We start from the raw sequence: 124,479 nt of genomic DNA, 5'->3' as shown, positions 1-124,479 counted from the left end.
TGCCGGAGGACGTGACCGGCTTCGCCACAGTGGAAGCATAGTGGACGGCGCTGGTCGGGAGTTCTCCACTCGTCGCATTTCCTCGGCCGGGTGCGACGCTCGTAGGACGGGCGAGTTGGGCCGAGTAGGCGGCGCTCCAGCGCAGCTGGCTAAGGGCGATAGGGGCTTGGGTCCCGTCGTCGAGGTACAGGACGGCGCACTGCTGCGGCGTAAGTCATGTCTGGAGGCTCCAGAGGCTGCGTGGTAGACTGGAGTCAGATCCTCCGGTGAATAACTCAAAGGGCTGGCGTCACGACTTGCAGGGGTTGTCCGGTACCTGGAAGGCTACCCAGCACCTCCACCAGATGTCACGTTGTAGTGACGGCAGTCCAGCGGTCAGGAAGACACCAGAAAGAATTGCAAACGAAGCTCTTTATTTGGGCTGACTTTCGCCCGCAAAATAACTTAATCACTCGGTGGCGGCGTAAGCAACAAGCGTGCTCGTCAATCGTCGAACTACGAATGCCCGCTGCTCGTGGCATCGTTCAATTTAAAGCCGGCTAGGAAACTTCGAGATAACAGGTCGAAATCATCTAGAGTAATCTAGAAACACGTAGGCGAAGCTGTTCATGGCTGTGAACAATCGAGATTAGTCCGGTCGCTTCTCGCGTCAGGAACAAAAATGATAACAGCCCTTTCCTGCAGCCTTGAGCGTGAACGAACAAACACTACAATGATACGTGGCAATATCATAATGTCCGAAAGAAGGCAAATGGTGTCCGGTCTTGAGAGAGATACAACTGTACGCAGACCATTGCCGAGAGCGCTGTTTGCTTCAGCATCGGCATTCTCCTTTCCATCGAACCCGCAGTGTCCAGGGATCCATTGAAATACTATACGGTGACTTTATTCTTGAGCAAGTGAAATAGACTGGTAGGCTGTGGGGCGTAAAAAAACGTCCTAAAATTTTTAGCGCAGGTTTTGAGTCTGTAAATATACACCATTCTTGAGGTGGTTCCTCACAGATGTGCCGAATCGCTTCCAGAAAGGCCAGAAGCCCAGCAGCGGTTGATGTTGAAATGTGTCCTAGAACGAATTTGAGAATGATCTGCCGAGCGAAGATCACCACAGCTGCTGTCGATGCCATTGGAAATATAGATTCGTCAATGTATACATCATGGAGGAAGGAAAAATATATTTTCCTTCCTCCAAGGCAGCTCCAAGGTATACATGAACGTAGTTCTTATATTCTGACTAGATGTACGCCAGAGCAAGTTGCTTCAGTGCGCTAACTGGTAGCATGGATTTCTTTAGTATTCCCGGAACATGCAGGTATACCGAAGGCTGCGCGATCACCCACGGTAGCTTGGCGGGATATGGAAGGGCACATGGTATTTGAGATTGATGGCAGCGGACCGCACTTGAAAAACTGCTGTCCGGCCGCTCATTTAAAATCATCGTCAGTGGGTGACACTGGTGTAGGAAGCGTAAATACCCATGAAGTTGTTCGTGTGACAAGTATATCACTATTGGGAAGGAACACGCTTCCTCAATCGTGCCTTTGTTAGAGGTGCACCGTGGCAATCCAAGGCATGCCTTGGGCGAAAAGACCGCAAGCAGGAAATGCTCATATTGGGGAGTACAGGAAGGCTGTATCGAATGTAGTCTACGAACACGTCTGGTAAAGTCCTAGTAAGGAGCGCTACATTGGACCCCATTTCAAGCGTGCCACGAAGCGAAGTACGTGGCAAAAATGACTCTTTTCGTTAGCATATTGATGTGCCTCGACCATGACAGACCGCGGTTAATGTAATGCCCAAGAATCTGTGGTGAGAGACATCAGGTATCTCAGTTCGGTGTAGTGTTATCGGGTAGCGGAAGACAGATTTGCGTATGAATGCGATCACAGCACTCTTTTCTGCTATGAGCAAACCTAGAGCCCGAGGTACCTCGATGTACAGCTTGTTGCAATCTCGTACGCATTCGTAGGGGTGTCGAAACCAGAAGCTCAGATGCAGATGTCATCAGCATATGCACTGACGTGGCAGTTAGCTCGTAGTTCACTCACCATACAAATCAACGCAACGTTAAATAAGGTTGGGCTGAGGAGTCCTTCCTGTGGAACTCCACGGCAGACCTGATGACGAGCAGTCTCTCCATAAGGCGTAGACAACTAAACTGAGTGGCCATTGAGGGAACTCTCAATCTACAGGCAGAGCCGGCCGAAAGGAGCGGACGCGCCTCATTTCGGCTCCGACAATTTTCGTCCGGATTACCGAAAAATTCCCTACGACCGCGAAAATTTTGCTTGTGCTCGACGGTTAACATCACCCGGCACCCGAAAACATCGCTCTCGACCGGGTGGGCCAATTTTTGGGCCTTTTAGGCCCATTTATGTCTTCATCCCGTGGGAGCCCTAGCCAGGCCTAAAGCCAAGCAGCCTGTCTCCAGCGTTCTCCGTGGACGCCATGGCGGCCTCCGCTCGCCGCGGGTACGATCCCGAGACGATGGCATGGACTGAAGTCGTCGCAGAAGCCCCGTCTTCTCCTGAAACCTCCACTCCGACGCAGGAGATCGTGGATGAAGGCCTCTTCTCGTTGGTGGCACTTCGCAAACGCCAGCAGCGCCTGAACACCTCGGCAGTGGACGGACCCTCCGTGAGTGCCCCTGCTTCTGTGCATCAAAACACTTCAAGTTCAAACCATCAGCTCTCGCAAACAGCTGGATCGACGAAATGGCGGCCTACGCTATGCCTCGACTCCGCAAAGAAGACTTCACGATCGTCATCAAGCCCAGAATGACGGTCTCCCTGAAGACGGTTCTGCAGAACGGTGAGCTTGGTGCTTTGCTCTCCGCCTATGTTAATGCCTCCTCGGTGGACACTCTTAGTATCTGACCCATCTGGGACGAGAATATCGTTATCGCCACCACTCAAGACGTGAATGCGGCGAACGCGCTCGCTCGTGAATTTACTCTGAAAGCTTCCAAAGGCTCCATCCCGATGGTCGGTCACGCCAAAGTCAACGGTGAAGTCTGCAGGGGGATCATTACCGTCCATGAGCAGGAAACTTCTACCACCCTGAAATCGAAAGTCCAGTGGCGCGGAGGAGAGATAGCCTTCATCCGCAAGCTGGGGAAGTCGACGATTGCCCTGCTCACCTTCGTGGGGCATAAAGTGCCACGTTACGTGCACTATAACAGTGTGGTGACCTTGGTACGCGAATACAAGCGGACTATTCCCGCGTGTTTCCGATGCGGCACCATCGGCCACCGTGTGGACTTATGCCCGGATCCTCAACGCAATCGCTGCGGACACTGCGGCCAAACGGTCGCAGTCCTCGAAGACGGCAACTTGGAGACCCACGAGTGCACCCCTTCCTGCATCGTCTGCGGTGGCGGCCACCTTACGGGCTCGCAAGACTGCAAAGCGAAATTCCGGAGGCTGCAACGACCGGGAAACCCAACCGGTCAACGAAAGCAGCGTCAGTGTGCAGTGCTCCCAGGAGCTGACACCACTCCAAAAGTTCCCCCGCCTGGCAACAAGCTGGTGCAAGGCACATCCGGACCAGCGCCACCGGCGGGCGCGTTGCCCGGGCGTGTCTCCAAGTCCCCTCCATCAACAAGCCAAAAGTCGTCACGTGGTCCAGGCGCACCCGTATTCCAGAACGGAGATTTTCCGCCTCTCGAGGGCCGTCCGCTTGGCACACCAAAGAAGACATCACAGCCAAAGGTAGGCAGCCGAGACGGGCCTCCTCCGTCCCCCCGCATTCCCCTACCTTCTTCCCCACCAACCCTTCCTCCTCCCCCCCCCCCCCCCCCCTTAACTCTGAGGTTGCGGACCTCCGCCGTGAGCTCGAGACTCTCCGGGCTCAAAATGCTCAACTCCAGGCCAAAATTCATGCGCTAGAAACGGCTCGGTCCTCCCCGCCTATTGCCCAGGTAGCTCCGGAACCGATGCAACAAGTGCCGGTAGACCCGACATCATCTAGCTCTGACGCGCGTTTCACCGCCCTCGAAAACGCCCTTGCCGCATTAGCGACTCAGATGTCAAATTTCGGCCAAATTCAAGAAAACCTGTTCAAGTCAGTCACGGCCACGGTTACGGCCACCGCGACGGCCAATATTAAGACGTGGCTGGAGTCAAACCCCAGGCTTCTACGCCGAATGGGGCCCCTCAAAGACGCAAACCGCCCATCAGTATTCAACCGCCCCATCGATCTAACCGAACTCAAGGAAGAGCCGGAACCGATCCAGCCGCAGGTGACGGAACCTGTGCCGGCTCTCCAAGGCAGTCTCCCTTCAAATCAACATGGCTGCGTCCCCTCCCAACCAACACCCTAAAGGGCGCCGCCCCCCGCAAAGACAGCAAGTTTTTTCCCTTGTGCAATGGAATTGTCGGGGTTTCAAAAACAGGACGCCCATTGACAACCTTGAACACCCCGCCGCAGTCCTTGCGTTGCAAGAAACCGGAGATGCGGTTAAGCTCACTGGCTATAACGCTTTTCAACGAGACCCGTTCACCTGCATCCTAGTCCATAAGGGTTACACAGCGCAGGAGGTTGATCTCGATCTAAATTTGGAATATTCGTACGTGATGGTCTCTGTCCTCCCCCTGCGGCGAACAGATAGCCCCGCACACATACTTAATATCTACTGCCCCCCGAAACTCAAAAACATCACTTTTTCTAACATCTTTAGCGCAGCGCTAAGGATCGCGGGTCGCGACCCCCTCATGATAGTGGGCGATTTTAACGCGCCCTGTCTCATGTGGGGCTATTGCAAGGAAGAGACGCGTGGTCGTAAGTTGGCGGAACTTATATCTACGCTGGGCATCACTCTTCTAACCGACCCGGTCCACCCAACACGTGTAGGGAACTCCGTCACTCGGGACACTTGCCCCGACCTTACCCTCGTGAAACACATCCAACACGCAGTGTGGATCAACACCGAGGACACCCTCGGTAGCGACCACTTTATACTGAACACTGTCATTTACACTCGGCCCTTACGTCGCCCCCTTGCGCAAGCCAAACTTCCCGACTGGAACGCTTTCCGCCAGGCCCTCCCAGTAACTTCTCTCATGGAACAGGACTACTCCACTTGGGCACAAGGACTCATGCAAACACTCCGTTCGCACGAAAACCATATCCAGCTTACGGAGCGTGCACCTGACGTGGATAACCACCTGATGCACCTCTGGGAAGCTCGCCGCAGCCTCACTAAGCGATGGCGGCGGCAGAAACACAACCGTAAACTCCGCGCTCGCATCTGTGACCTCACCCAGCAAGCTGCCGAGTATGCTGCCCAACTCGCAGACACTAACTGGGTAGATCGATGCAACAGCGCAGCAAGACATATGTCCAGCCGCAACACTTGGCGGTTCTTCAGGACTCTCATAGACCCCACACAAACACGCTCGGAAACACAGAAACACATCAATCGCGCGATACACAACTTTCAAGGAAACACGAAGCAGCTAGCGAACACCTTGCGCTCACAATACCTCAATCAGGATCAAGACCCGCGTGGGCAGGATTATTCGTATGCAGGCTGCGATAATCCGGAACTGGATCAACTTTTCCAGCTTCACGACCTTCGCGCGGCTCTTGCCAAAATGCGCAGGGGGACGGCGCCCGGGAGGGATAAGGTCACAGTCAAATTATTGGCGAACCTTCCTGATCGGGCATACGAAACCCTACTCGAATATATTAACGCCATTTGGACCGGGGACACTTCGTTGCCACCGGATTGGAAGACATCATTGGTAACCTTTATCCCAAAGGCGGGGAAACCGGTAAACACAGACAACCTCCGGCCCATCTCCCTCACTTCATGCGTAGGAAAACTGATGGAAACGATGGTCCGTGACCGCCTCTCAGAATATCTCGAGAGCAAGAACTCGTTTGCCGACACCATGTTCGGTTTCCGACCCAGTAAGTCCGCACAAGACATCCTTTTACAGCTTCATCACGAGGTTCTCGAACCCATAGAACACCCACACAACGACAAAATAGTCCTAGCACTCGATCTCAAGGGTGCGTTTGACAATGTTAAACACGGCGTCATACTAAAACACCTTAGCGAGATTAACTGTGGTCCTCGTACATTCAATTACATCAAAGATTTCTTAACAGACCGCTTGGCCTATATACGTATACAAGAGACCGAGTACGGCCCGTTTGAGATGGGAACGCGGGGCACACCACAAGGCGCTGTGTTGTCCCCGCTTCTCTTTAACATTGCTATGATGTATCTCCCGGCACAGCTGGCGGCTGTCGGCGGTGTTCAGCATGCGCTGTACGCCGATGACATCACCATCTGGGCCACTACGGGAAATATAGGAGAGATGGAGGAATGCCTGCAAGCAGCGGCGAGCATAGTTGACCACTATGCCACGTACTGCGGCCTCCAGTGCTCCCCGTCCAAGTCTGAATTTGTGCATATTCGATCTTCTCCGAAATGCAAAATCTCCGTTCAGCTTTCTCTCGCAAGCGGCCCCATCCGTGAAGCGAAGGAGCTACGAATACTCGGTCTCTTCATTAATCAACATCGTAACGCAGACACAACTCTTGCCAAACTCCGCAAAGTCGGCGACCAGGTGGGCCGAATGGTTCGCCGCGTTTCCAACAAGCGAGGAGGGTTGCGAAGTAAGGATGCGATGCGGCTCGCGCATGCCTTCGTAACAAGTCGAGTACTGTACTCGACTCCTTACCTCCGCTTACGGAAACATGACGAAGATCACTTGGAGATTGTACTCCGCAAAATTTTCAAGAGAGCCCTCGACCTCCCGATATCCACTTCCAACGCGTGACTTCTCGCGTTGGGGGTGGTGAACACCTATCGAGAACTCCGCGAGGCGCATCTCGTTAACCAATACACGCGTCTCGCCCAGACCGTGTCCGGTCGCCGCCTCTTGGACCGGTTACATATCAGACATGATCACCATACCATGGAACGGGTTCGAGTGCCAGAACTGTGGAGAAGCGCCCTCTACGTTCGACCCCTTCCGACTAAGATGAACAAGGAGGACCATAATGGCCGGCGCCAGGCGCGGGCGAATGCCCTGCACCGCCACTATGGCTCAAAGAAACACGTCTTCTACGTCGACATTGCAGGACCCTACCGCTCCAGGGGGGAATGGTACACGGCTGCAGTCATACACGAGGGAAAACAGGTGGACGGCCTCTCGTTCAGAGCGCCCAACTCAACGCATGCGGAGGAGGTGGCGATCGCCCTCGCAGCCTCCCATCCCGACTCTAAATTCATCCTCACAGACTCTCGCGGAGCCTGTCGTAACTATGAGTTCGGTTGGATCACTCCACTCGCTCACCAAATTTTACACCGCAGTACTCGCGACGGCGATCCAACTCATCGCTCAATCATATGGGTCCCCGGCCACCAAGGCATGCCAGGTAACGAAGCCGCCCATGAGGCAGCCCGCGCACTCACTCACCGGGCACCAGGCGTCCCTTGGGAGGAGCTTAACCCAGATCACAGCCCTCTCCTTTCTTTTAAAGAAATTACTGAGCACTATCGTGCCGAACACCAGGGATACCCAGTTCCTATGAAAGGACTGGGTAAAGCTGGCGAACGAATTCTCCTCGGGCTCTTTACAAACACCCTGCTGTGCCCGGCGGTTCTCAAGCACTTTAATCCTTCTTTTGACGGCCGCTGCTCATTCTGTGGGGAGGTGGCCGACACCTTCCACATGGTTTGGGCATGCAGAAAAAATCCTTCTCTCCCCCCAATCACCCCTTCCCCTACCCGAGAGGACTGGGAGGCGGCCCTACTCAGCTGCCAGGAACTATCGGCCCAGCAGGCCCTGGTTCGGCGGACTTGTGTAGCGGTCTCGACCAACGGGATCCCGGAATGAGGGACTCCGACTAGTATTGTAAGGGGTGAGACCCACTAGGGGCCTCTCCCCGAGCACCTCTCTGTACATTACTAAATAAATGCTTTTCTCCTCCTCCTCCGCCGAAACCGAAGTCGTTAAATGCATCAAGAATGGTCATGAAGGACGGTCGTGAGCCCCTATGATGTCCGCGCGTACGTATCAATGAATTGCTATTGGTTGGATTTCTTCAGACACAGCTGCCGTGGCTAGGCTAGTCTAGCGTGTCGCGCCGGCGCGTCAGGAGGCTCCACCTCCCGGGGAATTCCCGCGCGCGTCGACAGCCCGGCGGTGGAATGAGAGGCAGCGGAGGGAGGAGAGCCGACATTTGAGCTTGCAGAAAGTAACGGAAGCCGTTAGAAAAGCGCGAAGACGTTGGAATTGAACCGAACGCATTAAATAAATTCTTTCTGGAGGATGTTCGCAGAGTGGCGACGATTACCGTCACAGGCACGCAATAACTTTATTTCATAGTATTGCAGGACATCTTAAAAGATAAGACTGACGTCGCTGTAAACCATGGCCGAAAGTCACTGCCAACGTATGCCACTCACGCTGCTTCCTATGCACTCTTCCTCGTAAAGCGTATGCAGGCTACACGCTGCATTCGCGATTTTCTAAGAGGTGCAGAGAGAAGTTTGCCCCATCATCCGTCTCCGCACTCCCACAAATGGCAAAGATCGCCGTCTTCATGCATATCATGTCTTCACGCCCGGTTGCGGCTGCGCGCGGCGACCGCCGCTGTCGCTCGCACTGTGGCCTCCAACATCAAACACAGCGTTGCCGAAGCCAATCGCGGAGGCCACGCTTGCACAAGGTTGCATTCAAGCGACGGCGGCAGGTGACGCCACGTGCGCTAGCATGTAGAGAGATGCATATTTATAGCCCCCTCTGGAGGAGGCGGTGGCATACGGTGTCTTCTCTTCGCACTTAAGCATGGAGGAAGGAAAAAGAGAGGAGAGGCCCTTTCCACACAACACCATGGGAGAAAAATGTGGAGGAAATCACGTGGTTTTTTTCGCGATCGGGAGGCCACCTAGTCCGGGCAGCTTAGCAACGGCGTCGTAGTTGCTGCTTGCAAGCCGGGCGGTAGCAGACGACCGCGGCGTAGCAGTTGCGGTGCGGCGTACTTTTCTCAACTGCTCCAGTTTGTTTTTGATCGTGCTCACAGGCTGACGTTGGCGCCGTTCACTCATATCTCAGGCGGAATTCGCTGCAAAACTCTCGTTGTTGCGTGCATTGATTTCAACGTGCTCGACCACGATCGCACGGGCATTTCGTCAACTGCGTCACTGCTCGGAGCCGTCGGGAGACCGCCGCTGCTTACTGAGGAGCACTCGCGCTGTTCGTTTACCAGTGATTCAATACGCCGTGCGCTAGAGAGGTCGTCGGCGTATTGCGCGGACGTTTCGCGTCCTGTGCGTGCAGTGTGCGTGTGCCATTCGCGCTCCCGTTTCCATCGGCAGTGAAACCTCGTTGCTATTAGGCGTGCTCTTGCAACGCTCTAGTGATCGTCACTGGTCTTAGTGTAACTATTTTCGTTTTTCGCGATTGCGCTTGTGTGAGCAGCGGGGGCCATGACATCGGTGGAGGGCGATATTTCAAAGGAAGCCGCTGCGCTCGCTTTGCATGCTTGCACGCCCCTGTTATACGCCGCCGGTAAAAATGAAAAGAAAGAGACCCTGCGCTTAAACAATACCTTAGAGATTTTTTAAAGGCGAAGGGTTAGTTTTGTTCACTGCAATATCTACATAAAGATACGAATGCGCACAGGATGCCGAGAACTTCATTTGTAAAAAACATTTGTTTTCTCACAAAAAACAACTCGCACGAAAAAACGTGGCTATTTACAATATCTTCACATCATATACAACAACACAAAAGCTTCTGCTCTATAACAAAGTCATCAACTGCAAACAAATGGCATTTGTCAAAACTTCAACCCCATACGCAAACCTGCGCTCGGCTGCAGGTCCTTTAAAAAAAAAAAAGCACTTTTTATTTTCGCGATACCTTCATTTGAGGAGAATGCAAAGGATTAAAAAGTAAACTGACGTAAAAAGGTCTGTTAATAATGGGGTGAACTGTGCCTAGAATTAAAAGGGGTGCCATACGCCGTGCGACGGTGAAGAATAAATGAGCACTCTTATTTTCGTTTCCACATTTCGTTTCCACATTTATTTTCGTTTGCATTATTGTCGTTTCCAATAAATAAATAAAACATGTGCCCCCCTCAAACAAAATTTCTGGCTACACCACTGCTCGTGTGGAATTCGCGCGGCTAGGGGCCCGCGTTTCTCGCGTTTGCTTAGTTGTCCTTCGCCCACCGCAGTAATTGAAAGCGACGGTCACTTCCCGTGCTTACAAGAGTTGAGGAACAGGGAGGAGATTTTCGATACCGGACGAATGCCCTTCCCGGGCATCGGTGGCCGTCGTGTGGTTTCGCGCGACGAGAGGCCCACGTTTCTCGCGTGTCCTTCACCTCACCCGGTGAAGGCTAATTTCGAGCGCTGAGCTAAACAAGCAAGTATACTAGTTTCATCGAATGCAGCCTTCAACTTCAGAGTCCCAAGGACGGGCGTTGCCAAAGGGGGGCCACCGCAGATAACCACCGCAAGATGGGCCACCGCAGTAATTGAAAGCGAAGGTCACTTCCCGCGCTTGTAAGAGCTGAGATAAGTATTTTTCTCGGCTGCTACTAATTGTGACCAGGGCCGAGCAGTTGGAGACGGCGCGGAGACGACGCAGTACGAAGCAGTAACTGAAAGTAGCCGCCTGTCTCACACGGGTATTTCCGCTTTATTAACTTTTCCGCTGACGAACACCGGCATAGGGCGCCCTAAACCGGCCGGTAAGCAGCCAAGCGCCACCAGTGCGGGGATCTGTGCCCCTGCGGTAACACGCTCCTTCGTTGGCTTTGAAACGCGCGCGCAGTAGTCGAGGGCGGGACTTATGCGATGACGTCAGCCCGGACAAGATGGCGCCGAGCTGGTTTCCGGCTTCACAAAATGTCACGTGACGGCCTCTCCTCTCTTTTTCCTTCCTCCATGCACTTAAGTGTCGAAATATGTCACCTCGACCTGCTTGAAATTTAAGCAAAGATAATCTGCATTTTGCGCCGCCTACGTTTCTGCACCGACCAATCAAGAGGCCGTACCCCGGCACACAAGCATCCTAGCGTGCAGAGCACCCGTCGGCAATAAGAGGTAATCCGTACGAAAAGCTATGCTGGCTCTTCTTTACCGGCACACAGAACAAATAGAATGTTCATTTTGCCGCCTTTTGTAGTTTTGTTTGGATCGTATTTTTTATCCAACTTCGGAATTTTAGGAATTTTTTTTGTTCTCTTCTATTTGAGTTCAAATGTTTTTACTAAGTATTACATGTCCCAGGTAGCCGATGAAACGTATTGCATTGCTCACTAACGCCTTTTTTCTGAAAAGAAAAAAAAAACTAAAAATAGTGCTTTTCCAGCTAAAACAAAGAACGAAAAGTATATAAAAATTTTCTGCTTGACATTTATTCTGGACTGATGCCATACAATCATTCTACACAGCACAAGAAAAATTCTGAGCGTAGAAAACAGAGGAATTATTTTTTGAAATATTTTATGAGTCCTAGTTTTGCTCTCTCCTGAAAAAATTGTAAGCGTTCTCACATCACCGGATAATTTTTTTTTTTGCACAGAAATACTGTAGGAAATTACTCTTGACTGTGCGACAAAGAGCCATCAGTTTTTTTTAGAAGAAACAGGGGAGGGTCGAGGGTAAAGTCTGGCGTTCTCGGCATAGAATGACCCCTTGAATTTGCCCACTGTTACGACCAATAGAGGACGGAAATAAATCGTCGTACCCGTGATACGAAGCCTACAAGAAACCTATTTTGTGAGCTACGTCGGACTTCGAAAAACAATGGTTGGATCTGTCCGACATGCCTCGAAAAAAAAAAAGAAAAATTGTACCGGGTCCGTACGACGTACCTTTAGCAGTCTTTAATAAACGCGCGTAGCTCGCATGGGAGAGGAAGGTTATGAAGAAAGTTAGGGCGGGGCAGCTGTCTCAATCGTTCACTCTGGTCCACCTAAACCACGTCGCATATGTTTATCTTGTGGGCGACTCCTCTGGAAAATTAATGGATCAAAGGGGATGTTCATCTTTTTTCAGTCGCTAAAAAAAAAAATACTCACACAACTCCTGACCAGAATATGTTTAACCCAGCTGTTAGAGCAATGAAAGCCTATGACTTATATATCGAACAAACACTCGTCTTCGCTGCCTTCTTCACTAAGATATTTTTTTTTTTACAGCAGACTTCTGTAGCACTGACTTGCCAACCTTCCTCCCTGAGGAATAGAACACACAGCACAACATTATAGCCCTGACCGCTCGTGATACGAACGAGGTTACACGAATGCCTCATGGTGTCAGTAGTCAATTATAAGTCAATTGATGCTTTATTTTCAATGCGGACTGTGGGCAGAAGACGCGCGATATTCTCTAAATATATAGTTAGCTGAAATATCCAGTAACCACAAATACAGCTAGTAAACCGGGCAATGCCATGACGCCTATGAACACAGCGCAGGTATGACTGCAAGGAACCTCGAGACAGTGAGAACTGCATTGGGCAAAGAACGTTATAATATGCGGTTTTGCCAACAAAACTTTTTAGTTCGCGGCTGTAGATAGTTCTTACAGCCTGCAATTTTAGGATTTAAACATGTATAGTAGGCGGACCGTATACTGGAATTTGCGGTGTATAATACATATGCTCCGACGACCGTAATGCAGAACTTCTGCTGCTCTGGACTGCCGACATGCTTCACAAAGTACTTAGGAGGACGCGATTTGCAGAGAGAGAGAGAGATATAGAGAGAAAAAGAAAGATAGAGAGTCAAAACGTTTCTACATTGCTCATAGCCTCTTTGGAGTCTTCATGGGTGGTGTCCCTAGTCTAAGACTCCTGCGGCGGCCGCGGCAGCTTGGGCCCGTTCGACCAGTGAAAGCTGATCGCGAAGTTCCCAGCTCGACAGCGCTGCCTCTCACTGCTCCGGCGTGGCATTGTGTATATGGTGCAGTATAGTGTGGCTGTCTCTCCGCACCATGGGCGTGCGGGCATGTATGTAGTGGGGTGTATCTTGTTGGTTGGTTGGCCTCAAATAAAGATGGCACATGCCCACTTGTTAAGAGAGGAAAAAGAAGAACCCGCTGCGCTCCTTGCCTCGAGCCTCGTCCGTGCGCTCAAGAAGCACGCGGAGGGCCGACCGAGAAGACGCTGTAAGCTCGTACTGCCCTCCTCGGACGTTCTTTGCCAGCGCTTTTGAGCAGCTACTTCTCCTTCTGACATGGAGCCAGGCAAGTGACTCGACTACTCCTTTGGCGTAGCCCGCCTGGCTACTCAAGGGCTTAACGTTCCAAACCTTAGCGAGGTACGCACAGTGGACTTGCAGCTGCATCAAGATGAAATCATTAGGCCTCGAAGTTGTCAGGCGAATCTCCATCGCGTTGTACTTCCCACTGCGAAGTGGATTCGACGAATCATAAAAAATCATTCGTGATTGCTCGAGCTGCGCAGCGTTGCGAGATTGGTAGGCTAAAGTCTCCAGATCAGCTTTGCAAAGCTTATGTAGGGACTGTAAGCTAGGCCTTATCTTCGGTCGTTATACCTCTTGAACCGACGGTCCCTTACCCTCGGCGCGCATCAGTCTGCTTCAGCGTTGTGTACAGCCAGCGAAAATGCCTGTGGGCTAACGTCCCTTTGTGAGCTTCAACTGCTTATTCGCTTTAAGCAGTGTGTTTCACGAGTGTATTTCACCCGAAGCGTTTGTGTGCTTTATCTGGGACTAAGGAATTTACGTAAATGCTGCACAGTATTGCTAAGCCCTGCACTTCTGAACGAGTTACGAGCCAGATTATTGTCGAAAGCCCGTGTGAGGTTCTGTGCCTCATTCACAACTTTTATCTGCCGACACATTCCACATTTTGTTTTTGCGCGAAAACGCTACTTCTCTAGCAAAGCTGAAAAACCCGAGGTATGTGCGAAGCCTCAACCTTTGACCTTAGACGGAACACCAGCGGCGGAGGCCTTGCACAGCTGCTCCCTCAACGCGCGGACCTGGCACACCCCCCTCACCTCCCCGCGAGCGGCTGCCGATAGCGGCCGACGATAAGATCTTGAGGCGGTGTTGCCTCATGTGCTTTCGCACGTCCTATTATGTTGACTGCGCAAAAACCCTACCATTTGTCTACAATACTTTACAGACCGTTTAACGCATGTTTCATTTCACCGCTGGTTTTTCGAAACCTGTGAAAACATTGACGACGGTGTGACATTCAATTTAGTTTAGTTTATGCGGGTTTAACGTCCCAAAGCGACTGAGGCTATGAGGGATGCCGTAGTGAAGGGCTCCGGAAATTTCGGTCACCAGCTGGCACTACTAATACTGGCTCCCACTTACACGCTTATCGTGCTTTCTAGACGTACCGATCACAGTTCATTTTTGAAATCTTCAGTCACAACTCTTTCACGTTGTTTTTTAGCACTACCCGCACGAGCGCAGTCTTGCTGACTTCAGTTTGGGGCATCTCTGATCAAACTTTGCTCTGAGATCTCACATGCTTCATACTCTTTCGCGCTTTGATTTTCACCGGAAAGATCGCTACGCGTTGATAATTAAGTAGCAATTCATGGTTCTTTCATTTGCCACCTAAGTGCTTCTAATGTGCACATCTCTTTTATTGTGTGTATTTTTGTACAGTCGTCCACGGAGCTGTCTAGAGCAGCGCTCGAACTCCGCGCCGTCTGCGCTCCGCAACGCGCAGAGCGACGTCTAGCGGCGGCACCTGGCTCGAGACAGCGCATCTTTCAGTATCGTCTGAGCATCAGACATGCGCTATCTCGAGCGCTGCGGAGCGCGGACGGCGCGGAGTTGGAGCGCTGCTCTAGACAAGTCTGTGTACATGGAGGAAGGAAAGAACTCAGGAGAGGCGGTTACGTCACATTTTTTGAAGCCGCTCCCCCCCCCCCCCCCCCCCTGCTTGGCCGCCATCTCGGTGCGCTTGCGCATGCGCAGCAGACAATGTAGCAGACGACGCCGCTGCGCCCCGCGTTACCATTGGCTGCGCCGTCGGCCAAAGACTCCCAGCAGTCCTTGCGAAAGCGCGTGACGCGTGACGTAGCCTCTCCTGAGTTTTCCTTCCTCCATGTCTGTGGACGACTGTATACACTTCTGTTTGAAGGCTGCATCATGTCGCTGCAATGCTTAGTTCACGCGTTCTGGCCTCTTCCAGAACCCGATCCCGCGGACGTGGCCCGCGCACGCTTGAGCGACGCGTTCCTTTCGGCCAAGCAGCTGTACATCATGCTGTGGAAGAACGTGTACGTCAAAAGGCTGTGCCGCCACTACTTCAGCACGCTGATCGAGATCGCCCTCATCACGGCGCTGTTGCTGGGCATCCAAGAAGACTCGGTGGTCAGGGAGCCCCTGATACGCCGGGGGGACACTTTCTTCCTGCCCATCCACACAGACGCCTTCTGGAACAGCCAGCCGGATATGGCCACCATCCGACAGGTACGCGTTTAGCTGCGGACACTTGCCCAATCCTGCGCATGCGCCGAGCCTCCTGGTCCACACATTTAGAGCGACAGCTCTACTGAGAGCGAATCTCGAGTTCGAGTTCGGTTGTTCATCTGACAACGAAATGACCTTCGGACTTGGCGATTTCATAGCAACAGCGCTTAAGTCGGATGCCGAAGTATACTGTGACTACGGCCAATGCGATGGTGTCCCCAAATTTGTCCCTGGCCGTTACCAAGCGATTCCATATGGCCAGTGTGATGGTGTCCCCAGATTTGGCCCTGGTCGTTACCAAGCGATTCCATATGGCCAATGTGATGGTGTCCCCAAATTTGGCCCTGGTCGTTACCAAGCGATTCCATATGGAAAATGTAATGGTGTCCCCAAATTTGTCCCTGGTCGTTACCAAGCGATTCCATATGGCCAATGCAATGGCGTCCCAAAATTTGGCTCTTGTCGTTACCAACATTGACCCACCCCCCTCCCTAAATTTGGCCCAATTAACCAAACCCCCGAACATTTTTGACTTTCAGATTACTTTCAGATTTCAGGTTGTCGTGGCAGAATTCTGTGCGGAGGTCCTGAATGTAGGTGGAGCTTCACTGCACACTTAAGTTGTATCCGACTAGTTTTCGTACTGATCAAATTTTGTCACATGTATGACCAACGTGCCACGTCGTGTTCTCAAGCATCTGTCGGTGGTCGTTGTAGTTAAGGATGAAATAGAATCGTTGGAAGAATACTTTAATGCTTTAGCGTTAAGGGTCCCGTTCAGCGGAGCAACCGTCGGAGTTGTTGGCGTTGGCGTGTCGAAAAATCAAGATTGGTTGAAAAGGTCGTGACGTCACAACCCACATGACCTCGCGCGGGCGATTCAAACACGTACACACAGCACAGCATTAATGGCGTCACTACACAATTCCTCATTTGTGCAAAAACAGATCAAACAAAAAGGATAAATAAAAATAAAATAAATTAAGAACAGCGTTAAAGGTGGCAGCGAAGAGGACCCCCAGGCCACTTAAGTGACCTGTCAAGGCTGCCGCGTCATACCTTGGAGGCGGAACTTAGGTGCCCTCGAATTACTATTACCCCGATCCTAATAGTCTGACATCTCGAGGAATACTATGTAAGGAGCGAGTGATTCTTGTAGAGTCACTTGAAGAAACGTATCCGCTGCCGTTCATGCCTGTGTTAATTTCTCGTTTTCTGCCCTGTAGCTTTGGTGAATTCTACCAACATGGCAAGAAACGCACAGTGAGCACGAATTATATGCGCGTGACGGACTCAATCGTATTGCAGAAGAGCTGAAATCTGGGTTAGTTGGTACATACTTAAGAAAAACCAGCCAAAAAGACGGGGACAAAGGAGAGACGAGGCACACACTACGTTCCTCGTCTTTCCTTTGTCCCCGTCTTTTTGGCTGGTTTTTCTTAAGTAACTCCATCGTACGCAGCGTAAAAATGGCTCAGAAAGTGAACGCCTGCGAGCAGCGGAACGAACTGCGCAACGGCATTACGATACGCGGTTCTACTGTAGCCAGACTGGTCCAAAAACAAATTATTAGTGGTTCAAAATTTAAAAATTGGCTTACAAGATCACAAGCTTTAGCGAACTTAGGCGTCGCATATGATTTCAACTTGTCGAGAAAAAAAAATGACTGGGGTTCAACGCTGCTTGAACGTAATTATACGAGCGAAAGCTCTGTTAAGCGTGGTCTCCACTGTATCAAATCAAGTGTCGAGGTCAAAGGTCAAGGTGAGGTAACCAGTGGCCATAGTCATATGTCATGTGGTCATACTACCATAGTTTGGGCCATACCACCACGCAGTTAAGTTCGGTTTGACCTTGTGAGGCATTGAAGGTCATTGTCTCGTACACATCGAGATCGGTTAGTTGTACCCCGAGGAGCAGAGCTCTCGCTCTAGAACTACTTTTTAGGAAGTGCTCAGATGAGAGGCCAAGTTTTGCTTAAAAGTTTCCGCACGGTACGTCATCAATGTCACGCAGTACTGGACCAATCTGCAACGCCGCATCGTTTGCTGATCGCGTATGCCCAGGTGTTCTACTACCCTGCGAGCAACCGATACCTGAGCCGACTGACGCACGACGCCTTGAAAACACTGCGCGTGACGAAAGTCGTGGAGGTGCCCACGCTGCAGCAGCTGTCCCAGATCCAGGGCAAGATCATCCACCACTCCGCCAACGGCACGAGACCGACGCACGCAGTGGCCATGCTCTACAAGTACATCGGCGCCAACGACACTGACACGCAGCCTGTCAGCCTCCACGTCTCGTTCTTCGCTGGAAGCCTCCCCTTCGATGTACAGGTAAGACGCGGCGTCTGGCCCGGCTCCTATGGCCGCGCTTGCTAATGGCCCTGCAGCTTTGGGAAAGCACCGTCATTTGCCTTACCTGCCGCTACCTTTAGCGCAATAGCATCAAAATCCTCCCAGAAATTACTGAGCACTATCGTGCCGAACACCGGCGATACCCAGTTCCTATGAAAGGACTGGGTAAAGCTGGCGAACGAATTCTCCTCAGGCTCTTTACAAACACCCTGCTGTGCCCGGCGGTTCTCAAGCACTTTAATCCTTCTTTTGACGGCCGCTGCTCATTCTGTGGGGAGGTGGCCGACACCTTCCACATGGTTTGGGCATGCAGAAAAAATCCTTCTCTCCCCCCAATCACCCCTTCCCCTACCCGAGAGGACTGGGAGGCGGCCCTGCTCAGCTGCCAGGAACTATCGACCCAGCAGGCCCTGGTTCGGCGGACTTGTGTAGCGGTCTCGACCAACGGGATCCCGGAATGAGGGACTCCGACTAGTATTGTAAGGGGTGAGACCCACTAGGGGCCTCTCCACGAGCACCTCTCTGTACATTACTAAATAAATGCTTTTCTCCTCCTCCGGAGAAAAAACGCGGAATCTTTCGGCGTAGTCTCCGTAAGATTCACTGATTGGTCGACAGGGTGTGTGACGTCGTGAAGCCACGTGATACGACCGAGCTCTCATTGGTGGACGGGGCGTTTGATGCAATGAGACCACGTGACATGGCTGACCACCATTCAATTAACCCAACGTGTGTTATGCCCAGGTGAACTTCCGGCAGCGCTTGATCTCTCAGCCCGAGGGACCCGTGGCGGAGGAGCGCTTCCCCGAGATGCACACCCTGCTGCCCATCATGGGGGCGCTACAGCAGCGCCACCTGGAGCTGCAGGCCGAGCGCTTCCGCTACCCCCACCCGCTGGAGAAAGTCCGCCTGCAGAGGTTCCCTTTTCCCACGTATATCCAGCACCACGACCAGAAGAACTACGCCCTGGTCCTTAGCCGCTTCTGCATTGGCATGCTCATCCCCTTCTCCCTGTTCGTCGCCAGGCTTACGGACGAGAAGGCTACCGGTGAGTGTGACTGAGCTTCGGTTGCAATTGCACTGTTTTCCGCTGCGTATGTGTTACCTTCTAACACCGTGGTGTTGACCCATGTGACGGTAATGTTTTCTAGACTCTATGCTCTGCTTTGCTCATAAGACTGCAATAATCAAACCATCCTGAGAGCTTTATTTGGTGGTATAAAAAAGGATTCTATTCCGATTCCATTGTTTGATGCGAGAGCATAAAAGCCTCGTCGGAGAAATATACCTGGCATACGCCGGCGTAACACGTTAGGCGTATACACTTGGCTCCACCTGACATATTGTGAAATAAAATAATAGAATAGAATTAGGTTTTGAACTCGTATAATCACACATATACACACGTCGAGGTTAGTAAATTGGTAATTTGGTTTTTGAGGTAAAAAAACGGCGCAGTATCTTTCTCACATACCTCGGTGGACACCTGAGCCACGCTGTAAGGGAAAGGAGGAAGGTAGGAGTGGAAGAAAGAGAGAAAGAGGTACCGTAGCGGAGGGCTCCGGAATAATTTCGACCACCTGGGGATCTTTAACGTGCACTGTGCGATGTCAGTGCACGTTAAAGATCCCCAGGCGGTCGAAATCATTCCGGAGACCACACATACGAACCTGGTATGGTGACATAACTGCCAGTCTGGTAACGTCATTTCTCTCCAACCAATGGCATTTTCTGGTCTGCTGACGTCACATCTTTCCAGCCAGTGGGATTTCTCTAATCAGGTGACGTCATGGCTCTCCAGCCAATCAGGATTTTACTGCACAACGCCGAGCGGCGCTGAGTTTTTGCATTGGTGTGGGTTCTACGCTGTCTCCCAAAACTGAAGCTATTCCTTTAGATAAAGTTGTTTTCTGTCTTAGGCGTGCTGACTCTTCCTCGGCGCGCGGTCGGCGCAGGCGTAAAAGAGATGCTGCGAGTGGCGGGAGTGAACGACTGGGTGTACTGGGTCAGCCACTATCTGAGCGCCTTCTTCGTGCACCTCATCATCGTGACGCTCATGCTTCTCTTCCTGTGCGTGAAGCGCAACGACGAGGGGCGAGCCTTCATCCAGTTCAGCGACCCCGCGCTCCTCTTTGTCATACTCATGTTCTTCTGCAGCCAGTGCATGGTCCACGGCATGTGCCTCTCGCTATTCTTCGCCAACCGTGAGTTCCTCATCTGTGGTTCATGGGTGCACTGCCTATTGCGTATCTATAGCAGCAGATGTAACCTGCCTCTTGATGCACCTTTCAGGGGATATGTTTATTTATTTACAATACCTGCAGCGCTCGGATGAGCATTATTGAAGAATATACATGGTGAGAGATGTACAGTCTGTGCCAAAAGTAGCCAGGCTGCAGGGTTTGCTTCTCATCCGCACAGTAGAGCCCTTACGGCTTCCGTTAAGATCGAAAAGTCTTTTGAAAGTGAGGAGAGGGGTACTACTTACCGTACAGAGATTTAGACCTTGAAGGCTGACATAATAGCTTTAATATACGACTGAGAAGCAAACCGTGCAGCCTGGTTACTTTTGGAAAATACTGTACATATATATCAGAATCAGCAAGAGCAACCCGTACACACATACATAAACAATATGTTTGCAGACACCGCGGGCACTCACAGGTTAACAACATTCAACATCGCTTCACGCAAGTGTTGTCGGAACTGAGATGATGTTCACGGTACATAGTGAGACGCGTTGGCACGAGTAATGAGCTTCGACAGCGTTAAGTGGCCGCAGTACATTCTTTTGCTCAATAAGATCCTTAAAAAAACTGGGGGCACATTGGTAGCCTAAAGTGCGCCAGGCGAAAGCCTTTGTCGCGCTACTTCGACTGCCAATGACTACTTATGTTTGTTACGGCTGCACCGCTTGGGAGCCATCCTCCCCCATTAGCTGCCGCTCACTGACGACGGAGCAGCGCTCGACGCAGCCGCGCCGACAGCTCCACCTGTCGACGAAGATGACGTCACCTTTTGGCAGCTGCGCTCGTCGTTGAGTCACCCCAGGCGCTGGATGTAACACCGGACGTACGGGCGGACGGACGGGGGAATGAGCCATTAAAGGCTTTCGCCTTAATATTTAGCTACCGTACAATGCAATAGGATTTAACCACCAATTTCTCCTAAGTCCTGCAATGCGTTCCAGAAATAATGAGCTTTGGTAGCGTTAAGTGGCCGCAGTATATTCTTTTCCCCAGTAAAACCCTTAATATTCCTTTACTGGAGAATACACTAGGGTTTAACCATCGATTTCTCCCAGGTCCTGCCATGCGTTTGTCTTATTAAATGTTACACCTTCATGTATACGTAGTCGCTCACTATGCTTTTCGCGTGTGCGATGTGATCGTTTCGCAGCGCACTCCGCCGTGGCTGGGGCCATGCTCTACTGGACCTTCAGCTGCGTGATGCCATTCCTTTTTCTGGAGCACGCTGGCGGGCAGGGCTATTACTACATAGCCCGCGAAGACAAGCTGCTCACCGCCATCTTCCCAGGCATGAGTCTGCACTGGAGCTTCCGGGTGTTGGAGCGCTTCGAGAAATTCGGTGAGGCTCCGCGTGACGCATGCAAACGCAAACCTCGTTACTGCGCACTGCAGTTTGGTTATAGATGAGCGATGGCTCTGTCGCTTCTCTACGGATTTTGAAGCAAGATTTAAAGCACGCCGGAGAAGACCGTGCGTCCACTGATAACATAGCCCTAGTTTTTCTGAAAGCTGTCCTGGACTGTTATCATCCACGCGCTCTGAAATTATTGCAGCTACCATAAAAGGCATTGATCATTATTCGTCTCTGTTATCGCGACAAAATTCGTCGCGCATTCAAACTGGTCCTCACATTTTTTGACCAGACGTGCTTACGAGCACGACTCTGAAATTATTTTCACAGCGCGCATTCCTGCCCGCTCTCACTCGCCAGGCCATCGCCTCGGCGCGCCGCTTCCGCGGCTTCTGCGCGCGTCTCCGCTCGCATGGGATTCGTCCAATCTCTCCTCCAATGAGAGGCCGCGCCTCTCAGGAGGCCCCGCCCCCTCTCCTGGCATTTCTCTCTCGGCGCGCGACGCGGCCGGTGGTGGTGGTGGTAGTGGGTTACTTAAAAAAAAAATGAAAAAGTGAAGCAAAAAGAGTGTTGCCGGCCGCGGCAATTGCTATCTAATATCTTAAGCACCCGAGCTGCAGCCGGCGGAAACGAAAGGGAAAGGGAGAGGATAGTGAGGAGAAGTATAGACGGGAGCGACAGCAAGAAAGGACAGGGGAGAGCTTTGTACACTATTTACAAAATACAAAAGTAATCAAGTTCGCGCCGCTCGCGCGCTAATGTCCAAGCATTCGGCCGGTTCGGCCGCTCGCTCGTCTCGTCGACCACGCACCCCGCTTCCACCGCGGAGTCTTCTACGTGGACGCGTCCGGCCCGGACCCCAGGGGATGGTACACGGCCGCAGTTGTCCACAAGGGTAAAACAGTAGACGCCCTTACTTTCAAGGCCCAGTCAGCAATTCACGCAGAAGAGGTTGCCATCGCTTTGGCAGCCTCTCACACCTCCTCCAAATACATAATCACCGACTCGCGAGGGGCTTGCCGTAACGTCACGCAAGGGTGGGTTACTCCCCTAGCTTATCGCATTTACCAAAATTGTAGCCGAGACTCGGATCCCGCGCACCGATCTCTCGTTTGGGCTCCAGGTCACCAAGGCGTCCACGGAAATGAGGCAGCCGACGCCGCCGCCCGCGCGCTCTCTCTCTGGGCATTTCCCACGGGACCCGACGCCGACCAGGACGCTGATTTCAATCCGATTTATACTTTTAAAGAAATATGTGATTATTACAAATCCACGCACCAAACTCTTCCCACCCCGTGCAAAGGACTGGGGAAGGTCAACGAGCGGGTACTCCTGCGCCTGCTCACCAACACGATGTTGTGCCCGGCAACTCTGCAATATTTCGATCCTCAATTCGACGGGCGGTGCTCACACTGTGGGGAGGTGTCTGACACTTACCACATGGTGTGGGCCTGCCAGCAGAACCCATCCCTACCCCCTATCCCAAACCCCACCCGAGAGGACTGGGAGGCGACCCTGTCCGGTTGCTGCACCCTCGAGGCCCAAAGGGCCTTAACGCAGCGCGCCCGGGCTGCGGCAAACGCCAATGGGGTACCTGTCTAGGCATCCCACCTAGTGGTTGTAAGGGCGTGACCCTTCAGGTCACGACCCCCAACACCTCTCCCTATGATTTAATAAATGTTTTCACCACCACCCACCACCACCGCGGCGCCTACAGGCCCTGGCCGTACTCATCCCGGACAGCGTCTGATTCGCTCTCCCTACCTGAGACCCGTGTTCCCCTGGTCTCGCGTCTTGTTCTGCCCTTGGCCGTGCATCACTTGCCTTTCACCCGGACCCTTTACATCACTATCCTGTATATCCCTTCTCCCCAACGAGGCGCAACGGCGGTGATTCCCTCACTTAGAGGAGACAGTTGAACGCGCCTCCACCCCTCTTCCTACATCATCATCAAGAACCTCTCCTCCTCCTCCGTTATCGTGAAAGTGCTCAGATTTTGCTCTGCATGTTTTTCCTTGCAAATGACGGCAAATTAGCCTCATGCAGCTAATTACACATTGTCATTCAGCGGCGATGATGCCCTTATGTCATGTTTCCAGCCTTCAAAAGGCAATGCTCCGAACCAGGTGCTTAGCTGCCTAGAGCAATTATTAACTGGTGTGCGCTTCTGATGCATTTTGTTATTTTTGTTTCTAGGTGGCTAGGCATGTCTTAGGACCAACAACGAATTTCACCACTGATAACACTAATACTTTCTTTACTCCGGAAGACAATGTGAGCCTTCACTGACTTCTGTCTGCAGGTTTGCACGTTTACTGAAACATCATTTAGCTGACTCTGCAGTCCGTACTGACCATAGAAGCTGCTATGCTTCCACTTTTGTCATCAGTGTGTAGTCTGCCTAAGAAGTTCCAGTGACCCACAGCTTCACCGTTCATTCACATACACGGGTTTCTAGAAAACCGCTTGCTCTCCAAAGCTCCGGAGGTTTTGAGATCGACTGCTCTCAGTTTCCAAGATCTTAAAGTACTAAAATTACATCACCGGTACATGTGCAAGGTCTGTTGGCATTCAGACCTGTGTACTTTAAGAACGGCAACCTTTACGTGCAAATACAAATTCTTATTTAAAAAGTTGCATATAACCTTATTCCGCACACGTCTCTTGGATTGCAGTCCAGCACGGAGCCAATTGGGTCAACTTCTACGACCGTGCCGCCACCCCGGATAATGTGACGCTCGCGGAGATCGTCTTCATCGGCTTCACGTTCGACTGCTTCTTGGCCGTCGCCATTTGGTACCTCGACAATGTGCTTTCCATGGGACCAGGAGTACCTAAGTCCTTCCTTTATCCCTTCAAAGTGAGCTCCCAACAAAATTATTCAGTATGCATGGGACAGAGAATCCGCTGTAACCTTAGTTTCCTACATGTAATGAATATTAATGGGAGAGCATTGAAAGCCTTATCAGGGGGAAAAAAAATTTTCGTCGGTTGCGAAATTCGCCAATTGGCTGGAAGGAAGTGGCGTCGGAAGTGACGCCATTTCCGGTAAAGGCATCAACAGCTTCTGATGCGATCGCATTGCCAAAACATAATGTAGTTAGGTGTCCCTGTAAATGTTTGTGTGGAAGCATACATGATACATCTAAAAGTTGCAGATAACTTTCTGGGTTAGCGATTCGGGGAAAAAAGTAAAAATTGTATATCTTATTAAACGCTCTTGCTAGAACTAGCGCTGATGCCTGTTTGTTCAATTTGCGCGTTATATTATTGAGCTGTTTTGAAGTAACTGGCACACAGTTAATCAAATGTCTTTCGCCTACTCGGATGGCTATGCAGCCAAAGAAATTTTACAGAATGTTTTTGTGTTGCGCGTTTCTCATTAGGCCAACTATTGGGTTCCAAGTATGACGTTTGCTCCTGCGCCGTCGCGAAGGCCGAATGAAATCTTCAACTTTGAAGAGGAGCCCAGGGATCAACCCGTCACTATCGACCTTGTCCATGCCAGCAAGGTACAGTAAACAAGCTACGTAGGCAGGAAGGCTAACACTCGTTTTAAATTCTTTGGCGGTTAGGAGCTTTTAGTGTTAAATGACTATAGACACCAAATTCTTGCTTGCGTGTTCTTTCAATCGATGCGTTAGGGATTAATGCGCATGGGTCACTGTGTGACATCCGCGTCCGACTTCTATATAATTCATAACTGAATTTCTTCTTGACACTGTTCTGGTTTCGGCGACCAAACTATGTGTGAATTTCAGGTCACGTGAGGCGCAAAAAAACAAACTGCAATATAACTACTGTTCCGTCGTTTGTTGTAATTTCATCTCCTGAAGCCGGCTGTTTCAAATGTAGTATAGTGAATTAAATCTATGTATCGGTGCTTATATTGCAGGTTTTTGTGCCTCACGCGATCTAAATACCAACTAAACGTGACAGCCGTCGTTCGGTTGATAAATCCGAAACCGATACAGCATAAGAAATTCAGTTGTAAATTACTTAGCCGTCGTAAGCGAATACCACGTGGTTGTCCATGATATCTAACGTTTAACTAGTCATTTGAAAAAGAAAGCAAGCAAATAAATTGTATGTAGTTCTTTAAGAAATCCTTGTATCGTGACAGGTACATAGATACGTTTGCATTGAGAGCGAGGTGGACAAAACGTAAATGGCAAATGCAAGTGGCGGAACTGGTCAGCGTTGTAATATGTAGTAACAAGGGTTTTCCCGTCTTCACATGCCGCCGAAAAATGAATATTCCAATAAAGTGTGTGTACGACATGGATACGCAAAAGCACATCACTCCACTTTCATCACGAACAGAAGCCACGGTCAAAGAAGGAAGGAAAAAAATAAAGTATCACACGAATTGCTAGTCGTTGCACATTAAGAAACTTGCACACTGTCACTCCGAAAGACACTTGTTTGCCAAGGTACGGAAGCGTTCAGTTATTGCTGCCTCTTAACGCAGTTCTTTCTTCGCTAATGGCAATGATGACGGCCTAGTTGTTTGGGGCCTAAATTAAGCCAGGTAAAATAGGCATGCTGACTTTGGCATCCTAGCGTGCTAAGTATGAAAGTATGAAACGTGCTTTAGTACCTTCCTCAGTGAAGCGTGAAAAAAGCCTGCAAGGGTGGAAGAGCGGGCTAGTTGGTAGTTCATCTTGGGGGAAAAACACATGGTCGAAATTTCCGGAGCCCTTCACTACGGCGTCTCTCATAGCCTTAGTCGCTTTGGGACGTTAAACCCCATAAACCAAACCAAACCAAACATCGCACTTCTAAGACACGGGCGAAGAAAGACAAGACGATACAGCGCTGACTTCAACTGATTATTTTATTGTGGAGCAACAAATACATACGTTCGAAAAGTGGGCAGGAAGACATGGGTAACAGCTGCTGTGTGCACGTGACCGAAAGATAAGAAACTAAAATTGAAAAGACACATGAGGGCAAGGGTGACCCTTGGAGGAAACAAATGAAAACTAAACAGTATAAAAAGACAAGTGGAGGGGCGATTAAAAGGATGACGCTTAAAAGGATGACGCGAACAGGCAGTACACGAGAAAGAACATTAGGAGATGTCAACAAGTGAACAAAATGCACTAAAAGGCCAAAAAGACCATTAAAAATAAAAAAAAAATTTTAAAATCGCCCCTGTTTCCTCCAAGGGTCACCCTTGCCCTCATGTGTCTTTTCAATTTTAGTTTATCTTTCGGTCGCGTGCAAACTCGGAAGCTGTCACCCATGTCTTCCCGCCCACTTTTCGAACGTATGTATATGTTGCTCCACAATAAAATAATCAGTGGAAGTCAGCGCTGTATCGTCTTGTCTTTCTTCGTCCGTGTCTTAGGAGTGCGCTGTGTTTTTCCCCCAAGAAAAAAGCCTGAAGGAATGCAATAATTGGATTCCGGTATGAAGTCTACATGGTCTTGCGCTGTCTTTTTTTCAAGTACAAAAAGTAAAGCCAAACGGTGGCAGGAACCGCAAAACAATGTTTAGCGAATGGGCTAGGAAATCGAAAGTACTTTCATAATCACGTGAGGTAGACCAGAGCTTGAAACTGTTGACCTCTGAGTGCCAAGCGTGAGTCTTTCTGCAGGACTATGACGGCGTGGTGGCTGTTGATGACGTCAACCTGCGCATATTCGACAACCAGATCACGGTGCTCTTGGGACACAACGGAGCGGGAAAAACGACGCTTCTCAACATGATCACGGGTGAGCCGACGACAAGCACTGAACATGATGCTCGGGCATGTGTGTAGTAGGTATCCCGTTATTTGAAGTGCCGCCGCGGTGGCTCAGTGGTTATGGTGCTCGGCTGCTGACCCGAAAGACGCGGGTTCGATCCCGACCGCGGCGGTGAAATTTCTATGGAGGAGAAATTCTAGAGGCCCGTGTATTGTGCGATGTCAGTGCATGTTAAAGAACCCCAGGTGGTCGAAATTTCCGGAGTCCTTCACTACGGCGTCTCTCACAGCCTTAGTAGCTTTGGGACGTTAAACCTCATAAACCAACCAACCAGCAGTTCGAAAACGAGCTGTTGCTATTCTACAAGGGTTATCGGCACGCGATTAGACGTGCCGTTGGCGTGATAAGTGGCTTTAGTAAAATTAGTAAAATTTTAAAGTAAATTAGTAAATTAGTAAAAAAAAGATAATCGGGATATTTTTCTCCGTAGGGGCAATGGTTGTAGTTATAATGTGTCTTTAATAATTGTTACCCGTGAAATACGAGTGTAGTAGTTAAAGAGCCCCAGGTGGTCGAAATTTCCAGAAAACTTCACTACGGCGTCTCTCATAGCCTGAGTCGCTTTGGGACGATAAACCCCATAAACCATAAACCGTTATTTGAAGTAGTTGCCAGCTGAGCCCGTAGCAAGTTAACTCTTGAAAATTGCACCAGACAAATGTTTTGTAGTTATAGAGCACTTTTAAACCGTTCGCTCAGACGTTCCGTGAAAGCCCTTAGATGCTCCTGGGCTGTTTTGCTTGCTATTTGTGAGCTAGGAGTCCGTGCTTTGGCTTCTCATAGACCACACTCTAAACAGAAAGGACTTAGCGCACACCCTTTTATAAAAGGGGGCGCGCCAGAGGACATATTGCTCCCTTTTTATGCCCGTATACGCGTATTAGTGCTTAGAGTACACGGTCTGTTGAAATCTCAGATTAGGTGCGTGCCCTTGGTATACCTAGCTACAGTGTAGAAATTTTCCCTATTTCCTCATAGAAACACTACTAAGACACCAAAGCCCTTTCCTATACATCTGTAATGCCCATGCCTGTAGCTTTACGGTTGCGTTCGGAATTCACAGTTGGAAATTTTTGCTAGCGCCTCGCCGGAAATTTGGCTAAATGAAAAAAAGTTATGCTCCGGGTGCGAGGCGTTATTTTTCGAATACAAGAGTAATTAGCAGTGGGTTTTACTATAGACCACCGGTTAACGATGGCATGCTTCTTCTACTGCCACATGTGTCCTCGCAGGTTAACAACAGCGCATTGTTACACCTTTGTACATATATGCACATACGATCGGCTCTGTTATGTTATCGCGGAAGCTCCATTCACTTAACTCACTGTACCAAAGTGTAGTTGGTGACCAACTGTCCCTCCCACTGCGGACGAGACGGGAATTAGTTGCTAGCTTTGGCGACGTAGATAACTAAATTTAAGCCAAGTTATTGTTGTATTCTCATCGTTACTGACGCTATAAGGCAGGCTATGTCCTCTGAAGGGAAAAAAGTTCTCTCTGCGATCATCACCCCCCCCCCCCCCGCCTGCAAATCCCTCCAATCTTTTCTGATTCACCAGAAACTTCCGCTGCTCTCCGCTTTCTTGCCCACACATTCTTGGCTTGTGTCTGCTTACAAAAAAGAAAAAAAACTTGGACAACGCTGTAGCCTGCTTTGGATCTTTTAGATTTGCACACCTCGTGGAATGCTTGCTCTTCGAATTTATTTACTTTATTTAGCAAAAACTGCCGACCTGTGTTACAGGCCTTAGGCAGGAGTGGGGTACAAACATATTGATAAAAATGACAAGTACATTGCAAAAGAAGCAGATAGCGAACAGAGCAAAAACCAGAACGTACAACATAAAACCGATTACAAAGCCAGAGAACATGTAATGATATCGAACCTGGCAGCAAACGAAGGCATCGGACTTGGCTCAAAACAAGGATACATAAGAGTCCTATACTTCATTCAGAGCTTGTAAAAATAAATTTACCGATTCTCAATTGACAACGTCAGCAGGCAAACCATTCCACTTAGGGATAGTATGGGGAAAGAACGAGTACTGAAAAAATTTGTTTTACACAGTATTGTAGGTGTTACCGAAAAAAAGTAACTAAATACGTTACTCGTTACGCTAAGAAAAAAAGAACGCGTTACCGCCCTACGTTACCTACAAAAAAAGGTAACGCGTTACCGTTACCGTTACCGAAAAAAAGTATCACACGTTACTTTGCCGTTACTCCGTGACCATAACTTTTAATCAGTGCGTCTTCGCTGTAACTTGTGGGCAATTCCTCTGCGCGGGGACGCACAGGCAGTCACTCGAGGCAGGACTTTGTACAAAGGGTTTATTCTCACATCAGGGGGGCCGGTCGTCGTCGTGGCAGCTGGGTCAGGTGGTCCGTTCGCAGGGCTGGTCCGAGAGCAAGAGCCCGCGAGCCTCTCCTGTCTCGCCTTATAAAGGCTTTCTCCTCGCCTCTCTCCCCCCGCCCCACCACTCGGGAAGAAGGGTTCCAGACTACCCGCGGTGAGCGGCGCGGGATTTGACTTGCCCGCGAGCAGACCCTACATCTCCCCCCCCCCTCAAACGTCCGTCCCGGGGTCCGCCAGTAGGCATTCGACGACCTCCGGGTCCGGGTCCATAGAGTCGTCGCAGGGGGGAGGGGTGCTCGCCGGGGGGGCCGCTCACCGCTGGCTGGACGGGCTCCTCACGAGCCGCCTGGGGGAGCGAGGCGCCTGGCTCCGCTGGGGGCCCTGCCGGCAGCGCCCTCCAAAGCTCCTCGGCCGCCGGGGACAGCAGGTCTGGGCGGCTGGACTGGAGGATGCGGAGGGCCGCCTCCTCCGGGCGCCCCTCTGCAGTGGCGCAGCGGGGGAAGGCGCTGCAGCCGCCAAGCGCTTTTCCGCCGCGAAGGGGCTGCGCCTGGTCCCGCCACCTGGACCGCGCGCAGTAAGAGATGGCCGCTCCGTTGGCGACCGTGGTCCAGGTGGCCACGTGCCGCAGGACCCTGGGCCGCTTGGGTTGCGGCTGCTCGGCGGCCGAAGCGCCGGCTGGGTGCTGAGGGGGGCCCTGCGCCTGGTCGTCACTGGCCCTCTTGCGTTGGCCTGCACCACTGGGAGGTGCTCTCCAGTGGTTAGGCATGTGGTTTGGCGGGCGGTGGGGGCCACCGCGGCCGTGGAACCTGCGCCACTCGCGCGGCTCCTGCCGCCAGCCGGGTGGCGCGCCTTGATGGCGGCCACCGTTCGACGGTGGTCTGCCTTGCCTTCTGGAGTCCGAGCCACGGGCGTCGGTCCGCTGGAGCTTCCTAGAAGACATACTGAGAGGGCGAGAGCACTGCGAGTGATAATTGATCGAGAGACACGGGTGCTACCTGGTCCTCAGGTTGTAGCGTCGGTTGCAAACCGCACCGCTACCTGCTCGTCCTCCCGGGGGTGAGATCGCCGCATCGCGCTGATTTTCCACCGCTTCGCAGCCATCGTCCTTGCGAAGGTGGAAAGCCTTCAAATCAGCGACATGCACCGGACCGGCGGTTTCACCGTTTGTCAACAACCGCAACTGCAGTAGGTGAGCGGCGTAGTCCGTGCCGTAACTTCGTACGGCCCAGCCCACTTGTGCGCTAGCGACGCGGCGAAACCGCGCGCTGCGTTACTAAGTGGGTGCGTTCTCTTGAGTACTAGGTCGCCCGTGTTGAAAACGACGTGACGGCGACCTTTGTTGTACTGATCCGCCTGCTCCATGCGCGCCACATCGAGGTTTTCGCGGGCTGCTCGCTGCGCTGCCTCCAGGCGCTCCCGGAGCCTTGCCGCGTACTGCGAAAGCGGAGGGGGCGCAGGCCCCGCCGCGTCGAGTAGGGCATTCTCTTGCGGAAAAGCGATCTCTCTCCCAAAATTCAAGTAAGCGGGTGTAATACCCACTGACCTGTTCACGGTTGTCCTTGTAGCGAACGCCAGTTCGGACAGCCGCGCGTCCCAATCTCTGTGCTGCTCGGTCGTCGCGACCAGCATGCTCTTCAGATTTCGATTCACCCGCTCGGTTATGTTGCTCTGAGCGTGGTAGGGACTCGTTCTCCTGTGGCCGATTTGAAGCGCCCGACAGGAGTCTACAAAGACTTTGCTTGTGAAATACGAAGCATTGTCTGTAATCAGGTCGGAAGGGAAACCGAAACGAGTGAAAGTCTCCAACAGTTTTTCCCAAATTCGTTCCGACACTAGCTTCCTAAGGGGGAAAACCTCAACCCACTTGGAATAGTGGTCCGTTATTACCAGGATGAATTGGTTTCCGCGTGCGGACCGAGGGAGGGGTCCCATGATATCGCACGCGACCACTTGCCACGGGTAGTTGCTAACTACCGCCTTCATCATGCCAGCGGGCTTGCCCGCCCGAGGCTTGGCTACCTGGCATACCGGGCAGGTACGGGCGTATCCCAGCACATCCTTTCTCATGCCTGGCCAGGTCGCGACACGGCATAACTTGTCGTAAGTCTTACTGCCGCTGCCATGGCCTGCCAGCGCTGAGTCATGGAAGTACTGCAGGAACCGTTTCCGCAACCTTCTCGGGACCACGACTCGGAAAGGGGATGCTATCGCCGCTTCCTCGTCAAGTTGGGGGATGTAGCGGAGCAGCAAGCCATCATCGCCCAGCAGATACGCGTCGTACTTGCCCTCAGCGTTCCCGGTGCAAGCTGCGCTGCTCGCAAGCTCCTTCAGCACCCGCTGGCAAAGACCGTCTGCTTTCTGGGCCTCGATCAGCTCTTCTCTACTGACCGCTACTCCCCAAGACAGATTTCTTTCTGCCTCGCTCCTAGGCAGGCGAGCGGTCGCCGCCACGAGCTGCTGTGTTTCCCTTCCGTCACAGCACCGTGCGGGACCTTTGTCCGTCTCCTCTCTCTCCAAACAGGGCGCGACACTCCCGTCCGCCCTCTCTTCCTCTCCAACAGCGGTGACGCCGCTTTTTACAAAGCTGGGCTGCGCCTCTGAAGCGCTTCCGCCAGCATTCCATGGTGCGCGCGATAAAGCATCGGCCACCTTGTTCAAGCTGCCCCGGCGGTACTCGATGGCGTACGCGTAACGTTGCAACGTCAGCGCCCATCTCGCGAGTCTGCCTGCGGGGTTCTTGAGCCTCTTTAACCAAGACAATGCCTGATGGTCTGTCTGCACGGTGAAGACCGCTCCGTCTAGGTACATGTCGAACTTCGACAATGCGAACATGATCGCCAGGCATTCCTTTTCGGTCACGGAGTAATTCCGCTCCGCCGATGTGAGCGTGCGACTAGCGAACGCGACAGGGCGCAGTTTGCCCTCGTGTTCCTGCAACAAAACAGCTCCAACACCGTAGTCACTAGCGTCTGTCTGCAAGACAAACTGCTTGTTCAGGTCGGGGAGGCGCAGACTAGCGGTATTCGCTATCGCGCGAGCCAAGGCAACAAATGCGTCACTCTGTTCCTTGCCCCAGACCCACTTCGAGCCTTTACGCAACAGCAGGTTCAGCGGCCTTGCAAGCTCCGAACAGCGCGGGATGAATTGCCTGTAGAACGCAACCATCCCCAAAAACCTCTGCAAGCTTTTCACATCCATGGGGCAGGGGTAGTTCAGAATTGCCTGCAGTTTGTCATCATTCGGTCTCAGTGTGCCATCATCCACGACAAAGCCCAAGAGGTTCACTCTCTTCGATGCCAACTGCACTTTCTTTGGATTTATGGTTAGACCGGCACGTCTCATTCTATCGAGAACGGAATTCAGGTGAATGAGGTGCTCCTCGAACGACTGTGAGAATATCACAACGTCGTCGAGGTACGCCATAGCGTAGTTGAACCTTGCATCGCCCAGCACGATGTCCATCAGTCGCATGAACGTGCTCGGGGCGTTAGACAAACCAAACGGGAGTCGAGTAAATTCGAAGAGCCCGCGGTGGCAGGTGAATGCGGTTTTCTCAATGTCACCTTCGGCCACCTCAATCTGCAGGTACCCTCTGCTTGCATCTAGGACTGTGAAGAACCTCGCGTTCCCTAACGCATACATCACAGCCTCGATCGACTGAAAAGGGTACGCAACCGTAGGCGTCAGTGAGTTGAGCTTACGATAATCAACACACAGCCTGACCGATCCATCTTTCTTCGGCGCTAGAACCACTGGTGACGCCCAGGGACTTTGTGAGGGTCTCACCGCACCGGTATCAATCATCTCGTCAAGGGCACAGTCGAGAAGCTGCCTCTTATGCGCACTTAACGGCCTCGGGTTACACCTGAAAGGGCGCGTATCACCCGTCTGAATCTCGTGCTGAAGCAGGTCGGTTCTGCCCGGTTTCTCCGTGAAGCAATCCGAAAACGGGAGTAAAGTTTCCGCGAGCCTTCGGCGCTGACTACTGGGTCCTGAGAAAGACGCAATAATCGCTTCTAACGGGCCACCGTCTCTCAGCGTCTCGAGGGAGCTCACCTGCCTTTCTGTCGCACAGGTGTGGACAACCACCTTTTGTGCAGGACAGCCGGGCAAGGATGCGCTTTCGAAGGGAATGAGGGGGGCGAGCTGGCTGTAACGATAGCCATTCTCCCCCATGTCGAGCACAATGCCTTCGCTCGAGAGAAAATCCCTTCCCAGAATTACTGGTATTGACAAGCCAGGCAGATAGACGAAGCGATGTCTCCGCTTTCTGCCGTCAAAACGCATCGTAAGACGCACTGCTCCCTTTGCCTTTGCCGCCCCAGCTGCTAAGCTTAACGGGGTTTCGGCCGGTCTGACACGGATGTTACCTATCCGGCAGGCCTCGTACACCTCGTCACCGACCAGTGACAGCGTTGAGCCCGTGTCTACGAGTGCAGAGTAGCATCGACCCGCTAACTGCACTAGCATAAAAGGGCTTGAGCGCGGAACGACTCCCTGAGCTCTACAGGCGAGCGGGACAAAGGCCTCCCCGTCGCCGGCGCGGGAGTTCTTTTCCTGACTAGCGCCTTGACAACCATGAAATTCTCCCGCTGACGGTGAAAGGCCGCTGCCACCAGACATCACCGCCAGCGCCTGGCGTTTCCCTGCATACGCCTAGCTTGGCATTCGCGTGCCACGTGGCCGGGCTGGTTGCAATTCCAGCAAAGCCGGTCATTCACCCGCCGCGTAGACGGAGGACCCCTCGTTCCACGAAGCGGTTGGGGACGGCTCTCCCCTTTCTCCGCGCATTCCTGACGCTCGCTCCGCGCGTGGCCTGTGAGACCGGCACGACGCCGCTGCTCGAATGCGTACGGGTCAAGCGCACGAGGGACAACAGGGGGTTCCGCCTGATTTTCCACGGCCATTACCTCGGCGCGCCGAGCCCTCATCGCGCATTCTCGGCCTCCATCCCATGCGCATCCCGGTTCTAGCGATTCGGCCGGCCTGGGGGGCGGCCGGTAGCGCAGTTCGGCGAGTAAATCCGCCTGCACGGTCTTGGCCTCCTGCGCTAGGGCCTCGAGGTTTGTAAAACTGCGGCCCCGCAGATACGGCTTGAAGCGTGGATGGCACTGCCTGATCACACGCGCAACCTGATCTCGGTCGGTTGCCATCGGATCTGCCCTCTTGTACAGCTCCTGCATTGCGCGTACGTATTCGAGGAGGCTTTCCTCTGGGTGTTGGGTGCGCAACGCGAGCTCATCCAGCATCCGGCGCTCATAATCAGGCGGCAAGAACTCGGCGCGGAAACGATCTTTGAAGTCCGCCATCGACTGGAAAGTCGGCTGGCACCGCCTCCATCTCGCCGCGCTCTCGACGAGTGCTACAGGCAGGACCTGCCCTAGCACTACGTCATCTGGGGCGCCCAGAGCCGTCTGGTAGTCCTCGAGTTGTTGTAAAAACTCGTGGACTGATTTCGCGTCCGTGTACCCGGAAAAGGAGGGGACCTCCATATTTATCCGCGGGCGCGATGCTGTCGCCGATGCTACCGATGCTGCGGCCTGGTTGGCGCCAGCCACCGAACCGAGCTGACGGGCTAATGCGGCAAACATCTCAGTCACCTCCCCTATTACGGCCGCCGCGTCGGCCATCTCACTACCGGCTGCCCCGCCATCCAAAGCCGTGGCTGAAACATCCTTTCTGGGAGGCATAGTTCGCGCTAACTGTCCGGCCGCACCGGCTAACTGCTCATGGCAACAAGAACATTCACATACACAACAATCTATCTACAAACACGCGGAAATACACAACACAAAACGCCCGAAAACTACATAAGTCGCTACCCCGCGAACATTCCGCCTGACCCGCTCCTTAACCCTATCGGTCCGGCGTGGCCCTGAACAAAGAGGGCCTGCCACGAGTCTGGCTGCACGTCCCAAAATCGGCAGAGAAATCGTCCACAAGGTGTTAATTAAAGCCGCACGCTGGGCGCCATTATTTGTGGGCAATTCCTCTGCGCGGGGACGCACAGGCAGTCACTCGAGGCAGGACTTTGTACAAAGGGTTTATTCTCACATCAGGGGGGCCGGTCGTCGTCGTGGCAGCTGGGTCAGGTGGTCCGTTCGCAGGGCTGGTCCGAGAGCAAGAGCCCGCGAGCCTCTCCTGTCTCGCCTTATAAAGGCTTTCTCCTCGCCTCTCTCCCCCCGCCCCACCACTCGGGAAGAAGGGTTCCAGACTACCCGCGGTGAGCGGCGCGGGATTTGACTTGCCCGCGAGCAGACCCTACAAACTGTAACTGGTAACTCGACTACTTTGCAAGGCTTGTTTTCCAACCAAAAGATCTCAAACCCTGACGACACGCTCATATCCTTCAAGCGTGGTTCATATCTTTCATATCCCTCAAGCGTGTGAGTGGTTTGGGGTGAAGACAAGTGTGTGAATGCGTGTTCGTGCTTTTTGTTTTTAATTGAGTGCGTCGTCAAGGGCAGGTGCTTTCTGGCATGCATGCGAGCCGCAACAAGGGTCGTCGAGAGCACCCGTAGGTTTTGTTTATTTGCAACATCACTTTCGGCGTTTTTTTTTTCTGAAAAAGAGGTGGAGGGGGACAACTGAACTAAAAAGTAACTAGTAACGTGACACCTCACGTTACCGGAAAATCTTAACGCAAGTACGTTACCCGTTACAGTTACGAAATGGTAACGAGTACGTTACTAAGTTACCGAAAAAAGTAACGCGTTACCGGTAACGCCGTTACTTGTAACGCGTTACCGACAACACTGGTTTTACATGAAAACGCGGCAACTTTCTTATGGTAAGAGCGTGTAGGGTGTCGAGATGGGTGCTCAACTAAAATTACTTCCTCCATTGTTCCTTCCTCTAATGACGCTGAGAGCCTCAGCTGCTCGCAATAACACCTCTCTCATCCAGGTTTCGTGCCCGCCAGCTCTGGACGCGTGCTGGTCGGCGGCTACAACATCGATACCTGCACACGTGACGCCCGGCGCAGCATGGGCTATTGCGCCCAGTACAACGTCTTCTTCGATGACCTCACCGTCGAGGAGCACGTGATGTTTTTCGCCATCGTACGCACTATCAACATTTCTGAGTTTATTTGTGGTTAGGGTGACGCGGTGCCACATGAAATAAAACGACCACACATGGTTCAGGAGCGTAAAGATTAAAGAGGAACGATCAAAGCACAAACTGCTGCACGCCTTACTTTCGTTAACTTTAGAGCGCTGATAGCGGCGTGGAGGTCTGACTCCGGCTCACTAATGCAAGCAACAGCCCGAAGAGGAACTCCCTTGCGGCATACTATGAAGATAGCTCAGTATTGCAATTCATAATATAGGATGATGAGGCTGAACTGGGCTAGCTGGAATGGCTTCCTAATTAGAATTAAGCGCAAACAGACGAGGACGAAAGAAGGGCACTCGTGTGCCCATTGCTTTTTTTTCTTACTAATTTGTTCGCGCTTCATTCTAACTGATGCAACTCACTGCAACACTCTGGTGCTGGTGTAAAAAGAGCATTCAGGCAACTCTAAGTGGCGATCTACCTAATCCAACCCAAGTGCTTAACGCTTCGAAATATATACTAATCTGGAATGCGATACGTTCAGCCGACAAAACGAATCCGCAGGTGGAAAAGTCGGTTTTTCAGTCACACTATTACTTCTACTAAAAGCATTGTACTATCTATTGTGGCAGCCTTTATTAAAAGCTGTTTACTTTACACCTAACTTTTTTAGTGAAGGGTCATAGTAAGGAAGTTAAACGCAAAAGGACGATGCAGCGCAGGGGAACGTACTGGAGGATACATTCCCACGAAAGCCGTTCAACGATGCAGCAGGGAGCTGGGCTAAGTTACTTAGGAGGTCTGTACCACTGTGGCCTGAATTGGGAGGTAACACAGACGAGGTATTGAAGTTCTCAATTCCGCTCACTTTATTTGGTGCAGGCCAAGATGAGCCATAAACGTTCAACGACGATAATGCAAAACAGCCTAAACTGATGTGCTCGGCTATCAATACACATATTTCAAGCTAAACGGAAATAAATTCTTTTATGAAATGACTTTCGTGTTGTATCTTTTGTAATCGAAACCCAGGCAAAGAGATGTAGATACCTTTCTACTCTTGGCCTTATAGCTCACTCTGCGTCCGTAAGAATCGGACAGCATGGGAGAACTACGCAGAACAATGTGTTTGCAGCAACAGGCAGCTCCGCAAAGTGCAGCGGTGAAGCCAACCCACAGGTTAGCAATCCCACACTTAAGAGTACTTGAGACTTGGGCTTTCTCAGAAGTTGCTGTGTCATTGACCACTGTTTTCAATAACCTTTGAGGCTCCGGGACTGGAGGCGCCTTTATAAAGAACACGCCGTTGCAGATCAAGGGTGTGCGCTGGGACAAGGCGAGGGACGAAGTCTGGACGCTCTTGAACGATGCCAGTCTGACGGAGTGCCGCACTATGCTGGCCGTTGACCTTTCGCCTGGCCTCCAGCGCCGACTGTGCACCGCCCTTGCCATCGTGGGCACACCCAAGGTGGGAGGACATCGGCCAACTGACTTCCAACTCTCTCCTCAGCGTGTGCGAGAAATGAAGAATTCTCGCACAAGCCAGGAACTTGAATTCGAGCTCCACTCAGGAAACAGAGCACAGTTCCAGACTAGCGAACCAGCCGCAAGTAGATTTCAGCAGGACTTACCATGTCCAACATTGCCGGAAAAAATTTTGAAAATTGAAAAATTGTAAGATATTATCTCCACAAATCTACTCCACCTTGGGGGATTCCCCCTAAACATTTGACCAACATAGTTCTCACTTCGAGTTATTGATCAATTCGCTCTCGGCTGAATTTCGATGAAGTCGCGCGAAATTCTAGAGGCCCGTGTACTGTGCGATGTCAGTGCACGTTAAAGAACCCCAGGTGGTCGAAATTTCCAGAGCCCTTCATTACGGCGTCCCTCATAGCCTGAGTTGCTTTCGGACGTTAAACCCCAATAAACCAAACCAAACCTACCATAAGCTTGCCGTCCCGGTTAGCTCAATTAGTAGAGCGACTGCTCCGGTGAAGCGGTGGTCCCGGGTTTGAACCCCGGACCAGGACGAATTTTTCTATAACTACGAAGTTTCTGAGAAAGCTGTATAGCTTTCCTTTGTAGCCGTTGGCTGCGCTCGGGTGGATGTCAATGAGTGATTACTCCCTTATTACGAATCTACTCCACCTTGGGGGATTCCCCTAGACATTTGACCAAGATGTTATTATGAATATATTGAAGGTAGTGATCATATCTTCTATGTAGCAAAATATTTCTTTCAAAGTGTTTCCACCAATCGCATCGAAAAGTTAAGACTGCCAGAGAAAACCAACGGTGAACGCTTTTGACGATAGCAAAAACGTTAATAGAGAACAAAATGCAAGACTGCCGTCGCGTGATATGCGAATGTATTTATTGTTATAGTGAAGTCTTACATTATACGAAAAAAAATTGTGTTCATAAAAGGTTTCCGGCTCAGATTCTTTTGTCCAGAAGTAGTGGGTATAAGTCATGGCCATTCCATTTCACTCCAGTGGCATGAACTTGCATAAATAGCTAATTGTTTCCACGGGCACTCGCTGGACTTAAATATTTAATATTTCAGTCCAACGGATTGGCTGCTGAGCCTATCCGTCGTTTTTATCAGTTGTCAGTGCATTCAGTCAGTCGTTTTCAGCAAAATTCGCTATACACGCTGGCGCGCTGACGAGCTCCCAGCTTCTAGAACGACGGCAGATAACCTGTCTATTCACTTATAGCAGGAGGAATGAAAAGGCCGAAAAGAACGACGGTTCACACTTTTGAGAACGTGTGATCCCAGTGGTGAGCCGTACTTGCAGCTTGACTGCCACACGAAAAGTTTACACGAAACTGCTCCGAGTATCATGGCCGTTATTTCATTTCCGGGGCTCCTGTTCTGACACGCGTAGAATACTTTATCGCCTAAATAATAGCCTGGGACAAAAACAAATAACAAAAAATATATGACCGGGTGTGCGGTGATGCGCATTTATTCAGGTGGTGATCCTGGACGAGCCGACTACCAGCATGGACACTGACGGACGCCACGAGCTGTGGGAGCTGCTGCTTAAGCTGCGCCGGACCACATGCGTCTTCCTTACGACCCAACACCTAGACGAAGCGGACGTGCTGGGTGACCGGATCGCCATCCTGGCCAATGGAGGCATAAGGTATCATCTGGGGGTCAGGTAGGGTTTTGTGGTTGAGGTAAAGTAACTGGGGAACTGAATACTGGACTCAGAAGCGGAAGTTTTGTTTTCCCATCCTCTCATTGTCGCCGCCACTGAGCAAGCTGGTTTGTATCGAAGAGGCAAACTTAAGTATGCTTCTCTGAGCACTGAATGAAAGGAGCTTAACATCTGAGAGGAACAGTTAAGCTTCGCATTTTGGTTTCGTCCTCCTCAAGAACGTTAAGGGGAACTATTAAAGTAATGCTTAACTATTAAGTTAATGACATCTATAGTCGAAATCAAGAAGTGGGCTTGGGCAGAGCATGTAATGCGAAGGCCAGATAACCGCTGGTTCTTAAGGGTAACGGAGTAGATTCCAAGAGAAGGCAAGCGTAGCAGGGGTGGCAGAAAGTTAGGTGGGCGGATGAGATTAAGAAGTTTGTGGGAATACGGGGGCCACAACTGGCGAAGGACAGGGTTAATAGGAGAGACAGGGGAGAGGCCTTTGCCCTGGAATGGGTATAGTTAATCTGATGATGATGATAATTTAAGTAATGAGGTCAATGGATAGCTGGGCGTGTCAGTAATAGTCATTGGGGGTGGTACAGCGCGAAACAGAAGAAAGACGGAATCAGGAGACCACACAGACGAGCGCTCTGGGATTTCTCCAAATGGGATTCCTGATCTTCGATTTTCAAGCGCCGAAGGTAATCATGATCAAAATTTCTGTGAATCGCCATCACTTAAAGTAGTTGATGCGACGATGCTTATGGAGCGGGAAATGTTGCTTGCAGGTGCTGCGGGTCGCCGACGTTCCTCAAGCAGCGCTTCAGCACCGGCTACCGCATGCAGATCAACAAGATGCCAAACTGCAACGTACAGGCAATCGAGAAGCTGCTGCGCAAGTACGCCTCGAAAGCGCGCGTACAGAGCGACTCGGTGAATGAGGCGGTCTTCCTCCTAGGCCAGATCATCGCCACCAAGGTCATCATAGACATGTTCAAGGTACGTACTCAACAGACATTTATAACAAGGTGAAGATTGAATCTTACCAAGTCAAAAACAAACATAAAATTACAGGGGACGCTTAAGCTCCACATTAAGGCTATGGCGCGATAGCGTAATATTTTAATTCCCATACATGGACACGGTCATCTTTCACTTTGCATTCATAGATCCCTGGGAGTCCTCATACACCTCCTGGCGCTGTGGTGCAGTGGTTAAGCAATGCGCCTCTGCCCTGCGAAGGCAGGTGCTCCCAGCGGTGGGCCTTGTGCGGTCCAGGTTGCTTTTCCCGGGCGACCAATCATTAATTTAATCACCTGCCAAGGTGGACAGGTTGTGATGACCCCGCAAGGTCACGTGACCTAGGTGGCCCCCCTTGTCTTCTAGGTTGCTTTCTGGGGGCCACCTGCCGATGCCATGCTCATTTTTCGCTCCCACGCCAACGCCGATACGGGATTTTCTGCAGAACGGGGCCTTCAACGCTCTTACGTTAAAATGACATTTCGGGAACCTTTGTTCATAATAATACTGTTGTGGAAAAAAGAGGGGGAGGGGGATGCTTATATTGCTCACAGGATCCTCTGAAACCATTTCCCATAGTTGTGATGAAGCTTGCCTTAATTAATGCGTCGGGATCCAGTGCACGTTAAAGAACCCCAGGTGGCCGAAATTTCCGGAGCCCTCCACTACGGCGTCTCTCATAACCTTAGTCGCTTTGGGACGTTAAACCCCATAAACTAAAACCAAACCAAACCAAATCAAACCACCTGCATGATTAAGGAATCTAGGTGTTGATGGTGGTGGTATGAACAATGTTTATGGCGCAAGAGGACCCATGGACAAACAGCGCCAAACGTAAGAAGTTTTCGTCTACTCAAGCTCCTGGCTAGATGAAAGCTTGCACCCGTTGCATCACTGATGAGTACCCAGAGGCATTGGAGAATTCAAACCTGGCACCTCCTGCATGCGAGACGGATACTCAAACCACTAGGCCACTGCTGCGGTTGGGCTGTAGTCTTGTTAAAGTGTTTGTAGCCGTGACTGCCGCTTCATCACAGCCTATCTTCGGGCCGGGGGTCTGCAAATTTTCCGCAATCGCCTTTTTTGATGCGCGGATTCTTAAAATCGCCGTGATGCTTTGCATGCTTTGCCAGAAGTTCCCTGTTTCCCCGACATAGACGGAGGGCTAGCAGTTGCATGGAGTTCGATAAACCACACCTGGCAGGGGGTCTTTCGCATTGGCAACTTCAGTTTGGTTTGGTTTGGTTTATTGGGGTTTAACGTCCCAAAGCGACTAAGGCTATGAGGGACGCCGTAGTGAAGGGCTCCGGAAATTTCGACCACCTGGGGATCGCACAGCACACGGGCCTCTGGAATTTCGCCTCAATCGAAATTCAGCCGCCGCGGCCGGGATCGAACCCGCGTCTTTCGGGTCAGCAGCCGAGCGCAGTAAACACTGAGCCACCGCAGCGGGCCTTAACTTCGGATCGAGGAATACTTGTTGGCCCTTATGCGCGTTCCGTGCTCTCTCAAGATACGGGAAAGGGTTTCACTAACCTGAGGCACAGTAAGAATCTCGGTACTCTTAATCTTTCGATCTACTGGAATGGTGTGCTGCGTGCCTGTGTTCAAGTTTTTTGGCTTGACAGCGTTAAGCCTCGCGTTCTGCTGGAAATCCGGCGTCGTCCGTGTCGTCGGCGTTGTGAACGAAAAATACCCGGAGAAGCAACTTAGGAGGGCCACTTAGGTCACGTGACTTTGTGGCGTCATCACAACGTGCCCACCGGATTGTGAGCACAGTGACTATCGTGGCAGGTAGCAGTTAATGAACGGCCGCGAGAACTTGATCAGGGAGAGCAACCTGGGTCTGACAAGCGGGCGCAGCACCTGTCATCGCAGCACAGGGGTAGCACCTGCCAGGACAGTGGCACAACGCTTAACCACTGCACCATGAAAACTGAGACTCCAACCGAAGCCGGAGTAAAAACTGATGCGCATTTGGCCCAACCACGCTAAAACGTCCGTCATTTTTATTCACAAGTCTTCTTTTGAAGAACAAAAGTTCCGTATGAGACCCGAAACGTCGTTTTCGTTTGTTTTTGATTTGGTCAGTGATTCCAGTTCTCGTCTTGTTATAATTCATCATCCTGACCAGACGGTGTTCCATCGTACTTTAGACTACCTCTATAGAGGTTTCTTTGTGGGACACTTTTGTGGAACATTTCGATGGTCTGGCTACTTTAGCACGAGGTGTGGGCCCATTTCAGCACGACACACAACTTTTAACGGCCCTGCAAGTGACGCTGGTGTGATGTATCATAGGAGCTTCATGGTATCCTAATACTTGATGCACTGCAGAAGCTTAGCTGCAGTGTTAACTTCTTTTTGAGAATACCTACAGACGTGAATTTAAGTAGATCTTACGTTTCTGGACTATGTGTACTAAGGTGTTTTATAACCTACTGTATGTCAAGAAGCATTAGTGCTCGTTCGAACCCATTCTGCCCTTAGTTTCGGTATCCATGCACCTTACCTTCGGATTCATATTCTGTAAGGCGATTCACGAGGTTTAGAGGCTAACGTTTTGTGCTCTCGGTATTCCTCTACGTGACCGCCATGTCGATATCGACTTAAGGGTGTTCTTGAGAAGGAATGTTCAACGAGTCTCTTTATTAACTATTAGTTATAGATTGCAAGCTGTTGCCGGTGCTTCCCTCCTCCAGTGTTGAAATTCTTTTGGAAAGATCAATACAGTGGGAAGAATAACACTGAGTGATCGCCTTTTCCCGCCTTGCGGTACGCAGGATATCGAAAAGCGCACCGAAGAACTGGGCATCGAATCGGTGGGCGTGACGGTCACCTCGCTGGAAGACGTCCTGATACGTGTGGGAGAAGATCAGCACGTGCACCGCCAGCAGCGCAAGGTTCCGGAGGAGGTCCAGGATGACGCCACGCTTATGGAGGCAAAGGGTGAGCCACCTCAGACAAAGAAATTCTCTCCCCCTCTCCTGGACCCTCCCTGGCTGCAAGAAGTGAGAGAATGTAATGTCGGAGGAACATTTTAGGTCCATTCATTCAAACCCCCCCCCCGTAGAGTAGATATGTAATAAGGGAGAAATTACTCAACAGCATCCGCCCAAGCGCAGCCATACGGGTACAAAGAAAAACGACCAAGCTTCCACAAAATCTGTGTAGAAGAAAAATTCTTTATTTTTTAAACGTCTTTATTTCTGCATTTAGTAGGCCGACACCTTGCGGCAGAACTGAGGTGCTGCATGGAGGTTGGGGTGGGGGAGTGGTTAAGGGTGATGGTGAGGGTGGGGGTGGGGGTGAAGGTCGGTATGCGGATGGGGGACCGGTGTCCGTTTCTTCCTCGAGGTAGTGTCGTCCTGAGGTCGGCTCCGCGAAGTGATGGCCTGGCCCTTCATCTTCCTTGAAGTAAGAAAGAAAAGTTCGCCAGAGCCGGAGTGCGTCTGATGGCCCGATGTGCGATATCGGATCGACCCATTCCTGCAGGGTTCCAGGTCGAAGCCCGCCCAGGGACTTGAGTGCTCTCTCCCGTACTGCGTCAAAGGTAGGGCAGCTCCACAGGAGATGTTCGGCCGTGCCTCTGGCAGGGGCACGTCTGGCACTGAGGAGTCGGGTATGAGCGCGGGTTTATGATGTGCAACTTCGCTGGTGATAGAAGCTGGCCGGTCTGGGCCAGGCGAAGGAGCACTGCCTCCGCTCTCCGGAATGTGCTATGTGGACGGCAATAGAGTTGCTCAGGGTTGGCCAAGTGCTAGAGTATGTTGCGACGATAGCGTTGTGCGCGATGCCATGTCTCCGCCTTATCCATATGGGGCGATAACGGGTGCACAACGTCATCAGGAGGCCAAGAAGCGGAAACGAATTTGGATCCAGGCAAAGGTGCGGAAAGAGCTGCTGAGCGCGCTGCCTGGTGTGCCTTTTCGTTTCCAGTGATTCCTTCGTGTGCACGAATCCATTTGATAATTAAAGTGTAGCCCTCCTCTCGCAGGCGACGGGCTTCTGTTCGAATAGTGTTAAGAACGGCATAGTCAGCTCCCCCTGCGCGGCAGGCGGTGTACGCTGCTTGTGAGTCTGTGTAAACATAATAGGTGCAAGGAGCCGGATCTTGTCTTTCTACTATTCGAGTAATGGCAAGTCGTATGGCAATGAGTTCGAGATTGATGACGGTGTGTTCCTCGGAAAGCCGTTGAACTACAGAGGTATCTGACAGAGTCGTGACAAGCTATAGCGGCGCAGTGATGAAACTGAGCGGCGTCTGTGTACAGTTGGATGGCTCCTTCCTGGACTAGCTTGTGTGTTGTCTTCTCGTGTCGTTTGGCGGCAGCTTTGCGCCTTTGAGGATTAGCCGAACTCATATTCTTTGGTAATGGCATACCATCTACTAAGTCGATCAGTTGGGCCAGCGGGCGAAAGTGGCTCTAATTGTCAATGTTGTAGCCTAATTCCCGCAGGATCTGTCGGCCAGCCGCCGAGAAAAATTCTTTCTTCCTTGTTCATGGTTCGAACCCTGGACCGCCGCCTCACCTGGGAAATAGCTTTATTAACTTAGCTAATGAGCATGGCCAGTGAATGTGAGAACGGTATTCTTCCATTGTTCAAGGGTATCCCCCAAGGTGCAGCAGATTTTAGTTAACGAAGTAATTACTCATTCGCATCCAGTTTCCATGGAGGCCAAATTCTAGAGGCCCGTGTACTGTGCGATGTCAGTGCACGTTAAAGAACCCCAGGTGGTCGAAATTTCCGGAGTCCTTCACTAAGGCGTCCCTCATAGCCTGAGTCGCTTTGGGAAAATCCCAATAAACCAATAAACCAAACATGCGACCCCTACTTTGATGTAGTAGCACGTTCCACGCAATAGGCCACGTGGAGTGTTTCAGACTTGTTCCAATACTGAACATTCCACATAGGATGGCGCCTAATTTTTAAGCCTATAAGGCCATTGTGGTAACCTGTGGTTTGAAGGCACAGTCGTCACCGCGGCTGCCAAAAATTGCGTGTACACTTTGGCGGCAACTAAAGTGTCGAGAGGCGAAAGCCAAGGACACTATGCCGTGACGACTTCCTGTGGATGTGACGTCACACCGTTCCCGTGGCTGTATCGATACCCAAATTGTACATCTTTCGGGGATCTTCAGTGTTAATTACGCTCAATTACACATTTCCCCATCTAATATTACACAAATCCGACGTTTTTCCGACCATTCTGTGACAATTGTCACTACGTCGTGACGACTTCCGGTGGATGCGTCGTCACACCGTTACCGTGGCTCTATCGACGTCCGCGATATTTTAACGCAATTTCGACATTTTGCCTATAATTAATTAATTAACCTACAGTCATCAAACTTGGCTTTTAGGTTAATTTTTTCCTCATCTATCTGAAGCAACCATTGGTTTTTTAGTTCCCCGAGTTAAACGCGTGTGGCGTGTGACACGCTCTGTTAACGGACGACAGTATGAGCCATTAGAGGCTTTCTCCTTAAAAATACGCAGCGCCCCTGGTGGAGATGGTGGCAACCACCCCGGTCTCGGAAGCCTCTCTCGTTGACCGCGTGCGCGCTGTCTTCATCAAGCGCACCATCCACGCGTATCGTGAGCGGCGGATGCCTCTCTTCAGCTGGATACTGCCGCCCTGCCTCCTGTCGCTGCTCTTCATTCTCGAGTTCTGGGGCCTGCGTGGCAGCACCCGGGAGGTGCAGAACGTCGGGGACAGGCTCGTGTACACCTTCCCCGAAGTGCTGGAGTACGCCGTGGTGAGTGCCCAGGGATCAAAGCACGCGCACCTTGCGACATCGGGTCTATGCATGCAGGGTGTTTCACTTAAGATTTTACACAGTTTTTAAAAACAGAACGTTTGAGTTAGATGAGTGTTCTCTTCGGCACAGCACTGTCAGCGGTGATGCACATCATAATACAGCTAAGACGCGCTAACTAGGAGGCTGGCTAACTAACATTGTATAGTTAACTTTTCAACTATTACTTCAGGTAATATCCGTATTAGTTTTTAGAATTTCGAAAACGCGGTTACCGTCGGCGCTGTGGCATAACAAACTTTGGCTGCTCTGATGGGTTGCGTGCACTGGAGAGGTTGCTTTGCCTGGAAGCTTCTCGAAGGCGCATGTATTTTTACGCGACGCACCCAGAATTTTATGGGCCACTGCGCCGAGGGTAATCGCTTTTTCGAAATTCTAAAAACTGATATGGATATTCGACCACCTGGGGTTCTAAATTTCCGGAGCCCTCCACTACGGCGACTAAGGGGCTATGAGAGACGCCGTAGTGGAGGGTTCCGGAAATTTAGAACCCCAGGTGGTCGAAATTTCCGGAGCCCTCCACTACGGCGTCTCTCATAGCCTTAGTCGCTTTGGGACGTTAAACCCCAAACCAAACCATTACTTACGTTGGGATACACGCCTCTCAATAATTAAGAAATCTAACAGCAATAGTTAAAAAGTTAACTATCCAATACTAGTTAACCAGCCTGCTAGTTAGCGCGTCTTAACTGTATTCTGATGTACTACACAACGGATAATGTTATGGCAAAACAGCGCACTTCTTACTCAAAAAGCTTATTTTCAAAATTGTGGAAAATTTTAGATGAAACACCCTGTATATGCCTCGAAGAAGCGGAGCAGTCAACTTTGATTATATGTGCTCGCTGTCGGGAGGAACAGTACGCCAAGCTGTGCAAGATGCCCATAGCCCAAAACTAAAGAACTGTGCCAGAATTACGACAATGTTTTGTCGTTTTGTCGTAACGGGACATTTTCTTTTATTTTTCAAGCATTTTTCAGTAGTACTGTAGTTTTCTGTAGAGCTTGCCTGTAGTTTAAGTTAACAAGGAGGGGAAGGCCTGAGGATACTTGCCATTGTTTCGAAGAGAGGATTTGTCTTCTCGATGACTTGTCTACAAGTCCTCTTGTCGAAACGTTGACAGGCACCCTGAGGCTTCCCCTCCATTTTTCACTTTTTGAGTCAAGAAACCATCTGCCTTCCTCTCTATACCATTATCTGTTTGTAACTCTGTAGTGCTTTTCAGTAGCAACAAAATTCTGTTGCCACAAAAATTTGTTCTAACGTTACAGAAGTTCACGGGCAAAAACGCTGCAGAATATCTGCTGTAACGGCAGAAAATCACCTGTTTTTTCTTTCGATTGCGTGAGGCAATGGTGGAGACGTATGTATGGTAAACAATCTTTGCGAAAGAAATGTTTAACAACACAGCAGAAGATTGAGAAACACAAAACGAACGTGAGGCGGGAAAGAAGACAGGGTCCTCTGGCAAACGTTTCGGCAAGTGGACTATATTTTTGTCTGGGCGACAAGTCATGTTGTGGGAACGTTGGCTAGGGTACTGCGGCTTCCTTTGCACCCATTGCTCATTTTCAGTTTTCAAGAATGCCATCTTGACAATTAGTAACACTTGCTAGAAAAATTGAGAGGGTATGTCGGTAGATAACGCGGAAAACAGTAAAGGTACAAGGGGCATCCCTTGTTCGAGCCCGTCCAAGGATTCGAACGGCGGCGACACAAGCTGAAGTCCTTATATGCGGTTTTTACCGATAAGGTCGGGCCGCTTGTGTAGTCAGGGAATTAACGCGCTATTGCTGCTACAAAAGAATATCAACGTCAGTTGCATGTCTCTAATTGGCGCTCCCCAGAACTGCGGCCATTGATATAAAAAGGAAATAAAAGCTACGCAAATGCGTTCCATTTATTTCTGCAGGGCTTCGAACAGGGCGACACCGAAGAAGCGTTTCGGGAACGCTACCTGTTCCCGATGTTCAGCAATACCCGCCAATACTACTTGAGGCCCATCTGGAAGGCAGACAGTGTCGGAGAATCTCTTCTGGAATATGCTAAACAAGACCTCTTCAAATATGTCTTCAACTCCCACTTCGGATTCCAGATGACAAAGGAAGCCGGGTACATCGATTTTTCTTAGTGCATGCGTTTTGCCACTGAGAAATAATATCTTGTGGTTGCAACCACGGATATTCGGTTGGAAATGAGTTTCCGTTCTTCCCGATATTATTTTCTTGAAGTATGGAGAAAAGCTTCCATACCGAAGCTTTATGACTGCATTCTCAAAAGACTACAAAGCAAGTGCTGCTGCACCGACAGGGGATAAATATGAAAAGTTGTATTGTCTAGTCCATTTTAAACGTCCAAGCTACAGATCGAAGCAGTGATCTTCAAGACCCTTGACTTGCTGGCAATGAACCCTTGACTTGTTGCCAAGCGCTACCCCTCCTGCCAAAATTACCTCTACTTCCACGCTAACGCGGAACTAATCTTTTCGCTTGCACCGCAGCCATCCTTACCCCACACTACCCAGGCCTTTTCCTCACAGTGGTGAGGGCGGCTGGCTACGGCGACTCGCTTCAACCAGTTGACACTTGTCGACTTGGCGGAAGAGTATATATAAGGTCTTAATTTGGCATTTAGAAAGTTTCTCTGTCCACAGCTCTTCTCCTATGTCTTGGTAGAGAATCGGTTTCGTCATAGTTGAATCTGCAGCTTTGTTTTCTATCACAGAAGAAATGTGGCTCTTAAATACCGTGACCAGCCTACGCGCTGGGCAGAATCTGCTCTCAGTTCACGAACTCCGACGGCGCATGTCTAGACGTCGTTCTTAATTGGTTGATGGGGACACCACTCCGAGATCCAGATGATTGAAAGGCGTCAGCCAGAGCATGGACACAATATTGGCATAGTGGTGTAACGTAGTATTAATTTTACAAGTATTCAGTTGCCAATGGAGTCCTTATATAGATACCAAGTTGCAAACATTTGGTTCTAGCCTTTGGGCTTTGATAGCCTAGACGCTATCGATTTAGCCGGGCTGTGTCAGGGGTGACGCAGTCAGTCTGCTGATCACGAGTATGCAGAGAAACTGGCGTTCGAGGCAGTTTCATTTTTATCAAGGTGAAATGCGGAAAAACCCTTCAACTGAGATTTTGTTGTTGATAAGGAATCGTAGGAGGTCGAATTATTTATGCTTGACAGCATCTAATTTTGGTCTGTGACATAAAATTTCAATTATCCCAATTGCCAGGAACCAGCAGATTTCTTAACTATCTGGAGTCTACAGTGGGATTATAAAAGACACTGCTGTGAAATGCCCTGCTTTAATTACATCTACATGGAATCCGTTTACGTACTACGCGAATGCCAAACACACGGGATATTTTTGTACTGTCATCATCGAAATGCAGCCGCAACGACTAGGTTTCGATTTCGCGTCCTTCGTGTGACCGACTGAACCCCACAGACATAGAACGGCCGCCCCTGCTCCCCAAGAGTAGGATAGCCGATGACGTAGGGTCAATCACTCTGAACCTTCTACACCAGTTGTTATTGACAGTGAAAGCAAGTGTACAGGGGTGCAGAGTCCGTTACTATGTCATTCTGCCAAATACTACGGCCGCACGATGGTGCGCCTGGCCTCATGACCATCTTCCCCATCACAGGCATAGCTGGCGCCATCTATGAAAGCTTCTTGTAACCAGACATGCCTATTATATTAGCTGCAATCGAGAAATCTGTTTATTGTTTCCTTTGCTTTCGAACGTTGAAAGCTGGCAGTTGTCTTAAAGGTATGTCTTTAAATAATGAATATTGGTATTAAACGACGTTTTAGGAGAAAATTAGTAAGTGCAAGCAGGTGCTATATTCTCCTGACCAGAAAGATGGCGTGTTTAGGCACATCCCAATTAAAAAAAAAATAAAGTGGAGTATACTTAAGTGAGGATGCTGGCAGGACGAAGGTGGCTGACTTGGACGTCATTATACCACGTCGATTCTGTCGGTTGCAGGGCTTGTTTTGAAATAAAGTGGGTCGCGTTTAATGCGAAAGTATTTCTACGCTACACCGGCGGGGCCGTGTCAACAAAACGTGTCCGCAGCAGTTGTGACGTTCTCAGAAGAGGTAGCATCAAACGAGCGGGTGTTATCAAGAGATGATGATGTGAGGATGCTGCGCAAAAAAAAAGCAATGTCAATTGGATGATAGAGCCAAAAATGTCGAAAAAAACGTCAAAATAGGGCAGAAGTCGATAAAGTGAGTGGACGGGAAAACAGCCGGGGACGGCAAAATAGTGAAAAAAATAGGCAAAAGAGGGAAAATAAAGTCTAAAATGAATTGAAGCCTATTGGATGAGTGGCACTTAATCGAAAAAAAATGCTTTTTGACATAGTATAATTAGTTAACTATCAGCAAAAACCATTGGAGGGTTGAGAGCCGTCGTGGTGGCTCAGTGGTTATGGTGCTCGGCTGCTTACCGGAAAGGCGGGGGTGCGATCCCGGCCGCGTGTTCGCCAAATGCAGCCGGTACGATGGATGGATGGATGGATAGGAGCGCCCCCTTTGAAACGGGGTGGTGGCAATTGCCACCATGCTCAGCTTTTCTTTATTTATTATTTTCTTTTTGTTTACTGTGTTGGCAATTCTCATTAAGATTCTCCATCAACTTTGCCTACGGTTTCCTACTATTCTAACCTTATGCCACATCTCTGCTTTTCAGCCACCAATCCTCCAATCGCTTTTTGCGATTGGAGGATTGGTGCTGTCATCGCTGTCGGCGCTGTCATCGCTGGGTACAGCCAGCGATGACAGCGCCGCCCACCGGCAGGTAGCAGCCACAATTAAGGCTGGTTATAAATATTCATTCAAAACGGCGGCTTGACATCGCCGCTATGGCGCAGTGGATTAGAGGCACGTGTTGTGTATGGAAGGTCGGCCGTTCGACTCCGCTCTCTGTATTGTAATTTTTATTTTAAAAATTACAGTACAGTTTTTTTTATTTCATTTTTTATTTTCTCCCCCTTTTAGGTCGCAAATCGTGATGCTTAGTGGCATATAACACCGTTTAAGATTAAAAAAAAGATTTTCTGCATACTTTAACACAGATTATTCAAAGCGCTGGAATATCAGTTTTGAATTTAAACTAAATATTACATAGTTAGTAACAATAGGTTGGTATAGACTTTTAAGCATTATTTAGGGATTTATTATCCCTTTTAGGTAAGCCGTTGTGACATTCTTCAGTCACCGTGATCAATTCACCGTGGTTTCAAGCCTTGTGGCTGTACAGGCTGCAGTTGGCGAATACGCATCCCGGCCGCGGCGGTTGAATTTCTTTGGAGGCGAAATTCTAGAGGCCCGTGTGCTGTGCGATCTCAGTGCACGTTAAAGAACCCCAGGTGATCGAAATTTCCGGAGCCCTCCACTACGGTGTCTCTCACAGCCTGAGTCGCTTTGGGACGTTAAACCCCATAAACCAAACCAAACCAACATCTTCCGACACGGTTGCTAACGACAGTATACGAGGCATTGAAGGCTTTCGCCTTAATACAGCGACCCGCTCTCTGTCGCAGCAATGTGCTGTGGTACAACGGCCAGATCCAGCACACTGCGCTGCTCACAATGAGCATGTACAACGACGCCCGGCTGCGCAATGTCACCGGAGTGGGAGACGCGAAGTTCGCCTTCGACGTCGTGGCGCCGCCGCGGGCGAAAGTTCGCCGCGTCGCCCAGGCAACCGGGGCGGAGACCGAGGACGAGAGGGACATCCGGAGCCAGAACACGTACCGGGTGCTCCTGCCCAAGGTTCTGCGCTCCGTGTTCTTCCCGCTCGTCTCGAGCTTCATGTGCAGCAACTTCGTCCTCTTCCCCATCGCTGAGAGGGCGCTGCAGGTGAGAGCCAATGCTGCAGTTAAATGAGCATAGGCCCCTAACTTTTGGGTGCGTTTTTGTCGCGAAAACTACGCTATTATAGCTGGGACGCATTTCGCCGTGAGCCTCCGAATGACCTTGAAACGACCTTGAGATAAGTCATGGCTAATGTTGCTATGCGCATACACCTAAAAACGTGTGGTCCACGCCTTTGACCTTGAACTTTGACCCCAACCTTTGACCTTGAACTTTGATATTGAGCTGTGACATTACCTTAAGATAAGTCATGACTAATGTTCCTATGAGCATATACCTAACAACGTGCGGTCCACGCCTTTGACCTTGAACTTTGATATTGAGCTGTGACATTACCTTAAGATAAGTCATGACTAATGTTCCTATGCGCATATACCTAACAACGTGCGGTCCACGCCTTTGACCTTGAACTTTGACCCCAACCTTTGACCTTGACATTTGACCTTGAACTTTGATATTGAGCTGTGACATTACCTTAAGATAAGTCATGGCTAATGTTCATATGCGCATATACCTAACAACGTGCGGTCCACGCCTTTGACCTTGAACTTTGACCTCAACTTTTGACCTTGCATTTTGATATTGAGCTGTGATATTAAATTTTACCTTGCAAGTTGCGGGAAGACGCAGAAAGAAAGCCACGTGGTAACACGTTGTCACGTGATTCGGTTCTTAGTTGTGACGTCAGGTATGGGACATATATAACCAGAGCTATGCGCTTGACTTAAACGCTATGGAGGAAGGAGAGCGCGCTGAAGAGCGCACGTATAGTGAACTACATCTTCGAACAATGCGGCAAGCCGCTTCGGACCATCCGGCAGACATCGCTTCATTACGTATAGCTGTCGCTACGTGAAACTCGGCTAGGCAGAGTTGAACCACTGCCTAACTTTTTCCTCTTTCTAATGATGCGTAAAACATTATTATATATGAACTACTGCGTGGTGTTCTCCTAAGACACCTATATAATGTATAATCAAATTTCTTTCTCATGCTGTTTCGGTTTCAACAGCCGAATGATTACTGTGACGTCAGTGTGTTGCTATAGGCCACCTGAGGCATTAAAAAACGTCAATAAAATTGCTGCTTCTACGTCATCTTTACGACGCTTGAGGAACGCTGGCATCAGCACTGTAGAGGATTAAAACGATGAAGCAGCAATTTTATATCAGTTTTCTACGCCTTACGTGACATATAACCACACTTTGACGTCACAGCCATCGTTTGGTTGTTGAACCCGATACTGAATCGCCATTCATCGCTGCTCCCATATACGTATATATACGGCGTACAAGGTGACGTCACGCTGGTAGTGGCCAGATCTCTTAGATCATACCAATTGGGAAAACTTTGCTTCAAAAAGTGACTAGACCCAGCAGCCACTTTACGGATGCGCCCCCATCTAGCTGGTTCCATATGTCGACACTGTCTTCTGCGAAGCGTTTTTTTTTGGCTTTTACCTCTCGATTATCTGTCGGGTTGTTACATCTATGGATTTTTGTTAATTCATCTGTGTCACTGATTTTCTTGGCAGGTGGTCGTGCATTTACCAACAATCTTCAGCAGGACTTGACAGCACGTAAAAGGAACATTTGCATAGATGGAGAGGCTTAAAACCATCGCACTTTGAAGTATGCCAACTTAGGCTGATAGTTTTTATGATACCCCCAGTGCTTTCCGGTGCCAGTGACTTCAAGTTTGGAATGTATTCTGTCTTTGGTACACGCACACAACATCCACCCGCTACATACTATTGGCTACAGCTACGTAGCAATACGAAATGTTGTTTTTTAGTTTTGGAAATGTCGAACACTTGACTTGCTCTCATCGAAGCTATTCTGCGTTCACGCAGGTGAAACAATTGCACCTGTTGACAGGCATGAGTATTGCGCTCTACTGGACGCTCAACTTCATCTTTGACTTCCTCTTCTACATGGGCACAGCGCTGATGGTGTTGCCACCGCTGACATACTTCGAGGCGCTTTCGGGCACAGACTTCCGTGAGTCCTGCCACTCAAATGTCTGCCGCATCCCACTCAGGGCGTATTTATTTATTTATTTAATTCTCCTCAGGGCTGTTAGGCGTTAGAGAGGGGAGTGGGAATAACATGCAACTACAAAAAACAAAACAGCAGCTAGAAAAATTGAATATATATAGTTACAGCACACACTGGTATAAAAAACAAAATTAACAAAAGGCAGCATTTCACAAAACAAAACACAAAAGAAAACCGCAGCTAATAAATTAACAAAGTTATAGACATATACTAATATAAAATTAATAACAGCGTTACGAAATGCAGCAGTATCAGTAATTACAGCAATATTGTGGGGAAGGTGATTCCAGCTGATACAAGTTCAGGGTATGAATGAATCGTGAAAACATCTTGTACGACAAGGAGGGATCCAAACTTTGTGACGGTGATCAATGAGTGCTGAAATATAGGGTGGTCTTTTTAATAACTTCCCTTTGAGATAAGGATTATGATAAATTTTGTGAAAGTACATAATGAAGCTATTGACCTGCGAATTCACCGAACTGGGAGATAAAGGATGAGTGGAGGTAATGGACAATGGATGGTTAATGGATGGAGAAAAGTGGTAGATAATGGACAATGTGGGCGAATTGTCACCTTGTGCCGTGATCATAATAAAGAGCTGCGTTCCTCGCAGGATTCAGTCTTATTACTAACGACTACGGAGGCGAAATTCTAGAGGCCCGTGAACTGTGCGATGTCAGTGCACGTAAAAAAACCCTAGTTGGTCTAAATTTCCGGAGTCCTTCACTACGGCGTCCCTCATAGCCTGAGTCGATTTGGGACGTCAAACCCCCATAAACCAATAAACTATAAACTACGTGTCTAATGGAAGTATCGTGCCTACAGCTTGATTCGTGCCTTTTGTTTTTTTTTTGCATATTATTGTGATAGCAATAGAAGACTATCAGCAAACAAAAAATAAAAGTCCTCTTTCACTTAATGCCCATTGGCTGAGAAGGGCGTGACGTCAATCGCCACGCTATCATCGGATGCTTGGGGCGGGAGAGTCGGCAGCTACCCTCGACCATGTGTGGTCGTGCCAAGTTCTCCGTTCGCACGAGGCCAGAAGCTGAGCCTTTGCTTTGATGTATCGTGTAGTAATTAGACAGTGCAGTAACAGTCGCACGGAGGCGCTATGCAATCGCATTATCACAGGCGATGATAAATCTCTCCCTAATTTTTTTTTTTTCACATACGATCCGTACCTACTCGCTCCAACTGTTCACACTTATCAATAGGCCTTGAAACGGTGTTCTCGGCCACAAACAAGTCTAATCCAATCCAGCGCGTCGTGGTTGTGCCCTGTCGTATTACAAGGAATAAAGAAATTCGGTGGAAATGTGGTTTCAGCTGCTCGTTTTCTCAAAGCCTACGAAAGCATCAACCCAAGGACTACACACGAAAGAAAGCAGCAAAGTACACGGGTTCTGCTACGTCAGCTGCTTTCATTCGTCGGTAGTACTCGTCTTGAAGGGAAAAAAAAATGCGGTGTTTTTGCTTTGCATAGTTTTGCTGTTCCGCGAAGCTTTGGCGCAGGAACATGAACAATTTTTTTCGAACATAAGGTATTCGATTTTGAACATTTACTAGAACATGTTTTAAAATCGTAAGATTCTCCCCGGAGCGAATTTCACTATTGCAAACCAAACGGGAAGCAAAAATATTTCATCAGTGATTGGCAACCTTGACCGCAACCTGTTCTCAGCATATTAGTTATTCTTTCATTTCCTTCTTGACACAGGCCTCATATTCGTGCTCAACCTCCTTCATGGATATGCGGCCCTGCCCTTTATTTACATCGCCTCTTTCCTCTTCGACAATCCCGGATATGGCTTCACGACGCTCTCAATATTGATGTTCGTTATCTGTAAGTGGTGCTTCACAATGTACTGATGTGTGCTGCTCAAATATCGCATACGTGAGCCGATAGGTTTCGTTGCCGTCGTTACCGTTACTTCGTCTCTCCTTTCGTCCTCCGTCTTTGGCGCTTTTTCAACCACATTTTGTGATCTGATGGGCCGGAAGGTTAAAAATATGATATTGAGACTGTAACAAACGTTCTTATATTTCAACAAAATAGGTGCAAAAGTTTGCAAAATGAGCGCCAGGTAAGAGCGGGACGTTGTGAGGTTTGGTATGCATTCAAGAGACACTGAATTCGTCAGACTAACTGCTTAGCACTTTTTGACATCTTTGCCGACAAGATTTCTGAAAGACTCCAGCACATCTGCACAATGCAAGCAACGCTAAATAATATTTACCTTCTGTGCTGCTGAATTTTGTTATGAAGGTTAAGTAGAATTCGATGGGGCCCCAATGCAAGTTCTCTTCTTAAAAGAAAAATCGGGATAGTTGGTTTTGCAAGGCTCGGATTTAGGGCACCTGAGGCAGAGCAGCCTGCCTCTGTAGTTCATGACGTAATGCCGAGGAGGTGCATAGCTACTTTTTGGGGTTATGTAGGAAAGATTACGCAAAGGACCAAAACTCCGGGCAAATGAAAAACGATGTCTCGTGAAAATGGCCCCGAGTCCGTGTCCTCAGCGGCATGAACTTGTCGCACAGACTGAGTACTATTTTCTGAGTGTTGCATTGTAACGCATCTCGAATGTGACAACGGACGAACGGCTCAACCACGTAAAAGAATATCGATTGTATGTGGAGAAAATTTGTTGCTCAATTTGACGATGACTTGAACAACACGTAAGAGACGGGTAGTGCAAAGAAAACTATCTATTCCGCCCGTGTAGCACATGAAATCGGGAAGCGTTTTCATGAAAGACGTAGTTTCGTTGTGCGATAAGTGTCTACAACATATATATTGGGCCTTTCAGTGGCTCCTTTTCAGTGTCATCTGGAATGTGTGTAATATTTAGAAAGGTGCCGAATTTGCCCACCATAATTTGCCGTTAAGATATTCTAGCAATAACCTTAAATCTCTCTGGAACTGTTTTTCGTTGATCAGTTTTGTTTCATCGTCGTCAGTGCTTGCCAGCTTGTTCATTTTGTTAAGTCAGGTCACCACCCACAAAATTTGATGCATACACGGAACGCGGTATTGCGGGTACTTTGCTGACACGAAGTAGCAGATAGTGCATCCAAAACTAAGCCAAAATCAAGGCTTTCTTCAAATCGAACACAGCTTCACATTCTCGGCATACATTTGTTTCCCTGCATCGAAGGTAGGTTTCCCTGCATCGAATGATAGATGTAACGTTAAGAGATCGGAAGAGGGCAGAGTGGGCGAGGGAACAAACGCGGGTTAATGACATCTTAGTTGAAATCAAGAGGAAGAAATGGGCTTGGGCAGGGCATGTAATTCGAAGGCAGGATAACCGCTGGTCCTTAAGGGTAACGGCGTGGATTCCAAGAGAAGGCAAACGTAGCAGAGGACGGCAGAAAGTTAGGTGGGCGGATGAGATTAAGAAGTTTGTGGGGATACAGTGGCCGCAGCTGGCAAAGGATAGGGTGGAGAGGCCTTTGCGCTGCAGTGGGTGTAGTCAGGCTGATGATGATGATGATGCTTCGGAGCACTGTTGGCGAACAGTGGTAGGAATATTTTAATTACGGTGACGCGCTTCACGTGCGCTTTCCCACGTTTTCTCGCGCAGCCTCCATTGGATGTCTGGGCGAGGTGTTCATGGAGCACTACGCCAGCGAGGTGAACAGCGTGTTCGTCTCGGCGGTCATCGGCACTGCGAGGCAGGTGGTACGGCTGCTGCCCTCGTGCTCCTACGCGCGGGGCATGACCAAGATCCTGCAGCTGGCCGCCGAGAACGGCGTGTGCGAGATCGGGGGCGCCGAACTCGAGAGCCAGTGCACCAGCAAGGTCGCCCAGGCGAAGCTGTCTCTTCAGCGCTGCTGTGACCGTGAGTCAGGAACGCTTTAGCAAATGGATGCAGGCTTGAGTACTCGCGTTCAGCTGTCCACTGTTGAACATGCATCTATAGATTGCTGGGATGGCGTTTTTGAGATGTTTTACGGCGAACTTTGGTGCTTTTTCCTTTGATCTCCATGGAATTCTTTTTTTGTCAGTCGAGAATGATGAGGGTGTGCCGTATGATATGATAATGCTACCCAGTTTACATAGCATGCGAAAACGTAGAATGAATGTCCGATGTTCTTCAAAAAAAAAAAATTGGCTGTAGGCTTAGCTTGGTTAAGCCTGGTGATTGCGAAAACAATACCATAGCTACGCTTAGTTCAGCTGGTAGTGTTGCTGGTGGTGGTGCTTGTGGTTGGACTTGTGGTTATGCAGTGATATTACCTCGTTATTCTGTGTACAACTAGTAGCGATGCGAGAATTGCTGTGGCTGCAATGATATATTTGGTTGTAGGCGAGGTTAATGCAGAATGCATAACTGCTGCTCCGGCACCGGCTGCAACGGCATTCTTTACACCAGTAGAGAGCACGTTGGAGGCGGCCTGCATGGAGGCGGCCTCGGTGGTCCAGATGAGGGGAGCCTTGGGGAGATGGAGGACCGCCTTCAGCAGGCCGCCTCCATAGTCGATGCATATGCTGCCGACTGCGGTCTTCAATGTGCTCCCGCCAAATCAGAGCTTCTACACGTCAGGACAAACCACAAGGACAACACGTCTCTACACATATCTCTGTCGGGCGGCCCCATCAGAGAAGTGGCAGAGCTCCGGATCCTGGGTCTGTTCATCAATAACAAACTTAAGCCGGACTCTACTATAGCGAAACTCAAGAGCATAGGTGAACAGGTAGGGCGCATGATCCACCGTGTTTCCAACAAGCGGGGTGGTCTGTGGGGCAGGGACGCGCTACGGCTCGCCCATGCCTTCGTGACCAGCCGGATCCTCTACGCCGTGCCGTACCTACGCACCACCAAACAACAAGACGAGCGCATTGACGCCATCATCAGGAAGGCAACAAAGCGAGCATTGGACCTCCCGGTGGCTACCTCCAACGCCAAACTGAAGGCGTTGGGAGCGGTAAACTCCTATCAGGAGTTGCGGGAGGCCCACCTCGTGAACCAATATACGCGGCTATCGCAGACGGTTCCTGGGCGCCGCCTGCTAAACCGCTTACACATCCAACACACATGCATACCAGAGGGCACGGAGAACATCCCGGTGCTGTGGCGCCACATGCTCTTGGTCGCTCCGCTCCCTCGTAACATGGACATGGCTTCACATGAAGGCAGACGACAAGCGCGGGTTCGCACGCTTGAGAGGCAGTATGGATATAAAGAGGGCGTCTACTACGTGGACATCACAGGGCCGTCGCCCACGGGATTCTTCACGGCTGCCGTAGTCCACCGGGGAATGAATGTCGATGGGCTATCTTTTCGGGGCCCAAATTCAACACGAGCGGAGGAAGTCGCAATAGCTCTCGCTGCCGCCGATCCAAAATCGAGAACAGTTATCACAGACTCTCGCCGGGCCTGTGAACATTATCTTGCAGGCGAAATATCCCCTCTTGCCTCCCAAATTCTAAGACGCGCTCCCGCCGATCCAACTCGCACAAAAGTGATCTGGGCTCCTGGCCACCAGGGTCTACGAGGCAATGAGGCCGCTGATGCGGCCGCCCGAGCGCTCACACACCGGGCTCCTCATCCTAGCTCAGAAGCTCATAAACCGCTTCTGCGGTTCCGCGAAATCCTAATTCTTTATTGCGACAGCCACCGTCTCTACTCAGTACCTGCCAAGGGGCTGAGTAAGGCGGAGGAGCGAACTCTGCGGCGCCTGCAGACAGGAACTCTTCTCTGTCCTGCCATAGCAAAACACTTCGATCCGAACAGAGATGGGCGCTGCCCGCATTTTGGAGAGATCTGCGATATCTTTCACATGGTGGGGGCATGTACTCAGAATCCTCACCTTCCCCTTTCCCCCACCCCCACCCGAGAGGCATGGGAGACTGCCCTCCTCAACTGCTCCACACTGGAGTCTCAAAGGGCTCTAGTAAAGCGGGCGCGAGACGGGGCCTCGTCGTGCGGTGTCCCGGACTAAGGATACCGACCATGTAGCAGGGTTTTTTGACCCTCAAACTCTCTTTGCATATTAAAGTTTTTCACCACCACCACCTGCTATATGTGCTCCACCCCATTCTTATTCTAGTTATTTCCCTCGCATGGTCCGTATCAGCGGCCACTACTGCCCTAAGTGGACGTATCCCGTTACCACTTCTAGCACCTCGCTACAAATTTTGAACTGCTGTAGGCTTGCCCTACAGCTGTAATTGCTGTAGGCTTGCAATTGCTGTAGGCTTGCAATTCTTTTTCAGCGTTCCACTAGCAGGGAAGAGCGATGAAGATACAAAGTGTTATTACTGAGCATCAGCCAGTTAATCTGGGCCCGAAATCTAGTCTGAAGGTGTGTTTTCATAGCGGCTGTGCTCGCTTAATCATTCATTGGTATCTACTACAATTTCCAGACATTGGCAGCCCAGACCGGATGGATTACGTCATCAACCCGTTCGACGTGCACCCATACTCTGCGTTCTACGAGCTGGTCACCTTGTCCGTCGAAGGCGCCGTGCTGTTCGCAGTGCTGCTGTTCATAGAGCGATGGATTCGTAAGGTCGACCAGGCGCTTACCTCGCTCGAGCCGGAGGCCTACGGAGAAGACATGGGGCAGGCGTTCGCAAAGCCGGTACCTGTCTTGCTACGAGACATCCGGGGCGCCAAAAAGGTGTGTTTCTACGCGAATTCTCTTTTTTATTAGCGAAAACTGCCTATTTGAGGCCTTCAGCAAGCGATCACGCGTGACCTCGTGCACATATTATGCACGGCGCTCACCAGGAGTGATAAGCGCTGCACGAGTCTAGTGTCATTGGAATCTACGCGAGTTAAAGGGACACTGAGGAGAGCACTATTAATATTTTTTTATAGTAAAATCCGATAGTTCGGCATGTCATGGCTTTGTTGCCACTTGGCCGGCAGCGAAAGATGCATTTATTTCTAAGAAATTTGGATTCGAAGTTGAAACAGTTTTTCCCGCCGCTCTGATTCAAACTTGGGATTCGTCTATGACGACAGAGGACTAAGAGACGTGAAACATGACGTGCGCATGACGTAACGCAGACTCCGTGATTTCGGGCTGCCAGCAGTGCGGCCCAGCAGCAGCCGAAAAGAAAGCTACCGCCGGCCGCATGTTGAAGGCATCTATCGGCTATTGCGGCCGTCGCTACAGTCGCTTCGATTACGTTTGCACTGGCGTTTTGCCAGCGTTACGATGGATATCGTTCTCGAAGTCGTCAACGAAGTTCTCGCAAATAGACACCTTTAGCATATCGTGTACCTTGTTACCGCTAGCGGAATACCGGGAGCCCGCCTACCGCCGGAAAACAGGCGCTGATTTGTCCCGATGCTTCAGGAGCGCGCGTAGCAGCCGGGCACGTGGCGCCATCTGGCGACGTCAAAGAGATTTGCGCATGCATTGGCTGCGCCTCAGTGGGCTTCTTCGATTAACCGGGCTCGGGCAGCCCGCTGGCGGCCCGCAAGTTTGTCTCTGACAGGAAAACGCATCATGGTCACGTGGGCTGGCGGCCACCGGAACCAGACGGTTGGCAATCTCGGCGGCAAGCAAGTCGCGGATCACGGAGGGCAGATGCTCTCTCTAGCTTCGCGTTCTGCGTCTCATTCACGCGTACGGTAGAAATAGGCTGCTTGGTATCGAAAACAACGACTTGCAGTTATTGAGGGCTGCGTGCCGCAGACTGCAGAACATGCTCCTGATCAAGCTCGCACTCGTATACATCGGCAACGACAACGCGAGCGTGTGCCGTCGGTGCACTGTGTAAGCTTCAAGAAATTGCGATGAGCAATCGCAATCTAATGTGTTTCAGTCGACACCACATAGAACGGAAAAACTGCCCGTGCGTTGTTTATCAAACGACAAGCCGTACTCTCGGATTATTGCGTGTTTGCTTACTACGCAGTAAGTATATATGACTGGTATGACCGCCGACGATCGACCCAGCTGGTGTACTCTGCTGTGGTCGTTGCGATTTCTACGCTCGTAACCTGCTTCCTGTAAGCTGTAAGCAGAAAAGAATCGGGATACGTTCGTTCAACTGTAGTCTGTCGGCCGCCGGCTTTTGCTGCGGGCAAGGAACGCCTAATGTCGGCAAAATTTGCGCATATCAGCTTGTTGGACGTCCACCTAGAACAAGCGGCAAAATTTGCGCATATCAGCTTGTTGGACGTCCACCTAGAACAAGCGGGTGCACTGTATAAATTTAGCTGCGTATCGTTTTTGTAATAATACAGCTTTATAGCAGAGAACTGGCACTGAAATGAAAGGCGCTACAATAAAGCCCTGCGTGTTGGCTCCTCACGTTCCGCGTGTGTTTGCATGACGATCAGCGCTAGAGCTCATTTTTATCTATTTTTTTTAATGGGCCAAACGCGAGGAGGTGCATGCCTGCGGTACTTCTCAGATATTTTGAGCATATGTGGCAGAAGGCCCGAGCATGAAGCTGTTCAACAGTTGGTGACAACAGAATGGTCGGCGCGACAATTCTGTGTGGCCATATGCCCGCAGAGATGTCTCGAGCAATGTGCTTGTTAGGGCTTTTAATAAAGGGCATGTTTCAGTCAAGCGTTTTTCAAAGCATATCCACTTTTGCACTGCGCCAAACGCAATGAAGACCATGCGCTCCCGTATCGCGCTCAACCAACACTTCGTAAAACACGGTCAGCACATGCATCTATGCGCGCGTCTGAACGCGTACTCGGAACTGGAATCCGGCTGCTCTCGTGAAAGGCCTCGAACACCATCGCAATATCCGCCGGGCGCACGAAATTAACAGCCGAAATATTTTGTGAATCAGAAGTATGCGATCGTAATATGAAGCGAGCAGTTGTGCTTTCGAGGTGGTGAGACGATCGAAATATGATCGCGCATACGCACGCAAAACATATCAATAAACAGCGAGAACTACCGCAAAAGGTGTCATTGCAGGCGACACAGTCGATATGCACCGTGGCCTAGTCGAAACAAGCGCCTGCATCGCGCAAAACATCGCATGAAGAACCGCGGTCCTTCTAGTCCTTATAAAAATGGCCGCGCGAGCTTCCCGCTACCAAACACCTCTCTGTCGTCTGCTAGCTGCCCGAGCGCTGCCAGCACAAAATCGTCCTGGCGAGTCTGGCCGCCGGCTGGCAGCCCGAAACCGCCCAGCCAGAGAAAAACGAACGCGTTCCGGGCAGCCACCGGAAGTGGGCGGAGCAACCCGAGAAAATCGAGCGCGCTCGGGCAGCCCGCAAGCAACCCGCGGGCTGCCAGAGGCGGATAATCGAAGAAGCCCAGTGATGCATAGTCTCTCGGTTCCTGGTGTTGCTAGAACCATTCGTTCTAGCAACACTGTTTTGTTCTATGATCTCATCACGCGTGTACTTGCGAGTTTGGCCAGTGGCGGCGATACCTGTATTTTGGTTCTTGCTCTTTTCTACGTTACAAGAGCTTTGTTGTCAGTATGAGTGGCGTTTTTGTAATCAGGAGCTGGTATTCTGTCGATACAAGCCAACTTCAATTTCTCCTCAGTGTCCCTTTAAGACTGAGTTCCATGTAGGCGAAAAAGTAAGCGACGCGACGAGGCGGCGCGGCGACGACGGCTGGCTGTCGCTCCGTCGCCCACCGGCCAAGCTCCATGCGTTGCGACAACGCGAAATGGAGACGACGATCAGTGTTGCTGGCATAATACACCGCAAAGCTGTTCGCGCCTTTAAGAAGAGTCACATTATTTGCAAGGATTAAAATTTTGGGCAGAAAAATGCCAAATAAAATGCGTTTACAGCTTTGTCATTGCATGTCATAGTCACGGGCGCCGCCATGTTGCCTGAACGTGGGGCGCACACCTGTTTTAACCTCGCGCGCTTTCTGACGTCAAACGACGAATACTTGCTAAGCCTAGCAGCACTGCGAACACAGAAGCAATCTGAAAATCTGGGGTGTTTTATCGCTAAAATTTTGTTGTTGAGGCAAGTTCAGACAGAGCGAAAGCTTCGTGCGCATTTAGTTTGCCGTGAACGTGGGGCACAGCGTAGCGACAACGACGAATCGGTGGTGAAGCAAGAGGCCCGGCCAGAGCCAGCAAGAGGATCAGTAGTGACGTACTCTGCCAGATCAGCTGCTATTGGCTAATCGCGTAAGAAACTTCCGGGCGACGAGTGAAATTTTCTGTGAGTGCGGATTCGAGCGACACAAGCGACACGGGCATTTCGCTTCTCGCGACGGCGTCGCTCGTCGCTTGCCGCTGTCGCGTTCGCGTGAGTTTTCGCGTACATGGAGTTCAGCCTTTAGCAATTCGCTACATAGATGGCGCTGCAGGCGCTCGCATCGGTTTGGACCGTAGGAGCGCGGGTATAGTGCCTAGAATATACTATTCTAGGCACTATAGCGCAGGCGCGTGCGGATGGAGCTACAGTGAAACGGTGAGGAGGATACCATAGGCGAGGGAGGTTACGCGATGATGATGATGAAAACGTTTATTAAAGCCACAATGCCTTAGTTGAAGGGAAGGCTGATCGGGTCCCTAGTCCGGGACGCCGTTGGTGAAAGCCGCTACCCGTGCTCTGGCGACGAGGGCTCGTTGTTCCTCGAGGTCCGAGCTGGACAGGGCCGCCTCCCAGCCCTCCCGCGTTGGCTGATTTATTATGTCAATGCTGTCATTTTTGTGACAAGCCCATACCATATGGTACAAGTTTGCCTTCTGGCCACAAAATTTGCACTGTGCCGAAAAGGACTCGGGCTCAATGACGTGAAGCGTAGCTGGGTTATTGAAAGACATAGTTTGTAGCCTGCGAAGGTGACATTGCTCTGATTTACTGAGACCCTTAGCGGGCCTCGGGAGTGTCTGCCTTTCAAGGCGCAAATGTTGCAATATTTCTGAATATGTCGATAGCGAAGAGGGGGAGCCTGAATCAGGAAGGGAGGACGTAGAAGGATGCTGGGGAAGAAAAGCTCGGGCCGAAGCGTGTGCGCGCTCGTTTCCTTCAACTCCCTGGTGACCTGGTACCCATATTAATTCCTTCCGTTGAGCTGAAGTGCTACACTGACTAAGAATTTTGCAGGCTACGCGAGTAATGTCTTTCTCAGGTCGCATATTTAAGCATATTGCGTAAATATAATAAATATTATTGTACTTTGTATGAGAATGACGTCTTATGTTCATTAATTTGATAAGATTCTGAGAGTACGCAGTATAGCGTTGACACGAAAATAGATTTTGTAGTAAATGCTTGGGTACAATTCTGAACCACCTAGCCAATGTGCCAGCAAGTTTCTGGTGTTGTCGGTCCTAGTCGTGTAAGCCCTTATAGGCTCCGACTGGCCCGCAGTATTTTGTATTTATACTTTCTATTAGTAATAAGTCTTAACTTTATTTTCGCCCATGTTTCCTTGTCATGGTGCAGAAAAACGTATCCTGCCCTCTGAATACGTCGGTACTCCCATGGTACTCCCTACGTTCCAAGAAAAACCTTATTATGCGTACTGATTAGTTGCTGTTTTTTTACAGTCATTTACATGTTTTGTAGTGCAACGTACTCCAGAAGGGACATAGAAGAGGCTAATTCAGGATACAAATTTCACCTACTTTTATTTTGTCTCTGCTTTCCTCTTTACTCGTTACCTTTCGGACAAGGTGCCATATGGAAAAACGTCATCATCATCATCAGCGGCAGCAGCAGCCTGACTACGCCCACTGCAGGGCAAAGGCCTCTCCCATGTCTCTCCAATTAACCCTGTCCTTTGCCAGTTGCGGCCACCGTATTCCCACAAACTTCTTAATCTCATCCGTCCACTTAACTTTCTGCCGCCCCGTGCTAAGCTTGCCTTCTCTTGGATTCCACATCGTTATCCTTAAGGACCAGCGGTTACCTCGCCTTCGCATTACATGCCCTGCCCAAGCCCATTTCGTCCTCTTGATTTTGACTAGGATGTCATTAACCAGCGTTTGTTCGCCCACCTATTCTGCCCACTTCCGGTCTCAACGTTAGACCTACCATACCACCTTCTGTAGCTCGCTGCGTGGTCCTTAACTTAAACGTATGGTCGCTCTTTCACTAACTTCAAAATGGCCGTTTCTTTTTTGCAGGTCAGCAAGCCTGAGGACACGGAAGTTATGATGGAAGGCGCGCTCGTGGCAGCATTAGTGCGCGGGCAGTTGGCGCCGGAGACGCGGCCTTTCATGCTAGTCAACGGCTTGCACAAGACATACGGGTACTTGGAGCCGAACCCCGTTCTACAGGCGAGTGGATGCGTAGGCGTATGCGATCGAAAACTGTGTAGTGCACTATTTTAAGGCGAAAGCCTTTAATGACTCATCATTGTCGACAGAAGGTTGTCAGCAGAGGTGTCGCGCTTTTCTAGTCAGACCAGAAAAAAAAAAAACCTTGTGCACGATGGGATTCGAACCACGATCCTTCCGTTACGCAGCCGAGCGTGCTAATGGCTACGCTACTTCCTGTAAACGCACATCTAGTTCTCCTTGTCTAGGACGCTGGGGAGAGTTTGCAGAAGGGCGTCGAATCAGACGGATGCCTCCCAAACGCCCTCCAGTGTCTCCAGCATTTAAGATTCACAAACAATTGTGTACTCAATTAACACCGTAACCACACATCAGTGACACAAGCAGCAACACCGCGCTAAAGGCTTTCGCCTAACCGCACTTTAGGTCAACAAAGTGTCCCTCTGAATTTTTTACAGGCATTCATTGAACGTGCAATGTTTGCAATCACCGTGCTGGCTTTAGATATTCTAAGCGCCAATGGAAAGAGAACTTACTGCGCGGACGCCCTCTAAATGAATTCCTTAGCTAAGTGCCGCGCTCACCATTCGCACACTGTTTGACACGTGACTGTCGTAATAAAAGCTATTTAGTCAATTAGTTGAGGGCAATCCAACATGCTGGAGTAGGTTGAAAAGAAACAGTAATAGCTCTTGAAACACTATACTTACAAAGTTACAAAATAATGCTGGATAGGTTTCTCAGTGATATCGACCTAGAACAGCTCTTGGACCGGGGCTCGAACGAGAGATCGCTACTTGTCAGGGATCGTCCCTCATTTACCTGAGGTAGTCAGAATGCCTTGCAGATGGGATATACGCTCGGGATTGAAACCCAAGCCAGGGATCATTTTTGAACACCTACGTTTTGAAATTGCTGGATAGCTTTTGATTATGATCGTATGGCTGCGTTAGGGTGCGGGCTTAGATGTAATCGCTACCTCGTTGCGAACGTTATTTCTGTTGAAAAGATGTAAAGGTGGTGTGGTGTAGAGCTCTGTCTCTGTTTAACATCACTCGCATTCCCTTTTATGCTCGGTCATAACAGGGCCTCACATTCACTGTGCGGAAGGGCGAGTGCATTGGTCTGCTAGGCGCCAACGGGGCCGGAAAGACTACAACATTCCGGATTCTGGACGGGGAAATGCTGCCGCACGCAGGGGACGCCTACATTGGGCCTTTGTCACTCGTCAATGATACTGAAGAGGTGAGCCCGCATGTCCCGTGGACCGTCAACCCATATCGTGTTCTTCTGTAAGTTACGATGAGCTGTGATTATTAGAGTAACTATTATTCCGGTGACTGAATTCGCGTATCTTAATGTCTGTTGCTTAACGCCAGGACATGAAATATGCTCTCGTGAAATATAATTTTCGATAGAAGCCTAAGTGTCTTTGTTGGTGTACGTTTTGCCCATTAAAATACCAGAAGAGATGCAAGTGTTCACTACTCCCCAGAACATGGAACTGGACGCTCGTAGCCTTATAAGCGTCTGTTGTTATGCCAGCACATAACACTTTAATTCTCTTTTGCTGTCTAGAATACAGGCAACAGAGTGATGATTCCTTGTTCACTTTGGGAATCTTCTTTGGAGCACTTATCTCCCCTCACCAAACCCCTTTGCATAGCACACAGCCCAGTACTCCCGTGATTTTCACATCAGATACCGTGTCACACTGTGTACTCTCATATACAATCTCGCTTTTCAAATGCGCTTGAAGCGTTTGGAAATGCCATTAGCCTCAGAGTAGCCAAATCAGAGACTATTGAGCCTTAGCCTTTCAGCCTCTCAGTCTCAGAAAAAATGGAAAGGAAGTCGGGGCAGGCTCTGGTAGTCACGTTTGGAGCAAAAGTCTTTCGCTAAACGCAATAAACGAGTAGGCGCATTAAATATGAGTCATTCTTAATGGTGCACGCGAACGTTAAATCGTCCGCTTTATTGAAGTACCAAAGACGTCACTAGCAAGAGACGTCACTAACTTACGCATAAGAAATAACGACCGCCTCCGGACGAGGGATGATTTAGTTACAGTGCCAGTCCAATTTCCACGGAGTGCGGTTGCGGACGTTAGAACGGATCAAGAAATGTCTTTTTCTTTTTTTTTTTTTTACCGTTCAGTTCCAGCGGAACCTCGGTTACTGCCCACAGCGGGACGGCCTGCTAGATATGCTGACGGGCGTTGAGACGCTCGCGCTGTTCACCCGCTTACGAGGCATTGCGATGACGCCGGAGTATATGGCGGCGATTCTCGAGATCTTCCGCCTTGAGGAGATAGCCGAGCAACAAGTGGGAAAGTACAGGTACGGCAATCTCTGAACTGAGCGCCACAGAGATAAGTAGGATATATGGAAGGCTGTACTTTTCCGGTCAAGACACCCAAAGATCCGTTTGGAGAGTGTAAATGGAGCCGCCACGAGTATTAATGATTGTTCATAGATCACAACGCCCCATGTAGAAACACGAAATCGGTAGGGGTGCCTGCCTGCCTGCTTATTCAATGCGCAGCAGCTGCGCAGAGAAATCAATGTTATGATCGGCATCTGACGTGTCCACTCCGAGAAACCATGCTTTGCACAAGGACCGGTACTTCATGGTCATAATTTCGTGAATTTTTAGAGTGAGAACCCGATCACAGTCCTCAAAGCATTACAGATGAGTTTTAAGATTATTTTGCAGTAAGAAACATTTGCCTCGTTTTGGCTTACGGCCCTGTTTTGTCATTGCAAAGAAAATAATTAACTCGACGTCAGAGGCCTATTCGGGTGCAATAAAATACATCCGAAGACACCGCTAAGTGCTTCGAAACAGGAAACGCCTAATTTGCTTCAATTTTGTTATAGGTGTTTTCGGCGTTTAATACCTTCAACACCGTATGCCAAGTGTTGTAGCTAAAGATAACCGATCTTCACAAAAAGGCAGAATACTAGCCCATCGAAATCAACAGAGAGCTATTGAGTCACATGATCTAGTCTGCACTCTATTATTCTTTCTTCAAAGTTAGTTCGTGAAGACTAATTAGCTAACTGTTTTAATATAGACTTCACGACTAAAATGCCAATACAGAAGTGGCAGATCATCTTGAAACACATTTGGCTGAAATGTTTCCTCCAAGGTGCCATTGCACAATATATACAAATGTTCGTTTTGCTTGCCTTGCATTCTCGCCAGAGTGTGTGCCATTTATTTGACCTCCAGCGCCGGCAACCGTCGGAAGCTTTCCCTGTGCGTGTCCATGCTGGGAATGCCGAACGTGGTTCTCCTGGACGAACCCTACGCTGGCGTCGGCTCCACCGCGCGCAAACGCATCGTCAACTACGTCAGCGAGCTGCAGCGCATCTCCAAGATCTCCATTATTCTCACCTCACACAGGTGCGTCTCGGTTATCGATTCATCACGCGAAGCTCAAAGCGTAGAAAGAGCTCACTTCCCTGTCACGGATAGAGCAGCGTAATTTTTCGGCGCTGCAATTTTTGCGCTGAAAGAGTGACTTAATCGCTTGAAAAGACTGAAATTCCTCCGTCCTAAGTATGAACATGCTCCTGACCCAATCAGCACAGGTAATCGGCCCAATATTCCAAATGGATGGCTTCACTCTGGTCCATTGCAGGACGGGCTTTTCCCAATACATTTCCGGTATTGGACCGCTTAGCCACGCTGCTGGCAGAAGGCAATACTGTAGCCCTGCGAAGCTGTTTCCCGCAACCAGAAAGAGCGTGCAGGTGTCCAAATATTTTCCCTGCGTCGTCTTTAGCAGGAGACTTCGTCGACGTTTTCATAATTTGTCGAGTACGGTCATACAGACTGAAACGTTTTGGCGAGAAGAGCAGGGGAAGAAAAAAAGGTAGTGAATGACCAATGGCCTAAACATAACGTACGAGGGGGTACCCAAAAGAAACCGGACTAAATTTTTCGTCGCTAAAGCTTCTGTGGTACCGCGTTTTGCCACTAGGGGCGCATAGAACGAACATTCCAGAGTCAGTAAGCCGAGTGCCGTCGTTGAAGGAGGTCAGACTAGCTTAGGCAGCGTTTTAGAGTGACGACTGTTTTGTCTGAATGTCGTTTTTGCAATGGCTGATTTTCGTGAACAGCTTGCGCCGGTGAAATTCAGATTTTTGCTCGGTAAATGTTGAATGGAAACTCTTGAAATGTTAAGACGTACAAGGACGATGCCATGGGGACAACTAAAGTGTTCCTGAATCGAATCCTGAATCAAAGCAACAATCATGCCAATGGAAAACTTCAAATTCACCTCGCTTCAAGAAAGCTCGTCAGGTGAAACCAAACCTCAAAACAATGCTGATTTGTTTTTCGACGTGAGAGGAGTCGTCCATTGAGAATTTGTTCCGCAGGGACAGACGGTTAGCCAGGCTTTCTACTTGGATGTTTTGAAAAGATTGGGCAACAGTATGTGGTGGAAGCGGCCAGATTTGTGGCGGTCGGGTGACTGGTTTTTCCATCATGGCAATGCGCCTGCTCACACAGCCCTGTCTCTACGACAATTTTGCACCAAAAATGGCATGACCCCTATTCCTCAACCCTCATACTCTCCCTACCTTTCCCCGTGCTACTTTCTTTGTTTCCTAGAATGAAAAAAATAGGTGAATGGAATGCGTTTCGCTGATGTTGTTGAGGTGAAGAAAAAAACGACGGAGGCACAGTCAAGCATCACAAAAGATGAATTTAAACAATGTTTTGAAAAATGGAATGAAAGATTCGACAAGCGCATCATTGCAAGTGGGGAATACTTTGAAGAAGATTGAAGGTCTGTGCTTAAAATGTGAACAAATAAGTTCAAACAAAAATAAGTTCGGTTTCTTTTGGGTACCCCCTCGTATACACGAATGTGCATTCAGTATTATGAACGCAAAACGGAATACAGTGTGATGAGAAATTGAGGTAAAGGGGAATGAATATATTATATGTAACTTAATTAACACAGTGCAGTTAGGTCTACAAGAAGGTTGTAAAGAGCAGTGAAAAAAATATGCGGAGCATATCTATTACATTTTTCTTTTTGGGGCTAGCAAGAACTACCTGACAGAATCTTAAAAACTTTTTTCCATGTTTGTATCATCGACATGATTGTATGATTTTACCGAAATATGTTTTTAAATTGATACAGCCATGCTAAACATGTTAAAAGGTACTAAAGGCTTCAAACTCAAGTTATACATGGTTCCACAAGCCAAACTGCACAGAGTTAGAATAAAGACAATCCCTATCCAGCATTAGTTTTGTGTCAGGTATAACTTCAGAGCTGATGTCTATAGGTTACAGCGTAAGTTGTTAAATTAAACCCAAAGTGATACTCAAATGTCTAGCTACGCGGACATATTTCGTGAGCCCCAAAATGTTTGAAGGTGCCATGGAAATAGTACGTAGTGGAATACCGTCCGGTCGTGCATTCCCCAGGAAGTTTTAAATCTCGCTGTGCAACTATGGCCATTGCTTTCCCATATCCAGCAATTCTGGCCAAAAGAACTTTCGACGGGAGGGCGTTTATGAACGCATTTTCATATATTGTATGATTTCACTATACCGTTCGATATAGCCGCAGATGTCCCTTCGGCAGGCTGAATTTTTTGCTATTCACGTTTTTTCTGTCGTCAAAAGCGTTTCCCATTAATTTTTTAGGCAGTCTTACCTACTCGACGTGAACGATGGAAAAACTTCAAAAGAAAGATTTTGCTACGCGCTGAAAGAATAGACGACTGTATTCAATATTTCAACAACAGTACCTTAAAATATTCCTATGCTCGAAATTTTTTCCAAGAATGCTGAACTCGCAATTAGTTCTGGAATTGTTTTAGACTTGGGCTTCAACTGGAGAACCAAAAGTTTCACCTCATTTTCGTAGCCTCTCGGACGTCGAGTTTCTCTGCAATCGCATCGCCATCCTGAACGAGGGCAGGCTGCAGTGCCTTGGAACGCTGATGCAGCTGAAGGAGAAGTTCGGAAAGGGTTACGCCATCACGGTGAAGACCTTCCCGGACAGGAAGCAGGACATGCTCTACCAGCGTGACGTGGCTCGCGAAGTCGTCAAGAACTTCAAGCAAGCTGAGCTGGTGTACACTTACGAAGTGCGTGAGCCTCAACGATGGTGCTCGAACTAATATTTGGTACCGCCCACGCGAAAATTTCTTTAGACAGTCTATAGCCTGCCCATAGACTTTTGTCTATTAAGTCTGTATAGCTTCTATACACAATAGTAGTAGTAGTAGTAGAAGACATTTATTCGGCCATAATTTACAGACCGAGCATGTCGACCGCCTGGGCGACCAGAAGTCGCTGTTCTTCCTCCCCTTCAGCGCCAAGCCAGTCGAGCCAGGTGGTGATGGATAGAGAAGGTGGGGGGTAGGAACCCGACTGCTGAGCAGCCGGCAATAGAAGAGGCAATGGGCCAGGTGCGCTTAGATACAGGGGCAGTTGGGACTGGAAGGGTCCGATCGATAGCGATAGAGAAAGAGGCGAGACGGGGTGATGACTGCATTCATTTGGATGTGCCGAAGAAGGCAAGCCTCCGGCACCGTGAGTGATGGATGAGGGGGAGGGTAAAGGCGTTTGTCGAGGCGGAGCTCGAGGTAGACCTCTTTTATGGTGCGGCGAAGGGTGAATCCTATAGACTAGTGTATACACAATAAAAAACTAGACTTTTGTCTGTAGACAGTTTATAGACTATTAATCGACAAAATATCTATATGAATGCTATATAGCCTATAAGAAGTCTACAGACTGTCTGTAGACCATTTTTATATGGGTAATATGAGGCACAGAACGCAGACAGAACACATGCACTCGATCGCATAGTGGCACTTCGACTTTCATGCTTGCATAGCGCCGGCAAGCATAGCGTATGAATATTATGTAGTTGTGAGCTTTTTTTTATTTGCCACATTTATATATTTCATTCCGCACGTTTGGTTGCATAATTTGTATGAGAGTCCTCTTTCCCATACGGTATGTTGACTGAACTGTTCCGCTTTAGGGAGCTCCGTAATTGTTTGCACAGTACAAAAAGATGGTAGAGTTGGTGTGATGAACTGAGGAGGAGCGCATATATGTATATATGTATATGTATGTATAAAGAAGTATAAGGAAGCGCAGAACTGTCACAAAATTCTTAACTGGCATAAGTGAAATGCAGGTATTGTTGAGAATAGATTGGAGAACAATAACAACGAACAAAAAAGTTGAAGGGACATCCGCTTTAAGTGTACAGAATTTCAGTAAGCTTTCCTATACTGTTTTTATAGTCCTATTCACATCGTCTATTAAGGACTAAAGAATCGTTGACTCTGAGCTCAGTATTGTCCCCTAAGTGGAGCGCTTCCATGATTTTGCTTTTGAGTTGATTGCATAATAAAACAGCGTTGCAAAAATCCAGGCTGCATGTGCATGCGCGATATAGATCCGATGGTCTGTACCTGCACTAAGTACTGATCGAAATACCGTGCTGATCATGACGAACGCCGTCACATGAGACGAATTCAATGTGTTGATGCCCTAAGTTGAACCCCTGTGTGCCAGGCGTGGCACATCGGGTTTTGGCACTTTCACATTTTTTTTACTCGAGATGTTAGCGATTAGGCGTAATGAAAAAGGGGAAAGTAAGTTATAAGAAGGAGTGTAAACAAGCCTCGCTTAAAAAGTGACAAAAGTTCTCGATAAAGCGATTATCATGAGTCCACTTGCGATAGTCGCCTGCAACGTCCCATCGCAGGCGTACCTTTTTTAGGAAGCGTCGTCTCACGGAAGCTGAAGCCGGGCAAGTCCGCAGCAAGTGTTTCTCGTCACACTGATCTGGCGCAGCACCACAATGGGGCACTTGTCAGTCACTTAGAAACGTTTGTCACGCCACCGATGACGCACAGGAGGAGTCAGAGCCGCTCCTGCCCGAATCCGGTGCACAGATACCTCCTGCTCCCGAGTAAACTGCGGAGGAGGGGGTGCGAACACGGAGGAATTAGAATAAGGGAGTAATTACTCATTGACGTCCACCCGAGCGCAGCCAGACGGATACAAAGGAAAGCTACACAGCTTTCTTAGAAAATTCGTAGTTAAAGAAAAATTCGTCCTGGTCCGGGGATCGAACCCGGGACCACCGCTAGCCGTATGGCTGCGCTGGGGTGGACGTCAATGAGTAATTACTCCCTTATTACAAATCTACTCCACCTTGGGGGATTCCCCTAAACATTTGGTCAACGGAGGAATTAGAGCGCGTGTTCGCTGACGCAAAGCATGTTTCTCGGAAACATGGGACAGGAACGGATCTGGGGGAAGAGGGGAAGGTGGCGGTTAGTTTGATGTATCAAGGTGTGTCATTGGATCCACATGAATATTATGGGGATCCTGGGCATGGCCGCTAATCCAATGCATACGTACAGGAGAGGGGTATGTTGTGCAAAGTTGGGGAATGGATTGTGTAACTTGGAATGTGCGCCGGAGAGCCTTAAGCTCCTCGTCTTTCAGTTAATATTCAGCACAGCGCCCAACTCCATGTTAAGAACTTTCTTGGATTATGCAAGCGTATCGCCTCTGCTTCCAGTTTCTTTATCTCGCTCGTCCTTTTCAGGGAGTGCTGGAGTTTCGCATGGCCGGTGTGCGGATGCAGTGGAGCGAGATGTTCACCAAGATGGCGAAGATCAAGAAGCGCTTCAAGCTCCTGGACTTCTTCATCTCGGACACATCTCTGGAGCAGATCTTCCGGAGCGTGACGCGCAAGGAGGCCACAGAGTCCGCTGCCGCAGCGGCCGCCCAGGCGCCCCAGGCCCCAGTCGCGGGACACACCATCGCCACCACGCTGGGCATATAGAGTCCACACATTTGGCGCCCCCCTATATAGTTTCCTCAATACACGCTTATTCTTCAGGGAATCCATCGGATATGCTTTGAATTGTATTGGGTTACGCTCCGAATACTACCGAATGGTTTATTTATTTATTTATTTCATAATACTGCAGGCCAATAGATTGGTCCATGCAGGAGGGGCTATACAAGGCATTGAAAATGACAAATACTAAGAAAATACATGGGGTTACAAACAATGAGCAGAATAACGAAATACAACGCTCCTTCACTCGAGAAAATGCTTCTCAAGAGCTTTACTAAAATTTGAGGACTGGAAAATGGCCTCGGGAAGAGAGTTCCAGTCGGAAACAGTCCGTGGAAAAAAACTTTTTTTGAATGAGTCAGTCTTTGCAAAAATGGGTTCCAGCAAATGAATTCGTGAATGGTGTGTTCGGCGTGACAATTGTTTGAGAATTGCAGTGCAGGGTATGTTTAGTTTATGTGTTAAAACGTTATGCATAAACATTCATTCGTACTAAACTAGAATAGGCCTCACCCATTTGGAATCCGCACCAGTCATACCTAATTAAAGCATTAGAATCAGTACAAAGTCATGCAGCCAGATTTATTACTTTATGTTACGATCGCAGAACCAGTGTTTCTGGCATAAAATCATCGCTTGACATACCGCCACTGTCTTTTCGCCGTAAAATTTCCCAACTCTGCCTTTTCCACAAGTTATACTACAGTTTTCCTCAATTGCACTGCACACTTCTACTCCCTTCCAATAGAACATCTCGTCGTCTTTTTAACAGTCTGAGCCTACAGCGTCTACATGGTTCCACAAATGCCTTTCAAAAATCCTTCCTGCCATCCGTCATTGAACAGCGGAATGAGCTGTCTGAGGCAGTTATACAAAACTGAGCGCGACCCAATTAAATTCAAAACCCTGCTTTTATCTCATCTTTTTCCTTAGCGCACCTACAGTGTAATGCCCGATTCAGTACCCCCTCTGCACATGTTACATTGTCGAACCCTTGTCTGCTAATCAGTGTTCCCGTTTTCCTTCTGTATATATATAGCGTGATGGCCACAGTGTACCTGTGATTGTTCCCTTTTTCATTTTGCAATGCTCTTTTAACAATTGTTTTGCCTTCTTCACTGTTATATTTCAAATGTCCCTATTGTATGCGATTTCGTTTTTTTGCTCCCCCCTTATGTAATGCCCCACCTAGGGGTCCTTAAGGGAAAATAAATGATGATGATGATGATGAATGCGCATTAGTCCGGCTTTTTGAGGAAACCACTGTATTAGCATATGTCAATGCCTGCGTGCTGAAGCGTGAAAAGGAAACCTTCAAACTTTTTCTGCCAAGCGTCTGTGGAGCTCAATCAAGACCATTGATAACGAAGCACGTGAAACACAACCTAAGTTATTGTATTTCAGAAGTTCCAGTACACCAAGTTTTACATAATGAAAATATTTCGCAGTTGATATCTGAGTCAATGCGAAAACAATGTGATTAACGGTCGTAGATTTTACCGTTTCGAGTGGTAAGCAGCTCTCACAATATTAGGCTTTCATGCAGGGGCTAATTTGATTCAACGCGACCATCCATGGAGTCCCGCTCAGCTTTGAGCAACTGGAGGAATGTTGTGGAAAACACTAACGGAATGCTGTCACATTACATCTTGATGACAGCTTCGACATCAGCTAATCGTGCATAACATGACACTAATACTTTCTTTTGTCGTATATCTCTCCCAAACAACAATAAACATTAAAAATTTGTGAATAGAGGCGATGATAACCCTCTGCAGTGTAATCATTTGAACGCACTTCATAGACAATCTCGATTAATCTGTGCTGTGAAATCATAGGGCAAAGCAACAAAACAATTTAGTTTTCAGTTTGCCATGTGGATTACCAAGGGTAATTGAGCATCGTCTCGTACGAGTGATAGCTTTGCGGACTCCATGCGCCATACTTTTAATGCTAACTAAGCCATCACGTCGGACAGAGCAAGTGGGCAAGTTGTGCAGCATGAGAAAGGGAAAGTTGATACCACTTGACCAAGAACGAGTAGACACACACAGCGCTAACTTAGCGCTGTGTGTGTCTACTCATTCTTGGTCCTTTGTCCTGTTTGCGCTATTGCTCCGAAGTATGAACCGACAAGCCCGAATTTCTGCGTTGATACCACTCTCACGGGAAATATCCTAAATTATTCTTTTAGTAGTACATCCCATCCATATCTTGACATGCCCGGAACTAACAGCATTAAAGCTCTTGCCGGCTACCCAAGAGACCGGACGCGGGCGGTTGACTCACCCTCCTCGCTACAGTACAATTCCTGCCACCTTGGGCTACAAAGGAATTGCAGGCTGCTAAAGGACATCGAAATATAAATCTCCGCCATTCAACCCCTTTCTAATCCCACTAAACTGATCCGAAGCCGCTGACTGGCGACTACTATTGACGCAGTCATTTCATCCTACTCAATTCGTTCACATCTTTCGCCCCACACACTACCCATCTTACTACAACAAATGCGGCGAAATCCCTAAAACTGACCCTTCCCGGTAACCGTACCCGCAACACTCTTCCCAAAACCTGCCAGCTGGGAGGCCGCTCTTTTGTCCACAGGTGCCTCTGAACAGGTAAGCTCGTCGAGAGGCCTAGTGGGGGGGAGGGTATCCAGAGAGATGTACTTGGGAATCACTCAGGGAGGCAAAAAAAGAACACCAATTTTAAGAGGCTGATAAGATACGCCGCCCCAGGAAGGAGAACGATAAAGCGAAAGGGCAGCAATTAATTCTAACAGAGTAGAAAGCCGTCAACGCGGTTTGAAAAGTGTGGTGGAAACACCGCGTTGTATATATCTATCTTTCTTCCTGTCCCTCACCTCTTTGTTCTCTCCTATCAACTCGCTTTCCCTTTGTTCCCGCTGGCCCCGCCTCAGGTGCTTCTAGTCATAACAAATGTTGGGGCTCGCAGAAATCTTTTATCTTCCGTTTGTGCTTTATCTGACAGTAAAGCCACTTATTATTTAAAAAGAAACTTGGAAAAATAATATTTAGAGAAAAGTGCAGCAAAACTTCCGAAAGGATGTGGCGAAAGCTATACTCCGGCAGAAATGATTTTCAACATGAAACAGTTCGCGTATTGGCACAAATTAAGCTTAAAGTTTGTCGCGAGCGCACGCGTCTTCTACAAAATAAAAAAATGTACAATGTTTGCGTCCTGAAAGCCCGGCAGTAAATATTTTCGTCAGTGTTCTTGGCAATCAGGCACTAGCTACAAGGACAAGCTAGTCAGAAAAAAAGGACAAGAATCCGACGGAATAAAATGTCTACTATCTTTTCTCTTTGCTTGTTCGTTTTTGATTCCCAAGAACGCGAATTATACCATAAAACGATCAGTCAGTGAAGAAAGGCAAAGGCTGACTCTGGGAGGTATTGTCACTGATATGCGAAATCCAACGTTCATTAACTCGGCGATTATTGATGATGGTATGAGCAGCAGTAACTGATTAAGATATAATAGGGGCGCGTCCAAGGCGAGCAAAGCGAGATTGGTGACTGGGCGTTATGGTCGATAAATAACAGGTGATCAAGATCAAGATAATTTAGGCGCGAAAGAAAAAAGTATCCTTACATATAACACGCAAATGGCAAGCATATTTATTTGTAGCGCTAGACTAAACGTCGTGAGGCGTTCTTTCACACAGGCAAGCGGATTCTGCTTTTGAGGACAAGTGTAGCCATTGGTGGGGTTCTCAGTCATGCAGGCGAGCTGTTGCCGATAAGTATTGCCCGATGCCATACGTTTGTGGGTAAAGGTCAGGGGCGACAGAAAGTAGGACAGGATAATGCCAACGTTAGTGCGGTTATCAGTTACGCTTTGTTACAACACATCCGTAGAAGAGTCGCTTATCTGGGATTTCCTAACGCTCTCTAGTGACGCGTACGAGCACTTTAAGCGTGGTGTCAGACCGAGCTCCTCCACCCGTGGAATAGCACGTAATTCCTCGTCAAGATGGCCGGGAAAACCACCGCGATGACGCTGCTACTTGGTGCTTTTCTGGTCACCGCTTCAGAACAAGGTCAGTATATACAAGGTGTTTCAACTTATTCAATTCAGATTTTTCCTTGCAAAGCCGCCAAAGATACGTCTGTGCGGTCTGTGCAGGTTGATTATACGGCATGTCGGATATTCATTAGGTAACAGAGTACTACGAGAAGACCAGTAATTAACTAAAAAAATAGCGACCAACTTTTTAATTTTTGGTTTTAGGAAGCAAGGTTATCCCGATAAATTGAAGACATTCGACATAGAATGCGAACCCAGAATATGAAACTCTTAGAATCAGCATTGAGCTTCGAGATATCGTGCTTGAAAAATACGCATTTTGAAGCTCGTTAGGTTGTCTTCGCCGTGTTACGTCTTGATAAAATGACGTCGCTGCACGTGGTATCGTTACGGGAAACACGTTAACGTCGTCTACGTCCTAAAAGACGTAAACTGAGTCTGAATTTGATTCTAAGAACGTCCATTTGATCAATATGCAACGTGGGAAAGTCAACTTGAAGAAATCTCAAAAGGTTTTTTTTTTGTCATGTTCTGTATCTCGAAGCGTGATGCCGATTCTGAAATTTGACAACGGTGCTCGTCTTCGTTTTTGGCGGCCTTCAATTTCGCATTATAACCTCGCGCCCTGAATTATACATTAAAAGGTAATGAATTAGTTTTATTTAATTATTAGTCTTTCCAATGCATGCTGTCACATAAGTATTGTCCGCCATCGCTTAAAAACAAACTTCGGACCCCACACCGAAGTACCTTTCACGGCTTTTTAAGAAAATATCTGTACGGAAAAATTTGAAGTTTTCAAGAACACTTCGATGTCACTACGAAGAAAAGATTTTTTTGTGAAAAATTACGATTAATCGACCGTTTCCGTACCCCTAAGGCTTAAAGTGACGGAGATACTTGTAACGCACCCATCATACGCCGTCGGAATGAGTGCACATGCCACTACGCCCTAGTCTAGCATGCGCAGTCGCCTTTAGCTGCAACAAGCTATTAGCAAAGCGAGTGCTACCTGGGTGCCGTATACTAATAGAGTGAGAGAGATAAGGACTTTATTGAAAGTCGCATATTTACGATGTATACTCCTTATAATATACCTTTTATATGCTCCCTTATGTATACCTCTGCACCCTCTTCCGCCAAGCAGACAAGTACCCCGACTCGTACACGTGAGTCGCCGAGGCCCACGCTAAACAGAAATGAGTAAAAAGAGAGCAAACAGTCCTCTAGCGCACTCCCTTTTGTTGCGAAAGCAACACTACGCCAGCCAGCTCGGCTCGTCGTGTGGTCGCACTTCAGCCGTATGCCGTGGCCCACGAACGACCTTGGGCCGCCGTTGCCTAGCAACGCCGCAGCCGCGCTCCAACAGATGGCGCCGCCGTCGGCGCTCGCTTCACCAGATGTGCTCCGCTGGGGTAGAGGGAGCCGCCTCGCGGCGGGGTATATATATATATATATATATATATATATATATATATATATATATATATATATATATATATATATATATATATATGCGCTTCGCCTTAGTGGATTCTAGTCGTTATGGAAAGCGCGAAAGAGAGGGAATAACGAAAGAACGAAGCGAGGAAGAGACAACGCGCTCAATTGCTTTCGCAATTCAGCTAGGATTAACCAGAGCTAAACCGCAGCCAATTTTTATAAAAAGGTGTGCGCTAGATGACAGCTTGCTCCATTTTTACTCCCATATTGGCGTATTCTCGATTGGTGTGCCACGCCCGCTGCTTGGGAGGAGAGCGGATATGCGCGGCTCTTGGGCGCGGAGCTGTATGCAAGGAACAATTGCTTCCCCGGAGCAATCGACGCTCCTGCCACTAACCTCAGTTTTGGTAAACAACGGTCGTGTAATATGCTGCGCTCAGAACTAAATTATTGTAAGACGAATAATGTATATACGACTGCTTTTGGTTGTTTGGTTTATTGGGGTTTAACGTCCCAAAGCGACTGAGGCTATGAGGAACGCCGTAGTGAAGGGCTCCGGAAATTTCGACCACCTGGGGTTCTTTAACGTGCACTGACATAGCACAGTACACGGGCCTCTAGAATTTCGCCTTCATCGAAATTCAGCCGCCGCGGCCGGGATCGAACCCGCGTATTTCGGGTCAGCAGCCGAGCGCCGTAACCACTGAGCCACCGCGGCGGGGCATACGACTGCTTTTATCCTGACATTAAACTAATGTATTCGTGAATGCGTAACGTGTATCCGAGAAATTTTGTTTGCTCATTTATTGGTCATATGTTTTGCACGCTACCTTTTGAGTGATTATTCTATGTACTATCCTTACTATGTACTATCCTTACTATCCTGTCAGAACAACTGCGTTAGGGGAACAGTAAAGTTGCCTATTGGGAGTTTTTTTCCGCCGCCCTTTGACGTATTTATCTCTACATGAAAAATAAATTTTAAATTTGTATTTTTGTGTCTTTTCTTCACTTATATTGATTTCTTTCCGAATAAATTCTTCTTTCTTTCGCTTTTTGCACAAAACGGATACTGCTTGCCTTATCGGATCCCATAAATTTTTTGGAGCTTTCTTTCTATGGACATTATTGTCTGTGCTTAGTACGAGGCCCTAGTTGCTATGCGTATCTCTGTGAGTTGGTTTTTCGTCCCACTACACAGCTCTGTATCCAGCTCCTCCTGGTCAAAGCTGAACTTTCTGCTAACTTTCACATTCTTTCTTGCAGTATTTGACACCTAGCCATTGCTTGTAGCCATTGTATCTTGTTCATCTATGGTTTCGGCATTTTTCACATCCAACTTTATCGTATAATTGCTCGTTCCTCAGTGCTCACAGCATGCACTTACATTTGCTACTTTTGAGGATTCGTATGTACATGGCCAACGTCTTTCTTTTTTTCTGGCGTCCGCTGTTGAAGTGCCGGAATACTCGAAGTTTGGTTTACATCCCACCCAAAAAAATAAAGCTAGAAGTTGTTGCCACTGCTGTTGTGATATGAGCGATTCTCGTCAACATCTGAGTGGGCAGTTATGAATTTGGTAGTCCTAAAGGTGTCAGAGTAAACAATGTAATGACTTTGAAGGCCGTCAGAGTAAAACGGATATGAAGCGGTACTCTGTTAAAGTAGCATGCGCAAGATCAATAGTATTTGACTCGCTTTAACTGCTTCAGCTTTTAGACTACTGCGGTCAGCATGTGGCGACATCTAGCATTTAGAAGGATGTTACTGGGTACTCCATGTCAAACTTGTCTGTAAATGTCGCCGTTGTCACTACAGTGTCCATGAGGCAGATCAATTTAAAAACACTATGAAATGCACTTTTACCATATGCAGAATAGATGAAAGACCATGAAAAGACCTCTCACGAATATGCTTATTCACGGAATGGTGACATAAGTACCGATCCTTTAAGAGATGCAGACTTCTAACAGTCAGATGCTGTTTTGATATGTATAGGGTGTTTCACCTAAGAATTGGCGCAATTTTTAAAAATATTCTCTTTGAGTTAAAAGATCGGCTTTTTTTTGGCATATCATTGTCGGCGGTGTAATACATCAAAATGCAGCTAACACGCAGTTACCCTCGGCAATGTGGCCCAGCAAATTTTGGCTATTACAACGAGCTACGTGCACTGGAGGGGCTGCCTTGCCTGTAAGCTTCTCGAAAGCGCATGTATTATGGAGCGATGCATCCAAAATTTGTTTGGCCACTGCGCCGAGGTAACCGCGTATTCGAAGTGCTAAAAACTGATATGGATATTACTTACAACGAGCTGGACGCCATTCAAGGATTAATGAGCCCAACGGTAATAGGTAAAAAGTTAGTTATTCAGTATTAGTTGGCCAGCCTGCTAGTTAGCACATCTTAGCTGTATTCTTATGTAATACATAAGCACTTCTTTAAATCAAAAAGCCTGTTTTTAAAAATTGTGCAAACTCGTAGGTGAAACACCTTGCATATCCGCTCCTACATGCAGCTCGAGTGGCTGGGAAGTTCCCGTTAATGGCGTAGTTTCATTCTTAAATCACTGAAAACAAAATATGCTACAAATTGCATTAATGTTCAAATGAACATAATCTGGAATGTCACAAACAATGTGTTGAAGTTTGCGACACCGTAAGAAAAAGGTGTCGAAGACCACAGACTCTCTGGGAACGCTTCCTCATCTTCGTGCTTTATAAAACAACCTCCTGCTATATTAAGGCGACAGTTTTTAATGGCTCATACTGTCGTCCGTCCGTTAACAAAGCGTGTCACAGGCGTTAAAGTCAGGAACTATAGAATATAGAAGAAAAACAATAGTTGCTTCAGATAGAAGAGGAAAAAATGAACTTATAAGTTATGTTTGATGACTGTAGAGCAGTTAGTTAATTAATTATAGACAAAAATGTCTAAACTGCGTTGAAATAGCGCCGACTTCGATATAGCCGCGGGAATGGTGTGACGTCACATCCACCGGTTGTCGTCACGGCATAGTGAAAATTGTCACAGAATTATCGGAAAAACGTCGGATTTGTGTCAAATTAGATGGAAAAATGTATAATTAAGTGTAATTAACCCTTAAGATCCCCGAAAGATGTACAATTTGGGTATCGATATAGCCACGGGAACGGTGTGACGTCACATCCACTGGAAGTCGTCACGGCATAGTGTCCTCGGCTTTCGCCTCTCAACACTTTAGTTGAAAAAGTGTCCTCGCAATTCTTTTTCCAGATCTGACGAGCTGCACACCGCGAGATGTGGACCGATGCTACGACCTCTACGGTAGCTTACTATGGCATGCGGAATTCCGTCCAAATCATGAAGGCAAATATAATGATGAGGCATTTGAGAAAGCTTGCAGGTAAGGACGCCTTTTTAAGCAAGATATTCATTCATGAAGAATATATTACTTTAGAGCGTGCGCAATATGAAAAAAGCAAATGAACACGAAACACCGTTGCCTGTACATGGACCGTGATGCACATATAATGCTGTGCGCTATCAAAAGGAGTTTCTTTGTCACCCATACTACCGCCTTTCAAGGAACTCCATAAAAAACGTCTAACGTTCATTTTGACTTTCTTTTTTTTGCTTGGCGAAGTAAACGAGACCGCTTTCAAGGAGCTCTCTAAAAAGCGTCTAAAACTTAGTTTGACATTTTTTTTTACTTAGTGAAGTAGAGGAGACCCCCTTTCAAGGAACTCCCTAAAAAATTTGCTGAAGTTTAGCTCTGGTTAAACTGGGCAAGTTGCGTAAGCAAGCAGCAACTGTTTTACCCGAGTAGTAGTAGTTGTGACTGAGAGAAGGATGAAAAGGAAATTGCACGGGCCTGCTACTGGCTCGAGCCAAGCCACTACCGCTGCCACGTGCAGATAGAGGAGAGTTAAAATATCAGAGGAAGGAGAGAGAGTAAAGGAAAGACGCGCGTCGCAGCAACAACTGCGTCCGCCGGAGCGGACGCTGCTCAAAAAAACAGATAAGCGGCCGAAGCCGCGCTCGCCGAAGCGAGAACAGGTTGAGGCGAACGCACGTATTTATTCCTTGTTTCCCTTCCTCTCTCCTTTATCCACATTCCGACACATGCGTCGAGAGCGCGCGACTAGGCGCACGGTGGCGGCGCAGCGACGGTGCTGCCGCCTGGTGGAGCGCGGCTGAAACGGTTGCTATGGCAACAGCGCTCCATCTGTTTGACTTCGCTGCGGCTGGAGGTCAACGGTGACCACCGCCGGGAGCTACGCGACGGCTCGAAACCTGGCGCAGTATTGCTTACGCAATGAAAAGCACCTAACACTCATTTTGACTTTTTTTTTTACTTAGTGAAGTAAAGCAGAAGGCTCCTTGTCACCTGGAACTCGCATATTGTCCCGAGGAAGTGTGGTCTGACTTCAGGCACCGAGAAAAAGGATACGAAGCGGTGCGGAACATCATATGCGAGCGTACTCCCTTGAAAGGTGAGGAGCGTTGACATTAACATCGGTAACTAAAATATTTAAGCAGTGTGACCGATATAAGACAAGTAAATTCTGCCTAGAATTTTAAGGCGAAAGCCTTTAATGCCTCATCGTTGCCGACAGAAGGTTGTCGCAGAGGTCTCACGCTTTTTCTAGTCAGACCAGAAAAAACATCTCTGTGCAAGATGGGATTCGAACCACCGTCTTTCTGTTCCGCAGCCGAGCGTGCTAATGGCTACTCTACTTCCTGCCAACGCATATGTACAGTTCTCCTTGTTTAGGATGCTGGAGAGTGTCTGCAGAAAGGCATCAAATCTGACAGATGCCTCCCAAACGCCCTTCAGTGTCTCCAGCATTTAAGATTCCCAAACAATTGCGTGCTTAACATCTTAGCCACACCTCAGTGACACAAGCAGCAACACTGCGCTAAAGGCTTTCGCCTCACCGCACTTTACGTCAACAAATTTCCCCCCTGAATTTTTTGTTTCTTTTTTAAGGCGATTTGAAAGTATAGTTTGAACATCTCAAATTCTTATTTACCACACAGTTGGTTAAACATGGTTAGTCTGCGTTTGTCCCGTGTGGTTCTTCTTCTCTCTTGTCCCGTCCTTTTTGCGCAGTTACTCTTTGTCCTCATCATGTTTGCGTGTCTAAGCAGCTCATCTTTCTTGTTTTTTTCTCATATATGCCGTGTTTTTCTTGCGGGCTTGAGAATGTTTAAGGGAGTCTTATTTGTTTCAGTAAAACTCTGCAAACGCTGTCCACGGTGAAGCATCGATAAAATACTGCTCACTTTGCATAAACATTAATTCAGCGACCTCCTTAGGATTCCTATCGCATCAGTTTTTAACATCACTCCCTTTCCTTTCATTAAAGTAAAAAAGAGATTTCAAAGTCTGCTTAATACTCAAAGCAACTGAATATATATTACCGGTTATTAAAAACCAAAGAACGAACGAATCATCGTCGCAGAAAACTAGCAATGCTGCTTCTGTAATTTCCTTGTAATATTCACCATTTCCTTCTAAATTCTTGCTTCCTGTTACGTGGCTGATGATGGAAAAAGATTGATCGCGCATGCACCCATGAATTCCTTATCTATGGCGCTTCCTGAGAAACAAAACTGTGGCATCTTGTTTCTTCAAACACATGTCACACGAGGTTTGATTCCAACTTTGCGTTTTGTGACACAGATTCGAACCTGTTGCACGTGAACAACAATTGAGATACACGGAACTGAAGAGGGTTGCGGCATAATTTTTGTATTTTAACTCTGTGCTGATTGAGCACCACCTTGAACTGGCTGATTCATCTTTGAATCATCTTGAACTTGCTGAGGGATGCAGCCGGCGAGAAACAAAGAAATGTGAATTAGTGCGCTCGGCTTTAAGAGGGCCATATGTAATAATGCGTGCACTCGTCTCGCCATGGAAGCAATCATCAACTAGCGTAAAGGTTTTGATGTGGTAGTTGCTTAGGACTGCTCGGCATGTAGGATCTTTAGTTTCGTGTTCCAAACCACCATGCTTCACACAGATTTCTCAGCGGCCATCCTGTGTACGGAGCCCGAAAAGTTGGACCATTGTTTAGAGCAACACCATCCACCACCACCTGAGGGTGAAACGCGGCCACCTCCTTCAATTCACCCTTTCTGCGAGTAAGTCCTACTTCCATGCATTTGCCAGGATTTGCAGCTTGTTTTAGTTGAACCAAATAAACTAAAAAGCGCTGACAAATCATTATTCACTGTCGTTAATTTTGCGCGTTTCTGATATTTCTTCCTTTGAAACTGATTCCGATGTTAACTGTCTAAATGCTTATACGTAAGTAAGGTGGATACAAAGCTACCATTGCTTTCGATCGATTCGATTTCGATTCGAACGGAGGTAAATGCAGCAAGCTCTGACAAGCTTAAATGGCACAAAAATAATTGCATGTATCTAAACTTCCAGTATTCGCGCAATCATTTGAAGATAAGAACACGTGAGAACTGCGGGTGTGCGAAGGGTATAAATCGAATTGGATACGGATAGTGCTGCTTTGGTACCGAGTAGAACGAAAATAGCGTAATTAACAACCGAATCGAATACCAATCGAATACTACCACCAAAATCTGAATCCGCTCGAGGCTAGCGGAGGAAAACCGCAAACGAACAGTGCTGGGGTACGGTCTTGTAGCTTATGAAGTTAGTTACTGGTATACCTGTGAAAAGTCGCAATACTAATCTTCACTAAGGTAATGCGACATTGAGTCAGATTGACAGCTTTATGACCGACATGTGATACGACAGCGAATGAACTAGCACAACACCATAGGGTCGAAGTGAATCGCAGCCAATGCACAGCTTAAGGGCGTTAAACCCCGCTTACCACATGACACGACACCACACCACACCACACTGTACGATATACCACACCATAACCATAACATATACGTATCATACCATACCATACCATACCATACCATACCATACCATACCATACCATACCATACCATACCATACCATACCATACCATACCATACCATACCATACCATACCATGCCATACCATACCATGCCATACCATACCATACCATACCAGGCCGCCGCGGTGGCTCAGTAGTTATGGCGCTGGGCTGCTGACCCGAAAGACGCGGGTTCGATCCCGGTCGCGGTGGCTGAATTTCGATGGAGGAGAAATTCTAGAGGCCCGTGTGCTATGCGATGTCAGTGCACGTTAAAGAACCCCAGGTAGTTGAAATTTGCGGAGTCCTCCACTACGGCGTCCCTCATAGCCTGAGAGAGAAAGGCCGATGGAACGCGTCACTAAAGCAGCGACGCCCGCAGAGGGCACTGCCCGGCACGAAAATAAAATACTTCGAATCAGTCGGCATAGACACGCAGAACGTCCCAGAAGCGCTTTTAGGCCTTTGGGACCATCTAGCCCGATTACAACGAAAACTACATGGCGCACGTGGCATGGGCCGTGCACAAGGCAAGGTCATTTGCGGCACTTCCTCACTGACTAGAATAGAAAGGTATTCGATTCATCATTAAAATAATTTAATATTAACATAAGGCCGGCGGGAACACGACCAAAACGAAGTAGCGGCCCATCATTTCTGCCATTCAGCTCGTGGCCTAGTTTTAAAGAGACGTGAAATAGACTAGAGGTATCCGAAGAATGGCTAAGGTACAGAAAAGGGACGTCGGATGTGTTTGAAGTTAAACTTAGGGATACGTTCTCGGTTATGGACTTTGCTTTGAACGCGACTGTGTTACATAGAACTCCGTAAGTAACATAACACTTTTGCCCCCGGACACATTTTTGTCTATTTTTAGCGCAGAAAATCAGGGAATACTGCGTTCGTGATTTTAATTGCGGCGCTGTTCTCTTCATTTCAGTCACTACCAAGGAGATATCGAGTGCTACGAGGCAGCATTCAACTCGTCGTGTAAAATATCTGCAGGACGCGCCAAGGCTGCTTTCGTGAGGGCCTACGACGCCATGGCACTACTCAGAGGTTGCAAGGAGTCGCCAGAAGAACCAAGCAAGAAGAACCCGCCCTCGGCCGCAACTTTTCTTCAGCCAGAGTTTTCAGTGGCAGTTCTTTCACTGCTGGTGATGCTGCAGCGCTTCACGACATCGTGATGGACGCTTGGCGTGACAACACTTCAAGGGCTAAGTCGGGAGTGCAACCACTCTCGAAATTATACTCCCGCTGTCGAGATCTGTCGAGAATGTTGAGAGTTACTCCATAGATATACCTAGAGTCCTACATTCAAGACACCGCTTTCTTGCGCAATATCTCTAAAAGTGTATCGAGTAAAAGCTTGCGCCTGCTGGCGTAGGTTCAAAAGGCTGTAAACTTTTCATGTTCAAAAGTTATGATTTAGGCGTTGTGTGCGTTCAGAAAGATCGGCCAGGCTTCTCAGGACGTCATTTTCAGATACGACCTTACGGACTGCATTGCCAGTCTGCAAGAAAGACAAATAATTTTCGGGAATGTCACAAGAAAAGCACCGCGCATGATTTGAAATGTGATTTTGAAGTGCATGTGAAATGTTTTAAGCTTTATTTACCCCACACAACAGGTTAAAAAGTTGCCTAGTATCCTACATTGTAAGACTGCTTTCGGAAGGCAGGTGTTGAGAAAATTGTTGCCATTAATAAAGGAATGGCTCTGAATCCTCTAGTGAAATAAATCTCTTATATAACAAATATTTATTTTTTTTTCCAATTTCTAAACTTTCGGCATATATGGGTGAAAGCATACGCACATGTGCCCATGTCTTGATCGGCAGCGTTTTTTCTGCATTGTGCGCTTGACGCAACGGTTTCTGCTCTGATAACAATAGAAAGAAATATTCGTGAACACTTGCGGATATTTTTTGCAAGCGAATAAAATTCGTTGCCATGCTGCTTTAGAAAGGAGCTTTCGCAGCAGAAAAGCACTTGGTACAGGTTTTTCAGATATGAAAACGGATGGGGTAAAAAATAAAGTGACGCTAGAAACTTTTCGCATTCCAACATTTTGCTTGTTGACGCAAATGGAGTCAAGGTTTACAAATGTATATAAAAAAGGAAAATGCACATTGTGCAAAACACCAAAAAACGAGATGAGGACAAGAAAACGCAGAGGTGAGCTCTGTTTCGTGCTGCTTTTTACACCATGAATATTTTCCGACTCATCCAGTTTTTTATCCTACGGCCATATAAACAGAAAATGCTATGCCTGGCTTTGTACCGATGCACAGCAAGAGACAGATTTTGGTTATTTCCATGAGTTGCGTGCATTGGAGGAGTTGCTTTGTCTGCAAGCTTCTTGAAAGCGCATGCATTTTGGCGCGATGTGGCCAAAATTTTGTCATCAAACTTGCACTGCAAAGTGCATCATTAAAAAGTTAATTGAAAGATCTTTGCAAATTATCTGCCTTTGTGTATAAACACCCGTGTTTAAGGGGGCTCGAACGAGCTCGAAGACTACTGCAAAATAAAAAAAATGGCTAATGAAAGCCGTCGCCCTAGTGAAAAAATCAATATGATGCAATAACCCCCTACACTTTGTCTTAGAGATGTCATACAGCTATCATAAAAATGTCATTCATTTTTTCAAAATTATACAATTTTCTCATAGAAATTTCATACGACATACAAATTGTATGACATTTGTATGACGAAGCCAGTAGGAGTACTGCATCATACAACTTTTTGCATTTTTATGGCAATGCGGTGCGGCTATAAAAATAAAACAACAGAAAATCGTTTGGAATCAAAAGGCAGTATGTGTGAAAGATTGTGCCCAAAACTACAAACGCGGAAGTATAATATAAAAAATTGCCAGTGGTTTAGCTTTGGTTAAACCTGGAGGATTGCGAAAGCAACGAGGAGAGAGAGAGAGGCGATGGAGAGCGCACGGCAGCGGCGGCGGCCCCGGCACGCTAGATGTGCGCCGCTACTGCGCATGCGCAACTGGCGAGCGCTGCAGCGGCACCTCTGAGTCACCCGCGCAGCGACGGCGGCGGCGCGCCAGCTGTGCGCCGTGTGACGTCACTGCTCCTCGCGCATGCGCAGTATGGCCTTTCGTCAGCTCCGCGAAATGGCTCGGCGACTCGCGTAGTGTTGCTTTCGCAACAAAGTTTGCATGCGCCAGAAATGATGTCTGAAATTTGCCGGGTACTAACGCATGATGAATAAAATAAAACAAAATAAATTGTTTTCCTCCTGAAAAGCACAATTGCAAAATTTTCGTTATCCTTCTGTACATTGCGAGCTTCCATCAGGAAAATGCTACTTACAAAAAAGGTCAAGCTCCCAATGAAATATTATGCGGCCGTTTACCTTTTCTCATTTTATCCATATTTGATCCTGAGCAACGTGATTCATTGAGTGAGTCTGATAATTCGTGAGGGATGCCAAAGGGTGAATTGGGCCGGTGTTGCCTGCGATAAGCGAATCGTAACGCACCTTCGTTACCTAAAAAAGATGGTAAAGTCGCGATCAATTTGAAGGTGATCGCGCGAGCATCGACCGGCGGGCCTTTCAAGCTGCATAACGGCCGATATCGGAACTGTGACGGTAAAGATTGCGTTGCCTTCTTTCCCTCGTAGGCTCTTCCGGGCTACAACCGTCACCCCTGTGACTACCTCGCCACCTTCTTTCTGTGCTTGTTCTTTTTCATGGAAACCATGTGTCCGCGCCGTTTCCACATATCGTGGCCGATAATATGATCGGAATGAATTTGAAGGTTATCTCACGAAGGGCGACGAATCTTTAAACGTGGTACATTTTTACCACACAAATGCAGAATTATGACAGCTTCCTTCGCCCTTTGGCTGTTCAATGAAGCACTGAAGCACGGCAATGAAAATGCCGCGCAAGACGGCTTTTTCTAGCATAGGTTGACGCTCGCACGATTAACTTCCAATTGATTGCGTCCGGTCTAACAGTATAAACAAGATTACGACACGTGCGTATCTGTCTGCTGACGCGTAAAAAAAACGCATTTTGGGACTTGCTTGAAGGGAGTGACAGCAGCTCAAGGAACAGCGAAAAGAGAGAGGGAATCTAGTCTGATGCTCCCCTCACCACGGAAGGTGATGACGTAACGTGGCGCTGCTCCTTGCCTCGGTCGCCGCTCGAGCGATCACCTTCATATTGATCGCCACTGTACAGCATGCTTCGTACGGCAAAACAAAGGCAATGAACTGCGACGATAAGTGATTAGGTTTGGTTTGGTTTATGGGGTTTAACGTCCCAAAGCGACTAAGGCTATGAGAGACGCCGTAGTGGAGGGCTCCGGAAATTTCGACCACCTGGTGTTCTTTAACGTGCACTGACATCGCACAGTACACGGGCCTCCAGAATTTCTCCTCCAAAGAAATTCTAGCCGCCGCGGCCGGGATCGAACCCGCGTCTTTTGGGTCAGCAGCCGAGCACCATAACCGCTGAGCCACCGCGGCGGCTGATGAGATCACGGATTAGATCACGGATTAGATCACGGTGATTAGATCACGGCAGTGGCTAGTCGAAGGCGAGCTATTTGAGACTGGCTATTGGACACTGGCGGCGGGTTATGGTATGCGTGGAATTGTGAATGTGATTACGGTTTAGAAGTCTCATTGACCTGAAAGGTAATTAATCAAGTGTAACAAAAAAAGGGGGGGGGGAGATTAGAGTCCAGCGCCGGGTTCAGGCTTTTGGTTTCTGTTGAGCACTAGCAGGCAGTTTCATCTCTGTGTACTTCTAACCACAGGCACTGTAAATCGCTCGAGCGCCAGTCAAACGCATCTGTCATCTGGGTGAAAGTACCAAATAGAACAGAACAAAGAAAACATTATTTTCTATGGATTGATCTGCAGAAGCGAATATACTGTGCGATAAAAAGAGCATGAGTGATTTCACAGCACATTTTGAACAACCTGATTACCTCTTCACATACACGCAACTTCGTCTGCAGCAGATAAGCTGAAAGAAATGAGGATAAACGTCTTGTAGCCGCGGCTGAACTTAATCCGTAGCAGGCAATAACTGGACTGGATCAGGTTAAGTTATGTAAGATCTTCCGTTGCTAATAGTTGCCAGAAATGCTCCTTCCTTCGACCTAAAAATTGATTCTTCTGGGCATCCGCTTCTGCGAAGTTTATAGTGCGTGCTATTGATGTAAGTAGGCATGATAGTGCACATTCCGCCGAGGATGGCAATGGTCGTAAGCAAGCCGGCGAGGTAGCTTTATTGGGTTTTAATTACTTGTTCAAAATCAATCAAAAAATATTTTTTTTTGGTTGCGCGATTTGAATGTCATCAAAATAGAATAATCGCTTTAGAGTTCACGTGCCGAATGCTCTGTTTCTGAAACGTAGATGTGGAAAAATGGCCTTCTTCCGACAGTAATAGGACTTGCCACCAGTCGTGCTTTTCAAGATGAAAATGAAAAAAAGAGTAGAATGAAAAAACTGAATACATTCTTTGTTTTGTACCTAAAATCGTTGCGTGGATTAGACCTGTTGTCGACGGCGCAATACGCTTAAATGATTTATATGGACCCATAATTGAAACGATGACCCGCTATTGACAGTCATCATAATGGCCTAACTATGCGGTCTGCTATCCCACCGCCCATAATTAATATGCTGTTAAGGTTCGTAGACAGTGCCAAGTGAAAGCAAGCAAAGAAATTTCAAATTTGTCTTAAGAACGTCGCTATTGGTTCTTTTCCGCTCCCTGCTATTATAGGACACTAAGGTAATGATGTCAGTTTGAACGACACAACCTACAAACACTATTGTTACGCACTTTTTATCTAGATAACTTTTGCCAACTGGGCCGTTTGTTCTTACACGGAGTGACACTAAAATATATCACACATAGATTTAGTTCTGGTGCGCAGTGTTTCCTCAAGCACATGCCTCTATGGAATAGAGCGTTGGCTCAGTCGTTATGGTGCTCGGCCGCTGACCCGAAAGAAGCGGGATCGAACCCGGCTGCGGCGGCAGAGGCCCGTGTACTGTGCGATGTCAGTGCACGTGAAAGAAGCCCAGGTGATCTAAATTTCCGGAGCCCTTCACTACGGCGTCCCCCATAGCCTGAGTCGCATAAACCTCTATGGAACAGCACACCCTGCAGTAATGAAATTCCACCTGCCCCCCCCCCCCCCCCCCTCCCCCCCTCTACCGTCAGCATTCCCTGGACCGTGAGCTTCTATCGAATAATACGTTATTATTATTATTATTGGTTGCGCAAATATGCCCTGCGGCATAAGAGTGCGCAGACCGGTGGCGGCTACAGCGATCACTCATTCATATTAAGTTATCGGCAACGCTGACAGTCCTGATTGCGCTAGCCGCAGGTGTGAAGAGAAGGTAGATGACATATTGCGCTCGTGGCCTGAATTTCGTGTAGAATGGCAGTGACTGTCGTCCACTTGACAACATTGATCCGCGTCAGCTAATGGAGATAAGGAGTATGGGATTGCGGCCACAGCAGTATTCGGCTTCGAAGCTGCTCATTAGGCATTGCTCCATTTCCGGAGGGCGATGTCTATGCACAGCTGATTATTATTATGGCGAACTCAGAATCCTTTCTTGCTTTTTGGTGCGAAAGCACTACTTCACGGGGTCAAACCCAACCAGGAATCTTGTGGTCTCCTTGACCTTGAAGGTCAAGAAGTAAAACAACTGCACGAGAGAACTATGCTATCGCCGCAGCCACTCACCGCTCGTGTTAAAATGCAACGCACTCTCGCGCTGTTCATTGCCCATTGTCGTCTTCATCCCTACAATTAGCGGCGCGAACAGATCAGATTAGCTAAAGCGCATCAGAACTTAACCTGAGTCTAATATCGTCGCCAGACATGCCGAAAACCTAGTAAAGCAAACCCATGAGCCAACCAGGCAAAACACATGCTTTCGCATGTCTGCTCGGTTCATCTACGTTAAAACCGTACCACTTTTTTATACTGGCCTCCCTTTTCGTCTTCCGCTTTATCTCTCCCCCAGTGCAGGGTAGCAAATTCGTGCGATGTCAGTGCACGTTAAAGAACCCCAGGTGGTCGAAATTTCCGGAGCCCTCCACTACGGCGCCTCTCATAGCCTCAGTCGCTTTGGGACGTTAAACCCCATAAACCAAACCAAACCTTGTGCTACAGCCTGCAAGCTACTTATCCCCGGTTAGCCTCCATACCTTTCCTTCTCCTCCTCTTTCTATCTTATCACCAATGTACGAGCCTCTGGAAGCCTTGATATAAAAAAAAAGAGGCTCAACCTCCGCTGTGGCACAGTCGTTTTACCATCCGCCTCGCAAGGTGCGGAAGGTGCGAAGTTCAGTCCCCAGTTCCGTCGGCTACCCAGCGGTGATATAATGGGTACAAGCTGCACATGGACAGGCCGTAGGCTTATCTGACGTAAAATGCTTGGAAAATGGGTCCTTGACCCCACCTTGAATACAGCGAAACACCTTCTGACATGGCGCTCTTTGCTAAAGCTGCCCTTTTGTCCTAAAAGTTCGTAACCACCATCATTAAAAAAAGAGGCCCGCTGTTCTCTTTTAGCCAAGTTCCAGCCAGTATCTCTCGTTATCGGATCTTCATTAGATTTTTAAGAGCATCTCAAAGGTACGCGAATCACACCGGACATAGAGAATAGAGTGAGGTGCTTGCGTTGTTGGCTCGGAGAGACTGGCGCACACCACTGCCCAGAGCGCGTCGCCATTAGTGGGTATTGCGTGAAAAAGCGCCCATACGTCCCACAGGAAAACGCGGGAAGCAGTCTCGGCTGTCGGAAGGTTTTTTGGTGGAGTTATCTTTAAAGAATAAGTGTTCCGAAGTGAAGAAAAGTAGACACTCACCTGACTCGTCATCATGAACAATGGTATGTGTCACGTCCTCACACCAACTACGGGTTTTAAACATTAAATTGTGCTTTGCCTACCCTGCATAGCTGGTTCGACCTGCCCAATTATTGGGATCGTTTTCTCTCACGCAAACAAATAAAAGCTTTTTTTTTTGTGAGTGACTGTGACGGTGTATGCAATGTATGAATGATAAAGTATGACAGTGTATGTAATCTGCATCATGTTTCTGTGACGGTTCATGTACTCTTTTCATAGATATCGGTGTTCTATGATAATATTCATTCACTCGTTGTTCTAATGATAAATTATAGAAGTGTTTTTTTTTAATCTAACAGCTCTTTGTTATCTATGCACCGATTTAGCTCAGGGCTAGGAAGCAGTGTCAAGCCCCTATACTGCGGCTTTTTCTTTCACTTCTGCTCAGCCATGTGAGAAACATGTCTGAAATAAAAACATTGAAACCTTGAAAACACACACATGCGATGCGCAAAGCGCCACATAGCGCTGTTGGTATCAATTGAATTATGTTTGCGCATTTTATTACGCCCTTGTCGTTCAGCGAACCTGAACACTTATTCCTAAATCACGCCGCAACTAGCGCACACCGATTGTTGTTTTCCGATTTAAAATGGTGGCGCTGTTCACGTCATCAAGGACCCCCTAGAAGAATTGCTGCACCGTTACTAAGCATTGGGAGCATGGGCAAGTCCTCCTCATTTGCCACCACCTGACGAGGGACAAAAAAAACTAACGGCTATATTTCTTTTCCAGTATAAGGAAAAAATAGATGGCGGAAAAGAAGCTCCCATCTGAGAACCTCTTTATCACCGCGATATAGCGTTAGACCAATCTAGTACGACAAGGCTATGGGATTTTTTTAAACACACTATTTCTTGTAGTGATATAAAGCTGTATGTACATGATCTCTATAGAGCCTTCAGCAAGCGTTATCAAAGTCATCTTGATGAGCTAACTAATTGGTGCGGCAGGTGGCAAATGGTAATTAACGCCGATAAAACTAAACACCTCAAGTTTACTTCCGTTGCCAACATGAGCCCTAATGCCTACTCAGTTAATAATACTACCATTGAAACTGCAGCGTTGGTAAAATACCTCGGTGTAAATTTTAACTCTAATTTATCCTGGAGCACTCATATTCGACAAATCACTAACAAAGCCTTAAAAAAACTTGGTCTTCTTAAACGCCGACTGCACCAAGCCAACCAGGACACAAAACTACACGCATTCAACATGCTGATCAGGCCTGCGATAGAATACGCGTCGGTGATCTGGAACCCTCATCACGTCTATCTTATCAACATGTTGGAATCTATTCAAAACAAAGCTGCTCGTTTCATCCTTTCCCGTTACTCTCGGTGTCAAAGTGTAACAGCACTGAAACTATCGCTCCATCTCTCGCCTCTGGTCATGCGCAGAAAATTCAGCCGTTTATCCCTTTTCCATACTATCTACCACAGCAACACACCATTTTCAAGCTCTCATCTTCTCCCGGCACCGCACACATCGGCTCGTGTAGATCACATGCAGAAGATTAAACCTATTTTCGCTCGGACAGAACGATACAAATACTCACCATTGGTCTTGTCTATCGAAGAGTGGAATTCGCTTCCTTCTAGCATTGCGACTATCGCTGAAACATCCTCATTTCAAACAGCTCTTTGGTCCTATTTAGAAAATTCTGTCCCTCATAGCCTGAGTCGCTTTGGGACGTTAAACCCCCACAAACTAAACTAAACTGATTAACTTATTACATTGATCGAGCTGAAGCGGTCTTAATTTTTGCCATCAAATCCCAGCAAAGATATTTAATTATTATCTTATAATGGGTGGCTTTTATGTCTATTTGCTTAAAAAAATCTTCCCAATAAAGACTTCGCCAACTACTGCAAAGTGCTTTAAGCATCGTTTATGCTGTGACATACGTGCGCTTCCGTTGTGCGAAGGGGATATATATATATATATATATATATATATATATATATATATATATATATAGCGAAGTATACGCTTTCGATCGGAAGAAGATCGGTATAATCGGCTTCCTTAAGGAAGCGTATACTTCGCTATATATTCTTATAAGCAGTCTAGTACTTCACGCTTTCGCAACCTATATATATATATATATATATATATATATATATATATGTATATTTCATGGACCCTGCTTGTTTCACTCACATAACAATATAATAGAGCCACCTGCCATGGTTCACAGGCGGAGGTCGCACACAGACGCCTACGCCGCAGCCATCGACGCTCCTGTCGGACAATTTTCACCTTCATCACCCTCCTAATTCTATTGCATTAAAAATACGGTGGCGTTACCTTTCTCTATAACTTTTCTTGGCGCATGATCGTAAAAAATATCGTCAAAGCAAAAATCTGGGCCAGTTGGTTGTGATTCGATATAAAAATAAGACTAGCGCTTAAAACGTGGACAAAGAAAACTATCGGACAGGATTGGCGCTAAACATCAACTGAATTTTTAATTCGTCAGAAAAAATACACATACTTACGGGGTGGGAGATGCACGCGTAACACCGAGAAAAAAACCTCGAAAACCAAGACATCATTTTTACAGACGTGTCAGACGGTTTTTCAGATAAAAAAACATTTCTTTTTGCGACAAGGCACGAGGCTACAGCGTGAGGTATTCGAGGCCTTCTAGATTCGAAAGGAAGGAGCAAAGTGTGTCAGCAAACCGCCTCTGGCCTTGTCGTAAATACAAGTTTTATATCTTGAAAAGAGTCCACCACGTGCATATTAATGATGTGCTTGGTTTTGACGGTTTATCCGGTGTTGCGCGCGTCTCCCACCCCTTGAGTATGTGTGTTTTTTCTGGCGATTTAAAAATATCTCTTCTTTGCCCACTTTTTAAGCGCTAGTCTTACTTTTGTAAAAAAAACACCACAAAATAGAAAACCTGCTTCAGGATAAAGATAGGAGTAGAAGACATAGGATGTTTTTTTATACGAACAATGGCACTCTCTTTCTGATGCCCACGGTAATCGTTGCTCGGCTTCTCAGCCGATTAGGTGCGCGGATATTGAATTGCCAGTAAGCACACGCAAGGGGCCAAAGGCCTAGACCCCAGAGAGTGCAGCCGGAAAACCGATAACATTGAGTGCTGCTATCAGTAAGGTTTCCTGCGACACGTCCATACATGCGTCAGTTGTCAAGAATTCCGTAGCTCTTATAAGAGATGCACAGACGCGTGTTAATCGTCGCTTCGGGCAGAAGTGGAAGCGCTGTGTTTCGGGCAGTGTTTTTCTTTTTTTTTTTCCGAAGATGCCGGCCAAGACCCCGATAATGGCGCTACTGCTTGGGGGCATGCTAGTCGCTGCATCAGAACAAGGTGAGTACATCCAACGGAATCTGGATGTGTCCAAAAAGAGCGCAGTTTTTCCTGTAGCAAAACAACAATACTCTTGAGCAGTTTTTAGAGCTTTAGCTCTAATACTCCCATTACTCAAGGTCGAGTTAGTACGAAACGCACGGTCATTCAAGTGGGACCAGTTGGTGGTACCATTGGTACACAGATTGTGGACCACCTAATTGGCGCAGAATGTTCGCAGTAGTATCAAACGATTCAGCGCTGACGGATCATCAGTTTTATAGTCGACTTAAAGCGTAGCGTATCACAGGGATTCGCGCCGATGACCTTTGGTTCCACAAACCATGAGTTCCTGAAACTTCAAACGTCCATTACGGCCAAACTAATTGACGTAGGACATTCGAAGTGGTGTCAAGTGATTTGTCTTCTCGCGCTGTATACGTTCGCATCAAAAAAGTCGATATCCGGATATAAAGAAAAATTTGTACCTGATACAGCGAAGAAGTCTAATGACGCATTATTCGTACGATATTGCTAACGCTCGATACTCATACGCTGCCTCAGCGTTTTCTTCTTTTTTCTGGTACTCTTGGCGCAAAAGCGAGATAAATAATTGTAACACGTCCTTCAAAACCAGTGGACATGAGTGCACTCATTTGCACAGCCTACACAAGCAACAGATTCACGTTTTGTTGCAACATCATTATCAGCCTGACTACGCCCAGTGCAGAACAAAGGCCTCTCCCATGTCTCTCCAATTAACCCTGTCCTTCGCCACTTGCGGCCACCGTATTCCCGCGAATTTCTTAATCTCATGCGCCAATCTAACTTTCTGCCGCCCCCTGCTATACGCTTGCCTTCTCTTGGAACCCATTCCGTTACCATTAAGGACCAGCGGTTATCTTGCCTTCGCATTACATGCCCTGCTCAAGCCCATTTCTTCCTCTTCATTTCGACTAAGATCTCATTAACCCGCGTTTGTTCTCTCATCCACTCCACCCGCTTCCGATCTCTTAACGTTACACCTATCATGGTAAATTGAGATCTTTCATGTGCCTGTATAATATCGGTCAACTCTGTTTCTTTTTTGCCATCTTAAGAGTACGTACTGTCAATAGTTTTTTCATAATTTGTTATTGCTTGAAACGCTTAAGCACGTTTCGACTATTTCTGCAATGACATTTGTCTTATTCTCCCGTTTCTTGCATTTGCCTCTACACTTCTCGGAAGTGTTTGCCCCTCGATTACTTATTTCTGCAACGGCCAGGTATTCAAATGCTGGAAAAAAGTTACCAACGTCCGAAGTTTTATTTCAAATGAATCCTTCATAGCAATAATGTAGAAAATTTAGATCATTCTCAAAGAAGAAATAATTACAGAATTATTAAATTTGGCTTATTTGGCAACTGCTGAATATTAAAGGATGAGAAAAGATACCCGAGATTTTAACTAACCTGGCCCTTTAAATCACAAACGAATGACATTCACGTAGTGAAAAATACATGTTACTTTTATAACACTGCTTCATTTCGGAGAATCCCATTTGTTTGAGAATCCCAGTATTGCTAGATCATGCGCAGCTTTGGGCATGCTGAATAAAGCAGCGTTCAGAAGCACAACACTGTCGTGCTCAAAGATAGCAAATAGTTTCATTTTCATTTCATTTGCGTCTGTCATTGTAAGCAGATGGACCTTTTTTGATGCTGGGCTGTGCGACTTGGATTTATGTTCCCACTAAATTGTCCTCCTAGTAGCTGATTGTAGAAAAGGGCATAGGATTTCTCGATCGGATCATCAGCAGGTGTCCGGTAATTACTTGGTAACAAACATTGCGGCCAGTTTTGTTTTCTGTAGTTTTACACGCCATAATGTATAACCCCGCGGGTTGCTTCTTTTTTTTTCGATTGTCCAGTTCCAGACTTTGTACCCAGTATCGTCAGGTCAAAGTGGAACTTTCTGTTTGTCGTCATACCTTTCCCTTAAGTACTAGTGTCTAGCCCTGTCGATTGCTTGTGGCCTTTGCGTCTCGTCGAGTGATTCTTTGGGCGCTTTACAATCTCTCTTTAATGTAAAATTTGCTTCATCTCAACAAAGACCTCCAACACGTCACTGGCTTACATGATGACTCTTACCGCATAACCCGACATTAATTTTTGGCTTCCGCTATTGAAGCGCCGGAATACGGAAAGTTTACTTTTTGGATCTTCCAAAATCGGGAAGTAATCGGTGAAATACTGACTGAGACATGAAAAAATAACGTCAGCTTGCTACTGACCTGCTTGCGAACTTGGCTATTCTCAATAGGTCGAAATGAGCTGCACATTTAACTCAAATGGAGTCAAAATGGCACTGATACTGTGCGGCACATAGTTGAAGTATGTCATGGGTGTTATTAATAGCTCCCCCACTTTCAATGTTTATCTTGAGACCACTTCGAATAGTAGAGAGCAACGAAGAGGAAATAAGCAGGACGTTCTTAGTATTCCGTGTCAAGTGGTTCTGTACACGCCGCTATTGCCACTACAGTATGCACGAAGCAGATCAGTTTTAAAGCATTATAAAAGACTGCTTTTGAATAATTTGTTGAACATGGAAAAACGCCGTGGAATGATCATAGGCGTATTTTCCCGCGGGGTGATGGCTATGCCGATGTTTAAGGAATTTAGTGACTGCTCAAGAGAGAGATACTGCTGTTACAGTCTGTATGTTACTATACTCTTTCCGTTGGTTACACCCGAGAAGTTTCCACTCATGGCATATTACGACGGTGACGCGACAACGTTTATACTGAAAAAAATAGCCGCAGTCAGATGTCATAAATGTAATACTCTATTCAAACACCGACAATGAATACCTGATATCTGAAAAATAGTATGTGAAATCGTGCTACCACGCATCGATGTGGAACAGTCTAGACACACCCTGGGAACTCTTCAGTCTCTTGGCGGGTTCTAACCGCAACTGTTGCTATTCTTCTAGACCTCAACTACTGCACACCACAGGATGTGGATGACTGCTACGACCGCTACAGCGAAATACTATTGAATCCGCATTTCCTTCCGAACGCTGAGGGAAAATTTGATGAGCACGCACTTGAGCGTATTTGTAGGTAAGTACGCTTGTGTCAGCAAGATTTTCATGTGTAAACAAGATATTAGTTCGAGCATGGCCAATAATGAAAGATAATGCAGGCATCTGAAGTACTTATACCTGCACTCAAGAGCGTGTTTCAAAATAAGCATTGCTTGCTTAGAAAGAAGTTTCTAGTTTCTTTGTTAACAATGCTACCTTTTCTAAGATAATGAATCTGGGAATCCGCAATAAAAGTACATGTTCTGAGCGCAAAGATACAATTACCGCGGTAGGAAGCAAGACACAGGCGCCATTACTCAATACCAAAACCTTTATTGTTCGAACGCGTGTATTTATACTGCGAAGAAAATATAACACGATGGATAAAACTAAAAAATCACCCACTCAGGCGCTCATCTGTATTCACAGTTGCACGAGCGTGTCAAGATTCTAAGAAGTGCATGTACAAAAACGCCCATTCACTGCCTTGCATGCAGTGACAACGAAGGCTTAGCCGCGCATATTCCCTTACATTGAAGAAGGATGGATAGTTGGGCGAGTTTGTAATAATTCATCGGGGGGGGGGGGGGGGGGGGGAGGGTACAGCACGGACAAGACAAAGGACTCGTCGTTAGCGCTCGTCTGTGTAGTCTTCTTGCTTCGTCCCTCGTCTTGTTCGCGTTGTACCCCCCACGATGAATTCCCTCACATTCTGTGATCAGGAAAGCTTCCACCAACTATTAGCGCACTCGATGACGATCCTGAAAAAGACTGCTGCCCGATCAAGCGTCCGAGAACTACCTTTACGTTTCTGCAATCTAGCATGAGATTAGAAGACGGCGTATTCTTCAACGATCTGAAGTGTTACCTGAGGCGCTTGTTGACGCGTCTTTCTGTGTAGCAAAAGTACTAGCCGAAAGCGGTGCGATGACTGCTTCCTTTTTGCAGTAAATTCAAATTCTTTGAATAAAGAATTCAGTGTTGAGCAGCAGCGCCTTTGTTGGTTTTGTTTCCACAGTTCTTGCCGTTTCGGCTCAGAACATGTACGACCAGTACCAACTATTGGAAACGTTTGTGTCACGAAAGCTTATAGGTTCTTTCGACTTTTTACTTAGCATGGTAAAGGCGAAGGAGCGCTGTCACCGGGAGCTCGCCAATTGTCCCGAAAAAGTGAGGTCGAGCTTCAGACATCGAGAAAGTGGCTACGAAGCGGTGCGGGACATTGTTTGCGAGGGGACTCCCTTCAGAGGTGAGGAACACGAGCATTGACGTTGAGGTTCAAGTGATAAAGCATACATACTGCAATTATTTCATGTCTCTCTAAACAAACCCACCATTTGTTTCCGAACCCGTGGAGGGGGGAGGGGGGTGCGAATGAATTCTCCCTTCCGATGCCCGGCCGCGGTGACTGAATTTCAAATCCGACTGACCGAAACGAACATACCAACTACGAACTAATTAAATACTACCGCGAGGTTCGTCGTTTTCAAAACTGTTTCAAAAGACATCTTGAATATATTATAATTATTCCAGGTGTCCCTGCTAAATGTAACCAAGCTTTTAAAAAACACGGGGTGTCCTAGCCATCTGAAACCAAATGAGGGTTGTTTAGAGTCGCGTGACCTAGTCTGCAGTATTTTTTTCGTTCTTCAAGGTTGACTAATTAGTCAAGCTTAATTAACTAACTTTTTAATTGTTGACTTGAGGAACAAAGTGTCAATGGAAAAGTTGTAGATCGCTTTGAGAAACAGCTTACTGAGACATTTGCAGCAAAGTAATGTTTACGTAAAGTAGTTTGTTTACCAGCCTTTAGCCACAACCCACACAATAAGAAAAAGCTTCCACATGACAACTGTGCCACTTCAACATCCCAAGACGCGCCTTAAAGAATAAAACCCGTTTTTTCTGAAGTCCTCTCCTCGATGAGACTTTGGGTGCACACTGGGGCAGAGAAGTGAGCGAGCAGCTGGTCGCGTGGCAACTTTCTTTTAAGGCCAATAAAGGAAGCTACGTAAATCGTAACTTGACGGAAATAGCACTACTAGCGGTTTCTCGAGGTGATCTAAAACTTTTGCATTGATGCTTTCTTCCTGAACTCAATAATTAAAAAGCTAATTAAACTTAACTAATGAATAAACGTTGAAGAGCGAAAAAAATGCTCAAGACTAGGCCACGCGACTATGAACAACCCTGAGTTGGTTTCACTGGACTAAGACACTTCGCCTTTTTAAAAGTTTGGTTACATTTAGCTGGGACACCCGGTATATGCTTCACAGTTGCTAAACTGGTTTGAATGTGGGTTTCTAAAAGACAAGAATGACTGCTGGGGAGTTAGATCTCCAGAGGAAGGGGGGGGGGGGGGGGAGGTGACTTGCATGTTAGCAACTTCTGGTTGTTGTGTTCAATGTGGGTAACCGAATTTTCACTTCCAAATTGTTGTATCGTGCTGCCGGTGAGAAACTGACCCTGTGGTATTATTCTCCTGCCTGCAGACGCTTTAATAAACAGACACGAAAGAGGCGACCCTAGTATGCCCTAAACCGTAATTCCGACCGCATTCAGTGTCAAAAGCACTTGGAATGCTTTTGCTGCGTCCTGTACTAATCGCTGATAATTAATATCTGTTCGCCTCTTCCGTCAGCTTATATTTCACTTGTTTCCAACACGTGTGGTGTACAGTTTTGTGCCTAACGATGGGTATGTAGGCGTTGTTTCAGTCAAGCACTACCTAGCCTCTACAATGCTACACGACGGAAATATGCTGCTTCCTTTCTGTAAGCGTTAATTTTGCGACCGATACAGTCTGCTCTTGGTAGCAATTTTTAATGTCATTTCCTTTCATCTCAGTGCACTGAAGAAAAAAAAAGATCTTAAAATTCACTCTTATTCACGAGACAACTGTATAACGGTCAGTCAATATTAACAAACTTGAGAAAGGGAACATAAGCACCAACAAAGACAAACACAGCGGTAGAACGACGTGGGGCAAGTTCTAATGTCCGCTGTGTTTGTCTTTGTTGTCGCTTTAGTTTCTTTTCTCAAGTACTATGCACCATCTAGCCCTAATTAAAGTACTTCTAAATTATTAACGAAGTGAGCTGCGCACACAAAAACAAGGACGACAAGTATACACAAAAAGCGCTTGATCTGTACCCTTCTGATCATAGTTTCTGTGTGCGCAGTACCCTTTTTTGATAACTGCATGTAAATTACCGGCGATTAAAAAGCAAAGTAAGGTCCTAGCCGTTAGCAATACTGCGTCTATATTTTTCTTACAGTAGTCACAGTTCCCTTCCAAAGCGCTGCTTCATACTACCTGACTCAAGATGGCTACTCTAACGAGAAGGATCGCGCATGCGCCAATAATCACGATCATCATCAACAACTTGACTACTCCTATAGCAGGGCAAATGCCTCTTCATCTATCGAATGGAAGCATACACCCATGCAGTCTGTCTAGTGGGCACATTCAGGAAAGCCACCTTGATTTATCCCTAAAATATGACAAACTGGCAAATCATTATGTGAATATTACTTTTCCGAAATAGAAACGGGAATAAGTGCTCAGTGTTGTAAAATATGCATATGCAATGAAGCGGGAACTCGCCTCGGAGCGGAACCGGTTAGCGGCAAACACTGGTGAATTGCACGAGGCACGTCAGTCTTTCGGTTTTCGTGTTCTAAGCCATCGTTCTTTCCGCAGATTTCAGAGTCGCCTACCAGTGTATGAAGCAACAAGATTTTTTTCTCTGCATGATGCAACGCTATATACCAGTTCGTCGAGGACAGGACCCTCTATTGCATGCATTCTGCGAGTAAGTTTTGCTTTCATGTTTCCACGAACTTTTCTGCTTCTTTCTGCTAAACCAACAACCACGAAATAATGCCGATCGTGCATGAAAAGAACACTGAGGACAGCTCTATCCAATCTTTGTTGCTAGCAAAATTCGATAGTTGAACATTCCTGGCATGTGTTATCGTTTGCCTGGCAGCAAAACACGCTTTAATTGCTGAGAAACTTGGATTCGAAGTCGCAACATATTTTCGCGTGGCTATGATTCAGCCTCTGGATTTTCATAAGATGTCGTCACCAAAAACATGGCGATAACGTGGACTCTGGTCTCCACAGGATTTCAGTAAGCATCGGGACGATTTTTAGAAGCTTGAAAGCATAAAATGCTTTCAAAAGAGTTAAGATTGCTGAATTATCCTTATTTAGATTCCAATGGAAGCATCCTAGCATGCTCTTAATGCCGTAAGACATAAAAATTACTTTCGACAAAACTTGCTCAATTTCTGCGGTACGTAGAGGTGGGAATTTCAGCCTTACCCACGGTGAACACCAGTCAGCGGAGGATCATTTCCGCCCATAAGGCTCTAAGTTAATATTGTAGTGACGTGAAATAAGTCATCAAGACAAGAAAAATGGCAAAGTCACAAGAAACGTAAGTCAGAAGTGTTTCAAGACCAAATTAGCCGCACAATTTTCGTTCACGTTTCCCGTTTTCTTTTACCGCTTTCAGCGAGGCTTCAGTTACGTTTAACGCATCACGACATAACGTTTTCTTCCTCTAGAGCGATTTTTTTATAATACAATAGCATATTACAGTTATAGTAATATCAAAGTTCCGCGCGACGTCCGAGACAAAAACCGCTGATTGGTCGAGAAACACCACGTGTCCTTGTTGCATCATCACAACCCACCCACTGTGGCAAGTAGCAATCAAAGTAATGATTTAAGTCTGAGTTTTTTTGTCACCCGTTAGAAATATTAAATAACTTCACGTCCCTGAAGTTGACTGCAGCGCTTATTTTTATTTATTTATTTATTTATTTCATGAATACTGCCGACTAGCTGCCCTTTGGTAGTCATGGCAGGAGTGATAGAAGGTATGAAAGGACAAAATATGACAAGGGAGAAAAGAGGGGAGGGGGAAAGGCGATGTGATACAGCTGTTTACCATGAACAAATAGTGTGGGAGCAAAGTGAATACAATGGAATGATCAATATTAAGTAGGTGAGGAGAACGAGAGCAAGCAAAGTACACTGCATACTAGACACACTAACGCGACAGATTCGAAGAAAGAGCGGACAAAAGAGATTCCTACGATAAAATGTCGGTAATGACACATGGCAGGCGGTTCCATTCCGAAATGGTGCATGGAAAGAATCAAAATGAATAGGCTTTAGTCTTGCATTTTAACATCAAAATTGTCCTCTGATGTCTGTTTCGGGTTTGGCGCGTTCTGCTATATTGCGTGTAGCTATCAAACTTCAGTTTTGTGTATTATATATTACATTGAGCAGCATTTTTAACCTGCGCACTTTGCGACGCGATTCTAGGCAGGGAAGCACAGATTGCTTGTCTAGACCAGGTAATAATAATAATAATAATAGAGATTTATTCATCACAACGATGAAAAGGGCCGAGGAAAAAAGCCAGCAAGGCTTGACGAGCCCTCGGCCCCTACATATACAAAGGCATCAGGGGAACAAAGAATACATATTGTGCAACAGTATCACAATAACAAAAATAGTACTACAAACTTTTGATGCAAACATTGAATAAAAAGGAAAAATGAAAAGATTATAAAAGATTATTAGGTACCGAAACATGCCTCCCATATGCGTGTTAAATAAACCGTTATGACTTTCTTTCTTTCGTTCTTTCTTTCTTTCTTTCTTTCTTTCTTTCTTTCTTTCTTTCTTTCTTTCTTTCTTTCTTTCTTTCTTTCTTTCTTTCTCTTTCTTTCTTTCTTTCTTTCTTTCTTTCCTTCCTTCTTTCTTTCCTTCTTTCTTTCTCTCTTTCTTTTTTCTTCCTTTCTTTCTTTTTTCTTCCTTCCTTTCTTTCTTTCTTTCCTTCTTTCTTTCTTTCTTTCTTTCTTTCTTTCTTTCTTTCTTTCTTTCTTTCTTTCTTTCTTTCTTTCCTTCTTCCTTTCTTTCTTCCTTTCTTTCTTTCCTTCTTCCTTCCTTCCTTTCTTTCTTTCTTTCTTTCTTTATTGTTGTTGCAGTGAATACGAAACAGAAATCAAGTGCTACGAGCAAACATTCAACTCGTCGTGCCAGTTACCACCGGAACGCGCCAAGGCTGCTTTCATCAGGGCCTACGACGCTATGGCAGTTCTCAGAGGTTGCAAGGAATCGTCACAGGGTCTCAGTAAACTGCCTTCTGCCGCGGGTTTTCTGCAACCGCATTTGGCAATGGGAGCCCTTTCGCTGCTAGTGCTGCTGCAACGCTTAATAAGGACAGCGTGACGGTCGCCTTGAGCGAGAGCGCACTAGAGTTTTAGTAGGGAGTACAAGCGCTTTCTTAAAATAATTCTGCAGTTGCACCATACCATAGCCCTCGGCCCTGTATGTACAGAATACAGGTAGTAAAAAGATACGCGCATTGGTACTTGTGGTAAGCGGCGGCGTTTTCTTTGTATTAAGGCGAAAGTCTTTAATGGCTCATACTGTCACCCGTTAGCATACTGAGAGTGTCACACATTTGGCAGCGTTTAAATCGTGTTAACTCGGGAACTGGAAAATATAGGAGAAAACCAATAGTTCTTTCAGATATAGGAGGAAAAAATGAACCTAGAAGCCACGTTTAATGACTGTAGATTAATTAGTCAATCAGTTACAGTCACAAATGTCAAAATTGCGTCGAAATAGCGCGGGTGTCGATATACCCACGGGAACGGTGTGACGTCACATCCACAGGAAGTCGTCATGGCATAGTAAAAATTGCCACAGAATGGTCGGAAAAACGTGGGATTTGTAACAAATTAGATGGAGGAATGTGTAATTAAGCTTAATTAAAATTTAAGATACCCGAAAGATGTGTAATTTGGGTATCGATATATCCGCGGGAAAGGTGTGGCGTCACATCCACCGGAAGTCGTCATGGCATAGTGTCCTCGGCTTCCACCTCTCAAAACTTAAGTTGCCAAAGTGTACTCGCAATTTTGTCCGCGGGCCACAACGCTTTCTATGAACGTGGAAACGGAAAAAGCTCTTATTGCTTTAAAAAGTAATGATAATATCTTTTGGAGTAGAAGGAAAAGAATTTAAGTTTACTTGCAAGAGAATAGTGGCAAATTTTGAAAACAACTGAAGAACGATAATTTAAGTGGTAGTATTATTCAGAGTTAAACATTTCGCGCTCTCACGCAAACGGGATTACAGTTTGTAAGTGGTGTTGAGAAGAGAAGTTCTTTGCATACTGAAGAGTACGCGATAATACGATGGACACGAAAGTACCCAGACGAGCGCAGCTTTGCGCTGCTTTTCAAGTCATAAATAGCAACCTACTCAACCAGTTTTTCGCTTATGTCAAAGTAAATAGAATGTAACGCTTGTTATTGCACCGAAGAGCACCAGAAAGGGCAGAAATTCCTTGCGCGTATTCTGGGCAATAGATATCAGTCTCCTGAAAGAGGCGTCTTCTCATCCAAGCAGCAATACTCCGTTGAATACATCCATACCCAGGAATTCTGCACAAGCGCATTAAACGATAAATTATTTGTCAACGCATTTTTTTCGCGTATCGCAACATTGCCCCATAATAATCAAAATATCTGCAGAACCCTTCTCGAGACACTGGAATTTTCCTGCCACTTATTGTAAAGAACGCATGCGATTGGTTTTACAGGCCAGTTTAACTACTTGGTACGACCGCTGGGCAAAGTTTAAAAACAAAGTTTTCCTAGGCATGGGTGGATTGGACCATTTCCATTAAAAAGTTTGTAACGGTATCTTACAATATTACACAGTTGCCTTACAATAAAGGATATAACGTGATGTGAAAGAAATCTGGACTTCTTTTTCGATCTTTTTCCTTTTTTGTAGATGTCCTCTGTTTAAAATCCCAGTGATTACTTCATAACTTCACATAGCCGATGAGGAGAAAAAATAACGAATAGGATAGCCAATACCTATTGAAGAAAGAAGAATCACTTGTCGGTGATAATCGCATTCGAGCTCGGTACCTTCGCTTAAAGGCCTCTATTCCAGAGCGCTTCTACTAGAATTTTAAGCGCAGGGGCATCATACGTTCAATGATTTTACTTGGGGTTAATCAAATACATATTAAATTTTTCTCTTCGAGACAAAAAATAGACCCTTATTAGAAGTTCCCTGATATTTATCAGAAACGCTTAGATTCCAAGCCCTTAAGGGGTACTGCGTATATTTAAGTCGTTTTATAAATTATTCTGCGGAACAAAATTCAAAGTAGCCGTTGTGCGAGTGAAAATTGCTACGGACTGTAAACAAAATGCTTTGTGACACATCAACGTAATTATTATTGTTTATTGGGATTATTATCACAGTGATTAGAATTGGTCCTCAGTGTGTGCGAGTCACACGCATTACATACTTCTTGCCATCTCACCTTCAAGAGAAGAGGTGTAAGCATTAAAGGAATTGCAAGAAAGGCTCTGCGCTTTCTAAGACAGCTCATAGATGGCAGAAACCCCGTAAAGTACCCGCCAGAGCCATTGGCGGCCGGACGTGTCGCCATCCTCTCACTTTTATGTTCTTCGTGCTGGGCAGTGCGCTTGTCTTCCTGGCTTCTTTCGCAGCTTGAGGAGGCGCCGGCTTGAGCCGCTTCTCTCCCAGCTGTACAGCGCGTGCTCAGAGTGCTTCACTGCTTTCGCTGCTTTACGTGAGGCCGCCTTCCGCCGCTTAAGTTTTCCGTGCTGGGCAGCACTGTCGGCGTCCGTGGCCTTTTGACGCGCAGCAGTGATAGCTACGGATTCTTCCGGCTTTAAGACGGATTCTATGGCTTTCTTCCGGCATTAAGAACACGTTTGGTGCCTTGGTCGCCTTCTTGTATCCATGTGCGGCGATAGAAATGTAATGTTGGCGACACATGCAAGCCTTTCTCTCTCTTGACTAATTGGTTCTTTTTTGCCGCTATGGCAGCAGCAGTACTACCCCTCGATAATTAGTAAGCGCTGAATGAGCGGATAAAAGTTACCCCTATCAAAAGCTTAAGGCCGATGAGAACATACAGTACGAGACACTGACTAAAACGAGCTTTTGGGCTAGTTGGTCGCATTCTTATATCATGTGTAATGTGCTGTATTGTCCACCCAATGGAAATTTCGATGCATTGGTACGTGTCTTAGAAATTCTTTTGGACCATGTATCGTTGAATGAGACCACGCTATTTCTCGGTGGTGATATCAATGTTGATATGATAACTGCTTCTGCGTCGTAGGAAGAACATCTTGAAGCGCTGGACTGTTACGGTCTTTGCAATTTTATTGATGTGTCAACGCGTATCACCTGTTCGACTGCAGCGTCAATTAACCTTATCATCGCTATCGTTGATAAAACAAACGCACATGCTGGAACAATTCTGTCCGACATCAGCGACCACCTTCCCGTGTTTGCTTTCATTACAGACCGCAATTCTTTTCCGATACCAGAAATGATTGCGCCAACTATAAAAGAATAGACAACAGCACTCTTGAGCGTTTCGATACAGACGTTAGTGAGATAACTTGGGAGGATATTGAATGTCTCAAGGAAGTTAACAATGCGTAGTATACTCTGTTAAATACATTAAAGGCAGTTTTCGATAAGTGTTTCGAACTAGTATCTACATACTAGTAACATAAGTGTAGAGCAAAGAAACCATGGGTCACCGAAGAGTTACTGCGCAAAATGAAAAAAAAAAAGCAAATATTGTACGGGCAGTTTCTGAAGTCTAGGAATCTCGAAAAACTGAAACAGTATAAAAAATTCCGCAGCCACCTAATTAGCTACGCAACACAAAGCTTCCATACTTTACTAAAAAGTTTTCTAGAAAGCCCAGTGAAACTTTTAAACTATGGGATCATCTGAATAAAATTTAGAATTCTAATACAAAGACTACAACTGATAGTGTCATATGGGATGGTAAACCTACTAAGGGCGAAGAGCTTTGAAATGAACTAAACAGTTTTTTTTATGAATTTCACAAAGGACCTTTGCGGCTCTTTGACTGGTACCACAGGGTATGATTATCAAACGCCAAGTGTTCCTGATTGGATGTATTCTGAGCCTGCAACAGAGCATGAAATAATAACTCTATTCACAAAACTAAAAACTACTAAAGCAGAGGACAAAGACTGCTTTGAAATCAGGCCTTTTAAGTTTGTGATTAACTTACTCGCACCGGTACTGGTAGGCATTTACAATCCTGCTCACGAAAATCGCAAAGATTGTGGCTATATATAAGGGCGGTGCAAAAACATAACTGTCCAATTATAGACCGATTTCAGTTCTTCCTGCCCTGTCCAAGGGCTTAGAAAAATTATTTATACCAGTCTAACCAAATTTTTAAGAAAATACTCAGTGCTTTTTGACTGTCAATACGGATTAAGGCAAAACAGGTCAAGAGAAATCGTCCTTAATAAAGAAAAGAAACTGATCATAGATTCTTTTGAGGACCGAAAAATTGTTGTTGGAATTTATTGGTTTGGTTGGTTTATTGGCTTATTGGGGTTTAACGTCCGGAAGCAACTATAGATTTTACAAAGTTATTTGACTTAGTCCGCCATCGTCTGCTACTGAATAAGCTACTCCATTATGGAATCAGAGGAAAAGGTTTATTCTTAATCGAATGCTTCTAGAAAACCGCATGAAAATGGTTGTCAATGACCGCACATCGTCAACATTAAAACTTATTTTTTTTTCTGGAGTACCCCAGGGCAGCATTTCAGGCCCCTTACTCTTCAATATCTACACTAATGATATATTTTACATGCCCTTACCTGTGAGCTTAACAGCTTACGCCGACGATCCCACAATGCTTTCTGCCGGTGTTAAAGAAAGAGATCTATTCTTGTACGGAAACCAATTTTTAGAATATTTGCGCGAATGGTTGGGAAAGAGTTCTTTAATAGTAAATGCTAGGAAAACTAATGCAATTATCTTCCGTCCAAATAACAAGCTTATTTTCGCGAATTTCGATCCCATGCTGGGTGACACTAGAACTGAAGTTGTAGACGCTATAAAATGCCTTGGTGTGGTGCTCACGGAAACCCTCAGATGGGACAAACATATAAACACTAGCCGCAAGAAAATGAACTGAGTCAATGGTGTCCTGTGTCGACGTAGGTACACCCTTCCAAGAAAGATAAGGATTCTTATCCATAATTCATACTTACTTCCTTTCATTACCTACTGCATAAGTGTCTGGGTTACCACAACAAAACATAACAAACACAAGATCAGTTGCACAGAATGTGCTGTCAGATTGATTGCAAACGTACTATGGCATTCCCATGCGTTTCCTTACTTTAAGCAATAAGGTATTTTGTCTGTTGATATATTACGCCCGTTAAAATTTTTCTGTGCATACAAAAATGCAGTTTGTTGCCTGGAGCCTTTAATATACATGAATACACACCAGTGTACAATACATGACGTCTTTTACCCTGGCTTTTATCCTTTTGCCGTACCTCATATCATAAACAGTCATTATCCTATAACCTAGGAAATTACCTTAACATTTTGGCAGCAAATAATATATGTATACAATACATCTCAAAGAACCAGTTATTATCGGCCATGTGCATTTTCGAGCTTATTGTGGCATCATTGTAAATAGGTTTGGTGTATTGTAATGTTAGCTGTTCCTATTATTTATGTGCATTTCTCTTGTGGTGTACGCGATTCGTGTTATACTGTTGTTTTCCTTTTTGTTTCTTTGCATTGATGGGGACATTAAGCTTACCTTAAGCCTGATGTTCGCGAAACACACTGTTGTCGACGTGTTCATGGGGCAGTGGGTGCTAGTACCCAAGCAGCATTACGCAGCTTTTTGCCCAGTGTCCCCTTTTTCCCCTGTAATGTGTGTGGAGAAATAAACCTTCAATTTCAATATAAATAACTGCAGAGATGAAACATGTTCACACATAGAACAAACACAGAACACACGGATGAAGCTTTCGTTCTTAACAGTGCGTAACACTTCGGTACTTTGTCTTTTCATAAATTTTATCATTCATAGCTATGCAACTCCGTCATCCTGTCCTCACGCCAGACTTTGCAACTTCTCAGCCTCACCACAACTGTTTACCTGCTGCCTGCCAATACTAGAGCGCATCTGTTTTCAGCTTTGTCCTGACTGCAAAAGACTGGAAATCATCTTCCCGCTGATTTCGGGCTCCACTTCAATCCGCCACATTTTACGAGATTCAACGAAAAAATATTTACTCATGTGTGCCTAGTGTAATATTTTGATGTAATACTGCTATCCCTCGTGTAATGCGCCGTACCTGGGGCCTTTGAGGTGTTTGAAGTTTGAAGTTTATTTACCACAAAGCAAAAACTTGATACATGAGATGTGGTAGGGAAGGTGGGAAAAAAGCTACACATTAGCAGCTTGACTAGCCCCACCTCCAATAAATGACAGCGGACGCTTTGACAAAGGTTAGTAGCACAGATTCACGCAACAAATATTACGACTACAAAGTTAGTTTGCAAACAATAGAGATCAAATTCAAACAACTCTATTACATAAGGAATTGGAATGAACAGTGAAGTATTAGCAAGCATTATACAAAAAGTGAATACAAGTCAAGTTTAGAAAGTGCGCGCTATTTTTCTGTTGTGAGGTGGTATTTATTTAAAATGATTGGAATGCTAGACTGAACCATCTGAAATCCATAATTCGTGCGAGATCTTAGAACATGCCACAGTTCTGTGTGCCTCATTAAGCGTAAAGATGTGTTTCTTTTCAAATTTCTCAATGTTGTGAGAGTATGTGTGCCTTTACGTATTTCAGATTTAAGTGTTGACAGTAGCTTAGTCATACAGGTTTTGTAATTTCACGATTTTGAGTTTAGTGAATAATGGAGATGTGTGGGCATCATAAGGCTGCTTTGAAATCACTCGTAGAGCTTTTTTTTGAACTATTATTAGGTTATACATTGCCTTCATGGTGCCGTTTCCCCAGACTAAATGGCAGTAGCGCAAATGTGATTCGAACAAGGCTACATATATTAGACGGTTTTGTTGGATTGAGAGAAAAAACATACACTTCCTTAGGATACCTAAAGCCTTCGAGAGTTTAGTGCGCAGGTAGTCAGTGTGATGGTCCCAAAGCATAAATTCTATAAATATTACTCCCAAGGATTCAGCATCAGGAGAGATTTCAATAAAAAAGTCATTTAACTTTAGCATCTCATGAAAGGTTCGTGGGACAGATTTTGGACGGAATAAGACAGCTTTTGTTTTAGAAGAATTTATGAGTAATTGATTCCCGAGAGACCATGCACTAAGTTTACTCAGAATAAGATTTCCACGCTTTATTAGGTCATTAGCATCTGTTCCTGTTAAAAAGATACTTGTGTCATCTGCATACATAATATAATTAACGGAGTTTTCAATGTTTACTAGATCGTTTATGTATATAATGAACAAAAGCAGCCCCAGGATACTGCCTTGGGGAACGCCACATTTAATATCGCGGGCAGTTGATAATTCTCGGTCAACGCAAACGGATTGATACCTTCCTGATAAATAGCTCCTTAACAAATCAGCTGTTATACCTAGAATTCCATAACAAAACAGCTTTTCTAACATAGTAGTGGGATTTATTCGGTCGAAGGCTTTCGAGAAATTGATAAAAATACTTAGTGTTAGCAGTTTATTCTCAATCTTGCGTAGTATTAATTCCTTTTGGAGTAACAAAGCTACCTCCGTTGATAAACCTTGTCTGAAACCATACTGAGCTGAAGTAATAAGGGAATGCCTATCGAGGAAAGTGAGGAGCCTAGAGTGAATAATTTTTTCTAACGGTTTCGAAAACAACGGCAAAATGGATATAGGCCTATAGTTACCTAAATTATTTTTGTCACCGCTCTTGAACAAGACAATTACTTTTGCTATTTTCATTTTCTGAGCAAATATTCCGGTACATAAATCTAGATTGTAAATATGCGTTATGCATGGAGCGATAATGTCTAGCACGAAAATGGCTGGTTGCAGTTTAATACCATCAATATCTTCACATTTGGTTTTCCTAAGTGCAATAAATGCATTAAAGACCTCGTTGGTGTCTGTTGGAGTTAAAAATAATGATGATTGAGAAGGAAGTCTCAAATAATTATGTATAACAGGATTGTGGGAACTCTGAGGAAGAGATGTGAAATATTCGTTGAAAACATTTGCTAACTTTTCTTCCTTTAGTTTTGTGTTATTTATAGTTAACTCTTTCAAATCAGAAGTCTGGTTACGAGAAAAGATAACCGAAGAAAGCTGCTGCCATAGATGTTTAGTGTCCTTGATACCATCAAACATGTTAGACAAGTAGTTGCTTTTTGCATTCCGAAGTTTTTTGTTTAGTTGATTTCTGTATTTTTAAATGCCTGTAATGTATCAACATCGTGGTTTTTCAGAAATGCGTTGTACAGTTTATTCTTTTCATTTATCATTTTCAACAAGTGCGGCGTCATCCACGGTTTACGTGCTCGTCTCGGTTTTATAACCTTCTTGTATGGAAAATTCTTTTTGTACAGGGTGCTAAATACACCAATAAAGGTATTAAACGCGGTTTCCGCGGAAGAAGATGAGAATACGTTGTCCCAATTCGTTTGGCTAACTTCGTGCCTAAACCGACCCAAAGTGACTGTGTTTATGTCCTGAACAAAAGTTGATTGTATCGATTTACAACCAAGTCCTTTTTGCTTCTCTGCAATTAGATAAATTGGCAAATGGTCACTGATAGATACTTCAATTGTACCTGCACGCACACTTTCTTGTGGCATATTTGTTAGAAAAACATCAATAAGTGAAGCAGTGTTCGAAGTTACGCGCGTAGGAACAGTGAGCACATTTGTTATGAGATATGAATCAAGAAGCGTGGACAGTTCGATTTGACTGGAAGTTTTCTGCAGCATATCAATATTTATGTCACCGCCAAGCACTAATGTATAGGTATGGGTTAAGACAAATGAAAAAAGTTCATCTAACAGCAGTAAAAACCTTTCAACAGAACCATCAGGGGGTCTGTAAAGGACAACAAGAATAAAGCTCCCTGACTTCGCACAAACCATTTCTGAATCAGGCTCGGAATGAGAAAATTCTTCAATGTATTCGTAACTTATCCCTTCTTTCAAATATAAGCAAACACCACCACCTCTTTTTGTTTTCCTGTTAAAAAAAATATTGCTATATCCCTCGAAATGAAACACGTCCTCGTCCTTTGCAAACCATGTCTCTGTCAACATGATAGCTGTGAATGCACTAGGCACGTTTTCTAGAAAAACACAAAATTCATCGCATTTTCTCTGCGCTGACTGCATGTTCAAATGCAGAAATGTAAGAGGCGACACAGGCAATTGATTAACTAGTAGATTATATCCCGATGGGGAAACAGAAAAATTGTCCATGACTGAAAAAATAAACACTTGCAAGGAAAAAAATATTATACCAGACTAGCAAGGTCGTCCAGGTGTTTGACCACATGAACAGAGCACCCATCCGTTTCACGAATGAAAACCTTGCCATTTCTACACCAGGCGTACTTATAACCATTTTGTTTTGCCCACTGTTTGGTTGCAAAGAGTAGCTTCTTGGTTGCATGCGATAAGTTCTCGGCCATGAACACGGAAGGCTCGTTTTCCGCGAGAATCTTTCGTTTGGAAAGCCAGTTATCACGCTCTGACTGATTCAAAAAACGAATGATAACACCCGCCTCCTTGCCTTCCTTCGTAGGAAACCAGTGCAGGGCCCCTATACGAGTAGCAGTCAGTTCAGGCACATTAATCACCTTAGCAACTTCATTTACCTTACTCATTAAGTCCTCATTCTCACCATCAGTTTTAGGGATCCCATGAATCTCTAGGTTCGTGCACCTTCCTCGCCTTTCCAGCTCGTCAACAGTTGCACGGAGATCAGCAATATCTGCCGTACTGCTCTTCCGCTCAATTTGTTCAACTCGTTTGTTAAGTTGCTTAAGGTCCTGGTCCTGCCTCGCCATGGTTGCGAGAATTTCATCGTATTTCGAAGACATCAGGGCAATAGAAGATTCAATGTTGTCAACCTTCTGCTACAGGGGCCCAAGTGACTCAAGCTTAGTAATAATGTTGGCAAGTGCGGTTTGAACATCAAGCTCGTGGCATAATTTCTTTGTGCTGCCACCACGCAGTCTTGCAGTACTACAAGTAGGGCACTTCCATGGATCATTAAGGGAACCTTTCTTTGATTTGAACATCGCCTCGGTCACTCCAGAACATTTTCCTGTGTGGTACCCATGATTACACTCCGTACATTTTGGGAACCCAGTCTCTGGGAGTAGTACATTGCAGGCCAGGCATACTTCATCATTGTCAGTTGGCATAATGAAATGATCACTTTCAAAACGGAGTTCGACAAGTCAACAGCAAAAAGTAAAAACACACTGGCAGCGGATTTGCAGCAGAGGGGATAAAAAGAAAAGCGAGAACTGCTCGCAATGTGCCAAAAACAATACCACCAACCTGTAAAAAGGTAGAAACAGACGAGGAATCAGGCCACGTCCCTCTATCGCTGCCACCGCTGCCAGAAATGAAATGTTCCGCGGCACGACACCAGTCGAAAAGTTCGCTTTCAGGTGATTCCGTCGATAACACCGAGGGGCGCTGGATTTCGGTGCAGTCGTACGGATAAACTTGATACGCCTATCGGTGCGTCAGGCTGAAGACCGCAAAAGGTAGCAGAAATCCAGGCAGGAGGCTACGCAGGGCCAAAGAAAATCAGCGGCTGGTGTAAACTGTAAAAAGGTAGAAACAGACGAGGAATCAGGCCACGTCCCTCTGTCGCTGCCACCGCTGCCAGGTGTAATCCAATAAAAATAAAATAAATTCGAGTTTCGGTGCCAGTAAAGTAGAACCGCATGCACTGGAAGGAATGTGTGCTCGCGCCAGAATTCTACTGACAGTGTATACCCTACATCAGAAAGTTGAGGAGTAGGCTCTAACAGTTATCACTGGAAAGAGGCATAAAGAAGTTAGCTTTAATTCATGAGAAGCGGTGTGATGCGCCACCCATTGGGTTCACCCTTATGACAGCTGGTATCTTGACCAGTCACTTGACTGCCGTCCTCAATTCGTATAAAGGGCATAGTCGTGGTGGTGTGTCACTTTTATTAGAACATCCTTTCTATTAGGCGTTCAGTACGTCCTGGGCCAAGGTGACGAGGGCACGTTGCAGTCTCAGATCCAGGGAGCCGAGCCAGATGGGCCACGGTGGGGGTGGGGGGAAAGGATAGGCGGGGGACTGGAAGGCTGCGTGAGGGTATTTTATTTCCGTCACTTGCCGTACCTGCACGTTATTCATTTCATGCTGTGCTGCTTCTTAGTACCTATTCGTAACAAATCTATGTGAATTTCAGTCAGTGTCACGCACGTATCGCCTGCCTCCGAATTGGTCCCAGCCTTCATTATGACCTGCTGCACACTGATCTTTGCCTGTATAAACAGCCTGTTTCTTAAGGCCTCTAGACGTTCGGTAGCTTAGGCTTAGTTGGATTGACGAGAGACGCAAACTCATGACACCATCCGCCCAACCATTCGCACTGATCCTAGCTACTCGCTCCTGTTTGGCCATCTTTATTTTATCTATTTTTCTGCTCCTTAATCTTTCGTAGCACATAAGCAGTCGTGGAGACCACACACAACCAGAGAGCATGAAACAAACTTGTAGCCAGGCGCACACGGAGCCGTACAGGCATTTGTACTAAATTTGTGACATTTAAAAATCATATTCGTCCTCTACTATAGAATGTTTCTGCACTACCAGGATCGATTGCCCTTCTTGAAGTAATCTGAGGTTATTAGGCCTTAAAAATCTGTGTCCGCATTTTTCTGCCCTGGCACCTGAGGTTGATGCATTCTCCACAAACACACACACGCACACACGCACACACGCACACACGCACACACACACACACACACACACACACACACACACACACACACACACACGCACGCGCTCGCGCGCACACACACACACACGCACACACACACACACACACACACACACACACACACACACACACACACACACACACACACACACACACACACACACACACACACACACACACACACACACACACACACACACACACACACACACACACACACACACACACACACACACACACACACACACACACACACACGGTTGATCAGTAGCGACCTCTCGCTGATACCGACGCAGTGAGGTCGATGCGAAAAATGTCGAAGAAGCCCATTGAGTCGTCTTCATTGAGTTGAAAACCAGCCTAAAGAGAATTTAAGGCTTTAAATTATGTTTGCGGTTTGAAAAAGGATTTACCGGGCACTTATCTCCCCTCCTGACACTGACACATTGCGGAACCCTGATAGACTTTGTTGCTGTTTACCACCACGAATTTTCTAAAACACTCTAAAGAAAGGGTAGCGATTTCGTAAAAACACGATCCTTTTCGAGAATAACTCTAGTTGGGCTAGTTGGTTCATCCTTCTCAAAGAAAACGGGGCGAAATACCGGAAAAAAAGGGAAACATACACGACAAGACCAGCGCCAACGATCGTTTTGTTATCTACATAGAAGGGCTGTTAACCAGCAGGCATGCAACTATGGTTGGAGCTTGGACGTCATTTTAAATTTTAAACCCCTGCCACACGGAAAATTTAATGTCATTATCATCGAATGACATTTGTTACCCCTGCCACACGGCAAATTTAATGCCATTCCAATCGAATGACGTTCGTTCAAAATGACATTACTGTGCTGCCACACGAGAAAATATAATGTCATTCGATGAAAACGACATTAGGTATCGAATGAGTTTACAGAACTCATTACCCAGCGATCTCCGAGCTAATGTGTTATCTCGACTAGAGCACTGCACGGGCCTCAATATGAGGCCCGAGCCCGGCCTGGGCCCATGACCTCAAGCCCGCGCCCGGCCCAGGCCCTCGGCTTTAAGCCCGGGCCCGTCCCGGGCCCGCTAAATTATTGTTCTAGCGAGCCCGGCCCGGCCCGTGAATCCCGAAGTGAAGTCCAGCCCGGGCCTGGCCCGTTTCACAGTAACGCTTGAGGTATACTGCTCACTCTGTGCTACTACACCGATAAGGAACTGGCCGACAAAGGTTCTGAAACCGCAGTTTGGCTTCCAGAAAGTTGGTTCTTTTTAACCCAGAAGGAAGTGATTAAGAGTAGTGCTCACCAGGCCCGTCTTTTGGACAATGATCTCGTGCAGGTGGGCAACGATAAACTCGGAAGTTCCGAGTGCTAAATAAAAAGGGCCGCATACACGCGTAGTAGTCCACTTTGCGTTCCCCCATGATTTCAATCAGTTATATTCCGTCGCCCGCGATGTATAAATATTAAAACTGCCTAGCAAGCTGTAGGATGACATTTTTTTAGTGAGCGCGATCACACAGGTTGAGCTCACAGTCGAACTGGAAGCCGTTCAGGAGAAACGACAAGCTAAAAGGCTTGAGTATTTCACGGTATGTGTTTGAAGACTATAAGCGTCCTAAATTAATATATGTTCTTCCCGAATGCATTTCTAATAGTGTATAGGTATGTTTTGGGATGACGAACGATCAATGGCCAATTAAGGCCGATTGAATTTTACTCTTACTGCAACGCGGTGTGGAAATAAGAAAATAAATAAGTCAATGAATAAAGCTTAGTTTTTTTCTCAGCGCGTGCTATAACTCATAGTTCATCCGTGTCGCTGCTTCAATGCCGCAGTTGTGTACTTCACTCTGCAATAGTGAATGAAAAGTCGGACACCAGCCGTTTCTGTACGGACCTAAGCCCAGCTCTGGCCCGCAGCTTTAAGCCCGAGCCCGCAACTTCAGGCCCGAGCCCGGCCCAGGCCCGGCAAAACTAATCATGTCCCGGCCCGACCCGGCCCGCGGGCCGGGCCGGGCCCGGGCTTTCGGGCCGGCCCGAGCCCGTGCAGTGCACTAATCTCGACACCAGAGACTTGGTGAGAATATACACCGAAAAACACGATTTCAAAAGCGTCACAAGCACTGTAATATTTCCGCGTCCGTATTATTCTGCGGTCGTTCATTTATGTATATAAAAATGCCAAATAAAATTGGAAAAAAATAAAACTCACTCTGGCTACCAGCCTTGCGTGGTTAACATTCACATGGCGACGCCCAGCCCGCCCGCTTCGGACCGAATACTGCGTCGTCGCTGCATTTTTCGACGTAATAGCTAGCTCTAAACGGTCGTATTCGCTTTTATTTGGTGCATTCTGATCCCTCCGTAACAATATAGATGTGAAATATTAATAGTTTATGAGGTAAATTTAAGGATTTCTTGATGCTAGGCTTAACTATGTTCGGCGTACACTGTCGTTAGAGCAACGACCCCGGGCGAAGTATTTTAACTTTGCACTAGAATCGACACTTTCATTTCATCCAACTGATTTAAATTAAAAAAAAACAAAGCCTTCGAATGCATTCATTACTGCGGTTAATATAAGAGAAAAACGCTTCTCCGTCCGTCCGTCCCTCCGTCCACCCGTCCATCCGTCCCTCCGTCCCTCCGTCCATCCGTCCCTCCGTCCCTCCGTCCCTCCGTCCGTCCCTCCGTCCGTCCGTCCGTCCGTCCGTCCGTCCGTCCCTCCGTCCGTCCGTCCGTCCCTCCCTCCGTCCGTCCGTCCCTCCGTCCGTCCGTCCCTCCGTCCGTCCGTCCCTCCGTCCGTCCGTCCCTCCGTCCGTCCGTCCGTCCGTCCGTCCGTCCGTCCGTCCGTCCGTCCGTCCGTCCGTCCGTCCGTCCGTCCGTCCGTCCGTCCGTCCGTCCGTCCGTCCGTCCGTCCGTCCGTCCGTCCGTCCGTCCGTCCGTCCGTCCGTCCGTCCGTCCGTCCGTCCGTCCGTCCGTCCGTCCGTCCGTCCGTCCGTCCGTCCGTCCATCCATCCATCCATCCATCCATCCATCCATCCATCCATCCATCCATCCATCCATCCATCCATCCATCCATCCATCCATCCATCCATCCATCCATCCATCCATCCATCCATCCATCCATCCATCCATCCATCCATCCATCCATCCATCCATCCATCCATCCATCCATCCATCCATCCATCCATCCATCCATCCATCCATCCATCCATCCATCCATCCATCCATCCATCCATCCATCCATCCATCCATCCATCCATCCATCCATCCATCCATCCATCCATCCATCCATCCATCCATCCATCCATCCATCCATCCATCCATCCATCCATCCATCCATCCATCCATCCATCCATCCATCCATCCATCCATCCATCCATCCATCCATCCATCCATCCATCCATCCATCCATCCATCCATCCATCCATCCATCCATCCATCCATCCATCCATCCATCCATCCATCCATCCATCCATCCATCCATCCATCCATCCATCCATCCATCCATCCATCCATCCATCCATCCATCCATCCATCCATCCATCCATCCATCCATCCATCCATCCATTCGCTTGCGGAGCGGCGTACGTGGCTAAGCGGCGTGCATGCCTTTTGGTGTGTTTTAGGCTGTGTTTGGCGGTGCTTGGCGCTGCCAAAGTGCATCACAAGGTGCGGACGTTAGGTTCTCGGCTTCCACGTTGTGGTACGCGCCGTGCACAAATGAAGTCTGCTTGAACTAGCCCTTTGTGTCGCGGTTTGGGATCAGCTGCACTGATTGCTGTGCAAACGGACGTGGTGGCGTGGGCCGACGCCCTGGATGGTCGTCGCTGCCTATGTGCAGTCTTTGTCAAAAGTAACCAGGCTGCATGGTTTGCTTCTAGCTGGTGCAGTGGATCCCTTACAGCTTCCATGAAGCTGAAATGGTCGTTAAAGGTAAGGACTGGGGGTATTCTTACCTTCCAAAAACTTTTGGTCTTTAGGAAAGTCACAAGGGCTATACCAGCTAGAAGCGAACCATGCAGCCTGGTTACTTTTGACAAAGACTGTACATAGTGGCTGTGATGTACTGGTTGTTGCTATGTGGACGGTCGTCGCGGCATATGTACAGTCATGGACAAAAGTTTGCGGGATGAGGATTTGAGGGAAAAAATTATTTCTGCGCTGTCTCGGCAGACAGGCAGATTGTATTGTTGTAGCAGATGGAGCACGCATGTCTCCTCATGTTCTCATGCAGTTCCGTGATCTGCTATGCTTGACTTACCTGCAATCAATTTTTTTCCGC

At 47.4% G+C, this 124,479-nt stretch overlaps 4 protein-coding genes across 4 annotated transcripts; all 4 read left to right on the top strand.

The window, feature by feature from the left end:
* The first annotated feature begins 2,902 nt into the window (after positions 1-2,902).
* LOC149331570 (uncharacterized) lies at positions 2,903-7,946 on the top strand. Its single transcript, XM_089555522.1, has 2 exons — positions 2,903-3,709; positions 7,751-7,946. Exons 1-2 carry the CDS (start codon positions 2,981-2,983, stop codon positions 7,850-7,852), a joined length of 831 nt encoding a protein of 276 aa, XP_089411648.1. The 5' UTR covers positions 2,903-2,980; the 3' UTR covers positions 7,853-7,946.
* An 11,806-nt stretch (positions 7,947-19,752) lies between these two features.
* On the top strand, positions 19,753-75,598 carry LOC149331569 (phospholipid-transporting ATPase ABCA3-like). The gene is made up of 24 exons (XM_089555521.1): positions 19,753-20,001; positions 21,197-21,385; positions 24,073-24,257; positions 24,784-24,909; positions 27,000-27,117; positions 36,413-36,567; positions 37,875-38,030; positions 39,545-39,717; positions 40,512-40,722; positions 43,527-43,692; positions 46,246-46,505; positions 48,479-48,678; positions 52,132-52,450; positions 54,318-54,465; positions 56,246-56,371; positions 58,113-58,370; positions 60,899-61,116; positions 62,026-62,052; positions 66,566-66,718; positions 67,805-67,963; positions 68,876-69,057; positions 69,953-70,126; positions 72,615-72,837; positions 75,330-75,598. Exons 1-24 carry the CDS (start codon positions 19,764-19,766, stop codon positions 75,567-75,569), a joined length of 4,404 nt encoding a protein of 1,467 aa, XP_089411647.1. The 5' UTR covers positions 19,753-19,763; the 3' UTR covers positions 75,570-75,598.
* Positions 75,599-79,489: 3,891 nt separating this feature from the next.
* Positions 79,490-89,759, top strand: LOC149331568 (uncharacterized). Its single transcript, XM_089555520.1, has 5 exons — positions 79,490-79,650; positions 84,336-84,465; positions 85,422-85,555; positions 87,092-87,212; positions 88,941-89,759. Exons 1-5 carry the CDS (start codon positions 79,584-79,586, stop codon positions 89,185-89,187), a joined length of 699 nt encoding a protein of 232 aa, XP_089411646.1. The 5' UTR covers positions 79,490-79,583; the 3' UTR covers positions 89,188-89,759.
* Positions 89,760-99,105: 9,346 nt separating this feature from the next.
* On the top strand, positions 99,106-108,649 carry LOC149331567 (uncharacterized). Its single transcript, XM_089555519.1, has 5 exons — positions 99,106-99,262; positions 102,221-102,350; positions 103,429-103,562; positions 106,017-106,128; positions 108,326-108,649. Exons 1-5 carry the CDS (start codon positions 99,196-99,198, stop codon positions 108,567-108,569), a joined length of 687 nt encoding a protein of 228 aa, XP_089411645.1. The 5' UTR covers positions 99,106-99,195; the 3' UTR covers positions 108,570-108,649.
* The last annotated feature ends 15,830 nt before the right edge of the window (positions 108,650-124,479 follow it).

This window comes from Amblyomma mixtum, chromosome 8 (genome assembly GCF_055824585.1).
Source record: "Amblyomma mixtum isolate Tamu chromosome 8, ASM5582458v1, whole genome shotgun sequence".
Classification (NCBI taxonomy): Eukaryota; Metazoa; Arthropoda; class Arachnida; order Ixodida; family Ixodidae; genus Amblyomma; species Amblyomma mixtum.
This window is presented reverse-complemented; position numbering and strand designations above follow the sequence as displayed.

Excerpts from the sequence above, each read along its gene's own strand:
- LOC149331570 (XM_089555522.1), top strand. The coding sequence starts at position 2,981 with ATGGTCGGTCACGCCAAAGTCAACGGTGAAGTCTGCAGGGGGATCATT. Across the intron at positions 3,710-7,750 it reads AGAAGACATCACAGCCAAAG|GACTGGGAGGCGGCCCTACT; the intron begins GTAGGCAGCCGA and ends CCTACCCGAGAG.
- LOC149331569 (XM_089555521.1), top strand. The coding sequence starts at position 19,764 with ATGCTGCGAGTGGCGGGAGTGAACGACTGGGTGTACTGGGTCAGCCAC. Across the intron at positions 21,386-24,072 it reads GGAGCGCTTCGAGAAATTCG|TCCAGCACGGAGCCAATTGG; the intron begins GTGAGGCTCCGC and ends CTTGGATTGCAG. Across the intron at positions 61,117-62,025 it reads GGCAGGCGTTCGCAAAGCCG|ACGGTTGGCAATCTCGGCGG; the intron begins GTACCTGTCTTG and ends CACCGGAACCAG.
- LOC149331567 (XM_089555519.1), top strand. The coding sequence starts at position 99,196 with ATGCCGGCCAAGACCCCGATAATGGCGCTACTGCTTGGGGGCATGCTA. Across the intron at positions 99,263-102,220 it reads AGTCGCTGCATCAGAACAAG|ACCTCAACTACTGCACACCA; the intron begins GTGAGTACATCC and ends CTATTCTTCTAG. Across the intron at positions 102,351-103,428 it reads GCACTTGAGCGTATTTGTAG|CATGGTAAAGGCGAAGGAGC; the intron begins GTAAGTACGCTT and ends CTTTTTACTTAG.
- LOC149331568 (XM_089555520.1), top strand. The coding sequence starts at position 79,584 with ATGGCCGGGAAAACCACCGCGATGACGCTGCTACTTGGTGCTTTTCTG. Across the intron at positions 85,556-87,091 it reads CGAGCGTACTCCCTTGAAAG|ATTTCTCAGCGGCCATCCTG; the intron begins GTGAGGAGCGTT and ends TGCTTCACACAG. Across the intron at positions 87,213-88,940 it reads TCAATTCACCCTTTCTGCGA|TCACTACCAAGGAGATATCG; the intron begins GTAAGTCCTACT and ends TCTTCATTTCAG.